Genomic DNA, 123698 nt, shown 5'->3' with positions numbered 1-123698 from the left:
AAGTATAAATCTATTCTTTTTTCTATTTTTATTTTCTATTTATATCTACCTTGGAATTAATGCGTTTAATCGTTACTTAGGGTTTACTTTGAGGTGATTACCGGAAACGTACCGATATTATTGTGTCTGCTTTAACGCTACGTCATACGCGAAACACTGACCTCTAGTGGTCACAATATGCTTTACATAATTAACTAGTAAAGAATTTATCTTGAAATACTTTTTTTAAACATTTTTAATGCTGTTCTGTTTGCTTTGGACTAGACAGAAAACAGAGACATACATTTCAGGAAAATTAACTTATATTCTTAACTTATTAACCTATATTCTTATATCCACAGACCTCAGTCAAACATTCGCATGACTGCTGCAGTTTGACTGAGGAAGAATAAAGTAGTCGTGGTAAGCCAAGCACATGACCACTTTAAGATGACAAAGCAACAAGGTGATATATACCAGTTTTTAAATTGTGTTGATAGGCCACGTAGGCGTGTTTTCTCCTCAATAGTTTCAAGTTCAAGTTCAAGGTTCTTTATTTGTCACATGCATAGTTATACAAGTATAACACACAGTGAAATGTAGCCTGACACGCTCCTCGACATGTGCAAAAATTGGGGGGGGGGGGGGGGGGTGTAGAGGAAGAACATTATATATATACAGACATATAGTGTATATACACTGGGTGAATGTGCAGTAGTAGCAGCAGCAGTTTCGTAGGTTTACTGTCTAAGGACAGCACTAGCAAGCACTCTCTGCTTATGACCCCCAAAAAACAAAACAAATAACTGCCCGTTTGTGTTGGTGGAAAAATGCACCATGTCGACCAATCAAAAAATTATATGGCAACATGACATTTGGTAGTTTAGGAAGAGAGGGAGGTTTTAGGAGTGACTGCGAGAGAGAGAGACAGAAAGAAAGAAAGACAGCAGAAAAAGAGAGAGAGCGAGTTTTGAGACGTGAGAGATTTGTGACGTTTGCCGTGTTTGGAGTGTGTAGTGAATGTGTTGTCTTGTGTAGTTAGTGTGTAGTGTTGTGGATAGTTTAGTGTTGTGTGCCAGAACAATGAGGTGACTGCTGTCTCCAGATAGAAACAGGAGCAGTGATACACCTGCTGCTGTCAGACCTGCAGGTATCAGGCTGTGATGTTCTCCTTTAAAGGGGACAAATAATTTTTTGAAGTGGCACAAATAATTTGTGTGGCATGTTATTGATTGCATTAATACAGTAAGTCAAAATGTAAAACTTGACTGTAAATTCAGACACGTGAGGTTGATACCAAGCAAGGAAAAGTAAAAGTAAATAGTTTTTAAAGGTGAAATGTAGAGGGAAAATCAAAAGTGGACAGACAACATCAAGAATGATACCTCTAAAGAAATCAGTTCTGACTGTACAGAGTTTATAATATAAATAATTAGCATTGAAAATATCTCAAATTTACATTAAAAACACTTACTCAGTAAATATGTGTACCAGAGAACAAATATTGATCATGATTATGTATTCTGGTAAATGTCATGTAAAAGTATTTAGCAGAAGTATCACAGGATTTAAATGGGATCCTCAATTTCACCACTAGAGGGCAGTGAATACCAATGATATTACACCCATCAGTAGCGTGTGTGTGTGTGTGTGTGTGTGTGTGTGTGTGTGTGTGTGTGTGTGTGTGTGTGTGTGTTGGCAAAAGGCTCATAAAACAACTAGCTTAAGTGGCAACATTCCACATTTTTGAGACACGAGGGTGGGGTTTCTCTTTCTTTTTTTGAAACTGATGTTTGATATTGTTATGGGCCACAGAGGTCAAATTGTGCCTGACTGTCTCAAAGGCTCTGTGGGTCTTGTGGTTTGTGATTGGCCCTAGGCAATGCTCTATATCCCAGTGCGATAGAGAGTGACCTGAGAAACTGATTTTTCAATCATCTACTGACGGGGAGCTTAAAACAAGTGAAACAGTAAGAAAAATGTTTTAAAGTTCAGTCCACTGCACAGCATCAGAATATCATTCAACCTCTGTCAGATTAGTTTCCTAAGAATTCTGCTACTGACCAGCTGAGCGACGGCATTAACACTGCACTCTGCATCCATCCAGCCAGTATGACCGTCACTCAGTAACTGACTTACTGTTGACGCGTCAACACCTGCTTAGTTATATAGACCATAACCAGAGTGAAAAATGAACCACAGACAATGTGAGAGTGTTTCATAGTGAGGAGAGCAGGAACCCACACTGGTGACCCTGTTATTATCAAAGTGTCTGTGTCAGCCTGAAGGCTCACTATAGACGTCTAACCTGGTCAGTCACATGTGCTCACATTACATTTGTGTCAAGAGATTAAAAAAAGCTAAGAGCTTATTTTGTTCCTTATCTTTAGCACTCATTGATACGAGTGACAGGATGAAAGAGGGTTGGGTCGAGCCCTTCTTTATGGCCACTGAGTATCAATAAGCATTATTTAAACAATCAATGCTGTAATTTGAAGCTTTTTATTCTTTAACACACATACAGTATTGACACTCAGACCTGGGCTGTTACTGTATTACTTTTATTGTATGTCATACCACGTAACACAGGAGACTCACATCCATACACATGCAGCCAAACACAGACTGATTTCACAGTATTGTGGCTCTTCTAAACCCCAACTGTTGTATTTCCCCACGACAAATTCAGATTTATTGAATATGGACCAACACACAAGTCCCCTTGTCCCCCTTGGGAGTGGACTTGAGGGTTGTTGACCTGTTATTTATCATCTGAGACATCACCTGAGCCAAGGTGTGAAAAAAGGCAATGACTCTCAGGACCATTTGGTAGACCAATCGGCATCCCGCTGCAAGCACAAGTACAGTAATTCATTCAGTCATATGTAATATATAACTGAGGTCGCAAGCGAAGGATATTTTCAGTGCTGATATGCTTTTTTTCCCTCCTGTCCCGTTTTACTGTATACATCGGAAACGTACTCACATCCAAAGTAAGAACGTTTGATTAACAGATGAAAGTAATGTTTGGTTTGTGGGAAATAAAAGCAGGGCTTACTTTATATTGTCAGATAGCTGACTTGATGTGTAAAGATTTTCCAGGGATGTTCATCTAGAGATCTATGATTATTTGTCCTTGTAGGAAATCTCATGAGGGCAAAACAAGTATCCATGACGCAAATGACTCAGCACCTAAGAGCAGTTTGTAAAAATCAAAATGTATCCACCAACAGCCCCATTTCTATTCAGAGTCATTAGATCTAAACAACTATCAAGTTCATGGGGAGAATCGACCTTATGGGTAGGCTGTACTAACCCCCCCCCCCCCCCCCTCCAAAAAAAGCAAACAGTTATTACTTTTAAATATATAATTATTATCATCTGGGTACTGATTTTAAAAGTCACCAGGCATTAGTTTAGAAAGCTTGTCCGTGTCCTGCAAGCACAGTTCCCACTCATTCTTCTCCTTTAAAAGGACACAGAGTGGTGTGCCTTTCCCAAAGGAATGTCCCATGTCCAAAAAACGTCCTGATCCAAGAAAAACAAATTGCAAATGGGAAACTAGTGCAAACCGAATGTGTCTGCCATACAGATTTGCTGTAGAAGTACATTTACATAAGCAATCCAGGCGAAGTCAGTGAAATCTTTGCTGCCTGCATGCATGCCTGTATATACACCATATACAGTAATCAGCAAAGGAGTCAATTAACCTATACTCAGTGTTTACTTTATTTTAGAACCAGTGACCTATGAATGGCATTTCAAAAATAGTTTTGTCAGAAAATGTCAAATCGGTTGGAATAGATAGTTTTATTTTCAGAATAAAGGTTTAATCACTCTTGCTTTTCTGAGAGCTTAGCACCAGGCACCTTGTTACATGTTTTGTAACCGCAAAGTGATCATGATGTTAAAATCACCATACTGTTATCATAATGTCCAAACTATTTATCATTTAAAGTCATCACATCACTGGTAAAAAAGTTTCATTTATACACTGTTTACCTTCAATTTAATACTTAACTTACTTCTTCCCAAGGCTTTCTGATAAAAATAGAAGCAAAAATTCAGCGCAGCACCTGAGCCTGAGTCAGGTGAAGTCACTCATTAAATAGACCTCCCCGTCCGGCATCACAGCGCCCCTAGCGGTGGCAGTTTTTATAAAACAAGAATAGAACATATGGTGTTTGAAGTTACGCCTTTATTTTGAAAGGAATGACCGGAAGGTTCAGCCTTCTAGTTTGGTGTGCTTTTCACTTTAAAACTCCAGACACCTGTTGTTAAGGGAGAGACCACAAAAATGCCAGTGAGGTCACACACACACACCCTAACCGAGCTCCAGTTTACATCACATGGAGAGAAGAGCTGACGGAACACGGAGGGGCTGAGGCGGACACCGGAGGGTTTGAGACACAGCTGTGAAGATAAGGACAGAGCGGTGTCTGTGGATTAATTTATGTGTTTTTAATGCTGCCCATCGGACACTTTTTCGCTTCAGGATTTTTCGGGCTGCAATGTTTCAGGACTTAACGGCAGGTATGTGATTTTATTTGATAGATTAGAACTTTTTTTGAGTTTCTACTGTAGAATATGTGTGCTGGTAAATGCTTCAAGCTAACAAAATAGGATAGAGAAGTGAATAAAAAGTGCGGGTTAAGTCGCAGTTCTTTTATTTAGATCCACGCGAACTTCGTGCTTATCTTTTTTTTACTTTATTGTTGGATAACGAACTTTACGACACAAACACAAAGTCTCTTTACCACGAAAGATGAATGAGTTTATGCTGAACTTCACTTTTCTCTTCCAGTCATTCTGCTCAGCTAAACTCAAATGGTGGCCGCGGGCTGGCTCGGAGAAGGCAGCAAAAGATGATATTTTATGATCAGAGTGTTGCTAGTTTAGATTTATGGACGCCGAATCACCCACTCTGTCATAATGTTTCACTGACTTTAACGAGGATTAAATCTGGCCTTTATTTGAGTTAGCAACAAGTCAAAAATCGCCCCGCTGTTTAAAATTAACTTGAAACGTCATGCTGTTCTTGATCTGCGTGTAGACGTGATGGGGCCACTCTGACTTGAGTAGCGGCTTAAATGTACACACGATGATCACCCCCCCCCCCCCCCCCCCCCCTTTTTAGATTCATAACACTATACACAGGGCTGTATATAACATTATAGCTACAGATTTGAACGTTAACATTTCATGACTGCTGTGTTGAATGTGGTAATGCGCCAAACGTGCAGAAACGCTACACTAGTCAGTACATTGTAGTAATAGCAGTAGTAATCTGTAGTTTGGTGGTCTCTGTCACATTATGTTCTGTGCTGTAAATGTTGTAAATTAAATAATTACTGCGTGAAAATGCAGATTATTTCGATGAATTCACATCACAGCAGTTTTCCACATTGTTCAAAGCACCACACTGCTTGCGAACTGTACATATTGACCATTTCATGCTCACTGCAGACTGTCACGATTGCCAGTGCCATAGAAAACGTGGAAAATCCACCTGTTGAGTATCAACAAATGCCTGATATGATTTCTGAGTATGCTGATTATCAGTAAAAGATTTCTAGCAGTGGCAAAGCTGGATGAAAAATAGTCTTGTTGTACATGTTGCTGTTAAAAGTTTATGTCCTCTCTGATTTCACATGTGGTTGTATTGAAGTTGTGGAAAAGCTTTGTAATGTCATCTTATTGTAATTTCATGTTTCAGGATTAGACACCTTCTCTCTCTGTGGAGTGCTCTTCATCCCTGCTGGGGTGCTGTTTTTAGTTTGAGAACAGAGCTGATCTGAAGGACACCAGGCATCAGGCCCGAGGGCCACTGGACCATAAAGGCATGCTTGCTGCCATGCTGCGCCAAAGTTCTGGCGGAGGATCGGGCGGTGGTGGTGGTGGTGGAACCAAACTCTCTCTGGGTATTTCCCGACTCTCCAGCTCCAGCATGAGTTCAGCAGGACCTGCCAGAGCCTCCAAGAGCGGTTCGGTGAGCTTGGACAACCCGGATGTCCTCGCCTCCGACCCAAACTACATCATGCAGCTGGTCAGCGACGTGCGCAAGTTTGCTGACGTGCTTCTGCAACTCAAAGAGGTGTTCAACTCCAAAGGTATGTTAGAAACAAGAGAATGCAATCATCACGGCACATGTGCCACCACCTTTAAAAAATCTACAGCTGATTAAAAGTGACACAAACACTCTCCTGACTAAACAATAGATAATAACGAACAGTTCAGTTATTATTACCACATTAGTTACCATATTAGGTGTACACGCATCAGAAGGCTCGCTTAATCTGGACTCTTTCTGCTGTTATGAGAGTGTCTTTGGGGGTAACTGTGAGTGGTTTGTTTCCACAACAGTGTGCCTGCTGTGGATGTGGGCTTTTTCAACAAATTACACCAATGAGTACTTCCATGTATTAGCAATGTTTGCCTGTTTCTTAACTAAACACTGCACACCTCCTCTGCTTTTTTATTATTCTGTTTCAGTCATAAAAAAACCAAAACACTTGATTGGTCTTTAAACACCGGGCTTCTCACGACACAGAAGTGCTGAGTAGTGTTGGAACGGCGATTTATTGCTGAATGTAGCTGCCGGTCCGCTCTTGTGCACATACTTTTGCTGTCACCGCAGAGGACACAGTCCGGACCCTATTTACCTGTTTTTGTCATGTCCCGGCCTTGACTGCACAGTCAGTGAACCTGCCTTATCTCACTTTCACTATGGCTCTTATCTTTCCTGTAAAGTAGAAAATGTGTCTTAATTGGTCTCAGACAAAATACACAGTGAGAATTGAATAAAAAGTTGGCGCCGCTCTGATCTGTTTTAAACGTGATACAAACCCCCCCCCAAAACAACAGCAGCAGCATTCCAGCTGGGCTATACTGACAGTAAGGAATTTAGATGGAATACTAAGCCAGTTATTAATGCGTTTCCTTTAGACAGTTACCAATCTACAGGGAAGTAAGGTCTGGACTGAGGTTTACGCCATTCCTGCTTTGGTACGTTGTGCATTAGCTTTTGGATGAGACCCAGATTTGTTAATCCCCAGGTCTTATTAAGATGAGGTCAAGGTACATATGGTGGTGGGGCTGTCCCCTTTTCCCCCCATTAGCACTGCCATGACACTCAAGCTTTAGGAAAAAGGAATCCCAGTGGTTTTTTTTGGGTTTTTTTTCAGCAAAGGTCAGCAAAGGTGCTTGACCCGGCTGGGCAGCTTGAGAGACTTTTCAGCGACCCGTCAGCACGCCGCAGATCAAAGCAGTAAATCATCATGTGCGAGCGACTGACGTCTCCAGTTTTATGGGGGCAGGAGGAGACTTTATTTAGGAAATATACCTTGAAGCCTTTACCGCGTCACATTTTCTATGATTGACGACTTGGTCGAGTGTAATCAACAGACAGTTGTGTTTTCATTTAGTTTAATAGCAGATTTAATATATCAAAGTCAATACATAGAGTGCTAGCGCAGGTTCTCGCTGTGGATCACGGTTGCATAGCTGTCATTGTAGATATTTTTGCCTTTGGTTACTGGGGTTAAGAAACCGGTTTGTAATCTCTGTTTGTCTCCTAATGCTAATTACAGTCGTTGCCTATGTAACTGCACATCATTTACAGGTCTAGTAAGCACAGGCTCCGTCATGCCAGTGTAGTCGTTGAGATCCCAACACGTGATTGCAAAGCTTGTGAGTATCCCCATTGAAAGGCTTATTTTGGCTAAGTACAGGAAAGGGCAGATTTGGGGAAAACGGGGCAGATTACGATGCAGAAAATGGATCTGCCCGCTACTGGGGGAAGTGGCAAAAAAGTCGATCGCGGCTCAAGCAAAAGGTAGAGTTAGAAGTAATGTTTAAAGGCTGATTGTTACATCGTGAACCCATGCAAGCACGGGGCAGGGTCTTACAGAGAGGCTACCAAACTTGGCAATATGTACTGATTCAGGAAATAAGTCTTTATCTTGATTGTATCAGGGTGGTTTTTGCTTGTCGTGTCATTGTTAAGGTTTAGGGCTTCAGGGCATTAAGGGAGTGCGCTAACAGATTGTTGGAAGTCGCTGACTTGTGCTCGGATTGGGTTTGATTTAACACCCCAAGGCCTCCTCCCACCCCACCCCCAAAATTTATGGCCATATTGTTTCTGTGGTGCTTCACAATAGAGGCAACCTCTCATTACCCCCAGCGCTTGCTGAAACTGGAGGGAACCCTCCTTTTTTTTTTTAACGACACAGAGTGACGAGCGACAGTCAGCTCAGAGCCCCTGTAGCCTGTAACACTGCCTGTATTCACAGTCACTGATGTGAGTCTGACACTCATTGTCCCAGGAGGCATCTCCAGACTATCATGCTTCTGCTAACTGGCAACTTTTTGCAGAAACGATTCTTTCCCAAGTCCAGAATAGCTGCTGACCGCAGGACTGATCCCACAGGGGCTTTTCTCAGCCTGTGTTTTATTTTTCTGGCAATGCACATCAACCTTAAATGGTGATTAGTACTTAGTGCCTCTTGAGTTGTGGGTCAGTGACGCATGTCTGAATTGTCTTTTGCTAAGAGAAATCTGTTTATCCTCCTGGATTGCTGTTGGGTCAATGTTGACAACATGTCATATTCACAGTGTGACAGATACTTTTGGGGGCGTGACTTTGTCTTGTGAAAGACTTGTTAGTAATTGGATGGAGGGGATTGTTATTTTGACATATTGTTTTGCAGATGAGCTGTGGAGTTTGCCCTCATGGCATTTGCGTACAGCTGTAAGTAGAGTCTTTCCATCATATGATTTGTCAAGCAACTATTTAGCCCCTAATGTGTCTTCTTACAACAAATAACAAACTCCAAGCAACAGACTGTCGCTTCTCATCGTCTATTTTAGAGGTGAGGGAGTGCCTGTCCTGATACGATAGGTGTGCCATCGCTGTTGTTGTGAGTACCGAGGAGGATCGTGGCCAATTTCATGTGTCAGCTGCGCAATAAGGAAAACTGCAACACTAAGCAAACCATTCAGTGTAGGTCATTCAGACATTTACTGGCCCAGTTTTGTGTTTTCACTCAACCATAATAAAGCCGGTTAGTGTAATATTTAAGACTATAATATGGTTTGTTAATGGACTTATATTTTATGTAGAAGCTAAATAGCAACAAAAGCTTTAAAATGTTCAATTTAGCCTCATTCCTGCACATCGCAGGTGTTGCTGATAGAATGAGAGATGTGGACAGCTGCTGTCGGCTTAACTACTTTACAAATCCGCTGAATTTAAAGATGGTGGCAGACTAAACAAGCAGTCCGTCTGCATACAGACAGCTTTGATTTGAGCTTTTTCAATGTAGTTGTGCTGTTGCTGTGTAAAACCAGCAGGGCTTTTCAGGGAGGAGATGAATAAGAAAAACCAGGGAAAAGACCCGAGCACAGTGAGTAAATCGTGTAATTCTGATGCTTTTCTAGTTGTCTGGTCAGTCTTTGAACAGAACAGTTTTAACCAGATTAGCATGCTGTAACAAGGCATTAACAGCAGCTGATGCGGTGTTTCATATATTCCCTGCATCGGTGTCAGGGCGTTTCCCTGTCGGTCAAATATCTAAGAATACCTGGTGGACTAAGACCACCAGGTACCGGAACAGCTTCTTCCCCACAGCTGTCAGACTCCTGAACTCTGCCTCCTGACATCTGACCCACGTTAACTCATGGACTGAACATACACACACCCACAATGGACAACTGTACCCTCAAACACAATAATAACATGGACTGAACCACCACTCACAACCACTAGCACTTTATATAGCCTCTGTAGAAACTATCTACACCCTCACTTATCTTAACTGCACTACTGTATAGCTCTGTGTAAATAATCATTCTGTACATTCGATAATTTTTAATCCTACAACTGTTTACAACTTGCATAGTTCCCATTTCTGTATAGCTGTATATCCCAGATTCTGTAAAGTTATTTATTTCATATTCTGTATAGTTTTTCATATTTATATCCTGTTCATATCCTGTACATAGCTTGTACTCACTACAGCCTGTACATACTTATAGTTATAGAATATTCACAACATACTTCATACCGTGTACATTATAACATACCATAATAGACCCATTTCTGTAATATACTCACATATCTATATTATTGCTAATATATGTTGTAATATATCTATATCACTAAAGCACTTCTGGATGGATGCAAACTGCATTTCGTTGCCCTGTACCTGTGCATGTGCAATGACAATAAAGTTGAATTCTATTCTATTCTATTCTATTCTATTCTATTCTATTCTATTCTATTCTATTCTATCTGTTCCCTGTTTCTGCCTTAATTTGACACCCTGTATTTTTCTATGGACTGCTTTTGTGGACTGCTGATATATTGTGACTACTATAAACACGCAACTTCACATAGAAAATCTTAAACTCAGATCTGCATCCACTGCGTAGTTCATTGTGTGTGTCCTACACTCATGTTACATGTACCCTACATTGCTGTAGAACAAACCACACACATTTGTTTAGCGAATCTCTTGAATTACATGCTGACAAAGTGGGCCACAATGGGGTTTAAAGCCAAGTCTTTAATCATGCATTATAAATGAAGTGAGATTTCAGTGCAGCACGTGAATGCTGATGTGTCCAAAGCCCGTGGCCTCAGCAGCTCTGTGATTGTCAAATATTGCACAGTCCCCATCATTCTTTCTGGAAATGCCTGCGGTGCAGTACACGTACATAAAAACTGGGTTTTATTACAGCTTCGTCATCATTTGTCACGGTTATGATCTGTCAGGGGGAATGGATGACTCGTATGGCTGCCCTCTTTAATTCAGCCTTTGAGTCGTAGGTGTCCTCTGTTAATCAGTGTGGGTTTTCAGAGGTTTAGATTGTGTTGTTCTGGATTTTAATGATTAACAGGTGGCTTCTAAAAGTGACCTGCAGGTGTTGAGTAATGTGTAACGGCATCCTGTAATACACCTTGAAAAAAGAAATTGGTTCAGCTGGTTCATTCATGGGTAATGTAAGTTTAGCAAGTTGCATATTGGCGTTTTGGACTTTTTTTGAAATTTTTTTGAAGTGAAAATATTTTCCCACATGTCATAACGTAAGTGCCCGTCTTTTTATTTTTGTGTCTTTTTTTTGAAAGCCGGCTGAATATCCTGCCATGCTGAAAAGGCTCTGTGGGAAAGTGATTCTGATCTGGGTCCTCAGAGAAAGCCCTAATGCTATTTTCGTAATTTGTATTCCATTCCAAATCACCGCTTGTGAAATACCAGCCTAAAATTAGCCCTTCTTGTACTTTTCACTAACCGTTCCAGACTTTCTTAATGGCCGCAGCTATGCTGTGTTTAGACAGTCTCTCCCTCTGGGTCTGGGATCCACTGTAATGCATGCAAGCTTCTTCTTGCCTCCAAAAAGTTCCTTTTATGGTTCTTTTACTGTGCCTGTATTTAAAGTTGCTGTAAATTATCCTGAGCACAAGATAATAAGTCTCCCCAATATGTACTTACATGCAAGGTTTGGGATTCCTGGGATCTCGATTTAATCATGCTGGACACTTATCTTGTAAATTAAGCCTCCTAACTGGATTTATTACATTAGCTTAATTGTTCTGGGGGATCCTTGTTTAAAAGCACAGCTATTGTCTTGGTATTAGTTGATGGGCTAGAGTTGGATAGATTTTTGGATTGTTCTCTCTCCCTCCCTAGGATTAAAGTACAGAGTCTTGTGACATATGGCAGGTCAATTTATCCTCTCTGACTGGGGGAACAAAACATGTAATGATGCACCCTGTACAGAGCGCACTGAGCTGACTATCTATCTTTTGGCAACAACAATGTGTACACTGAAGGCAGGCTGTATACAGGTGGCAAAGCCATGCAGACTTGTTGAGTTTGATAGTCCAACATGACTTGAAGATTTGTAAGTTGTTTTCAAGTTGGAACCCTAGGAAGCTCCCTCTCTGTGCGTATCCCTCTCCTTCGTACACTCCAGAAAGATTTACACTTATGGGCACTGTTGTTGTGGGAGCAGCTTTGTTCCAGGAGGCTGTCGATGTCTGCCACACACTGAGATAAAGCTCCAGGATTCCCACACTGGGCACGAGAGGTTTAGATAGACTGTGGGAGCTGAAGCGGGAATGTGCTTGAGAGAATCAGCCCTTGGGTATTCTTTCATATATAGAGTAGAAGGTTTTTGGCCATATAAAAAATGGATACTGAAGATGTTTTCTATGTGTGTGAAAAACAGGCATATAGCAGTGTCATGTTATTCTTATTAATATTACTCAGAATACAGATAATAGATTTATTAAAGGACTCTTTGTCTGTGTAAGACTTTCTTTTGCCTCTTTTAATTAAACTTGAAGGCTGAAGATTTACTGAGACTATGCAATGACATCAAGACTCTATGGTGCAAATTATTCATCCATTAAACGGGGATATCCAAATTAATGCTGACGGTGCATGATGGTGCTCATCCAGTTCAGGGTTGCAGGGGGCTGGAGCCTATCTCAGGTGGGGTACACCTTGGACAGGTTGCTGGTCTGTCGCAGGGCTAACCCTAACCTTGGTGCATGCTTGCATGCGACTGGACCAACCCCACGCTGTTTACAGCTCATAGCTCTGTTGGTACCTGCCAACAAAGCTGATGGGAGTGCATTCATTGAATTATAAGCACAAAAATTAAACCATTACCTTCCCAGTCATTTGATAGAACAGAAATAGGTCATGACTAATATAAGAGAAAACTCCTTGGTTCATAACTTTGAAAGCTTTTACAGAAGAGTGGCAGATTAGCACTGGCTCTAGAGCCCAGAATGCCTTCGCTCCTGTGCACGTTCTGAGTCTGCTCACGCTGTTAATTGCAAGAAACAAAACAGTGCAATGTGCTCAGTTAAAATGCTTGGTATGGTTTTCCCAGATTCCTTTTTTATATTCGGTGTAGTTCAAGTTGGAACTATACAAAGCAATGAATGTCCCTGAAGTCGACCCTTTGCAGCGTGCTAAGTTCACAAAACGTGGAATTCTTGAATGTTTTTTATTGACTGAAATGTACTGTTTCAGTCAATTAAATGCCTTGACAGTTATGAAAGTAACTGTGTTTTGAGGGTCTTTTTTAAAGCTTTTTAGCCCACAAAGCCCATTCTCCCAGGATTAGAATGCTAGTAAAGCTAAACAGTGTGCTCTTGTTCTCAGTGCAGTGTTTGCCCCCAACCTCAGCCTCCTCACCACCCAATTCTGCCCCTTGACAGGTGTACTAAAGGGGCCCATCTGTGCACTTGTTGGACAGCTCTCCCAACTCTGTCCTGCAGATTTTCCTTTGCCCGTACTCTCTTCAGTCTAATGCCTGGCCTGCTTGGCTGCAAACTAGAGGTTGCACTGTGGGGGTATTTGAAGTTTCTCTTTAAAAAAAAAAGAAGCATAGTTGGAATGCCAGCCTTCAGGGCTTTGCGTCCACAGTGGGCGACAGCGGCAGGGTGGTGATCTGGGGGGATATCTAGAGAGAAAGGTCGCCTGTCTTTCGTCTGTGACAGACGGCTCCAAATAGAAATGAAAGAGGATGAAAACAAATTCTTCACTCTACTGGGCATCTCATTTCTATTCAAAGGATTAAAGAGGGAAATATCTGATGGGTAAATGTGTCATTAGAGAAACACATCTTGGGATTTTTCACCTGTCTTAACATGTTATTGGATTTTTGTAATTGTTATTAATATGGTTATAGCTTGTTCTTCTCTCTGTTAACATGATGGCACGTTTTCTTAATTATTTTTTTTAACTGCTAACAAGCTTGAAAAAGGCAATTCCCAGCAGAGTGGGAACAAAAAAAGCCCCCTACCTGGGTAGAAGGTGCTGCGTGTCTAGCCTAAGGGTATTTTTTTTTCTTCTCTTGAATGACAGCTCTTTGTGCATGCAGCCATGGGAAAATGGCTTCAAAGGTAAAGCAACAGGGAATGGTTTGGCATGAGCATAGAAACGTAGGCGATGTTCCCCTGCCTTTTTTAACCAGCTGAGTGTAATCTGCTAATCCACAGAGCAGGCTGCCGGTGGTCTGTCGACAGAGGTGGAACACGGCCGTTGACCACAGGAAGTTTGATGGGGAGGGGGGATATCGAGGGGATCTATAGGCCACCCATTGCAGTGACCTGGCAGAGTGTTAAAGGTTAAGTGGACCTATTTCGCAGGATTGCCTTATAGTCGCGCAAATAGTTTGAAATGGTGGTGAGGTCGTTTTTGCCTGTAAGTGAGAGAGGTGGTAGAAAGTGGCATTTCACTCTTGCCAATTAAATATGACTCCTTTACAATAAAAAGGTTATTGAGTCAGACAGTGATTGATTATTAGACCTAAGGGTCAAACTATGCTTAGCAAATCTTACCGTAGCTTTTGATGAATCCTCAAGTTACTGCCACTCCAAAGTGCCAGCTGGTTATTTAGGGGGTGAGTCAAAGGAATGTCCTGCTGCGGTCTTATTCAATGGGACACATGGAGTGGTTTTGATTGACATTAGTCATGGGTTGCCTGTCCAACATATTATTTAGCCCCCTCTGCCTTGAGCTGCTTCCATCTGATCGGAGCGGCGCAGACCCGGTCGTGACACGTTTAGCGATTTCACACTCGTTTTGTGGCAATGCGCAGCCTCTGTCCTCTCAAATGTTTTGAAGCATAAATAATACATTGCTCCCATGATTTGCAATGCATGAATGAGCATAGCTAGGGTCGCAGCAAAAGGAATGTTGCCAAGTCATATTGTGTCAGACCCAAGTGGAAGTTTTGTGCCTCAAAGAGTCGAATCATTGAAGGCCCAAAAAGTGAAAGCTGGCATGTGGTACACATCAAGCAAAGACGTTGGGGTTGCAACAAAAGCGGCTAGTTTTATTATATGGTTATTCTTTTATTGTGGGTAACGTGAAGTAGAAGGTTTATTTTTTTTATTTAGTCTAAGTTTAATATGTTTTTTTGTCTTTTGTTTGTTTGTTTTAAATCCTTTTTTGTTCTGAGAACCAAACAGACACAACTCGGGCAAATAATTCCTGTGCACGTCACTGCTTCACTGATGTGCCACATGTCTTTCCTGCATACTACGTAGCCTAAACCAATCATGAATCTTATCAAATGGAAGTATGCATCCTAAACTTAATGTTAAATCTTGAAGTCCATCACGTGAAGGTGTCAAGAGAGCATCTGCTCCACAGTGTTTTGGTGTTGACGTGTCATCTCAGTGGTGAGCGATCTGACAATGTTTTCATTATGGATCCCCCTCCACTCCTCGCTCCCGCAACTCCCGTCCGCGCTCCCAAACAAGAGGCTGGAATGTTGGGTTTCCATGACGCTAATGAAGTAAAAACCTGGCAATGCGTTGCTGGCAGCCTCTGAGCAGCTCCTGATCTGCGGCCTCCTTCTCATCAGGATCAGAGTCTGATCCCTCTGCAGCCTTCATTCACCAGGGCTTATTATGCCCAGGAATGTCTCTCACTCACTCCCTCCCTCATAACCCCCTCTGAAGCAGGGATGTGGGGTGCTGGGGTAAATTTTGGACAAATCCCCAGTAAGAGTACTACCCCAAATAACACACAACCCCCCCACACACTTTTTTTTCTGGCTCCCATCAAACTAAAACTCCTCCCCTACTACTCCTTACAATCTTTCCTCTGCTAACTGTCACACTTGGACAAAGATAAGCACAAACTCCTCTCCTTCTTTCCTGTGGAAAGCCTTTGTTGTGATTTATGTTCCATAAATGCTTCATGTAGCAGGCCCATGAGGTGACCAATCCCACTTGTTTGCCATTTGCCCCAGGGACAATGGGGAGTTTTTGGTACTCAAACAAGTCCTCACTCCAGAGTCCTTAGATTTCCCAGGGGAAAACAGAATGATCTTCCCAGAGGCGTGTTTATTTTTTTACCAGTGTTCAGAAATCCTTCAACTATTTGCAAATTGAAACGTCTTCCATCGCTGCACTGTCAATACCTCTGCCATTATGTTTTTTTAAAGGCACTCTGCAGTGGGAACCAGTCCTTTCTTTGTGTTCCAGCCAGAAAGGCAATTTAGGGGTTAAATAATCAGTCTCTGTACATTATCCTGTGTCATGCTGGGCTGGTGGATGCACCCATAATGTCTTGCTAATTAGCCTCTATTTAGGTTTTTCCAATAGGCCACACAGCTGCCATTGACGATTGAAGCCCATGGAGCTTTGCAAAGGAAGACCCTCTGTCTTGTGGGCATTCATGATTTTAGGCTTGTCCTTAATAAACCTTTAGTCTCCCCAAGCTTGATGCTTTCAGGATTCGGTATCCAGTTACTTGGTAGATGAATAGGGTATCTTGCCTCTGTGGGGATGATTTAGTCCATTGTGTGTATGTTGTCTTTCAAAGGATAATGTCCATAAATGGGATCTAAACTGACCAGGACCCATTAAGGGCTCAAGGGTTGAAGCAACTTGTTGTAAACGTTGACCCTTATCATATAAGATAGTGACAGAAAGAGGTTGTGGGAAAACCCTAGCACCAGGGATAAAAATAGCAAAAATCTACATTCAAAAATACTAAAAGTAACAGTAAAAATAACAGAGTAGTTGCTGGACCATTACAAAACAACGTTTGTCAAGTTTTGTACGGCAGAACTGAGTCTTATTATGATGTCTGGTTGTGCCAGAAGTTCATCACTGGTTCCTTTTGCTGCCTCGTGTGGAGCTGGGCAGCTGAAACAAAAAGACTAGAGGCTTATGCCCTCAAAACCCACCAGGTCTTCGGCACTGGAAGGAGCTGCACATGGCATCTGATGATTGATGAAGATGGTTGCTATGGATAAAGATGGGATTCCAGGTCCTGTGGAGAAGCTTTTGGCAAAATAGAAGGAGCAAGCATGTTGGCATGGACGACCATCTCACTGTGGTAGTGAAACAGTCTTGTGATTGAGCTTGTCCCCTCATGAAATAGTTTTTGGTAATGAGCTGCTTATTTAGTTATTTCCACACATTTTAGGCAATCTTTTGCTGGTTAATTGGTTTGAGTTGCCGCTTGTTGTCTTTATGATGATATTTCTCAACAGTCTAGTCGGCTGGACATAAAGTTCCCAGTAGAGCTGGGCGATATGAGATTTTTTCATATCACGATATGTTTTTTTCATTTCAGGCGATAACGATATCTATCACGATATAAGCCAAATAACTATTTGTAAGATTTAAATGTGCCGTTGCTCACAAGTAAAATGTGAAATAATCAGCAGCTTGTTTTGATTTAAATATTTATTTCCCATAATAAGTTCAACAGGGTAGATGTACTTAAGGAACATGAGACTTTTTCAGATAAATAAAGGCAAATATTGCAAACTACACAAAAGGCAGCCGCTAAAGCGTTTAAGTTTCAAAATAGAACAAACGAAACAAACTAAATTGTCAATTCCACTTAGAAACAAAATATTAATTCTAAAAATAAATCTTAGTTTGTTTTACAGAAGAACAGACAAAACTGACTAACTTTTGTCAATATCAAATAAACTGAGAACTAAAAGGAAATTCTCAATCTCTCCTTGTTGTATAGCTGAGCTTTTCAAACAGTTTTAACAGTTACTTTAGTCTGACAAAAGCCGAATGACGAATTAGCGCTTCCAGTCAGAGACTGAGGCTACGTCCACACGTACACGGGTATTTTTGAAAACGGAGATTTTCCGTTTTCGTTTTAAAAAATAATCCCGTCCACACATAAAGGCAGAAATGAAGGAAAACGCTGCTATGAACATGCCAAAGCATCAGGTGGCGCTAGATTCCTAACCGTGTAGAAATGTTGGCCAATCAGAAGTCTAGAAGCCTCGGTGGGAAAAAGTAAACAAAGCTGGGGCATAGAAGCAGAACCGAGTCGTATGTGTGGAGGGACAGTAACTGTGTGTATATGTAAGCATTTAAACACTGCAGAGAGTAGAATTAACAGTAACAGTATTGTAGAAATTCATTTCACCGAAACAATAACGTGGCGCACAGTGTGACGCATGCACCAGTTTATTGTATTTCCAGACTTGCTTTCGGCACAATTTACAGTGCACGCTACTCTGTTTTTTGTCAGACTTGAAATAGCCGAAATACCTTCACACTACGGAGCTTCTATGGCTCTTCCGTTCGACAATCTCTCCGGCATTGGAACCATCATCTGTTTTCTCTTCGGTCACGCTCGGTTGATTTTTCTAGTCGGCACACTCATTTCCTCCATTACCCGCTGGCTGCTTCCCAAACAAACACACGTGCGGCTTGGCACTTGTGCTGTATGTAACAAGTCACGTGACGCTGCGGCTGTGATTGGTTCGGCTCTGCGCTACTGAATTTGGATCGGCTGACCTTTTTTTTTTTTTAAGAGAACAAGAGTGGCGAGGTCTATCGCGATAGCTTAATTTCTCTATCGAGTAAAAGTTATATCGCGATACATATCGTTATCGTTCTATCGCCCAGCTCTAGTTCCCAGTAAAGCAGCAGAATATATAGACATTTTGCATGTCAGAGCTGTTCTGTTCAAAACGTTTTACCTGAACTGTTGATCACTGTGAAGTTGTCACAGACTGGTCAGTCGGCTGGATTTACATTTCAGGCCTCAGCTAGTATTGTCACGGTGGCCACAAAGACCTAGCATTATTAGCCCCACTGGCGGAACTATTTGTCCCACTCCAAAAGAGAGAGCTAACGAATAAAAGAAAAAACGGGAGACAGCTAAAGTCTTCCTGATCCCCATTTCCATGAAGGGTAATCCAGGGGTGATCGTCAGCACAAAATGCGGCTTTGACCGACTGTGTCTTTTGTGTGTGTGTGTGTGTGTGTGTGTGTGTGTGTGTGTGTGTGTGTGTATGTTTGTTTGTGTGTTTTCGTTTAACCTGTATTTGGCTGCAAAGATATGTGACCTGGAAACAACTATTAAAGTGAAGTCATATGACATTTAAAACATGAAATCAAAACAACCTCCCAAACAGCCTCCTGTGTATTTAGTGTGATTATAGTTTAGGACTCAGCATATCTAGATCACAAGTGTAATTATGTGAGTATGTGTGTATATTGTGTTTGCATGAGTGAGGGAACAGAGGGAGACGTGCCTACCCTCTTGTACTGGTTATTTCTAAGAAAGCCACCCATGCATGTTGTGTCAGCAGTCTGGTCACACTCCACTGTATGTTACCAGTAAGTAGCAAAAAATACCTCAGCCTTACCTACCTTAGTTAATGCATTGCGCTGTTCATGATCTCACTCTGACTAAGCCGAGAGCACGTTTTCAAGGTTAGATGATAACAGAGTGTTTTGTCCCCTTGTTAATGGCTGTGACTCACTGTTTGTAAAGTCACGTGCAGTACAGAGAACCACATACCTGAGATGCCGTGTTTTCTTTGGTTCGCTCGCTGGATGGCTGATGATTGCTAAAAGACCATAGTAGGTCTCGTTTATTTATGCACATAGCAGTTGGGTTCGTGTGTTGCGTTTCTGCCGTCCTCCACTTTATGGTGCTGTCGCCAGGACAGGAGAACTCAAACCCGGAATGGTGTCACATAGTTATCTTGTCACCAGTATGTACAGTGGGGCAAAAAAGTATTTAGTATCTTCTTCCTCCAAACACGACGAGTTGAGTTTATACCAAAAAGTTCTACTTTGGTTTCATCTGACCACATGACATTCTCCCAATCCTCTGCTGTATCATCCATGTGCTCTCTGGCAAACTTCAGACGGGCCTGGACATGCACTGGCTTCAGCAGCGGAACACGTCTGGCACTGCGGGATTTGATTCCCTGCCGTTGTAGTGTGTTACTGATGGTGACCTTTGTTACTTTGGTCCCAGCTCTCTGCAGGTCATTCACCAGGTCCCCCCGTGTGGTTCTGGGATCTTTGCTCACCGTTCTCATGATCATTTTGACCCCACGGGATGAGATCTTGCGTGGAGCCCCAGATCGAGGGAGATTATCAGTGGTCTTGTATGTCTTCCATTTTCTGATGATTGCTCCCACAGTTGATTTTTTCACACCAAGCTGCTTGCCTATTGTAGATTCACTCTTCCCAGTCTGGTGCAGGTCTACAATACTTTTCCTGGTGTCCTTCGAAAGCTCTTTGGTCTTGGCCATGGCGGAGTTTGGAGTCTGACTGTTTGAGGCTGTGGACAGGTGTCTTTTATACAGATGATGAGTTCAAACAGGTGCCATTCATACAGGTAACGAGTGGGGGACAGAAAAGCGTCTTACAGAAGACGTTACAGGTCTGTGAGAGCCAGAGATTTTCCTTGTTTGAGGTGACCAAATACTTATTTTCCACCCTGATTTACGAATAAATTCTTTACAAATCCTACCATGTGGATTCATGGATTTTTTTTTTCACATTCTGTCTCTCACAGTTGAAGTGTACCTCTGGTGCAAATTACTGACCTCTGTCATCATTTTAAGTGGGGGACCTTGCACAATCGGTGGCTGACTAAATACTTTTTTGCCCCACTGTAAATTGGTGGGTCCTAGGACTAATCTGCTCAGGGTTTATAAAACGTGATAGCATTTTGTTTGATACACTTCTGTTTGGAAACACAGTGGGCCTGCAGACACAGTTCATAGCATAAAGTGGCACCTTGGAAACGTTTAATTTTCCAGCTTCTACAGTATCATGTAGCATATGACCTGTCATCATTGAGACGGAGCAACACTGCCAATGATCTCTTTTCTTACTGGTGAAAGGTTAACAAGGCTAATGGATAATCCACTGGCTGTATAATATGTCAGTTCTGTCATTTGAAATGGTTGATTTCATATATCGCATGTTAGTTATTGCCAAAATGTTCTAAGGGGCTAAGGGATTCCTTTTCTCATCAGTCTGGACTAAATGTGAGCATATCTTTCTGACTGGGTGGAAAATGTGTGCAATAAGCATTATTTAACTGTCTTGACAATCTCCAGAGCACCAAGACTGTCTTCACCACGCGGTCCACGAACGTCTCGGTGAGCTGCTACGAGTCCTGAAGGCCATTATCAGCAAACACCAGAGCCTCAACTCAGTGGATATCCTCAGTACAGCTGGAACCGTCATCGCCACGGTCAAAGGTGAGCAAAGATGACCAGCTCCCCCTAAATGCTCACCCTCATAACTTTCGGCTTTCCTGTAAAACATGCCAGATACTCCTCCACTCTTCCTTTAGTCTGTTTTCTGTCTCTGCTTATCTAATCCTCCCTTCTCCCTTGATAGTCTTCTCTGCTGGGCATTCACTATTACCACGTCCTGTCTCTCATACAGTCTTCCCAATCCTGGTTTAAAGAACTTCCCAGAGACTGTTTCTCTGGAGTTGTCTTTCAGCTTCAAGGTGACACAGTTCTTCAGAAGTCACTCGAGCACTTTGAATGCAGCAACGTGTGTTTCAAACCCCATATAGAGACTAAGAAAATAATATTTGGGAGTCGGGTACCTGATACTTGAAGATCCAGGGAGAAGCGGGTGTCCTTTGTGCTTTGTCTGCCAGTCCAGTGGGAACTGCACAGAGGAATCCTTTTCAGTCGCTCATTCTTTAAGATTATGATCTGGCATGCAGGTCAGTTCTTAACTTGGCGGCCACACAAGAATCCCTAGAGTATACCTCGTCTCAATTTGCATTGCAAAGAGGGGCAGAGAGGGGCTGCATAAAAAGCTTTTACTTCTAAGGAATGGTGACATGATGGAGAGGCCTGAGGAGGCTCTGCATGTGCATGTGAATGTGAATGGGCTTCACCTTTAGCTGAAATACTTGGAATGAGTCCATACACATTTGGGCGTGTGCATATATGTGCCACAAAAAATAAGCTCTTGCAAGTCCTGTCTTTCATGCAGTAACTTGAGTGTTTATGTGGCACTGGAACATGTCTTTGCACAAGCGAGACAAAAAAGCACAACTTTGTCAATGAGGAAGGCTTGGATTTGAGAGCTTAATAGTCATTCTGTAAAAACATTGTTATTAATGCTCGTGATTATATTGCATTAATCATTAGGAGGATTCATAAGTATATAGATTGAAAGTCTTCAGCTGTTAGACAAACTTTTTTTTAAATAGTTCTGAGTAATGGTATTATTATTTTTATTTCAGAGGAAGTTCCTATAGTGAATAGTAGATATTATAACACAGTAATTACTTGTTCTTTCCATAACTATATGAAGTGCTGTAACATCTTTCTACCACTAGGTGGCCAGACCTGTCCACTTCTTGATACCCCACCCCCCCAAAAAAGAGAGATGTAGACGGTGCCAGTGTGTTATCAGCTTTGCTCCATTGTTTTTGAGCCACCAAGCCTGATATTTTACACAATAACGTACATATGAGGCAAAACTAGCAATTTGTTTTGGATTTCTACTTGAAGTGCACCCTGACCCTACGTCAAAGAGTTGTTTTGGTGGAAAATTGAACCTCCCACCCTGTGATACTCTGTTTCCTTGGCATACCTCAGTACGTCTTCAATTACTCTCTGTTGGAGCTTCCGATCCCTTAATTGCAGCACAGGACTCTGCTACTGATGAGTGTTTCGAGAGTGTTGTGCTTTTCGAGTGAAACAATACCATTTTTCTCTGATGATGTAACTTCCACATTTGGACCACTGGTTGGGGCCTGAGCGAGTACTGGCATTGTATTCCAGCAAGCCTCAGGATGTCCTGTTGGGGGGTAGGGGCTGTGCGGGAGAGGAGATGCGAAAGCAGAGCTGTATGATTTGAATGGTGGTAACTGCTGGGGGTGGCTTGGAGACACCCCGTTAAAATCAGTTTTTAAATTTAATTTGAAGACTTTTTCTTTCCCCCCATTGAATTTATTTTATTTATTTTCAGTGGTCAGTCTTTCCTTGTGTTGGTCAAAGGAATCCTTTTCTTGGACCAGCTAAAGATTTGCAAGTATTTTGGTGTCATGTTTAAGGCTTCTTCCAAGGAGTCTTAAGCAGGTGTTGATTTCCATGATCAACAAGGCTTATATCTGTTTAGGACAAAGCGGGACAGAAACCTGTTTTGAGGTAGGTAATTGCTGGTTCACTTGTGTGCTTCTTTAGCAACACCTTCTGAAAACATTTTGAGGTACGAGGCAATATGTAATAGCAGTTTAGAAGACTGGGAAGGTCTATAGTAGGCGTTTGTAGGTGGTTTGCATTATGTGAAGCAGATACTAAGAGACCAGGTGGAAGATCTAGGACTCTAGGTGTGGATGACGTTTAGGCTAGTTTTGTTTCAGGATTTGAGAAGTTATTAAAGTTCAGGAAATTCTGAAGTTGTCCCAGCTTAGGATTAATGTTCAAAAGTCAAGACATTGAAGTAGGTTTTGAGCTTAGCTAATAAAAAACAAGTGAACTCTGTTAGTTTTCTATTTAAAATGTCTGAAAGTCATTGAACTCTAGAAATCTCCATTGTTCTATTGGAAAGGAAAGACTGAATGACCAGTGACATCACTGATTTATTGCTGGGTCTCATTTCTGAGCATCTCTCTCCTGGTTTATTTTCCCTCTGCTCAGTCCGGCCAGGAAGTTTATTGTGAAGACTGATTACAGCCGTATTTACACTGGTGTTTTTCCTCCATTCTGTCCTCAGTCATCACTGTGTTTAGATTTTCAGCAGGAAACTACTGCAAGAGCAGATTACAGCCAAATATACACACTCACGGTCTTTGCTTATCTTCACTGATTTAACATAAAGTTGTTTTTGGATGCCTCTGAGGGATTGCTCAACTCTAAAAGGTCTACACACAAACAGTCCTCTAGCTCTCAGAGCTTTTGAGGAGTACAGTCTGAGTCAGAAGAGATTTTCATTCACTCTGTTGTTAACATCATGCACAGGATGATGAATCATATCTTGTGATTGTTGCCTTAAACACAGGATGTCTTCAGTATGCAGGATTTGGGGTTGTTACAGAAAGTTGACTCAGTCTTACTTCACCATAATTTGACAGGAGTGAACTTTAAGGAGGTGAACGAAGACAACAAACATAAGCATTTCGGAGAGATCTACGCCGCAATCGACACATTGGCATTCACCTTTGGCAATGTGTGAGTATGATGTCATTACTCTGATTGCTCCTTCCACGGCTCATTTCACTCGATGATGTTTGTTACTGCGTTCAGTTCGTTTGCATATGCACGCAGCTAATGGAGGCCAGCCGATATTTATTAATCTTGTGTAAAAAGAGAGAATAAGAGCTAAGGAAAAATAAAAGCAGTTCTTTTTTGTGAGTGCAGATAAAAACTCTGTTTATGCTAAATAAACCCCCCGAACATAATTTAAGTCGTGTTTTTGTGTGTATTTCCTTTTGTGCTTTTCATTCTTTACTGAACCTTTCTTTTATTTTGTTTTGTTTTTCTTCAGAGTGTCTGACTTCCTTATGGGAGATGTAGAGAATGGATCAGTGTTGGGGCTCCCCCTGACTAAGAGAAGCAGGGTAAGAGAAGTGCAATATTTAAAAGTGAGGCTTTAACTTCCTGATAAACATCCTCCAGAACTGCATTTAAGATTTAAAATGAAACTCGTACCTTAGAATATGGGCTCCATTATTAAACATACATTCATCATCAGTTCATGGACTCTCCTGTTAAGTGTACGATTTTGGCTTCTGGCCCTGAATTGTCAAAAATAAGATATGAAAAGTTGCCCAGCGGAGATCAGGGGTGAAGCAACATACCTGCAGGTTGCAGCATGATTCTGAAATGGCCTCTTCAAATGATGAATTGATGTCATGCTTTGTTGTTTTCCCACTGCAGTTTTTGTAACTGATGTAAGGAGGAAGCCAAGTTTCTGATAAGCCTTTTTCAAGCGTTTTAGCCGAGCGTACTCTGCTTTGACAAGGAAGTTCACCCTTCGTGCACCTCCCCTATGTCTCATATTTATTTATTCATGTTTTCCAGTCTTTTGAGAACCTCTCTGTGGAATCTGGAGGATCCGGTCTTGAGAAAGATGATCCGCCAGGTAAGGCAGATCACTGACACACAGCTACTGTACTGTACTGTTCTCCAGTGTGGAAGTTTCAGGAGTGGGGAGAGATTGACTCTGTTTTTTGTCCTCTCCCTGGCATGTCTGTGGGGTTATTTGCAATTATGTCCAGTCACCTTATTCTGGTATTAATGCATGTGGTCATTCTCCTGTCATCATTGCTTCCCTTCAAAAGGCATTAATATTGTATACTTTATTGATCCCTGTGGGGAAATTCTTCTCTGCATTTAACCGATGGGCATGGGCTTTTTCAGTGTGTAGAGACGGTACCTTGCTCAGGGGTACCTCAGGGTAGCCATTCGTTGGATTCGAACCCCCACCTTCCGATCATGGGGCCAAACACTCTACCTACTGAGCTGTCCCTGCTCCCACATCTTAGCCGCATTAGCCCACATCTTGCTAACTCAAGGTCAGCATGGGCTTTTTCCTGCTGACTCACAGTCATAGATGTTGCTAAACATGCACCTACTCCATCGAGCCATGTTCGATGTGTGTTGGTTGGTTAGTGGGGATCATGTTGCACACGCTTCCTCATGTGATTTATTTTTATTTTTTATTTTTTTTCGTGTGCTCATCAAAGAGTCTTCTCCACCGGTTCGGGCCGAAGAGGTGGACAGGACACTGCAGAGGCAGGACAGCGGAGTGGAGTCAGCACTGGCCTACGCCAAGGCGTGGTCCAAGTATACCAAAGAGCTGCTGGCATGGGTGGAGAAGCGTCTCAATATGGGTGAGTTATGACACCGGTGGATTCATAAGACCAATTCTGAAGTACTGTTGGGAGGCAGCAACTAAGTACTAAGTCACTAACTAACGCCCAAGTAGCTCAAAAGAATCCAAAATGATGTCATGAGTTGGTGTCATGGACCACGGTCATGTGCTTGACTCTTTAGTTGCCATACGAGATCCTTTCATTAGCTTTTTATGACGATGGGAACTAAAACGTCTTGTTTTGGACAGTAGATGAGCCGAGGGGCTTCAAAAGGGGCATTAATGAATATGAACTTGAATCATGCAAAGCTACACTAATGGAGTCTCAGCCATCTTAGTAGTTAATTTGTCCACTTGATCTTAAAAGTAGCTCCATTACAAGATCACTGGGAAATGTCAATGATAACTGCTGTACATTTTCTAGCTAAACACATCATTTTAGTGAGTGGACAGTGTAGTGATCCATTAAAGGCTAGTTCCCAGGGAAACCATGTTGATCACCTGAGCTGGACGTAAAACAATGAAGTCTTGTTCATGCTCAAGGTTGAGCTTGTAGTGTGCAAACTTTTGTTTGATAGATTGGTTAATGAATGGTTTCACTTATCCTGTGACACAGAACGCTCAGTCAAGCTGTGCAGTCCATATTATCAGCTCCTTTTCTTAAACACACTGATTTATCTTTTATCAGAATTAAGGACAATGTGCAGTTGATTTGGAAAGCATTAATGACTTAAAACATTTGTTTGAGATCCAATTATTAATTGAAAATGAAAGATACTTAAATAAAATATACATTTTTGAACCAGCAGAAAGGACGTTGTGTTGTAATGTTTGTTTAATCTATTTGAACCTGTTTGAATCTTGTTGTCTTTTTGCAGATATTGAGTGTGCAAAAAGTTACGCCAAGATGGCTGAGACTGCTAAGACGCTTGCTAGTCAACAGGTAAGTTGACGCTGCAGTTAACTTGACTTACATCGGCATCGTGTGCATCTCACACATGTTAGGGACTGAGATTTAAACCTCTTCTGCCTCGTTCAAGGAATTCATGCCTTTCCGTGAGATCTACATGACAGCTTTCAAAAATGACATCGAGTATAGCCAGCTGATTCTTCAAACTGCAGCAATACTCCAAAGCAACAAATTCATGCAGGTAACTGCTGCATTCATGAAATCTAACTTTATCATGGGTTGTATGATGGAAACAAGTGGTCTTACTGCTTTTGTGGGTGTGGTGTGGATTTTCTGTGTTTCTTTCCAGCCTCTCCTGGCCAGAAAAAATGAGCTGGACAAACTGCGAAAAGAGGTCAAGGAGCAGTGGCAGAGAGAGCAAAAGAAAATGGTGAGTCGACAGTCACGGAGGTTGCACTTTTAAGAGGACCACACACAAATGCACACTGGATCAAAAGCTTCATTGACCTGGGGTCTCAGCCCAAGAATGCTCTTGAAGTGATTCAGCCCGATATACAAATCCAGACAAATAGTTTGTTTTTAACCTGCCAAGACAAGTGCTCTGTTGCACGTATGACGGATTGAGAGACACTAATCCAGTGACTAAATCTAAGAAATAGTCAAAGTCCTAAACTCTGTAGTTGGACACCATAATAGAAATGTTACTGAACATGAATTATCTCTGCAAATCTGTTTGTGAATTGTATCTTTATAGCAATTATTGCATGTTATCAAAAACTTAAAAGCCATCTTTTTCTGTGGTTGCATTCACGTTGTACACAGCATGAATCTGTGTGTGACTCAAACTAATACGTGTACATCTGCAGCACGAAGCAGACACGGCTCTGAGGAAGGCCCGGCTCCTGCAGACCCAGCGACAGGATGAATACGAGAAGGCCAAGGTGTCGACTAGTCGGCTGGAGGAGGAGCAGACTGGAGGGGGAGGGGGAGCGGCAGCGGCAAAGCAGCTAGAAAAAAGGCGTAGGCTGGAGGAGGAGGCGCTGCAGAAGGTAGAGCATCACCTCTAATAGTCCAATCTATCCATTTTAGATATCAGTGAATTTGTTTCCTGTGATTATAAAGCCTTCAGTTGCCATTCGAGAACAAGTGATTAGTCTCTATTTGCAACATGAAGATCAGCTTTTAGTCATTAAAGTTCTTATTTCCTATTTTTTCCCCCAGATTTGAATCCATCACTTTAATTGAAAATTTCAGTGATTTATATTCTTTCTGTTGGCAGGCCGAGGAGGCCAAAGATCACTGCAAAGCTTGTCAGGTTGATGTCGGGGTGAAGAGAGTCGAGCTGGTCAACACCAAGAATGAGATTATCACTCAGATCCGAGAGATGGTCTCCCAGTGTGACCTCACCCTCAAGGCCGTAAGTTGAAATACGTTAAGTCTTTAAAGACATGTTCATTTAAACTGAAACCAGGCTGAGTGGTAGAAATAATGCACACCTCCACCGATAAGTTAACACTGGCTCAAAGTTGCTGAATCATCATTCACTGGAATGTGTCCCTGTTTCAGGTGACCGTCAACTGGTTCCAGCTTCAGCAGGCCCAGGTTGTGTCTCTACCTGTCAACCACCAGACTCTGTGTGAAAATGCCAAGCTGTACGAGCCTGGCCAGCGTTACATCGACTTTGTCAGGAGTTTACCTACGGATGCGCCTCGACTTGAGTGTCACTCGTTGGATTCACCTGTCACACAAAACACAGGGTGCGATGTCCCTTCCTCTTATTTGCTGTCTGAATGTGGTCAGAGCTTGTCATTTTAAACAGGTGTTTAAATTTAGTTTAGCTATTTGAACATTTGAATTCAATTGAAATGTGATGTGTTTTTAAGGTAATCAAATGACCTTATCTTAGTTTACCTACCTAAAGGTTTTTACTTGTTATTGGGGGGGTGGATTTATTTATTTGAAGATTTTAATTTCAGCATCGTTTAGAAGGTATGTCGTATTTTTAGTAGGATGCATGCAATGGAGTTCTGCAGGGTTCTGTGCAGGAACCAATTCTGTTTATATTAACCATGTTTTCCTGGAGCTATGTGATTTGAATTGAATGCTTTTGTCTCTACATTTTGTGTTGACAAACAATTACTTCAACACCTCAAAGCTTCACTGTTGGAACTGTAAATTTAAGTAAATATAGTACTGTAGCTATTACTGTCTGAGACTGCACATACTTTAGCGGTGATAGGTGGAGTTCCAGAGTCAGAGAGCTTGCTTTGGAAAATCTGAAACAGTTGTGACATCGCGCTGGCCGGGGCTTCCTGCGGAAATTACTGTGGTCACGGGAGAAAGGAGCTGGGCCAGTGGGCTTACCATCAGTTTACTAAACCCCGTCAGGGTTTCCCCTTGCATTAGTTTTGGGGTGGAGGCTAGCCCACTGTAAGAAGCCACAGCAAGAAAACAACAAAATTAAAAGATGAATTAGTTTATTTACCAAATGTAGCCCCACTTTTTCTTATTTCTTATTTTGAGCTGTGCCACTGTCTCTACATTTGTCAGTCATCTATGGCTGGCCTAATTCTCTAGGGGTCACTGCTGCACATTACTCACACAAGGGGAAACATAGCTCTTTGAAGATTTTCAGCACCATTAAACTCATGTACACACAAAGTCTGATTGACCAAGATGACACACACATTGGTCACTTCATAATTAGGCAAATGTAGTATCGACTTCTTTTGAAGGCTATGGTTAAAAATAGACGGTTTCCCTTTTGAGAGAGTTTTGTTGACGCGGGTTTGGGGTCACACACACAAATACCAGACAGATGGAAATAACAGTGTGCTTTGTTCTCACTTAGTTTTCTCCCTCCACGACCCCCACTCTCCTGCCTCCACCACACCCACCTCTGATCCCTCTGATCAAAAGAATTCAGCTTGGGAAAGAGGAAATGAAACTTAGGCCCACATACCAGCACTCATATGCTCTCACATGCACCCAGTGCAGCGGCCACCAAAAGGTTAAATATAGACCCGTGACCTACTTATTGTATATTGTTAGATGCAGCTGGATACTTAGCCTAACAATGGATGGCATCACATGTAGCTTTTGCCATTCCCGAGCTTATCTGTGTCAGTTAGTTGTCATTATGCTCTAATTATCTGCTGTCTTTGATTGGCTGATCATTCGTGGATCGTATCAAAACTGATGAGATTTACAGTTGTAAGTGGAAATTTGTTCCATCAGCAGAGGAGGAAATGTGGATGTTGACTGAGCTTAAAATTGTCTTGAAGTCAGTGGTCTTACTGCTAGACAGGAATCCTCAAATATAATATTGTAGGTATTAGATATTCATACTTTGTATGGGGACTAACAGCATTTGGCAGCCAGAAAGCTGAAAGCTTTGCTCTTTGTGAACTTTCCCTATTCTGGGGATAAATAATGTTGGGGTGTAATAGTCCCTGATGGGGGGATACTTTGATCTCCATATTATTAATTAGATCAATGTAAACAACTGTACATATAACAGTTTTAAATAACTAGGATATGGCATTGTGATTTTTAAGTAAATAATACAAATTGATGTCTTTTTCCACCCTAGGATGCCTTTCAATAAGCGCTCACTAAGTGGCAGCCACTCCTCCCACAGTAACCTGTCACAGGCATCTGTGACCTCTGACCTCCTTGTTGGAGATGATGTGGACAGCCCCATCAGTGCCCAACACCCCAAGATTGCTGAAAGACGCTCCAACGGTAGCGGTGACATCCAAGGTACACGTTTAGGATTTCTTCTATAAATGCAATCAACAGAAACGGGGTCAAATCATGACATCCTGAGAGAAAGTACAAAAACTTTTACACAGCTTACTAATCTCACTGAGTAAATACCTGCACAACAAAGACGGAAACTAGCACTAGAGATAGTTTTGCACTCCACTACATTGTTGCTGAGGGAGGTACACAACAGTTTGCTCAATGCCTAGCAAGTAAACATTTTGAAATATGAAGTTCGGGTAACCAGGTTGAAGATTTAAACTGGAGCCAACTTCCCTGTGGTTTGTTTTGTTTTTGGTAATGTGTGCAGGTGTTGACCTCATTACCTTTAGGCCCGCCTTTAAGTGTTTGTAACATAATTGGAAACTGACTTCAACTGACTTTATGATCAGTTTTATAGCATGCAGCTAACATGGGACTTCTTATCTTTTAATGTTGTGTTTTTGAACAAGCACTTAAAATTCAGGCGCCATTTCGTCCCTGGACCTCGGCCAATCAGGGTGGAGGGATGTGCAGTGATTCGGAAAGTGCTGGAGGGAGCAGTGAGTCCCGGTCCATGGACTCGCCGACTGCAAGCCCAGGTAGGATTGTGAAGATTGTGAAGTCCCCCTAAAATGATCACTAGCAGAACTGATTTAGTGCGACACCGCACTCAATAGCTATTTAGCTAACGAGTACGAATGCTGTGTCTATCTGCTGGGTAAATCTCTGCATGCCGTCACACTTGAGCTATCAAAAAAGAAAGAAAGAAAATCACATTCACTTCCTGTCGGTATGTTTTTTTGTCCCGATAATAAAGGCAGCACGCTGGGTTTTCCCTCCACAGTTGCACAACATCAAACTCATTTGTGTCAGTCTTTCATCACGGTTAAAAGCACCACCCATAGCCAGAGATGGCACATTTTTCTGGACTGACTGTCTTGAGAGCACCTCAGGGCAGCACGCATCTTTTTTTTTCCCTAGCGAACTTGATGTTCACCCAGGTTTGTTGGTGTGTAATCACAGAATAAAGAGGCAGTCATGCCTCTTTGTTGCACTCTGCAATGTACGCACACACATAAGAATGTTGCAACGGTTTCCCTGTGCTCCCTGATTGCTGTGCAACAACATGTGTGTTTTGCGTCCTGTAGTTTGTTGTTGTAGTTCTTGTTTTTTTTTTGTTTTTTTTTGCAGGGGCTTTTTTTTGTAATGGTGTTTTTCTGTATATGCACCACCCTTCTGTTCTTTTGTTTTCCATACTTTTGCACTGGGCCTACTTTTTTGTTCTTTTTTTGCTAAGATGTTTTCCCGTGTTGGTTTGTTTTGCCCATTTGCACGCACTTTCTTAAAATGCAGTGCTCTGAGCTTTCGGTTCGACTATAATCAGAATGCAAAAAGCCATTTGCAAAGAAGAACGTAGCTATAATTGTTATTTTATGTGTTCCTGTCATGGACTTTACATTGAAAACTTTAAATAGCACTATGCCCATTTTATATGTTACAGTGACAAATTTAGGTAATACCACCAGGTTTGTAGTAACCTTGGAGAACATCAAACAATTTCCTGTTAAATTGATTTTACCAAACCTGTGTGTAAGGCATGGCTAGTTGTTATGGGCGGGTCTTGACTGGAGAAAGTTGGTGCACGGTGTTAAATTGTGTACTGGAGTCTGCCACAAAGCTCTCCCAGCCCCCAGAGTGTGAACAATGGCAGCACTTATCTCTGATTAACCTGTTATTGAGCTCATCAGAAGATCAAAAACATTCTGAAAAGGCTCTGATCAGTATTCAACCCCCTTACTCATCAGCCAATCCAGGTGTTAATCCACCACCAACAATAACATGCTGGATTCAGTTACCAACAATATGTTAAGCCCGCCTTTTCATTTGCTACTTTAAATTCGTCAAATCGCCGTATTGCTTCTCAGTTTTACCGCTGAGATGTAGAGCATAGGAGACAGGGGGGAAAACAGTGTCCTGACGTGACTGTAAAGATGTGGACTTTTTGGTGTGTCCTACCTTACTGTTCAGGAGACTTCAAGAGGAGATTACCCAGAACCCCCTCCACTGGTACCATGTCGTCTGCTGATGACTTGGATGAGAGAGAGCCTCCCTCGCCGTCTGATAATGGTAAGTCAGTTGTATTTGTATAAGGGTTTTGTGTTTATTTTTTCCTTTTTTTTAAGGTACTCTTATGTGTTCCTTACACTTATAGGCCACATATTTACATTTGTAACAATGCTCCTTTGCCACTGCAGGTTTAAATGAAATGGTAATCGAAACGGCGAGCTCTCCAGGACCCTTTAGAAACACTCAGATGTCTAAGGCGGCCCAAACCCACAAGCTTAGAAAGCTTCGAGCACCTTCCAAGTGTCGTGAGTGTGACAGCCTGGTGGTGTTTCATGGAGCGGAGTGTGAGGAGGTAACCTTGGATTCCTTTCTTTTATTATTTGTATTATTCCTTTCTGTTTGCGGCCCACAGCATTCAGCGTATTACAAATTCACGATAAAGATTGCCAGAGGCTCACAACAGCTTCTTTATCACTCGTGGCCAGCAAAAAAATCAAGCAGAAACAAAAGAGAAAAGCCACCTCTCCCCTCATCAGCATGTTTGGATGAGGAAATAAAGGGAAAAGTTGAAACTGGCCGCAAGCTCTCCTCTGTGACCAAATTCACTAACTGGTCTCAGTTGGGGGAATGGGCGCTAGAAACTGAGGACCTTTTGTTCGTCTTCTGAGGAGTCCTTTCCATCGTCCCTGTGCACCCTCTGTCCACTGTTGATTTTAGATCAAGTTTCTGTCCATATGTATTAGATACACTGAAGAAGACAATAAGAGCGGCTCTTGGTTGGAGAAACGCTTTTAAAAGAGGTTATGCAACGCAATAGACATATTGAGAAGAAACTGACATAGGAATGCAGCTCACTGCAGAGTCTTGGAATGATTCAGTGTGAGTGGTTCAGAGGGTCACTAGATGTGAAGCTTTCCTCGTTTGCTTCTTGGACTTGGTTTTTGGGCAAATTAACAAAAATAGCTATGTTGTGAGGACGTGTTTTTTCGTCAGTTTTTCCACTGTTTTTGTTGACATACAGTTAAAACTGTTCAGGATTTTCTTAGAAATGTTTTACTCTGTCCCTGTTATAACTGAGGTATGTGTCACTGTGTTTGCAGTGCTCCTTGGCGTGCCATAAAAAGTGTCTGGAAACCCTGGCTATCCAGTGTGGCCACAAGAAGCTCCAGGGAAGGCTTCACCTATTTGGCATTGACTTCACACAGTCGGCTAAGAACAGCCAGGATGGCATCCCATTCATCATACGGAAGTGCACGTCGGAAATTGAGAATAGAGCCCTCAGCATCAAGGTACTTATAATAGGTGTTTTAGTGGTTTGGTTACAAATAAATTGATCATTAATTTTCATGAAACAAGAACCCAAAACTGTAGCATAGATCTGCTGGCACTGGCATTAAAGTTCACTTATAAAGCATCCAATACTGTGACCATAAAAGTGGCTGCGCTGTGAAAGGCTGTCATTGCTGTCAGGACTAATCACAATGTGTTGAGGGAATTTATCTAATATGTAAAAAATGAGTGTATTAGCGACATATGCAAAAATATGTTTTTCTAAAACTATGTTGGCAAAAAAATAGTTTTTGTGGATTTAGTGATGAAAGCTTTTGGTTTTTCATAGTGATTTCCATCAGTTGTTCTTAATGCTGTGCAGCCTGAATGCCCAAAGGTCATGGGCACTCTGTGTTGGTTTTCAGCCTTGTCCTGTGTGTACAAAGATTTCTCTGGCTTCTCTGGATCTTTATTGGCACTGCTAACACACTGTATGTGATAAAAGTATTTGAGACTTCCTTCAAAGCTATTTGTTCATGCAGTCTTTTACAGAGTGAAAGTGAAATTAGAAAAACAAGTCCTCCACTTCACCTTCGATATTTGTTATGCTTTTTAAATTATTTGATAATTATTGGTTTCTGTTTCCGTTACGTTTTATCAAACAAGACCAAAACCCTTTTTAAATAAGAATGAAGTGTTCTCCCATTTTTTTCTTTGGCTGATCTTGTTAGTATTCTGCTCATATGTTTGCCCAGTTTCTTCATATTGATTCCAAAAACTTGTGTGTAATTTTCATGCGCTGATTGCATTTTGTGTGCTCTGAAGGGGATCTACCGTGTGAATGGTGCAAAGTCTCGAGTAGAGAAGCTGTGCCAGGCCTTTGAGAACGGCAAGGATCTGGTGGAGCTTTCCGATCTTTCTCCCCACGACATTAGCAACGTACTCAAACTGTACCTGAGACAGGTGGGTTGCTTTTGGTCATTAGCATAATGAGGTATTTCAGCTTTCATCCTGTGAAGGAGATGGCTAAAGTAGGCTTTGGATGACAAACTGCATTAATACTAAAAATGTGCATTTGTCTGTTTATTTTTGGCGCATAATTCCTGCCGCTTATCACCAGGGTGCTTATCTCTTTTCTAATTCTGTACCACTTGTGTATTTATGTCCATATTTTGGTTGCTGCTGTTTATTATCATCTCTGTTTCATTTGTTTATCTAATTCTTCCTCCGTACTTTCCAGCTTCCAGAGCCACTCATCCTCTTCCGCTATTATAACGACTTTATTGGTTTGGCCAAGGAGAGCCAGAGTATCATTGTGGAGGAACTGGAAGCACAGAGAGTTAATCCCACCACTGCGACCCCTGCGCAGGTTAGCGTCGAGCTCAATCGAGTCCTGTTCAAGATCAAGGATCTGCTAAGACAGCTGCCACCAGCTAATTACAAGACGCTGCAGTTCCTCATAGAGCATCTTCACCGGTAGGGAGGGCTGAATGGATTTCTGGGCATCCCATTACATACAACATATGGATGTGTTGCTCCTTTTTTTTAATAATAGTAGGAATGATCATTTCTTATCTGTTTCATTCTCCTTCCAGGGTGACGGAGCAATCAGAGGAGAACAAGATGACCGCCAGCAATCTGGGTATCATCTTTGGCCCGACGCTGATCAAGCCAAGGCAGGCCGATGCTGAAGTTTCCCTTTCTTCTCTGGTGGATTACCCTTATCAGGCGCTCATTGTGGAGCTCCTGATCAGACATTACCAGATGGTCTTTGACACGCCTCTGAGTCCTGTAAGTGGCACCTCGCCCACAGAGGTTGATGCCCAGACCCGCGCTAACACTCGCCTTATGCAACAGGACAAAGAGCAGCAGCTGATCAGGCACTCCAAGTCACTGGGAGACATTAAAGAGGTAACTGGTTTGCCAACACTACGATACATGAATGACACAGGATGTTGTAAATGTACAATGATAGTAAAGAGCTATTCTGTTATCTATATAGCGTGATAAAGTATAAAAACTATACACAGTACTCTTCTTGTTTAGCATGTGGTAGAGTGGTGGGTTGTTTTCTGTTCTTACTGTCTGTCTTTGTCTTGCAGTCGAGCTTAAAGGTGTTTAAAAGGCATTCGTCTATAATTCCTTCTTCACACTTATTGACTGAGGTTCAGGAGAGGATGCCAAGCCTTGATGGAAGCGATTTTGAACCAGGTCAGTATTGTCACAGTAATAGATAATTATTAAAATAACAATCATGTTGTTATTTTATCGTAAAAGTTTTATTTGTCCTCTTTTTAAAGCTGATGAAACTGATTCAGAGACCCTCAGTTTGTCGTCAAGTGTCCCTGAAGTCGCAAAATCTGGGGAGAGAGGCCTGTGTCGTTCTCATCACATCACAGTCACCAGGGTTCAGCTTCGACACCCTCGCAACAAGCTACCGTCACGGCCGTTTAGCATGCCGGCCGAACGGATACTTAACCGAAGCCAAATAGACGAGAATAACTCCCGGAACGCCACTGACCAAGATGACAGGAAGGGAAGCGGTTGCGACCAGTCCATCGAAGAAGTGGACGAGACTGAGAATACAAAAACAAGAGCGGCCACACATTTCCGGAGTACCTTTATCGACACCCAGACATTACGCAGAACTTGGGATAAACAATACAAACATGAAGTTGCCTCAAGAACTGTCAAAATTGAGGCCAGCTCATCCACAGAGAGTGCAGCAGTGGAAGGCTTGTCAACCTCTGTGCCATCAACCCTCTCCCTTGGAACTACTTACACAGTCGCAGTGCGACCCAACAGGACTATAAAAAGGGAAGATAATGTCACAAAGTATAGCCCCATTGCAACAACTTTCAGAGCCCCCAGAACTCTTCAGCCCCCCCCAGGAACCTTCTACAAGCCCCCATCGGGAAGCAAAGCTAAAGTCCTGCAGAATTGTGCACAAGCTAACAGTGCTGAGGAAGAAGATGAAGAGGAGGATGAGGAGGAGGATGAGGAGGGGGAAATAGGCATTGAGATAGAGGTGTCTGTAGATGAGCCCCTTGAGGAAGACGTTGAGATTGAACAGACAGCCATATCTCAGTCTCCCAGCTGTAGCCCTGAGGAAATGGACCAAAACCAGGCAAAACCAGTGTACCAGAGACTAAGGCCCAGGCGTCTTCCAGAGGTGGAACACAGAGAGGCACATTTTGTTTAAGCCACTTAAAGACATTGTTGTTAGAGCTCCGAGAATCACAATGTGTGTCACGTTAGGAGGAACACGCAGAAACATCTGCATTGACTCTGTAGAGAAAATGAGCAGATGTATGACTGGCACTGTGTAGATCTATTGTAAGTATTATGATATCTTTGATCCTCAAAAGAAAAAAAATGCACTTATAATGCTGTAAATTTTGATTCACAAATCATACATTTACCAATCACTTGCTCAGTATACTCTGGCACACAGCCAGGATATTTATAATTTTTGGATCTGTGCAATTTGTTTTTGTTTGAATATTTTGTGTAAAATTCTTACAGGTTCACGTATGTATGTTTCTATACCAAAAAAAGCCCTCGAGGCGTAACAATACTGCATAACGTTATGGCGATGTGTGGTGCACTTACCTGATAACGCTCTTTCACCATCAGCCTTCTGCCTGCACCGTTGAAGAGTGTTTTAAGCTGTTACAAGTAGTCTGTAATTAAAAACATTGCTAATATTTTTTTGCAATTTAACAACATCTGTTACGTGATGTACTCTGATGTCTGTGTTTGCGTTTGGTCATGTAAGGAAGCATCACTTACAAAGGGTATAAATCCACTCGTTTTTGTACTGCGTGGTGTTAAATGTGTCTGAAAAGCTTTTAGAAATGCTACAGGATTCTGACATGGCATTATTCTTCCTAATTTTAATATATGTACATTTTTTAATAGCCAAAGCTTTTTTTTCATTGTTTTTTTTTTTTGTTGGTTTTGTTGTTGGTTGTTTTGTTTTGTTTGTTTTTTTACAATTTGAGTAGTTTTATCAATAACCTGAATCTTATGCTTTCTTTGTAAGTAATGGGAAGTGCATCATTTATTTAAATGGTATCTGTTTTTCATGGTAATGTACAAGCCTGGCACAGTGTTGAAAGTTCAGTGTAAGAAAACAGGTACATAAAACAAACACCCTTTTGTAACTTATTAAAATATATCTGACAACTTACAACAGTGATGGTCTTTTGTGCGTGTGTTTTTTTTTTGTTTTTTTTTACAGGAATATTAATTTAATCTGTGTAATGCAATAAACTGAGTTCATGCAGTTTGTGCAGGATGATAATCTGCGACTAGAGATTCAAGTTTTTGTTAAAATGTAAGGAAAATGTAAGAGTGATGGGATTATAATAGTGGTAGGATTATACCGCACTGTTAATGTCAGGTGGCCGGGTCATGCAGGCCTCTACAAATGGCAGAGAGGTGTTAGCAGGCTCCCAGCACCGAGAAAGGAGATTAAAACAATCTGCTTAACTATTCTGGAGGTCTGGAAACAAGCTGTGTTTGCAACCACAGCAAACAGTCTGTAGAATATGCAGAGTTATTTTGTTGTTATTGGCGATCAATCTACAGTACAGGTGCTCTTCTGAGGTAAGTGACAATTTAAGTTGCACTGTGTCCTTTGGATTATGGTGGAAGTATGTGGAAACAGTGAATGGATAGAGAATGTCATCATGATTGGAACTAAACTAGATTAAATGTATGGTGTGGCTGCACAGACAGTGTGGGATTTCATTTTATTTTATTTTGGGGGGATTGGCGTTAACCAGAAATTGTAGCGAAAGAGCGTTTGACAAGTCTATAATTGTAAATCTGACCATGTCAAGGTCTTGAGCTCATTAACCTCATTACTAAGCTACTGCTAGCTTTCACATGGATTTCTCACCAGATGAATGGACCGACTTGTGAGTTCATCGACAAAATTTAGCCTTTCAAATGCAAATTGCATTTTAGAGTCATGAGTAGTTTTGTAAGACAAAAGTTAGCCTTACTTGGCCCGTAAGATGTTTTATGGTCTGGTTCAATACAGATTTACTGGCTATAGCCAGCCCCTGCGGGGGTGAAAAGGAGGCACCATGGGGGCAGGAAGACAGGTCAGACTCCTGCTGTGGAAGAACTGGACCATCCGCAGGAGGCAAAGGGTAAAAGCTCCACACTCCAGTTGTCCCAGTAAAGGCTAAGCTATGCCTCCAGAGCTTCTGACCCCACCAGTTCACACATTACTAAATATATCTTTCATTTTTTTAATGCATATTATACAGTGCAAGTCTTTTTTTTATGCGAGCCCAGAATATACTTAAAAACTAACGCATCTTTACTGATTTTGTCCCAAACTGGGGTTGGTAAGAGTGGAGAATTTGTCAGATTGATAGAAACCACAACTAAAACTGGAAAACCTGCTCATTTAAAAGATGTTGTCTGTTTTAACCAGGTACGTTTGTTCATGGAGATCTTGTGGCCTGTTATGCTGTTCATGGGGCTGGTGTGGCTACGAAAAGTAAATCCACTTTATCGCCAACATGAATGTGAGCAAACAGTTCTTCGCTGGAAAATATTAGCACAGCCCGCTGAGACAGAAAAACAATATCCTCTGTATCTAGTGCAATTCATAAATGTTCTCATCCGCCTCAGGTCATTTCCCCAATAAAGCCATGCCCTCTGCTGGGGTCCTGCCATGGATCCAAGGAATCTTCTGTAATGCCAACAACCCTTGTTTTCAATACCCCACCCGTGGTGAATCTCCTGGCCTGGTGTCCAACTACAACAACTCCATGTAAGCATCAACTGTAGGCTGGCAGTGGGAAGAGTTTTGGATTCGTATTAAGTGTCTGATCTAAGATGAACAGGCAAAATTATTAAGTCGAGTGAAAGAGATGAATCTAGGTATTTAGCCTTAATAATAATTGTTAATATTATGGCCTTCCTCCTCAGATTGGCTCGGTTCTATTCGGATGCTGAAGAGCTTCTTTTTACGGACCCAGAGTTTTTGCAGCTTGGTCGCCTATGGAGGGAGCTCAATGCTATGAGCAACTTCATGGACACGCTACGTATTCATCCTGAAAAAGTCTCAGGTCAGTGCTCTGGGCTTTCATCAACATCCAGCAGAAGCCTTTAGAAGTAAATCCACGGTCAGAAAGGTTCATTTATAAAGTTCTTTCATTAAAGCAGTGGAATAAAAGCTTTTTTCTGAACAATGGTTTAAAATAAGTAGTTTATTGAAATCTTTATATACTCCATGAATACAATCAATATCAAATCAGTCGTGCCTCTTGCAGATCATACAACACGGGTGTCGTTTACTTCAGACGCTTTTGCTTTTTTTAGGGGTATTGTGACTCATAAGATGTTGATCTTTTAAAAGTTGAACACGTCGCCTGGTAATCGCAGTTTACATCACACCTCACATTCTTTCCCATCAGTCTGTCTGTGGTGTCTGCGTGGAGTAACACGATTACATCACAACGGTTTAAGACCGGCTCGCAAAGTAAGCTGCTTACTTTTGCTGCTAGCACGCTGTTTATTTGGTGGGAAAGCAATTCATATACCACCCCTCACACTCCCAGAAACACTCATCCCATCTCAAGGGCCTGCATGCAGACTGCGCTCTGTTCATATATACGTGTGCACTGTACATATGCCATGCTTCCCTACTGGCAAAATAAACCTTTATGATGGGAGTGGAATGGAGCTGAGTGCATTCCAGGCTTTGAATGATTATGTCTGGCTGCTCTCTGTGCTGCCACTTTCATGCAGAAATATGTAGATGGACTAACAGAGCTAACAGAGATCCACATCCACATTCCACTCGTGTTCCCATGAGCCCCGGGAAGGAAAACTAAATCACGTTGAGAATAAAGTTATATAAATGACGACTGTGACTCATGGATATTAAACAGGAAAATCGTCCGACCTCTTTTTCACACATCTGGCATTATTAGCAAGCAGAATCATGATCCACGTGCACTGTTGTGCCAAACATATTTGCTTTGCATTTTACATTGTGAGCCACGCGCAGCTCATTTTGATGTTAAGTGGGCTGGATGAGTAAAACTCACCTTTGTGTAAGTGTAAAGATTCATTCAAAGATTCAATTTCTAAGATGTCTTAATATAAGAAAAATCAGTGCAGTTTCAACAGTACAGACTTTCTACACAACAAGGAAATGTTGCTGTAGAATTATTCCTTAGACCCTTCTGTAACTATGAAAAAGAAAGTTTTTATCAATCGAAAGAAAATATCCTGGTTTTTTTGTCTTTTACTGCTCAGATAACTTTTCTGTCATTTAGTTGTTTTTCATCTGCTACTTAATTACTTAATGTTGGGGGGTCTTTATCAACAGGAAATGCTATAAAATCTATGAAAATATAGCTAAAACTCCAAGATTTAACCTCTCATTTACTTTTTCCAAAGCCATTGGAGTCTTTGCCGAGCTGATTCTGGCTCCCATGCCTTATGTTTGACAACCCTGCTCAATTGGCTTCTCTTATTACTCTTTTTCATGTTTGATTTCATTTTACGTATTTGTTATTCACATTAGTATATGTGCATTTTAGGAATTCCAGAGTTCACAGGCAGGGAGTGGCAGAAGTGATCAGGAACGAAAAAAAAGAGACAGAGGAGGAGAAAAGAAAAAGGGGAAAAATAAGGAAATATTTGAGATTAAACCTCTTGGCTAAAACATATTTAGAATTGTCTTGATACAGCATTTACTGCTAGTATTTTTCTTTAATGACATCAATAACACACACACACACACACACACACACACACACACACACACACACACACACACACACACACACACACACACACACACACACACACACACACACACACGTTTCAGCTTTGTTTGTTTAATTTGTGTTTATCTCAAACCATGTTCATCAGGGGCACAGCCTGGATAAAAGCCAAAACAGCACTTTGCCTGGCAATGCAGCCTTCATTCATGCACAGACAGGCTACTGGAAATTGTGTCATTTAATGAAACACATTTGTCACAACTTGCCCAATATGTGTTACTATGAAACTAAGCTTTTTCCAACTTGTCCAGTTTATCCAGTTCCATATCAAACAGCGAACAGTTATCTATCTAGCCATGACAGTCATTCACCGTGAAAGGTTAAAGACAGTTAAAGACATGAAACCGTTCTTATGATTTTTCCATTACACCGACTGCCTCTGTTTGTCTACAGGTCGAGGGGTAAAAGTGGAGACTATCCTGAAGGATGACGAGACTCTGACGTCATTCCTCCTCAGAGACATTCCTCTGACTGAGTCTGTAGTGTATCATCTAGTTAATGCCCAAATCAGGCCTGAACAGGTACGCGGGTGCTCACACACATGCATAAACACACGCACACAGCCAAGGGTACACAGTGTGACATTTTACCATTAAGAAGTCAAGACACTGATATTGCTTCATACCACCAAGGCAAGGATTCTGGTGGAGTACAGTATGGAACACAAATGGTAATATGACACAGTAAAGGAAGAAAAACAAGGGAAATATACAGGCGATCAGTGGTCATGACAACTGCAAATTAACCATCATGAAATTGACCACGGCCCATTGTTAGTCAGTAGTTACCAGTTTCAGTCATCATGCAAATGTTTATAAAGCTGGGGAAACTTGCAGCCAGCTGAGACTGAAGATGCCACTTGGATGTCCAGATGTATCCAAATACAGATGAACAGGACTTGGTTACCTGGGTGATTAAGCATGCATCACGACAATATACAGATGTTTAATTCAAGACATAGAATAAAAGCTAACAGACAAAAGACGTCACGGCGCAGTGACATACACATCAGATTGCTTCTGTTTTTGCTGATGTCATCTGAATCTGCATAAATCTGCTTTTTTCCAGTTTGCTTTTGGAGTCCCGGACTTGCATTTAAAAGACATTGCGTGCAGCCTCAACTTGCTCGAGCGATTCCTCATTTTCCCCAGCCGTCGAGGACTCTACGCAGTTCGCAACGCCATGTGCATCCTCACTCCACAGCGACTACAGATCATTGAGTACAAATTCTACGCCAATGTCGACTTTTTCAAACTTTTCCGGCTGGTGAGTGTTAGTTTTGTTCTTGATTTTAGAGAGCTGACATGGAAATCACCAAGGATCACTGGCTTACCTTTTAAAAAATAGTTGCACAATTTAAATTTCATTCTGGCTCAGTTAAACTGGGAGCACTCAGTCTGTAATTACATCTTTATACCTTTGACTAAACTATCTATTGTGCACTGAATGGATACACTTAATACCACAATTTGGCAGTGATCTGGTTGGTTCATGAATAGGCCGTATAGAGCTGTATTTGGATACATCCAGTTTGGGATCTTGCCATGTTTAAAAATTCATTTGGGTAAGTCAGCCATGTGCTGGCTAAGCGACTTGAGGTCAAGCTGGCAAAGGGCAGTGTAGGATTTGCCAGGATATGATTTCAAAAACAGTTATCAAACAGTATCATAAACTGCTGTGTTTCTAATTCTTACATACATGTAGTTGGCAACCAACAAAAACACACTTGAGTAAAATATGAAGTAAATGAAGTAATCAAGTAACATGACTAGATTGTACCACGAGTTTCTAGTATATTGTAAAAACAACAAGAGAAAAACAGTAAGAGGTACCGTCATGTTTACCATGATGCATGATTATCCACCTTCAGCTCAGTATGTCCCATCATGCTTTAGCACGTTTTGTGTTTTAGACTCTGATTGCACTGCATTCATAGTTTGTCCTCCAGATCAAAACCCAACAAGCTGACACACGCCTATTGTCGCCTGACATACCTCCTGTTCAAAGTCAGGAGATGCAAAGGATAAACAGATGTTAGTATTTTTATTAGAGCTATGACTCATGGGGTGGGGCAAAACAAAAATTCTCTGGGAAATGCAAAAAGCAAAGCAAACAAGGCGTCGTTCCCCAGGAATGTACAATGTCAAATACACTACTTTGTGTGGTGAAAGATGGCTTTAATTTTTCCTTATGTATTTGATGAGCTGTAATTACCTCATAAAAATGAAGTGTCTATCAACATGCTTTAAGTAGGCAGTAGTGATACAAACAGTTTGTAAAGGAGCAAGCTTTGGCCAGCGAGACAGACTTAGCCTCTTTCTTTGATTAGCTTAGGTTAGAGACAGTGCTTTCTTTAGAATAAGTAAGAGTGAGAGTAAACACAAACCATAAAAAAGCAGCTGAAAACAATGGACACCCTCTGCCTTATATTCATCCAGGTGCAGGAATATGGGACTGGGCCAAGTGATCTTAACTGTATGAACCTGTCTGTCCGCTAATTCTTTTAAGCCTCAATCCCTGTGTTCTTGCCACTCTGTCCACTCTTAATACCATTATTTTTAACCTTATCCTCCATTGTTTGTTGTGTAGTTTGACTTCAGGCACAGGAATAGCTTAAAATATTACTGCCTTGCTTTAGAAATGAATTTCACTCAAACCACACATCCTCCCATTTAGTGTCCGCGTGCACTGAGATAGGAACATATGTCAAAGCGGAAGGATGTTTCCACTGGTGATTCTGTGTCTTGGCCTTCTTCTGCTTCCTGAACCTTTAGCCTATTGTGTTGTGAACTTTCTGGAAGCTCTCTCGGCAAACCAGCAAGATCCTTGGTAGAAGGTAGTACTCAGATGAACATAAGAGAAGGGTTTTACAGATGGTTTTCAAAATTCTGTTTGCATCACATAATATCACCATGTCCTCATAAGACAGTGGCTTTATGAGAAATGTGTTCATTTTGAGAAGTACAATACTGGAAGTTTACAGCTTTTGTATGAATGCAAAAGCAGAAAATGTTCATTCATTTGTATTTCTCATTAGCTTCCTCTTGTACTGGACAATCACTCAAAAGGCATCGACATTCACTTCTGGGTCCGGGTTGTCTCCTCTGCCTCGGACAAACTGAAAGAGGTAAGCCCCGGCTCCAGCAGCTCAATTCAAAAGTTCACCGCCTGCTATTTTTAGTTGTCAGGAAACAGTTGCTTCCTCTGGCCTGGCTTTTTACGCAAACAGACAGTAGGGGGATATTATCTAGTGTGTATAAGGAAGGCTAAATTCAGAACATGGCATTTTAGCCCCCCAAAAACAGCAAAAGCAGATAGATCATCATTATGGGACCGTTCACTGGAAAAACGCCCCCCAAACATAGCAAAAAAGACCTAGGCTGCAAGGACAGGTAAAAGTCTCCAATCAGCATAGATTAAAAAACCCTGGTGATGAATGATTGTGTTAGTGTATGTGTTTCTCTCACTAAAAAGTCTATGAACATGATTTTTCACTTATTTTAATTGCTGTCATTGGAAAAACAATTTTTTCACACCTTAGCAGGCCTCAGCTTAGTGATTGCCAAAGAGCCAAATTTATTGTACGAGTGTGACTTAAAGTTAGAATTAGGCGTGCTCACAAACTACCATTTATGTCTGTATGTGGAAATACTGTTTTGTTTGTTGTGGATGTTTCCATGGGACATTCATTGAAACTGACAGTCTGGCATCCTGTTGGCGAGACACTTGTCTCTCTCAGGACTATAGAGAGCGTATGATCCAAGTGGAAGGCATTAAAATAAACTCATTCTTTCTTCTTTTTTAAAATTAGACATTAAATATTTGTCAAAAGTTCCAATAATTGTTGAGTTATGCACCTGCCAGCTGTTATTTAGATATATCATAACTGACTAATGTTGATACGTATGCTAATCATGTGTAAAGGATACGGGATATTTAGTCCTCTGTAGAGGGTAGCTTGATATAACAGAGCCCCCTTTCTCTTTTTATATTTATTGTATGTATTAAGATCTGTAAAAATCTTTTTTTTATAATATTGCACATGTCAGTTTTAAGTAATTTAATATCTCAGACACTAAAACGTTTAACAAGTTAATATGGAAGATGTAGAAGACTGCAGCCGGGTTACACATAATCTCGAGGATATTTTTAATGCAGTGTTTTAGTGGCTGTGCTGACCCTGTAATAAGAGGATAAAATATATGGACAAAAGTACACATTACACCTACAGGAGCTGCTCAGCCAGGAAGCTGCTGGCACACAGTTTTTGTGATGATAGTAGTGCGAGATGAGGTTTGGAACATCTGGCCACTTTTATGCACTTCCATTTACTGTTTACAGCTGATCATGGAATATCTAGGAGGGAAGAAGGGCTTTAACAAATGTTTGTAAAGGCAGACTGGCTAGTGCCTGATTGTATACACTCTGGCAATGGAGCTGAAAACACCTGAAGGTGTATACTTTTTCCCATCAGGTGCATACTGTTTACACCTATGACAGAAACTGGATGTGTAAAAAACACATTTACACCAGCCTATTTATAGATTTCTGCTGAACATATCTTTATCATTAGATAACTGCTAGATTATATCTAAAAGTTTTCATCTTCTTTTTTTGTTTGTTGAAGCTTGAATGATTCTTCTTATCTCTCTGCAGTTGTTCCAGAAGAGTAGCTTCAGGGAGCTCATCCAAGTCGTGACTCCTCTCTTCCAGAAAAATCTGTCTTTCAGGGAAGTGATGGCTGCCGCCTCCAGCCTTGTATGCGGGTACACTGAGGGGGCTTTCTCCCGAGTCACCTCCTTTAACTGGTATGAAGACAATAACTACAAAGCCTTCCTGGGTATCGGCACTGGGTGGGCACAGGACCGTTACACATATGATAACAGCACCAGTGAGTACACCATGTGTATGTGTGTATATGTGTGTATGTATGTGTTAGTCCCCGAAGGGAAATTGCTCCTCTGCATTTAACCCATTCACCTATTGAAGCAGTGGGCAGCCACCAATGCAGCGCCCGGGGAGCTGTGTGTAGGGACGGTACCTTACTCAGGGGTACCTCAGGGTAGCCGTTCAGTAGAGTCGAACCCACGACCTTCCAATCATGAGGCAGCTACTCTACCTATTGAGCTATCCCTGCCCGTATACATATACATCTGTATTACCTTGTATGACAGACCAAACTAAAAGTACTGTTCTTGAGACTGCTGCCGTTCTTTTTTGGAGTAACCTTTAGTTTGCAAACCCTCTAGTTTTGTATAAGAGTTGTGATTTTAACCCACTTTGCTGATTTGCAAATTCTCTTAAAAGCCATATACAAATATGGAAGTTTCTTGGAGAACTGGGCTCAGATCTTCTGTGGATTTAGCACATGGTCTCCCAATACTTTTTTCTCTTCATGCTGTGGAAGGAAGAACTCCAGCAATGTGTTGACCATGATAAGAGGCTTTTTTGTTAGATCATCACCTACTATAAAGTTAATCCAGTTATCCATAATCCAGTTAACTATAAAGTTAAAGCCAGTGTTGCTGGAGTTTTCAGCTGTCAGTCGTGTTCCTGCTTTATGCAGTTTGGAAGTGGAGGAAGTTGCAGCAGCATTTCTTTACTTTCACCGTCTCTGCATGTGGATTGCCCATTGTCAGCTGGATAATGGGCTAAAACAATGGATGGATTGATGCATGGCTGAATGACTGAAAAACTGGCTGCTCTCATCTTTATCAGCAAATTTTAACTTGATCTCCACCCTGCCCAACCTATGCAACACATTTAGATGAGCATAAAAATAATTATGCACTCTGTAATTGGTTTCCAAATAATTCTTTGTGCCATGGCATCTTTGATAGGGTTCTGTTTAAGTGCCTAGCTTGACCTATATTGCAACAGCTTTTACATAACAAATAATCTTTCCCTTCAGCTCCTTTCTGCAATGACCTGATGAAAGAACTGGAGTCCAACCCTGCCACCAGGATTGTGTGGAACTCTGTGAAGCCCATGCTGATGGGACGGATCCTCTTTGCCCCTGACTCTCCAGCTGTCAGAAAGATCATACAAAATGTAAGCGGCATTTAGGAGATGACAGGTGGAGCTCATGGTGTCAAACCAAAACCTTGTTCTATGGAATAAAAACAGCTTTTAAATTGTTTTTAATGAGCTCTGACTGGTGATTCTGTGTGTTTTTATGCAGTTTTTATATCCAGCTTTATATCTATTCAAAGTAAAGTATGTTTGGCTAATAAATGCACCTATTTGAGCAGTTCAAAATAATTGCCCAAACAAGTGCTTGGAGGTGTTTTATAGGATGGCTGATAGGAGGACTTTGGCAGCAACAGTTGAGATATTTTATTATAATTCAGCCACATGTGCTTCAGAGATTTCAACTATAGCAGGTATGTTGTATTGATTCACATAACACAGGTGCCATACAGTCAGCAAGTTAAAGCGTAGCTTGATGTATTTATTGCCTGGTAGATTCCAACTCTGATACTAATACGTGAGGGATTTATTGCACATTTTGTACATTTTAACAGTGAATACTCGAAATAACTTGGCAGTTAACAGGATTGAACCAAGTAAAGAGACATAGTTAAAACATCTAAAAAACTGAAAATTTCTTGTATCACAGATAACCCCCTTTAGATGATTTGTTTTACTCAGTAACCTCCATGTCTTTGTTTGTCTTTTGGAGCAGCGTCCACTGTAGTGAACAATGCATTTTCCTTCAAAAGGGGATCAGCTTTCATCAAGTCATGTCCAACCTTTTGTGTCTAGATGTAGATACGTGTTGGTCAAAGGCCTTTGAGGGGCGGGGGTGGGTTGGTAGCGGTCATGGATGGTTTGATCGCAATGCAAGAGCACAAGCTGATCGGCTATGGTGAAACCACGGCGCAGTCTAATGGCGCTGTGGCCTTTTTAACTGTTGTGTAAGCAACAAAGTGTCTCCTTAAGGATGTGTGATCGGACACAAAAGAGACACACAAAAACGTGCGTTTCCCCCTTCCCAACCTTTAATGACCTCTTTGTTTTCCTCTTCTCTCAGATTGCGAACTTGATTGGTCTAGGAATATAATGAGCAAGGGGTTAATCCATTACTTTACAAGACTGAAAACATAGCCTCTATAGGCTCTTTGTTGTCATGCTCTCAGCTCCTGTCATGCATCAGTGTGTTTCATAAGAAAGCGAAGAACCATGCGCTTAAACATATGTTATCACGCTTTATGTGACTGCCCTTGTTTTATGTAAGCCACGTAGGTCTTGTCTGTACTGTATCCTGCTGTTACCGTGCTTATTTTTCATTTGTTACACTGTAAGAATTTATCTTAAAGTGCAAAGTCACATACTTCAGAGCCTTCTTTTTACTGGAAAGCATAGATAGAGGCGTATTTATTCTGTGAGGGCACAATCAACATCCACTTTTATCTTTACAGTGTCTCTTACATTAGATGCATCATATGTGCTGCTGTGTCTGTATAGATATTCATATTCAAAGTTGCACGTCAGCTACTCGAAAGATACTTTGATTGCTTTCTTTGATAAAATTATGGAACTAAGTAATCCCCCCTAGCTCCCTTGTTCTCCCCTTTTGCCTGCTGTTTTCAAACTGCCTCATGGGCTGAGGAAGCACTCACTTGTGGGAACCTGACTGGGATTCACTGGGCAGGCTGAATGCATTCAGCCAGTTGTCACCAACAGCCTCCATTGTCACCCCAGCTCCATTGTCCCCATTGTCACCCAAAATCAGACACACACAAGGGGAAGGCGTTTAATTGGGTGTACTCTTGAGTGCTTTCATCCCCCACTGCACACGGCTGAATGCTGAAGTAGCCAGCCTTGGGTGTGTGCCACACAAAGCACTGTAGCGTACCCATACGCACATTCAGGGTTTTAACGATAAGCGTGTGGTAAATATTTGTTGCACAGTTGCTGGTTATCTATACAGGCCGACAGGAATTCTTTGTGTGAGAATGTGTGTGTTGTCTTTGCTGATCCTGTTTTCACAGGGAGTTTAATGTGGGAATGGTATGTAGCGGGAGATTAGGAGATCTGTGACAGAGTGTGTGTTTGAATGTCTGAATGTTGTGTACACACGTGCAGATTTAATGAATTCTTCTGTATATTGTTTGAACTGTGGTTGTGTTTGTACCTGTTCCTATGTTACTGATTGTTTTTCCATTAAGATATGGGGAACAGTTTGAATAGATTTGCCTCGCTTTGGCTAACGCTTTCCAACTACTGACATGCACATTTGCATGTCTCCCGTAGGCTAACACTACCTTTGAGGAGCTGGAGAGGCTGAGGACTATGGGGAAGGCCTGGGAAGAAGTTGCTCCTCAGATCTGGGCTTTCTTCCAAGATGGAGTCCAAGTCAAGATGGTCCGGGTAGGGTACTGTGTGAATGAAAAGGTGTCAGTGATTGAGGCTCATTTAACATCAAAAGATAACCACAGAGTAGATTAACAAAATATTAATGTCCTAATAAAGTGACCTGTCTTCAACAATCTAGTACCTATCAGTCTAATAACGTTAGATAACAGTAACATTATTGCATGCTTTGTTCTTGTCTTGGCAGGATTATCGTGTTCCTACTGGTTCTTGCTTCTGTTAGTGGGGAAAAAATAGTTAAGTAAGTGTGATGACCCTTCTTCCTTTCATTTCAGGACACCATCCGTAATCCTTCTGTGATGGATTTCATCGACCGGAGTCTGGAGATGGCGCCTTTCTCCTCCAAACACATCCTCAACTTCCTGCACAGCGGCCCCCCAGAGGAACGCCCAGATGACGTGCCTGATTTTGACTGGCGGGACATCTTCAACCTTACAGACCGGGTGATTCGGATGCTTAACCAGTATGGGGATGTGAGTGGCTGTTGCTTTTTTCTTGGGGAATTTAGCATTTCCTTCCTGCGGTCACCTCTCCAGTACCAGTCTTCTGTTTTTGTGAAGTGTGTATCAGTGTGTGGAATTATACTGACTTGTCAAAGGGAGCTTGGCGTTTCTAGATGAATCCAAAGTGTCAGAATAATTTTTGCAGAGTGTTTTTTTTTTACCTTTTCACCTGTCTGACTTTGACAGTAAGAGTGCAGACTGTTGTGCAATTTTCACTTCACCTGAAAAGGTGACAGGCTTTTTCATGACATAATCCAATTATCCACAGGTCCTGTCACCCGCTGATTTCAGTGCCCTGGTTACCTAACCGCTACGTGCTCAATGCAACCCTTGACATGATCTAAACATTTAGATAGTCTCTCTGGGAACTGTAATTTGTCCCCCTGTCCAAAGACATGGAAATCCACCCAGGTGGGCCTGAGCCAGAGCAGCAAACTGGCTGTCAAGTCTCTTTTGTTTACTGCTGATTGAGAGGGAGGGTAAAATAAAATAAAAGCATCACAGACCATCTCTTGTGAGTGCCCTCCACTATGAGTGGGCCAATGTGTTTGAAACAAAGTTACCCATTTCCCTGTACAGGCTGAGCAGGATGAGAGGCCTATCACACTTGGGGGTGACACTGGGGTACCTGGGGGCATGGTTGGGTAGATCGTTGGTGCTCTGTGTTTTTGTCCAAGTTGAAGCTTACAGCACTTCTGTGTGACAGCGAGAGTGGGAACGATTGAGGCCGATTAGATACAGCTGTCACTCTGTCCACCATCCTTTATAAAGAGGCAACAATGAACGTGAGCTTGATGGCTGGCTGAGTCAGGTTGGTGGCACGCATTCAGATCTCACCACCCAGTTGGGCTGCAGTGTTGTTAGTTGGATGCTTGATTAAATGAAGGGGAGGCCTTTTGGATATGGAGTAGTTTTCAGTACGTGTTCTGGATAATGGGTTTATAAATGCATACTGTAGATGAATATACGTGGATGCATATGTGTGTTTGCACACAAAGAGGTAAATATTTTTGCTGTGGCGGGATCCCTTTTGAAACCAGGCTCTCCCTATTTGCATTCACTTACAGTGAATCGCTGTATCAGACACGGTTTTCAGTGAAGAGACAACCACTGCAATGCCACTGCACATGTGTGAAGATACACACATGTCTTTGTGACTCACTAGCCTCTGTTGTCTTTAACATTCGAGCTATTCTGTTAGGTTTGGTTTGAGTAATGGCAGTATTTGTCTGTCCCTATGGAGCAGCCACAAATGAAGTTTTGATATTCATAGTTCTCCAAACTGATTGAATTCAAGACGACTCTGGTAATGTACTTTTCTCTAGCACCACCTGCAGATTAAAATTTTCATTTTTGTAAAGACAGTCATGATTTTCAGTCATTTTTTTCCCTTTTGTCTTCTTATAACTTTTACTGAAGACTTTTACACCAGTTAAAAGTTTATCCTGTACGTTTTTATTCATTTGGTAAATGTTCATTTGATTTAACTTGTCGAGGTTCCAAACCTTATTGACCATAAAGACAGGTTAGGATTAAACACAAAGTGTTTATACACCATTTTGCATTTAATCATCATTATTAATCTCTGGTGGAGGTTTCTTCCTGTTAAAAGGGAGTTTTTCCTTCCCACTGTCGCCAAATGCTTGCTCATAGGGTGTCGTCTGATTGTTGGTATCTTTACCTTTCAATGTAAAGCGCCTTAAGGCAACTGTTCTTGTGATTTGGTGCTATATAAATAAATTTGAACTGAACTGAATTTTTGATAAATGTTCATTGACTCCTCTGGTAAACTCAAGCATTGACGGCACGACCTGTTAGGAAACTTATTTTGAGTTTTTGAGTTGATGACTGTTTCTCTTCTGTTCCCTCTCTCGCTCCCAGTGTGTGATTCTGGATAAATTTGTGGCTCTGCCTGATGAGGATACCGTTACGTATCGGGCGTTAGGAATGCTGGAGGACAGAAAGTTCTGGGCAGGCCTCGTCTTTGTAAATATGTACTCCTGGACTACTAATCCCCCGCCTCATGTTAAGTTCAAGATCCGTATGGATATTGATGCAGTGGAACGCACCAATAAGGTCAAAGACAGGTTAGGATGAAATTCTACTTAATTTTTATTTAGTGTCGCACAGTAAACACATAGGAGCTAAATATGCGTGTATTCCTCAGGTACTGGGATCCAGGCCCCAGAGCTGATCCTATGGATGACCTCCGTTACGTTTGGGGTGGCTTCGCTTACCTGCAGGACATAATAGAGCATGCCATCATCAGGACACAGACAGGAAAGGAGCGGCCGCTGGGTGTTTACCTACAGCAGATGCCCTACCCTTGTTACGTGGATGATCTGTTAGTGGAATTATTATAATTAAAGAATGCAAATAATTACATTTAACAGTCATTGCAGATCATAGCTTTTACTTTCAAGGTATAGTAATAAATGATCTGTCCATGTGCCAAAACTGATCTGTCTTGGCAGGAAAGCTGACAACTTGTGAGATGTATGCAACAATCACTGCACATTTCTCACTTTTGCCCTCTTTGTCTTCCTTTAAAGCTTCATGCTGACTCTCAATCGCTGTTTCCCCATCTTCATGGTTCTGGCCTGGGTCTACTCTGTGTCCATGATTGCAAAGAGCATTGTTCTGGAGAAGGAACTGCGGTTGAAGGAGACCCTTAAGGCCGTAGGGGTCACCAACGGTGTCATTTGGTCCACCTGGTTTATTGACAGCTTTATTGTGATGGGCACTAGCACAGCTCTTCTTACGGCCATCATCATGGTGAGAAAAAAGAGCTTAGCTTTTTCTAGAAGCTCCTTTTGTGTCTGGGCTTTTATTCAACTCATCCAAGCAAATATCTGATTACCAACACCTCTCTCCTTATTTGCATGAAGTTACAATTTAACCATTTAGTTTTGCACCGCAATCTGGCATTTTACCAGAGGCAGTACGTGTGATTAAGTCAGTGCATCTGTTATATAACGCACCAGTAAATCATGACTTACACTGTGAATCATTACAAGTGTTTTACCTTGAAATAATAAATGGATAATAGTTTCTCACTGACCCCATAAATCATTAATGAAATAACTGTGAATACTGTGATATCATGGGAATTATGTCAGTGTCTTTGCAGTAATGTGCCGGTGAATAATTAACACTTCTAAGCCACAACTTCTCTCATGTAGACAGCAAGTTACTCAGCAGGCACATTATTGTAAAATGGGCTGTTGTGACATCTAGTGGGAGTATTGTATAAAAAAACAAAAAATAAATATTAAAACTTCCAAATTATGTGTGAAAATTCACAAGTATTTCTTGTTTTTGTGGTGATTATTTATTAGCTCTTCTTATCTTATATTCTCAAAATTTTCAAAAGCTTCATAATGACCCAGTAAATTTGGTTTGGGGGAAATAAATGAGTCTTTCACTTACCCAAGCCATCAAATATTTATTTTAAAGACCATTTTTCTTCCAGTGTACAAGCACACTGAGCAGCTAAACATCATCCATGCACTTTTTTGCCTTAACTACAGGGAGGCAGGGTGTTGAACTACAGCAACCCGGTCATCCTCTTCCTGTTTCTGCTCACCTTCACCACGGCCACCATCATGCAGTGCTTCCTTCTCAGCGTCTTCTTCAACCAGGCAAACTTGGCAGCTGCTTGCTGTGGTATCATCTACTTCACCCTTTACCTTCCGCACATTTTCTGCTTCGCCTGGCAAGACCGCATCACCAAAGACATGAAGCTCCTGGTGGTGGGTGTCTCAAGTTGAAAGCATGCTTACTAATGATGACTGTTGTTTAGTTTTAGTTATAGAACAGGATTAGCTTATTCGAATCATTAATACTTACACACATTATGTGTACCAACCACAGCTACTTCTGTTTCCTTACTTTTAACCCTGATGCAGACTTAGGAACAGACAATAGGAATAACACATGAGACTACAGATGGTTGATAGACTTGCTTTAAATGTCAAGCAAAGATAATCTTAGCACTGATTCCTTTCTCAGAGTCTACTATCTCAAGTGGCATTTGGGTTTGGGACAGAGTATTTGTCAAGGTATGAGGAGCAGGGTCTGGGTCTTCAGTGGGATAACATCCAGACAAGCCCCCTGGAGGGGGATGAGTTCTCCTTCCTCACTTCCATCTGCATGATGGGCTTGGACACAGTCCTGTATGGGGTTCTGGCGTGGTACCTGGACAATGTATTCCCTGGTTAGTGTGTAGGAGAATATTGAAGGGTCTTATTACAGCTATTTCATTATAAATAATTGTGTTCATTTATTTAATACGATTTATTTTCATCATAGGACAGTATGGAATTGGCCGTCCATTTTACTTTCCCTTTCTGCCCTGTTATTGGCTCAACACTGTGGCTCCAGCTTCAGGTACGTTTGCTATTATACATTTCCGGATGCTTTTTCGTGGGAGGGTTAAGTTGTTTGAGAGTGGGTATTGCAGACAGATAAGAAACAGTCATAAATCTAATATATTGTTTTTGTCATCTAGCAACAAACTAATTTAAATCTCATTTCCCAAAGGCAACACCAGAATGGAGTTGGATAAAAAAGGCTTTGATAATCTTGCAAACAAAGAGCAAGGAGAGCAAACAAAAGAAGAAGATGGAATCCATGATCAGGAGAATAGCCCAGAGAAAACCAAGGGTAAAGAGGATCCACCTTCCTGTGAGCATCACGACCAGCGTGAGAGGCTGGGGAAGGAGAACAAGCCCGAGAAGAACCAGGAGAAAGACGGTATAACGGATGGAGCAGCTTTACCACAGTGTATAAAAATACAACACGCTTCTACATTTAACTGTCTGCTACTTTCTCAATTTAAAGAACACATCTTACTATAATGATCGTAGCATACAGTATGTATACAAGTCTGTTCCCTCTAAACACATGAATCAATCTGAATGAAACGCACTTTATAACCTACAAAGGGTATCAGGATGATCAAAATCTGCTGTATGTTTGTTGTTTACATTGCAGGTGTGTTTTTCACTTCCAAGAAAACATAATTTATTCAACACCATTCACATGGTTACTGAACACTATCCTGTTACGCTAGTATTAATCCAGTACCATCTTTAGTGTCACTATTATTCATATTGATATGGTTTTTATCACTGTATACAGTGATATGATACATGATAATAACTTGATAAATCAACATACATGTCTGTGTTTTCATACGTGAGTGAACTAGCTTCCTCCCATAGGGTGCATTTTCGCCAGTACAGTTAATTATGTATTTTATGACTTGGACTTATGTAATGTTTCTCCAGGCAAACAGCTGATTTCAATGCAGGATTAGGGCTCTCTTTCATTGCATTCACTTTGCCCCTCATTTTCCATTTATCACTGTCAACATTACCTGTGTGGGAACTCAGTGTCCTTGTATGTGTTTGCACTTGCTGACATTTGTGAACGTACACAGCTAACCCTTCAGGTTTATGCTTAGTTAATAAGTGATGGAAACGTTTCCTTTGCACTGTATGGCATTCCAGTTGGCTGAGCTCATATGTTCCTTCCTGCTTTCATTTGGGAAATATTAAATTTTTTTAAATTTACTGAAAAACATATATTCTGTCACTCTGTTTTGTGGAATTCAGTAGTTTTCATTTGTCTTGCATTATTAACTCCATATCCAGACAAATGAAAGAGATGAAATGTGTCTTTGGTGTCCACAGAGCAGCCTTACTTCGAGGCAGAGCCAGATGATCTAGTAAAGGGTGTCTGCATCAAGGACCTGGTCAAGATGTTCGGTAGTTGCTTCAGACCGGCTGTGGATGGCCTCTCCATCAGTTTCTATGAGAGCCAGATTACTGCCCTTCTGGGGCACAATGGAGCTGGAAAGACCACCACTATGTATGCCAAACAGTACATAGATGCCCATCGATGTATACCTATAGTCTAAAGAAAATATAATAATATCTGTTTTCTTCTCTCCTGTCTCTCCTAGGTCTGTCTTGACTGGTATGTATCCTCCCACCTCAGGGACAGCCACCGTTTATGGGAAAGACATCCGCACAGACATGGACACTATCCGACAGTCTCTGGGAATGTGTCCTCAACACAATGTCCTTTTTCAGTAGTATGTACTTCCTCACATATTAATAACAGAAGTAGTTTTTGGACATGTTACATGAGCAAACAGATATAAAGATAGCACCGTACTGTATAGCTGGATCACTGTTTCCTTGTCTTTCTCTTGCTCTTTATCAGTATGACTGTGGCAGAGCACATCCTGTTCTACTCTCTGCTGAAAGGCCGTCCAATAGCAGAGGCTGAGGAGGAGGTGGAGAACATGCTGGAGGATCTGGGTCTTCCTCACAAGAGAGATGTACTGACCCAGAACCTTTCAGGTGTGTTTGGAAGCAGATGCACACATAGATCTATCAAAGCTCACTGTAATGCAGACTACACACACACACACACACACACACACACACACACACACACACACACACACACACACACACACACACACACACACACACACACACACACACAATAATGTACTCCCCATCAATAAATGATGGTGTTCTGTTCAAGGGGGCATGCAGAGGAAGCTGTCTGTTGCTCTGGCTTTTGTTGGCGGGGCCAAGGTGGTGATCCTGGACGAGCCCACATCTGGGGTGGATCCCTACTCCAGACGTTCTATCTGGGACCTGCTACTCAAATACCGTGCAGGTAACACTGATCAATACTGATTTTAGACGAGTATGTAAGGTTTTTAAAATATTTATACCAATGTGTTGTATCTGCGATTGTTGATTGTACTAAGAAAACATTATTATGTGTTACACGAAAATATTCTGAGTACAAGAGTGCTCATACAGAGAATTAATTACCCAACCCGACTATTCACATTAGAAGAAATCTAAAATGAAAATCATTAAACACACTTAGCTCGACCTGTTACACAACATGGCCTGTAGAGGTTAGACGATGAATAAATCTGACTGGTTTGTCCAGACGGCCAGCAAATAATTAAGCTTAGATCCTGCACAAATCATTATAGCAACTAAACCACTACCAACAGCACGTATTACACTTTTCTGGCATACCTCATATCACCATCATAAACTTTAACCTTGCTGAACTAAAACTTTAAAGTGAAATATATAATAAATGATATATTTTCTATGACAACTGACAGATGCCTCCAGTATAACATGGATGACTGTGTTTAATATATTCTTAGGCGGGAAGGATTTATGACACCACAATCAGACCAGCTCCACTGAAATCGCCATAATAAAAACGAGTTATTACTCAGCTTTGAAAAGCTTTTCTTAAATCAAACGCATATTTCCATTATTCAGCCTCTCTTTATTAAATTCACTCTCTCTCTGCTGTTTGCAGGGCGCACAGTGATCATGTCCACCCATCACATGGACGAGGCTGACCTGCTGAGCGACCGCGTGGCTATCATTTCTCAGGGTCGCCTCTACTGCTGCGGTTCCCCAATCTTCTTAAAGAACTGTTTTGGTGCTGGCTTCTACCTCACTCTTGTACGCCGCATGAAGCATGACACTCTCAAGGTGGGAACTAAGGAAGAGGGAACCTGTTGTATATTTGTGCATTATCCTCTTTAAAGTTATAGATGTTGTAGTTTTGCAAATTAAAGTAAACCTGGTTTAAAGTTAAGTTCCTTCCTCCTTATAACATTTGTAAAACCCCCAACATTACAAAGAAAACACAGCGGGATTTCTTATTTTTCTGATGGTATATTTAACACTGCGACACAGCGATTTCTCATTAATATCTTGTTACGGTGTCCTTCAGCCTAGCTGTGACTGCACAGAGGATTGCTCGTGTGTGTGCTCGAAATGTTCGACATTTAAAGCGAACCGGGAGGAGAGTCACACCCCTGACAGACAGATGGATGGTAAGTCACATTTAGAAGACTTACCGTGGGAAAAGCTGGCCATTAATTCATTATATTATTAGTATATAATCACTTTGTTATGACGACACTATTGTCATTTTCGTTGAACCTGTTTTTAGGCTATTAATCTAATTATTAAGACTATAGGGCACACTCCCTTTGTCATGTTGATGAATAATACCTTTACAATGGATTGCAGTCACTCTGGTTACTGTATCTGCTGACAACACACCTAGAAACACCTTATATTCACTGTGAAATACTGTGACCTATAAAATTAAAATCATTATCATTAGTTAGTGTGAAAATTAAGTGCACTGAGTAACAGATTAAATGCAAAGAATAATGTGTAAAAGGCTGATTTAAGGCAAAATATATTTCTTATCTTATCTTCTTATCTGCAGGTAACATGGAAAGCATCACAGCCTTGGTCCATCATCATGTGCCCCAGGCCCGCCTGATCGAGGCTATTGGCCAGGAGCTCACCTTTCTTCTGCCCAATCGTAACTTCCAGCCCAGGGCTTATGCTAGCCTCTTCAGGGAGTTGGAGGAAACTCTCTTGGACATCGGCCTCAGCAGCTTTGGTGTGTCTGACACGTCGCTGGAGGAGGTGTGTGGAAAAAAATAACCCTGAAAGTAAAAGCAGTAGTTTCATGCAGTTACAATAATAGGAATAATATCAATAGTCATTTACATTTGCAAATTAACATTGTGACTCCATAAATAAAACTAGAAATAAAGAAGCAAAAAATAATTATTATATCTTTAAAAACCGGCAGTCTGTCACTGCCTGGCTGTCTCTGTAAAAAGATACATTTTATATGTTTTTTTCATTAAACTTTCTTCGTCTTATGTCCTGAAATTAAAACGGATATTTTTTTTTTTTGCAGATCTTTCTGAAGGTCACTGCAGATGGGAATGCAACCAAGAGGAAATGTTTTCAAGGTAAAGCATGAACAAACTGTAGAAAGAGCTCAATCTAGGGCAGAATTTTCTTTTCACCACTTCTTTTCTTCCTGTTGATTTATCAAAGCCTGATTGGAGCCTGACAGTTCTGATTGTTTTCTCAGTCCAACCGTGTCCACCTATAATCATGTTTTATGTCCTTCATATCCATTCTTTAACTCTCTCAGACAACAAATCATGGCAACAGATTTCTCGAGCTAGTCTCTGTGGATTCAACAGAGTCGCTGTTGATATGGAACCGCTAAAAGGTGACAGCGTCTTTAAGCTCACAGCTCTGGCCAGTAGCTGCTGTTGTGAGGAAAACAACAGTTATTGTGAAGGTTACACTAAAAAGGAAATAACATAAAGAGATTTCTGCATGGTAAAAATAAAAGTACTTACTAACAGCTAGTTAGCCTAGCATGTATAAAAAACATGAAAAAGCTGACAAAACATTTGTAATAAAGTTTTCAAAAGCTTAGAAACATTTTATACACAAAGGAAGTGACCATTAATTACTCTGGTACATAATGGCTCCATTAGTAGATTTGAAAAGGCTAACATACAAAGCCATGCTAGCTGTTTCCTTCTGCTTGTAGCATTTGTTTTCAGCTAACTAGAACCTCACCAGGCCAGAAAATCCTATCAGTCACTGATGAAACTCTAACATTTAAGATTATAAGATTATAAGATACTCTTTTAATCTCGTTTTATGTATTTGTTTCTACTACTTATTTTGGCAAAGGTTATTCCTGGCAACAGTGTAATGCAGAGAGCTTCAGCTTTGCTATTAGGCCAGCCAAAGTCAGGCTACTGAGCACTGCTGGCAAATGCTTTTCGGTCACAGTGAAGACTAAAGATGCGGCTGTAATTTAGCATTGAGATCTCTGGTGGAAGTCATTTTAATTTAAGCTTTTATTTCAGAGTCCAATGGCCAGAGTACATGTGACACATCAGAAGGCAGTGCAGGCAGAGGTTCCTACCAGGTCAGAGGCCTCTGTCTGACCACCAAACAATTCTTTGCTTTGGTAATCAAGAGGTTGCATCATGCCACACGCTCTTACAAAGATTTCATTGCCCAGGTAACCTTCTTATTTTATGATATCTTAATAAAAGACATTGTCATTATCATTATTCTTTTAAGAACTACCATTGCCTTGGACGGCTGTGGAAACAAACAAAGTGCACTATGTGTTTCAGCTGTAAGATTGGTTTTTGTTTTTCTGTTTTTGGTAGATTGTCCTGCCTGCCAGTTTTGTTTTCCTGGCACTGACATTCACTCTGATCGTTCCACCTTTTGGAGAGTATCCGAGCCTGACCCTCAGCCCATGGATGTATGGACAACAATACACCTTCTTCAGGTATGCACTAGGCCATCATGAAAGGTTTAGCTGTTACGAGAAGATGTACCTGTTCAGTTGGGTTGATCAGTCTGGCTCAAATAAAACATCTTTTAACAAATGTTTGTGTAAAATGTGTAAATGGATAGAATTTTCATATTTTTGCTATTTTGTATTCATTACACTTTACCCAATGTAGTAATGAGCACCCTCCAGATGCTCAGATGAGGTATTTCGGCGAGGTGTTGTTGGAAAAGCCCGGCTTTGGGACTCGGTGCATGGCGGATGAACCGCTGGAGTAAGTCAACTTAATAGAACTAGCGGTTCTTGCACTGTCTTGTGTGTTTTTTGTTTAACATTAGTTCCTTTCCTCCATTGGAAGAGATTTCCCATGTAACAACATCACCACAGAATGGGAGATGCCTTTGGTCAACCCTGCTCTCATAGAAATGCTGGCTGGCACAGAGTGGAGCTCCCTGAGACCGTCTCCACAATGCAAGTGCAGCACACCTACAAAACTTACCATGCTTCCTGTGTGTCCTGATGGAGCTGGAGGGCTGCCACCTCCACAGGTAGGTTACGTAACTGATACTGAACATGACCACATTATGTGCATGCAATTATATAAGTACAACGCTAAGATCCATGAGTGGAATTACATCTGCATTCGATCCACTGCTGCTGATAAGTGTTAACAGAGAAATCCTGTTCCTATTCCTCAGAGGATCCAGTCAACAGGAGATGTCCTCATGGACCTAACAGGCAGGAATATTTCAGACTACCTGGTGAAAACCTACCCCGGAATCATCAGAACCAGGTGTTTTGGACAAGTTCTTGCCAGTTGTTTTAATATACTCCAGGGTGAAAACAATATCTAATTACTGCATCTGATTTTTTTTCAGCTTGAAAAGCAAATACTGGGTGAATGAACAAAGGTAATTTAAATTTGAATCAAACTAATTTATTGGAAAATCCATTTCAGTCCAAATAGTGGAAATGTCTGACATGGTTGAAGTGCACCTCATAGACGTTGTGTTATGTGCAGTGGTATGGGTCTTCCTCTAGTGGTTGAAATAAGGTAATAATTTAAGTATGAAAGCAGGCAGATTACTGAAAGGCTCTGTCAAAGGGATTTTCTGTGTGGCATCCAGGTACGGGGGTATATCAGTGGGAGCACAGCTCCCTGTTTTAGGGGTGGAGCCAAAGACCATCCAGGACGTAGCAGGTCAGCTGGGACGACTGCTCAATGTAACAGGGGTAAGCCTTTGAAGCCAAATACTATGTTTTTTTCTGTGGAGGGTCTGAGTCATTGTCGCTGTATCTCTGTTTCTGCATGTTTATCACTTTGTTCCTTTGTGATTATTTTTTAAGCCTCAAATTTGTGCTTGCAGGGAAAATACTCGAAACAAACGCTAGAGGATATAGGGACATTCTTTAGGTACATGGAGACTGAAAACAATGTCAAGGTCAGTTAATTAAATGAAAGCTTCGTCTCTAAAATTAACTTGCCTACACAATATGAAAGATCATGCTGTAATTTGATATTAGGAATCAGCAGCAGCATCTATTCCTTTTTGCAGGTGTGGTATAACAATAAGGGCTGGCATGCCATGGTATCTTTTATGAACGTGGCCAACAATGCAATCCTCCGTGCAAACCTGCCCAGAGAAGCTAACCTTGCTGAATATGGAATCACTGCCATCAACCATCCTCTGAACCTCACCAAAGAACAGCTCTCTGAGATCACTGTGTGAGTCAACCTCAGCCAAGTAGTTATCACCCCATCTTATTTCAAGGGGTTTTTAAGAGAGCCAAAAAAGATATTTGTTGCACAAAGATCTCCTAAAAAAATAAATAAATAAATAAATCCATCTCTCTCTCATTTTCCCAGTCTGACCACATCAGTGGATGCAGTGGTGGCCATTTGTGTCATCTTTGCCATGTCCTTTGTCCCAGCCAGCTTTGTCCTCTATCTCATCCAGGAGAGGGTCACTCAGGCCAAACACCTGCAGTTTGTCAGTGGTGTCAGTCCACTGGTGTACTGGATGGCCAACTTTCTGTGGGACATGGTACTGCAGCAGCATTACATTAAGACTGTGACAGTGGCTGAGATTTCAGTACAATCAAGAAGACCCGTCAGTAGCTTTTTGTAAACACTGGTATTTCTGTAACTCTCTTCAGGTTAATTATTCCATCAGTGCAGCAATGGTGGTGGAAATTTTCATCTTTTTCGACAGGAAGTGCTACACCTCACCAACCAACCTCCAACCACTAATTGCTCTGCTTATGCTTTACGGGTAAGCTTTAAACTTTTTAGTTTACTGTTTTACATGTGTGATTTTAGTTACTAACGGTGTAATAATTATGGATGTGCATGACTAGATAAATAATTGTCAATGATTAAACTACTCGGTGTCAGACATACTAGTCATTTAATCCAGTTCTTAACATTCTAATTGATTCCCAGTGCCAGTAAACTGTCTTAGCTGTTATTCAGCCATCTGCCACCAGGTGGGGCTGCAGCCCAAACAATATTGTGGAAAAATGTTAATCTAGGCATGAGATTTTTGTTATTTTTTGAGATTTTCTGAAGGCAAAAGAATAAGATTGTGGAGACAAGTGGTTAAATGAGCTTTCTCTCCCTTAGAGATAGGGTGAGGAGTTCAGTCATTCGGGAGGGGCTCATCGTAGAGCTGTTACTCCTTCATATTGAATGGAGGCAGGTGAGGTGGTTGCCTACTGGGTGAGGAGGACACAAGGTAGATCCAGAACACGCTGGAGTTCCCAGGCCACATCCCTCGGCTAGCCTGGAAAACCCTTGGTGTTTCCCCAAATGAGGTGAAAGACGTGGCTACGTTTCACTGCTTAGGCTGCCGCCCCGGACAAGGACGGATGATTTATTGTTTCTTGTTATTTCAGATTTGCACTTTTATTGTGGTTATTTTATTGGTTGTCATTAATTGCAGAACAATGTGCTTCTTTAATAATGCACGGCACAACGCTGTGCGCAACACTTTTTATCTGCGATTTATTTGTTTTTTAATGTTAATTTGTGATATTTTAATAATATGTAAGCATCTGTCGTAAAGTGTTTTCATATCATATTTAATATCAGTTTATTCTTCTACTTCTGCGACCGTTTGGGCTGTAACAGGCAGTGTTCATAATGAATGACGCGAGACACACAGTGAAACAGCACGATCGAAGAATGTGACACTGCCCATCAAACAGTCCTCTAATTTAGCTCGATAGTTAGTTTCTTAGTTTTAGATTAGTCATTCTAACTTTTTCTTCTCTTTTAATCAACTGAGAAATTAGTCGTCACCTGCAGTCACTAGTAATAATGTGGTATTGTCACAGCCACATTGTTTGAAAATAGTAAAAATGACATCTAAAGCAGCCAGTCTCTGATGTCTCCAGTTTTCCATAGACATTTGTGTCCTGCAGTAACCTAATGTAATTACACTAAATGTCACACCATAAACTCCAGCCTGTCCTCTAAGAGCTACATTGGATTTGCATTCTTGTGAAATACAGACAAAACAAGAAGAAAGTAGATCTGAATCAAAAGGAAACTTCAAGCATACTTCTTGAATTAATTTCACAGCTGACTGGTTTTCTAATATTGCATATATCTATCACATATTTATTCTAATATTATTTTATTATTGATTGGTTTTGAGTTTGGTCTACATGGGTAGAGTTTTTATAATCTTTCTCTGGTAAATATTTCCTATCATCTGGCCTAAATGTGAGCTACTGCATCACTGAATTCTTATTAAACTCGTGTATATCAGGTTTTCACTACATTGCCCGGCTGGGTCATTAAATACCATGTCAAGTAAAAATATTGCAGCATTTTTGTTTATTTGGCAAAGATTTGGAGAGCACATACTGTCAAAAAAACATAAAACGTGATCTATTGCAGCGTTTTCCTCTCATCAGCATCAAGCACTGGGCTTTCCCTTTAATTGATCCTTTTTCTAATCTCCTTCCTTCTCTCTCAGCTGGTCTGTGACACCCATGATGTACCCCATGTCATACGTGTTCAGTGTTCCCAGCACAGCCTACGTCTCTTTGTCATGTATCAACCTCTTCATTGGCATCAACAGCAGTGCCATTACCTTCATCCTGGACCTGTTTGAGAGCAACACGGTAAGCCCAGTAGGTTTGTTTCTACCACTTCAACCAATTTTAATGTCAAACTTAATTAACAAAAAATAAATAAATAACAAAATGTCAAACTTAATATTACACGTTGGGTTTCTATCTAGGCTCTGTATGGGTTCAACCAGCTGTTGAAGAGGGTGATGCTGATGTTCCCCCATTACTGCCTGGGCCGAGGTCTCATAGACATGGCTATGAACCAAGCTATAAGTGATGTCTATGCCCGCTTTGGTAATTATGAACCACACAGACTCATACCCCTCAAATACATGTAGCTATAAAATATCCTACAATGTCTTTTTAATAAAGAGGTCATCAGAAATCTCATACCATACATTTGCCACCATGACCCGAAGCAGCTGCAGTCTTGCTGCAAAGACTGCTTAGGCAACAAGATCCCCTGGAGCAGAATCAGCATTATTGCTATGCAAATGTGAACTAAAGATGCAACATGAAATATTAATGATGTGTATCTAACGGTTCATGCATTCCAGTGTTTTCCACATTACAAAGGCTGGAGAAACTTACATGAAAAGCACCAACTGGGAAAGTAGGATTTATAGGAATTTTGTTTCTACATTTTCTCAGGTGAGGACTACAGTCCAGATCCCTATAACTGGGATTTTATTGGGAAGAACCTGTTCTGCATGGGTGTTGAGGGATTTGTCTATTTCATCATTAATATTCTCTTCCAGTATTGCTTCTTCCTGAATAACTGGCAAGTAAATGTGTTACCAAACTTGTTAGATGCACATGAATAAATGCTATTTGAAATTTACACATGTGATGAAAGTCATTGTCCAGATAACACACCAAATCAAACCATGACTGAGTAGCAATTTTTTTTCCCGCTGGCAGGATACCCGATTGCCCAAAGCCTCACATTTTGGATGAAGACGTGGATGTTGGAGAGGAAAGACAGCGAATTTATCAGAGTGGAAAATCAAATGACATTTTACGTGTGAGAGACTTGTCCAAGGTCAGTGTTAGTCTTTATTAGGACACACTGTGGACAACAAAAAAAGAAAACTGATTTTGGAGAAAGATTTGAGTTTGAGCTTTATTTTTGTTCTGATGTTCTCTTACCAGACTTACACAGGAACAATTATCCCTGCAGTAGACCGAATCTGTGTCGGAGTATCACCTGGAGAGGTTTGTAGAGGTTTGGTTAAACTGATATATGGTACGGTATGTTACCTCTAAGGCTGTCTTTTTCTGCTTCCAAATATCCACAGTGCTTCGGTCTCCTGGGGGTAAATGGAGCTGGGAAAACCACAACCTTTAAGATGTTGACTGGAGACATTAATGTCACCTCAGGAGAAGCCTCGGTTGCAGGTCACAGGTTTGTACATCGCAGTTGTTCCGTGCTGAATTTGAGCATTGATGTCGAATACATTCAGTTGCTGATAATCGCCGTTGTTTTAAGTTTCTTTGATGCTGGGTGAAAAAGAAGGTTTGATACACTTCACCTATCTGCATAAATCTCTCACAGCATTTTGACCAATATCCTGGATGTCCATCAGAACATGGGTTACTGCCCTCAGTTTGATGCCATAGATGAGCTGCTGACAGGCAGAGAACACCTACACCTCTACGCTCGCCTTCGTGGAGTGCCAGAGTCTGAGATCAGCAGGGTGAGATGCAGAACTAGGTCTGACAGTTGATGGATGAAGTTTTATTGTGACATTATTTTGAAATGGGGAACTTTATCTTCTTCTAACTTAGGTTGCAGAGTGGGCCATCCAGAAGCTGGGTCTCTCAGAATATGCAGGTCACAGTGCTGGGACCTACAGCGGAGGTAACAGGAGGAAACTCTCCACAGCCATTGCAATGATTGGCTGTCCTGCTCTGGTGCTGCTGGTGAGTCCAACAATAACAGGATTAGTGGGTTATGAGTGGATATTACAGTTATAAGAATATTAAGCAGATAATGGACAAAATTCAAATGTGCCAAAGCTAATTTGTTTATTGTTCCTGCACTTTAGGATGAGCCTACTACAGGTATGGACCCTCTCTCCAGACGTTTTCTGTGGAACTCCATCATGAGTGTTATTCAGGACAAAAGAGCCGTGGTCCTCACGTCACACAGGTAAAGCATATATTTTAACATAAACAAATACATATGGATAACTGACATATAAAGCAAAAAAATCTGAATGCTTGACTCCTACGTTCCACAGCTGTGTTATGCCGTGGGGGTTTTATGCTGACATGTTTCGTTGCTTTAGAGCAGAGATGTCAAACTTTACACTGTAGACCACACTTTGATCTTAAATGGTCTGGTCCAGAGAAGCTCCACTTTTTGTCAGTGTAAAGAAGTTCTGCCATTTAATTATTTATTTATATTTAATTTCTTTGGTGTATGAAAGGCCAGAGAGCAGGTCTTCATCAGTAGCAAAAGCTGCAAAAAGGCCTAAACATATAAGCCCTCCTTCGCATTTTCCAAAGCTGTCCAGCGGGCCAGATTGAAGTCTTTACTGTGCCAATTCTGGTCCCCAAGCCTTATGTTTAACACCCATGCCTTAGAGGCATCTTCTGGTACAGTACCCCCAATAATAGGGCAACATGGGTTTAATACTCTGGGCTGTTTTCCCAGAGAAAATGCAGAAAGGAAGACGGAAAAGTAAATCATATGCCATAAGTCAGAGATAACCTTACTGCATTATTTTCCTTTGGATTTTGAATTCACACCTGGTGAATGAATTTTGTTTTTTACTCCATAAACCAAAGCACAAAATCTCACTAGGAAGCAGGAAGTAATACGTTTGTCACTTAAAAATTCCTGCAGGAAAACCATCCACCCTACTGCTTTAAAGTCCCCACTCCCAGTGTCCAGATAATACATATGCCCTTTACAACTTACGCTGAGGCAATACTAGCAGTGTATGGTGTCCAAATAACTTACAAAGACACTTTTTCTTGTTCTGATCGTCTGATTTCTCCCCTGTCTCTCTGTATTATGTGTGTACACATGTGAGTGAGCACGGCATCTAATTGTTATGATTTTCTTTCCAGTATGGAGGAATGTGAGGCACTGTGTACGCGCTTGGCCATTATGGTTAATGGATCCTTCAAGTGTTTGGGAACTATTCAGCATCTCAAATACAAGTTGGTCATTTTACTTTATTATTTATTCATATAACAAAATACCTGATCTTCATTTTCCTCCTTTCCTATCCACCAATCTTTCAGTAACTATTTCACTAAAAGTGCCAGACTTTTTACACACTTTAGATTTGGCGATGGCTACGTGGTCACCATGAAGATCAGGGCGTCTAAGCCCGGTTGTGCCCCAGACTTGAACCCTGCTGAAGCATTCATGGAAAGTACCTTCCCTGGCTGCATCCAGAGAGAGAAGCACTACAACACGCTACAGTACAAGATCTCCTCATCCTCCCTGGCTAGGATCTTTCAGATGGTCCTGGCTAATAAGGAGAAACTCAAAATAGAGGACTACTCAGTGTCACAAACCACTCTCGACCAGGTAAATAGGTGCAGAAATGCACAACACAATGAATTATAAAATGGAAAAAAGATCTATTTCATTATGTTGCAAGACTTTGCACGTCGGTCATATTTTAACCTCCTTTTGCATTTTGTGCCTTGGCTCCTAATTTTATGGCGTATGTCAACCTGCTGCTTTAATCAAATCTTTGTTTTTGTTTCTTTGTCCCTGCAGGTGTTTGTGAATTTTGCCAAGCAGCAGTCAAGAGAGGATGAAAGTATTGTATTGCATCCAAAAGCTGCTGGAGTCCAGCGATATATTGATACCACACCCATCAAGTCTTTGGGGAGGTGAACTTAATTTAATGAGCTCAGCTGGAAGAGATCATTTTTATGTCATTGGCAGCCAGTGTTCAAAGTCCTATTGATGTGTGTACTTTGAGGGGACTGAAAGCTAGTCGGCATAATCGGGGCCACCTTTTGATTTGAGACAGTCTGCAGAAAAATCCCTCCCAACCCAACAGACACCAGTGACAGGCGCATCATTTTTTGGATGCCAACAGAGGATGAACTTTTGGTTTCCAACTTTTGCGGAAAAGAAGTCCTTTGTGTTTTAAATCCACGTTTGATGGAGTCTTTTGAATGTTGCAGTCGATCTGTTGCATCTTCTAACCTCACAGCGCAGCCTGTGAAGAAGTCGATCCCTTAAACTGATTTCACTCGTGGCAAAAGTGCATGCTGCTCGATTTTGCTTCTCCAGTAAACAATGTTAGCGGGCTTTGACTTTTTGGAAAATGTGGAGCATTTCTGTGCCTGCCTGCTATTTGTTCCACGTTCTGCTCACCTTTTAGGCCTTTAACAGAATCAGAATCAGAATCAGAATGGGTTTATTGCCAGATGTTGAGGTTTACAACATTAGGAAATTGCTGCGGTGCTTCAGTGCAACTGAAATATGAAAAAAACAACCTGTAAAGAAAGGGTGTGTAAAGAAAGCATAGATTGTTTATATATATTTTTGCTTCAGATGCCAAGCAAGATTCACTTTCACTGCCTTCTTTAGATATGTGGAGTAAGGGCTCAGAGAAGCAAAGGCTTAGCACCTTATTGATGCAGTATTACTCGAAGCATCATGAGATTTATTGGTGATCTGTGTAATACAGCTCATAATCATTACAAAATCCTTCTTGCGCTGTTAAATACATTTCATTAATATGATCTCTTCATGCCATTCATTTTTAATTTTTGCGCTTTGTCCTCATGATTTGTTTGCAGCACCTAGTGTCATTAGAAGATGATGACGTGTTTCTGTGAGGCAGAGTATAATAAATAATGAAGTGCGTTTTCTTTAAGATGTGGACCTTTATTCAGACCTTGCATTCACTTTTATAACCAAAAAAAGAACAGTTTTAACCTGAGATTAGGCAATATAGGCTTGAGAACTGCAGCACTTATCACTGACTACCTGATAAAGTCTCTGTACATTAACGTCAGTACAGTTTGCACTTCTCTGGAGAAAACTATCTGAGATAAGCATTAGAAGGGCTTAACTTTAGCGTGATTAAACACCTGCTTTATCAGCGTTCCTCCTGAGAGCTTAAAAGTGATGTCGCACTCTTAAATGGATGCTGTGACATTTCAAATTTCTTCGTTTGCTTCCGCAGGCACTTTATGATGAGGATGAGGATGCTCAATTTCTTTCACTTACATGTAACTAGAAAACTTTCATCTCGTAATAAAAAGCAACAACGTATGCTAACAAACCAATATGCAGTCAGCACTCCTCGCTGGTTTCTCAAACACTCCTTAATATTCTGAAAGAATCAAACATAGAAAATCCAAATGTTAAAGCGTAGCTAATATGACAGGAAGAACTCTGAGTTTTATCACAATGCTAAATCAACCTCTGAGAAAGAAATCCAATCTTCTGTTGATATTAAACACTGCTATTATTGCTGACTTTAAAGGTTTCCGGCATGTTTTTTAAAGCCTTAAACACGTAAACAGCCACATTATTGCTCTGTTTCCTCCTAGTTCGGCTCATTCATTTGTAGACAAAATTGCATAGTAGCAGCAGCAGCAGACTTCTTTGTTTCTTTGTATGAGGTTCATGCTTTAAGCCTTATCAAAGAATCAGAGGTATAATAGCCACTCGGAGACTGGGATAGTCCTTGAATTCCCTGATGTAGGCTCTGTGCTTTCCTTTGGCCCAGATGGTCATCTGAATAAACCCCAGTAATGTGTAAAATGCCACTGAAAGACAAAATATACAACATGTGGGGATAACCAAGAGGACTATGCAGGCTTTCTCATCAACCATACAGTTCCACAATGGATTATATTTATGGACATGCTCACTTGGTGACAGCAAAAGGTGAAAGGAAGCTCATACCTGGCAGACACTGGGTCATGATAGAAAAGCTCACCCAAGCTCCAACCTACAGTGTATGTCCAGTGTGCAAGCAGAAAGTGAGATTATGCTCAAGCATGAATGAAAATTTAATGCTAGATAAACCGTTCTGAATGCTGCGTGTTACCTCGTATGTGTAGTTTGGGCAGGATACAAAGAAGAAAAGCCAGGTGAAGGGGTTCTTATTTGGCATAGGAAATCTTCTACCCTTGGGTCCTGCAAAGATAATTCGTCCAGTGAACGGATTACATATGTATAATTTCATTTTACAGTATTTGAATTGATGGGTGACCCTGCTTCATCCATGAATGTTAACAAAGCTCAGCGACTCACCATCTCCCCTGAGCTTATTCAGAGTCAAGTGAATGGAGAAGTTGCCCATTTCACACATCTAGAGCAGAAATAAACAAATCAGGAGTCTGTATATGTGATATGCCATGTGTAATTATTAGTATACGTACCACAAATAGAATTAGTGCATAGTTGACTTGCAGTTCTCCGTATGCTGTGGAGAAAGACAGTTTGGCTTTGATATGATGAAAATACAGGAGAAAAACATGTTGTATGTGGCATACTCGGACTGACTTACATGGAGGCGTATAGAGAGGGTGGTTGATATAGTAAGCCAACCATGCTGAAAACCCCCAGTAATAGGCACAATTCTGAAAGACGAAATGAGCACATACATAAATACTTAATGTGAAAATGATCAGTGAAGTTCCAGTCCTCACAAAGATACTGTGTAGAGACTGCAAGTTGTATTCTGCATTGCCAAACGAAGCTTTGTTTAGCTTTATTATGACATTCATGAATTATAGTGCATTCAAGGACCTTGTGTGGATGGGCATTGGAAACTGGCAGTGGTACGTGCTACATGCTTGTAGCTATAAATAAACATTAAAACATGAAAAAACAAAAACTGGTGCAGGACAGTAAAAATGAGGCCACACACTGTGAAAGAGAGGAGCTTATTATCAGAGGCTCTCCTCTTTAACTTTAGACGTATCTCACCTTGACTATAGTCCTGAGAGGCATGGTCCCATGTGAGAAGCGATGCACAAAGATTGTCTCTATCAGCCTCTTCGTGTAGTGGAAGGTATGACAGACGCAGGCCAGTCTGAGAGAGAGAGCCGAGGGATAAGACTGGCTTCTGGCAACAGGTCATTCTCTTGCATAGTACATGTATACGTATATATAATAGTTAGAATAGCATGTTTTCATCATAGAACAATTTTAATTTAGCCGTGGCCTGTCGTAATTTGTGCTGTAGTTGATATTTCATTTTCAACGTACGTGACAACAGGGTGGGGGCTGGAACTAAGTGCATATCTGTTTGAGTAAATGTAGGGTATTCGAAAATAGAAGAGGAGGTAGCTCAGAAGGGGCCCGATATACTCTGCAAGAAACACCTGAAAACAGAAGAAAAGATGACTTTCTTTTTTAATGTGTCACAGATTAAAAAAAACAACTGCCAATATGCCTGTTGAATTAATCGTACCATAGTCCAGCCTAATTGTGGACCAAGATCTTTGAAATACATGGTGGCAGTGGTTCCCACTGGTAGATTCTGTAAGATTTCATCATCTCTGAGTGATTTTCCCTCTGTATAAGAACAAAAACAACAAATCCATCTGGAAAAATACCAACAAACATTTTTACTATTCAACAGAGATCATCGCCTCTAGAATGTGGGCTTGAGAAATGGACAAAACAGCAGAAATCTTCATAGTGACACAGGCAGCGCTGTGCAGAGTTTCAGGTTTTCAGCACACGTTCTCTCTACCTGCAAGCTCCAGGGGGCACGGCCACAGATAATTTGCTCTACTAATTGGGCAGCATTTTTAGAATATCCTGAGGGGCAACTGACCCAAATAGATTTGAACCAAAGTTCTCTTGTCTAATTCTTAGCAGCCAGGTAGATCCCAGATATTCAAGACTAAAGCCTTCCAACATCATACATCAGGTTAGGCTGTATTTGCCTTTACAGCTTTAATTTGGGCTGAAATGGATGGAGCAGTGATGCATATTAAATGGTCTTTAAAACAATAAAGGAGAAATGGACAAAAGATTTCATAGTGGAAGCAGCACGCTGAAATGTATTAATGGTTCACTGCTCACTGAAGTACAGGATGGGTGTAAAGATAAATATGCCAGAACTTATTGGATAAACTTTTATCAATAGCAAATGATCCTATATTCAACCAAGGATATTTTTAGGGTTAGGAGGTGGCATATCAGAATCAGAATCAGAATCAGAAAGGGGTTTATTGCCAAATGTTGAGCAGGTTTACAACATTAGGAAATTGCTGCGGTGCTTCAGTGCAAACATAGTGTCATAAATAGCACTTAAATAGACATGAAAAAATAAAAGTAGGGATAAGAATTAAAAGTGCTACGTAGAAAGATATGTGCATGAGATATACATGAGATATATACATGAGAATAAGAATTAAGAGTGCTACGTTGAAAGATATATACATGAGTGCAGGTGGTGATCAGTGCCAAACATGGAATGATGCAGTGACACAGCGTAGGGTCATGTGTTAGTGGCGGGGACAGTCATATGGTTATTGTTCATGTGTCCAACAGCAGAGGGGAAGAAACTGTTCTTATGGCGAGAGGTTCTGGTGCGAATGGACCGGAGCCTCCTGCCTGAGGGGAGCAGGGGAGCAGGTCAAACAGATATCATCAGTTGTCCGCATTAGTCTGTTTGATTAATCAAATTTTTTGCTTGACAAACACTAGACAGCGTGCACCTGCAGAGGTTTAGTTTGTATTTATTTCATTTACATCAGGTTAGATTCAATGGTGAATCTGAATTAGCCATAAGTGTGGCTGAAAGAGCACAGCACATAGAGCGCAGCATAAAGTGCTGTGTGAAAAAACTGAATGTGGCTTGTAGTGTAAAGCACTTTGAGTGGTCAGCAACACTACAAAAGTGCTTTGGGGACTGAAGATGTGTGATCCTCTTTATGCATTCTGGATGCATCCAACTGTAGGTTATCACAAACCTTTTACCTCTGACCTCTTTCTGATGGACTTTAGCTCTCCATCAAGTCAGGAGCACACCTGAAAATACTGAACTGACAGCACCAAAGATACATTTAGAAGTCAGGTGTAGGCTTACTTTCAGAACTGTAACTAGGAACTGTGTTCCTCACACGTACTTTTCTTTCTATACTAACATAAACCTTCTCTGCCATGGAGGTGATGTTTTTGGTAGTGATTATGTGGGTGTGATTCTGTCTGCAAACATGATAGCTCAAAAAGGTTTCAATTAATGTGTGTGGGGTAGCATAACATAAGCAGCATGGAAAGTGATAGGAAGACGGCATCTGCAGACTGTTCAAGCTTCTTTTAAGTGTTCTTAATTTCCCCCCTCCCACATACCTGTTTTACACATAGGACCTGCACAAAGGAACACACAAGTATAACCAAACTACATAAACAAATGAAAGATTCAAATCAACTAATGATGAAGTGACATTTAGCTTTGAGAACATTTGCACTGCTGTAATGAGTATAACCAATACTACCACAAACAGACCCGGGATAGTATGCAGAGGTGAGGTTACATGCGCTGTGTTTACATTAAAGCATTATGATTAGATAACAGAACACAAAATAACAATATATGCAAGTAACAAATGGTAAATGAATTCAGTCCTAGCCACTTTGTCACAATGTGATAAAACTTTTTACTGGTGTAGAGCGGGGTCGTATTAACAATCCACTAAAATGTATCTTATATCCAATGAGGTCATCTGAAGTCTTCATGGTCAACTTAATGACTAATTAGTCAGGAAAGTGACAAAAAACCATAGAACTTATGCCTTTTCCTTAAAAAATGCTTTTGCCTTTGTTTGTACTGAAAACATTTAGAACATCATATCAATGTGGGGGATTCTAAATATCACATTATAATTATCACATTATAATTTGGATCTAAATATTATTCACATTTGACCTCTGACCTCACTTTTACGTTTCAAGTCTGCCTATCTGTCAAGTTGACCTCCAAATGTGTTACATTTTTAATGAAAGTATAATATTATACAGTAAGCTTGAGTTATTCATGTCCAGTTATTTACAAATCAATACTTGTAAATAAAGTAAATATCTGCTATGCTTCCCTTATCTGATTTTTATTGCACTACAAACTTCTTAAATATATATTTTTAAAAAAAAATCAAAGAAACCAAAGTATTATATACAAAATTATTCCCTTAAAAGTAAGTAGCGCCCACAGAGTGAGCTTCTTTGGAAGATGTTTGTGCTCTCACAGTGCTTCTTGTTTAAAGCTTTGACTTTATTGTGGCATCCAATTTTGCATGTGTATCTAAAAGTTTATGGCCTGGAAAGTACAACACAATCTCAGACCAAACATTTCTACGTTCCAGTTTTTGTTGATTTATTGCAAAACCCAAATTCACAGCTTGATTCAAATGTACTGAGCTAGACATACAGTATTTAAGTCCCACCCCAGTTTTGTAAGTGTAGCATTGCAAAACAGCAGTACCTGAGGTGATGGATACAGACCAATACAGACGTATCTATGAATAAATGAGTTTTAACTAAAATCAAGAGTATTTGTAGAGATGTTGGCCTTTACGACGAAAAAAGATCTCATACTTATCTATACGGGTACTTGTGGGTAATGATGTCCAAATATTTTAGACAGTTTGAAACTTGAACTGAGTAACCAGTCTTGACACTTTGGGGCCACATTGCCTTCTGTAGTGTTTAATGCTATAAAACACACACACACACACACACACACACACACACACACACACACACACACACACACACACACACACACACACACACACACACACACACTAAATGCTAGATTTACAACACAGCCACTTACTTGGATCAAGCTTCAGGGCCTGTCTTGCTGGATACCAGTGAGGATCTGTGCCGATCAAACGAGCACGTATGCACACACAAACACAGTCGCAGTGTTGGACATAGCTGGTACCGCACACACAGTTTTTTGGCCTCAGGCCCAAAAATAATTGATCACAATGGAATAACGTTGAGCTCTGCTACTCTGATAGATGCCGATGGCCTTGGGCTCAGCAGACATTTGGTAACGTTTCTGACCAGACACATGCTGATGACAGAAGCACTGTGGGCTTCAGAGAAGTAAATAAAAAATTGTTTTTTAGAAGGACAGCTCTCTGGTGAAGAGATTTAATAGGAGGAACTGTAAGATTTTTCATTCAGAGATAGTGTAATAATGTTTTTTTATCCAATAACCACAAGTTGAAGGATTTGTTTACAGTAAACATGCAGTGAAAGATAATAAAGAACTAGGAGCACTGATCTTCTGTGTTTTATTGAATTATAGTATAACTCAAGTCTTGTTCTATTTATTGACAGGGTTCTAGGTAACAGCAAGACTAACAAAATTACAGCCACATGTGCTTCTAACAAATCTAAACAGGCTCATTTGTGCGCTACATTACTATTATAGGCACTCACATGATTTGTGAAAAAGGCTCTTTATGTCTCCTACTGTCGAGTGGGGCTCCACCTTAATGCAACAGAAAGTTTACAGTCAGTATAAACTCAACTTTATGTCAGACTCAAGCACTAAATACAAAGCACTGTGTCAATGAGATTGAAAAGTCATTTTCATGTCCTTATTTATTCATAATTATAAACTTAAGACGTATCCTGGGGGCCTTTGAATTGTGTTAAAATGTCAGCATACCTTGTCTAGAAAACAAAGCTGCTCCCTTGTCTTGGCATCAAGAACTTCCACCTGAAGAAAGAAAATGAGGCACCTTTATAATGTATATAACCCACAGAGTAAAAGCCAGATTTAAGATTTCTTTTCAGCTTTGTTGATCACAGTAGCACAAGATTAAACTCTATTGCTACTTTTAGTTATGTATTGCTTTCTTGCAGCTGTAAGGTAGACATTGTTGCACATGTAATCATCACTGTAAAAACACAATTTGAATAAAATATAAACGCCTCAAATAAAATGTGGTCACGTCTGCTCCTAAAATACCTACTGCAAAGTGTGTCCATTTGTCCTTAGTGATATGCTTTCTTGCACACATTTGTTTTCATCTTAATTAGACCATGTCAGCGGTGATGTATAGCATATGCAAGGAGGGTGGGTGGGTGGGCCCACAATTTGCTCTGAAAGCACTCCATACTGTGCTGCTCAGCAGAGCTGTCCTAGCTAAATAGGTTCCTTTACTGGACAGTGTAATAACCTGCTAATGGGTATCTGAAGATTTGCTGAGTGCACAGTCACAACAGAGGGAATGAGGATGAGGAAAAGCTCAACATAAAAGCCATCAGCCTCTTTGGATAGAGTGAATGAAGTTTTATAGGACATTTAATTCATACAGAGGTTTAAGTAAAAAGTTTAGCTGCAAACCTCAGTGTTCCATATATAAAATGATTATTTCACCCTTTCACTCTTTGCGATGTGTGAGGATGCTTGCGGGATCTGGAATCAAATCATGCTCATGTCTCAGCAAAGCGCATCGTGGGAGATGGGATTGTTTTGCTTTCCATCTGCCAGCTTTCCCAGCTGCATTCTGGTGGCACACGCTGATGTATTAGCATGCTGGTAAAGAGCATCACGGTGTCGTTGGGCTGCACACTGTGCACTCAGATGTGCCATGGCTTTGTAAAACCGATCATTAGGATTTCCTGTCCTCCTGTGCGGGCGGCAGTGCTGACAGCACAGGTTGAACAGAACATGCACATGCTTGCAGAGGCCTTGGGGATGCAGGGGAAATTTAAGTAAATGTTTAAATAAACACTTATTTTATGTTTGCTGGGTAAAATCTGAGAAACTGAGCTTGCCAGCTTTTTAATTAAAAAAAACAAACACATGTTGTCTTTGGACTAATATAACTAACTGATAAAACTGGAGAAAACTCTCATCCATAATCTTCTTCGTCTTCTAGCTGTTCCCTTTAGGGGTCCCCACACCTGCTCATCTCCACCCTACCCTCCTCCATCTGCTCTGCTACATCCAGCCCTCTGCATGTCTTCCTTCATCCCTGAATCTGCACAGCAAAATCTCCAGTGTTAAATTAACACTAGAGAGTGTCTATATGGGTCCACACCTCTGAGTGTTAAATACAACACTGTTGAGTGTTAAATTAACACTTTTGACAGTGTTATATGTTTAAAAGTAACCTAGTCAGTTTTGAAGATTAACAATGGCTAACACTGAGCAGTGCTGATTTTCTAACACTGGAAAATAACTCAAAATGTTAGAAATATTCCAGTGTTAGAAAATCAGCACTGCTCAGTGTTAGCCATTGTTAATCTTCAAAACTGACTAGGTTACTTTTAAACATATAACACTGTCAAAAGTGTTAATTTAACACTCAACAGTGTTGTATTTAACACTCAGAGGTGTGGACCCATATAGACACTCTCTAGTGTTAATTTAACACTGGAGATTTTGCTGTGTGTGGTCTTCCTCTTTTCCTCCTGCCTCGCAGCTCCATATTCAACACCCTTTGTCAAGTATATCCATTGTCCCTCCTCTGCATGTCCTTCTCTAACTTTGTTTCCAAACCGCTCAGCCTGAGCTGTCATGCTAATATTTTCCTTTCTAATCACAAATCTAATCATCTCTGGCACTTCCAACTTGGCCTCCTTTCTTTTTATTAGTGCTGCCATCTCCAAACAATATATCATAACAGGTTTCACCAGCATCTTTATACCTTCCCTTTCACTCTTGCTGCCATCCTTCTGCTACAAATCACTCCTCATACTTGTCACCACCCGCTCCACCTCACCTGCACGGTCTCCTTCACCTCTCATGTGCACTGTCTGTTGTTTTGGATGGCTGGTATTTAAACTCATTAACCTTTCACCACCTCTACTCTTCATAGCTTCACTGTTCAGTTTAGTTCAATTCAGTTTTATTTATATAGCACCAGTTCAACAAATCCCCTCAAGGCTACTGTTGTTGTGAGCTGTCTTCCTCCCATTCAAAAACATGTATTCTGTCTTGCTTCTACTGACTTTAATTCCTCATCTCTTCAGTGTATACCTCCACCTCTTCAGACACGTTTCCACCTGCCTCACAATCTCACTACAGATCAAAATGTGACCGGCAGACATCACAGTCCACAGACTCCTGCCTGACCTCATCTGTCAGCCTGTCCGTCACCAGTGCAAACAAGAAGGGGCTCAGAGCCAGTTTCACTTTGAACCCATCTGTCACTCCTAGCGCACACCTCACCACTATCTCGCTGTCTTCATAAATGTCCTGCATGACCCTCACATACTTTTAATTTTTTTAAGTTTTATAAGATAGACAGACTATCTAGACAGTTTCTCTTTCAGTCAAGGACAGTAATTCACCTCTTAGTTTGTCTTAAATTTTTCACGTGTGTCTGACCCTGTACACTACACACAAATAGACACAAATTACAGTCCACTACTTAAATGGCTGTTTCATGAAGTTGAAAATGACGTTTCCTAAGTGAAGGATGAAGTACGTCTGAAAAGCCTCCAAGGCATCAAGGTAAAGATACTCTCTTAAATATTGTAGTGCCAATCTAATGGCAGCCTGAAGTTAAAGGAAAGTTAAACATTACAGCAAATGTGCCTCCATCCTGCAAAACCTCCTTTTTTCTTATATATCAGAAGTAGAGGATCAGTACCATTTTTAAAACTGTCCAGTCAGTGTGAAGGTGGATTTTCTGGCTGTCTTACTGTAAAGACTGGAAGCTTAACTATTTCCATATTTTCCACTGTGACTCAGTTTTTTCAATAACAGCTTCTGAGAGCATGGCACACTTCCCAGAGCATGTTGTAATTAGCTCGAGTTCATAGGCCTGCTGCACTTACAGCAAATTACTTGTCTGCTTCTTCATTAAAGCTTGTCAGGCCCTTAAGCCAAAACTGAAGGCTACAGAAAAATCATAGAAACACCACCAGCTTTGAGCTTATCTGGACAATAAACTTGGACTTTATAAACTTTCCGATCCCTTTAGAACAACATGTAATATTTTCAGCCTTGTTAAGTTTTCCCCAAATTTGGCTGCACCTCTTATCACTCTGTAGAGTCCTTTGGTCAAGTGCCTTTCAGTATCAGAATCAGAATCAGAATCAGAATACTTTATTGATCCCTGGGGGAAATTATTTTTTGTTACAGTGCTCCATTTTAAACCAACATTAAGACAAGACAGACAATACGCTAACTAAGAATAGTACAATATATACATATATATACATACATACATAAGTCACTTATAAATAAATATTTGGAAAAGAAACATGTGTAGCTGTAGCAGCAAACAGTGTGTTAAGTGGATGCGTTGTACAGGGAGATGGCCACAGGCAGGAATGATTTCCTGTGTCGTTCAGTGGTGCTTTTCAGTAATCTCAGTCTCTCACTGAACGAGCTCCTGTGACTGACCAACATGTCATGGAGTAACTCACTCTATCAGGAAGTGGCAGTTGCCCGTGTCATTTATTCAAGTAGCAGTAAAACTGTGCATTGGCTTACCTCAAAGAAGGTGGTCCGGCTCATGGCGGTGGCTTATTTTTGATATGTCCTCTGTGCACACGGTGAAAGAATGGCCTTAACTATTAGTATGAGCAAACAAAACACATGCACAGATCCCTCTCACACATGCAGGAATTGCTCCTCTCCTTTCAAAGACAAACCCTGTACTGACCCTTATTCTTCCGAGTCTTCACCACGCTCTCCCTCTCTGTCTCTCTCACCCTTCCTCTCTTTATCCGTGATAGTGCTGGGAACACAGAATCACTAGAGGCACTGTAGAGATCCTGCTCGTGGTCTTACTCTTGATTTTCTTTTCTCCAACTTCCTCCTCCCCCCACCTCCCTCTGTCTCTCACTCTGTTTTTTCCCTGTTTGTTAAAGTATCTTTGGAGAACACTCTTGGCTCATAAGTCTGTGTTGGCTCATGTGGCCACTGGAAACTGAGATGCTCAAGGAGTGGAGTATGCACAAGAACAGTAGTGTTTCAAAAATACACAAGATGGCACAAAACTTGAAATTCTCCTGTGGATAAAATGGTCTGCTGCAGTGGCTAAGAGTGCAGAAATGGAAGAGCAAGAAATAACTATAACTCCCTAGTGAAAAGAAATACTGATGAAAAATGTCAGTTCATTTGAGATATTTGAGACTTCATTAATCTAAATGTAAGTCTTAAAATGCAATATTGAGCTGTGCCACAAGAAGAGGACAAAAGTAGATTATTATGGAGTCACACTGTAATCACTTTTAATTGAGTGCATGTAGTTCACACATTCTGGTGAAAAACTGTCTTCAGCGTGAAGTCATCCTCACAGTTGAATCCTGTCAGAGTGAAACCTTTAACACTTTGAAAGTGTTTTGTTGTTTCCAAAAGTATCTTTGAATTCTAAGGTCTCTCCACCTGAATATTTTGTGAGGTTTTACTTTATGGTTTCTTATAAAGCGTTACATTCTTTCTGGTAACACCTGCAATGAAAAGAATCCAAATTGAATATGACTAAAAGAAGTTTGTCGCAATAGCAACAACAAATTTTTACAAGGATAAAAGATGTTTTCACAGAATATTTTTCTGCTGATTGTCCACACACTCCTGAGGCGGCTCTATATGCTGTATGCACAACACATATGCTACGTTTACACAACTGAGGTCCATAATAAATGAATGGACTGGTGCTTCCATAGTGTTTTTCTATACTAACTTTTTTCTACACTTAAGCACTTTGTCTATCATTCACACGGACAATAACAGTTATTGGGACAACTCGGAGTACAGTATCTTGCCCAAAGATGCAGACTGTTTTTGGGTTCACTTACCCCTCCTGCACAGCCTTGGTGAGACATTTTGAGTTTGCATTGCCTGCTTAGTAAGTTATTTTTTTTCTAACCTGCTTTTTTTTTTTAGTAGTTTTTCCACATGCACTTACTCAGCATTTTCTCCAGTTGTCCCCTTCAAAGGTAGATTCAGACACAAAAAACAAGTTGAGAACATCTCCTCACTTCTGTTGTTGTGATACTTGAGGGGGATTTGGTTTGTGGGATTGAAAGGCTATTGGATGCTAAACCAGACTCTAAAGGCCTCAGTCAAAATGATTATTCACTGTACAGTATAAGACTTGGTATCTGTATTTGTATTTGTACAGCCTCTTACTCCCTGAGCAGGTATACAGAAATGAATAACCTTTGTAATTTGATAATACCACGTGGCACATATGTTATTTAACTTTTTGTAACTATATTAATCATAAATCTAGGATGTTTCACAGATCCAAAATCAATCAGTGTTGTCAAATTAAAACTCATATACCTATATCCGTGGACATAAAGGTTCAGTAGCTATCAGCACTGTTTTCATCTTCTTGCTTTCTCCTTGATGCCGTGCTTCACTGAAAGTTTCAAATATCTAGAATGAAAATCTTTCTTAATCAAAGAAAGTGGAAGATTTTTTTCAGGCATCAACTTTCCTTAAATTATCTCGATAGTCTTAGATTATTTTTTTAAAGAACGCTCGAGCAACTTCCAAAGGAATGATGGATTCAGTCTATGCAGTGGTGTGCTGTTTGATTTTATTTGATGTGCTCATCACTTAAAAACATACACCAGCACTTTTTTTCAGGAATGTTCCCACTGATTGACTGCAAACTACTGATACTAATTACAGTTAATAAAAGGTTAACCAAGGTCAAGTATCACACTAACATGTAAAGCTGAATATATGTGCCAGGTGCTACTTGTACAGTAGTAGATACCTTATTAGAAAAATAACACATGACAACTTGAGGAATAATGTTTTAGGGAATTATATTGAACAGACTCCCACTTTGAGTTCCTTATACCATGTAGGATGAGACTGTCCTCTGCTGGTCAGTGTGGTCAGTATTTCTTGGTGACCCTACTGTGGCTGTTTATCTAGTTCTGCATGCTCCACAATCCCCAGCTGTTTTTGGACCACACATTAAACTTTAGATGCTAAACTGATGGCCAGTTAACAGGTTAGAGTTTGGTAGATACTTTCAAGGCAAACACATAATCTATCTTTATAAAAAACGCGCTCGGGATCATGTATTTTGCAATTCGCTAAAGGGGGAAATTATTAGAATTTGTTGTGACTTAATTATAGTGTAATATGCTTATCTTGGAGTTTAATGGGCAGTTTCGGATTCGCTGTTTAAAGCTTATTCATGGTAGCTGACTCCTATGTTAAAAAAAAAAATTCCAAGTCTACATCAGGTCCTGTCGCCTGCTGATCCCATGGGCCATTATTGATTTTTCCATCAGGCTGCGTCACCCTCTAACCTCCGAGAGCTCTGGCTCATTGTAGTTTGGGGCTCTTTTTTTTGTCGGGATGTGGAGTTTAGTAGGAAATGAGCTAGAGGCTATAGCTAAATGTAATCAGCTCACTGCTGGGTGAGGGGGTGTGATGGTGGCTGGCAGGATGTCTCCTTCACTTTCTCTGTCGAGACCTGAGGCGGCGACCCTCTGCAAGAAGACATCGTGTGTCCACGGAGTGCATGCACATGCATACCGCCAAGTCTATGACGTTTAATGCTGAAAAGAGAAAGCTTATCTGAGGCATAATATTGGACGTTTAGAGATTTGATAAGCCAGAGTGTCTCTCTCTATTGCTTTTTCCTAACAACAATCAAAATACTGTTTATTGTAGTGTTAAATTAGTACATGAGGTTCTTTTTCAATGTACATGAGATAAACTATTAATATCCTAACCCTGGCATGTTAGTGCTTGATGCCTCTAGCAGGAAATATTATAATGAATCTTTAATGCAGACCTAAAACTGTTATACCATCTTGGTGTTTTTGCATCATGGTTCATACATGAAATATCCTCATGAACCGCATGTCCCTTTTTGCAAAGTAACAGCGGAATAAAAACAAAACACTTCAGACGAGAGAAAAAGTCAGAGGACCCCTTCTTAGACTTCCACATATTTGCAGGAAACATTAACTATTCGGAACAGTTCTCCGCCCCCTACCTGAACTGAAGTCATCTATTTAGTGTTAGAGAAAGGTTGGAGGCCTGCAGCACTTCTCCCACCTGGCTCTCATGAGAGCCTCTTATGCTAGTGCTTCAAGGGTTACTGAGGCATGGGCTGGAATTCAAATAAGCATCTGGCATGTCTGATATATAGGGGTTTACTTTGCTTTAAACTGATGCATGCTAAAATTCATTTATTTATTAAATCTATAGCAGATACACTCTTGCAACCACCTCTTCACACTTCAGTGTGGCTGCTGCAAATTGTAATCTATAAACTAATCTACAGTTTAAAGGCAATATATTAGTTTATTAAGGTCTGCTGCACATTATTTGATCTTGTTCTCCAGTGAAACCGGTGTATCTCCAATAGGGGGAGATAGTGGCCTACCACTGGGTAGTACAGGTATCCTGCAGAATCAGTTTTTGAATGAAGCCAGGATCTCTTAAATTCTTAAACCACCTTCTTTCATGTGTCTCTGTTTGATCGTCTTTCTTAGATTCCGGTCTGTGTTGAGGAATCTAACTCATATGGGAGACTACTCAGCCAACCTATTGTTCCTCTTGATGTCTGAGAAGAGAAGTTCTGCTGGAGGTGGAAGTAAATCTTATAAAACTTAAAAAAAAATACAGACTAATTACATTTAACTTCCAGCGAGTTATATGAAGTTTGTTAACTTTAAAATTAAACCTGTAGAGTATAAAAGACAGTCAGCTAAACTTTTACCATTAAACCTTTTTTAAAAGAATACATTTTCCAATTTTATAGCACTCAGTATTTCTTTATTAATATAAATGATATGTGAGTTAAGAGCATATGGTGGTCGAGTTGACGACTAGTAATTCTGAGGTAAATGAAGGAGTTGAGCTGAAGTTATGAGCTATGCTCTGTGTTTTATTTCTATCAAATGAGTTTGAATTTGAAGTAGAATAGAAAATCATGAAGAATTAATCATTTAGTTTTGGGTATGCTTTACCCAGAGCTGTTTCTGCAGCACAGTGGAAAAAAATTACTTTGATTTTTTTCCATTAGCAAAGACTCAAGTGAACTGAGAGAACACAAGTGACTGGGTGCACTAATTTCCAAGGCAAAAACAACCCTTTAATTTATTTATTTTTTTTTAGAAAAACTAATGACTTGTTAAAAAGAAATAACGAGAATTCTGTGAAATGACCTTCATCAAAATCCATTTGTGTGGAAAATGGCACACTCCAGTCTCTCAGGTATGTCATTCACTACAACACAATCTCAGCTTGATTGATTTTTGTTCAGCCTACAAAACATATTGGTGATAAATATGAAGTTTCAAGTAGTTAGCTTGAAAGTGTTAGCTAAAAAGTGTAGAATACTAACAAGCTAGCTAACAAGCTAATTTGACCTGACACTGAGAGATTATGAAGGTAAAGGGGTTTTAGCCTTGATAAAACGTGTGATCTTTTGCATCTGTTAGTACTAATGATTATATTAATCACACTTTCCCCACTGCAAGTAAAAAAAGGAGCTTTTCTCATAGAAGTTGCTCCATCACTTTCATGCACAAACACGTAATTTTTTGCTAACCCTAACTCTGTAAGTCTTCAATGTGTTGACAATCAAGCCTGCAACAATGTCTGTTGTTAACAACGCTGATGCCTGCATCGCAGCAAAGATGAAGTAAATGTTTCACCACATAAACTGCAGATATGAGGCGCTCGTAAGGAGGGATGTCACTGCTGCTTTTTGTTGCCTTGTCAGTGCTACAGGGAAAAGATATTACCACTGCTGCGGAAGATATCCCGAGTAATCAGTCAACATATTACAATGTGTCACTGCAGCCTCACACATCATTGTTTTCATTAGTTTTACTCAAGTAACGTCATCTTCATTGTCCAGACAGATGGTAAAGCAGTCAGCTGCACTGGCAGCTATTATGAAAGTTCTATGGCAGCCTGTATACAGTAGAGGAGCCCTGGGGTCCTGTTTTTCCTCTGCTTGCATGAGATTTTTGGAGATCATGTTGTTTTGTTTGTCACTTCTCAGAGGAGTTATGCTTTTGGTTTGTGTTGCTGGCTGTGTGCGCACACGACTATTATTAACCTTAAGGTGTCAAGTAGTTACTACTGGATCCTTAACACTCATTTTGCTGGCTTTAAATTTTCCCCCTCTCTCTGTGACACACTACTGAAAGAGTTCAGTTTGCCACAAACACCAATCAGGAGGAGAATTAAGTTACTCTAACTCTCTCCATGTCTTATTGGGGTCTTGACTCAAATGTCTTTTTGAACATTAGAATGAACTTCAGCACATATCTGAGCATGCGCAGTGACAAATCCCCCAGCGACCTGTTTTTCTTTGTTTCACAGGGTAATACCATATTTTAAGTTTGGAATACATTATTCATCCTTTCTTTACATTTATGAACTTCAGTTCCAGTACCACGATTACATTTTTAAAATTTTTGTTATTTGTTACTTCAACTGCTTCATCCTCTGCACTTTTTTTTTTATCTTTCAAAATTCACTCAAAGTCTCATTTCAGTAAAGATTTTGATGGTGCCATCTATGAAATGGCAACAATGTATTCAGCTGCATTTGGTGGAGCGGTCGCTTCATAACAGCAACTCGGTGATTACCTGCCTAAGTGCTGACATTTCTGACTTTCAAAAATCCCTTTTTGACCTGCCCTTTTTTGGGGGGTGAAAAAGCCTCTCTGTCTGAAAATCTGACGTTTTATTAGGCATTTTCAGCTGCTCAACAATAGTGCAATAATGCACTATAAGTTGGTGTTGATAAGCAATTCAAAGCCAAAGCTAAAAGGCTTACTTCTCAGTCCAAAAAAACCCCCCTCAGCAACAGTTTTATTCAGTATAATAAGCCACCCATGTCTGTAACTTTTTTTTATTATTTATTTTTATATTCTTACAATTGCAAATTGAATGCCTTTTTAAATCATCAGTACACTGGCATGAGTTATTCATCCTGTAATCAGGACTCTCTGAAATGCAGATCTGTAGATTAACACAATAAGATTAACATTTTCATATTGGTAGTACACAATCTAAAGCAAATTATCGAATGTTAGACACTGATGTCAGCGAAATGTGTCTGGTTTTTATGCATGTGAAAACCTTATTCCCATTTCCATTTCTTTAAACCTCATCTGTAAAATTACTCAACACAAAAATTCCATGTCCATGTATTTTGACATTTGACATGAATTACTTATCAGCTCCAAGGCCATCATGACTAGCTCAGTTTCACTTATTAGTGCAGGGCAGCGTAGGCACACTACTGCACAAGCCTAATCGTGGACGATGACAACGGCATAGGCACAGGGTATCTGTCCTGCCTTACTGACTCTTAGTGGACATGGTCATTGTGAAACGCAGCTTTTGAATCATGTCTAAAAGAAAAACTGAACAACAGATAGAAGCAATCTGTGCAGGGATGTGAACATTACTGTCTCATTCCTGTAAAGTCTTGGTGAATGTAACACTGCACCAACTGTCTGTTTTGTCTTGCTGAGTGTATCTGTTCTGACCAAACAGCTGTGCAGGACATTTAGGACAATACATAAAGAAGACACAATATGTAGGCTATCACAGTATGATAATAATACAGATATACTGCAATAAAAACGAGTTAACTACATAACTGATACAGATCATAAAATGGGAGTTTAGTTATTCCTAAATGAGTTCCTGCCATGTACATAAAGTTTTGCTGAACAGGCACAGCTTGATAACTGCCATTTCCACCAGTGGGATATTATTCTGTAAAAAAAGCAAAAAGAAAAAGGGCAGAGATGTGTGACTTTGGGTGTTCATTGCAATTTTGCAGTCGGCTGTACAATATACCAGGGACACTAATCTCTCTGTGCAGCAGATATGAAAAACAACTGAACAACAATCATCTCAGATTAAAAGGAATCTCATCTCTGGTTTTCAAAACTTCAGTGAAATAAAAAAATAAAAGAAAAAATAAAATACGCTGCAGTCACTACTACATCATTTTCTTTTTCTCAGTTTACAACACAAGCACGGACCAAAATGTCTCCCAGTAATCAGAGGGACTGGGATAAAATCAAATCCAAGACCTCGACCTAGGAGGGCTTACTGAGCATGTTGGCAGGCACTAAGATGTTCTGCTCCTCCTTGTTAACTAAGAACTACCTGGGAGAAAATCCAGGTGTTAAAAAACCCCTCAAATCAAAATGAGGTAATAGAAATGACCTTCTGGGCAACAACCATTAGTGTGTGCTAAAGGTCAGGAGCAGAAGAGCAGGAAAGTGGAACAGCTGAGGCAGACATGGGAAAGTTAAAGCCACTGGCACAAAATGTTCAGACTGACACAGACAGCCACGGATTACGTCAAACAATGAGAAAAAGAATAGAAATCTGAGAGGAAACGACAAGCTGATTTGGAAAAAGTGAAGCACATATGAAGGCAGAGAGGCAGCTAGAAACATCAGATAACAACCGGAAAAACAAGAGCACCTTAATGGGTAACTTCAGAATTCTATTAGAGGGGATAAGAGACAAGACAAGGACAAAGTATTTGAAGAAAAAGACAAATTACAGATAAAAATCGATAATTGCGTGCCAAGGAGATTAGAGTGGGCTGTGGAAAACAGCTAGGAGACAATTGGAGGATTTGTATGAATTAAAAACAGAAAACGCTGTAGCTGGTGAAGACACATAAATGTTGCCTTCACGTTTTCAATGGGAGATTTTTCGATTTGAAAAGTTTTGTCGAAATTATAAAGTATCACACGGTGATACTTTGTCAAGAACCTGCCACCTGCTTGTGTCCCAGCTAAAACGTTTGGGGAAAATTGCAGATGCTGTCTGAACAGATGGCTTCCTCTGTGACTTCACAATGATTTTCTTTATTCAGCTGTGACATGACTGCTGCTGTGATAAACACGTGTCTTTCGCATTTTTACTACTCAAGTCAATCTTTTATTCAGCCACACTGTTTTAACACTACCTTTCAAAAATTCTTTCTCCTGTTGAACGGTGAATCAGACACACTAATGCACGGGATTGTAGAATTACAGATCAGATAAATGTGGTGAGAAAAATGCATCGAGCAGGACTTTTAGACCAGATATAGCAGTGTTTATGGTATGATCTTCCATTCGATCTGAGAACTTGGCTGAAAAGTGTTTCAAGTCTTCATTAAATCATACTTTTCTTTCATGGCAGCATTTGACAATAATTATTGATTTGATTGGTTTATATCTTGCTGACTAACTGACCACACCCAGCCTAGAGATAGCTGTGAAGATTACCAATCATAAACTTGTAAAAACACTACTACTTTTTAATGATTGTTTCCCTTTTAACATTGAATAGGAACATGACATCTGACACCTAAGACATGTAGTTGTTAATGTTCCTGTCACTGTATCAAGAAGAATAAAGAAAAGACTATTTATATACCTTCTTTGTATTTTGCTTCTAAGGATCCAGACGTTCTTATCATTTTTAAAAGTGGTCTCGAGCATTACTTCTCCAGGCTTTCTGAAGGTTAGATTTCCTCTGGACATTGGCTACTTTTTCACTTGTACATAACCATTTTTAGGAGAATGTTTTGTGTTTCCTTTGGTTTGTTTGTTAAGCCACTTAACACTGACCCATCAGTTATTCAAGCATAAAAAAGGCATCCTACTCAAGAGATGAAAGAGTGTCATGTCTCTACATAAGAGACAACTTAGCAAAAAGCTCACTTTAAATTGTTTCTTTAGGCACGTTTTTATTAGAAAACATTCAAACATTCAAATTCTCTATGTTTCTTCATCTGAATCTAAGAATAAAGCCTCACAAACAGGTTGACAGGCATAAAATAGTATTTCTGCATCAACAAGGTGATTTCCCCAAGAGCTATTATCTGAAAACTTGGCATGTATACATTTTTCGATATACTGCTGCTTTTTCAATGTTTATGTAAAAAGGTGTAGCCACATCTTTTTACATAAGGCCATGAAAGCCACCTTTTGAAGTTGCCCAAGTTTTCTTTTTCGTATCTTATGCTTTTCCAAACTATTTCACTTTACCCCTAGCTTACAAAATGCCTTTATGTGGTTTTAGATGATTTTTAATTCTTTGTTTTCAAAGAAAAAAAAAAGAAAAGACATTTATTATTATTTTAAAAGAATTAATTTATGTGTTTTTGTTGGATCTGGAATGCATGTCCAGTTTTTCCCTGAGTTATATACCCCCACTTTACAGCTTTATTGTCATACCCATTTCTTTGTAATCATCATATGATTCTGTTACATATTTTAAAACAGAAATCATTTTCCAGTGTCATAGAATGTATTTTTAAACATGTATTGCATATTCTTCCACAGCTGTTCCAGTATTGAGTGGGGAATATTGGATGCTTGTTTTATGTATTGTTTATGTACCCAGAATGTGCCTCTAATCCTGAGGCAATAAATGCAAACTGCTGACTAAAAGTTTAATAGAAATGTCAACACATCTTTATAATGTGATGATGTTGTTTGCACTAATAAGGAGGCAGGCTGGTTTTGCATATTTTGGCCCATTAACTAGAAATTGCACACACTGCTGTCAAACGTTTTCCAAAGCATATTCCAAAATTCTCTGTTCTACCTGCCTGGCAGTCATTATCTTCCATTAATTTGAAATAGTCCATAATAAATAAACAAATAAATAAACCCACACCAATGGTAGTCAGCCATGCAAGGAGCTGGAGTGAGCACTGTGAGAAATTTGATCAGAGTTACACAATGATACTTGACCTTGTCAACAGCAGAATCTGTCCCAAACCACTCCATTGGTGGTGGAGAACTGGAAGAACTGGATGGAGTACTGGGCCATTATTAATGCCAGAAGTGGCCAAACTTTCAGGAGGCTGTTTGTAAAGGTGACTTTTGGTCACCGCTTGCTTGTTATGAGAGCACAAATTATCAGAGGTGTGGACTCGAGTCACATGACTTGGACTCGAGTCAGACTCGAGTCATTAATTTTATGACTTTAGACTTGACTTGAAAAAATGTTCTAAGACTTGTGACTTGACTTGGACTTTTACACCAATGACTTGGGACTTGAATTGGACTTGAACCGGTTTACTTGAAAAGACTTGATATTTTACCCCAAATATAAAATTTAACATGCATATTATATAGAGATTGAAAATGTGACGTCATTCACGGGTAGAACTGCAAAGGATTCTGGGAACTCGTGGCAAGCGGTACTAGCGCACGCAGGCTTTCAATTAAAATCAGTTATACAGCGATAAAAAGAAACACAAAAATGGCAAGAAGCCGTTGTATTATTAACTGCAATAGCCGGTCGCATGACAGCCACGGGAAGCCGACGGGTAAAGAGATCGGTTGTTATCGGATTACGTCGTTGAAGAGAAATTGTTCAAGCCATGTTTCCGAAGTAACAAAGACGCGACGGATGGCCTGGATTGCAGCCATTCAAAGATCAAATATAACATCCCAGAACACTCCAGCTCACAGGTTAGTCTGCTCCAAGCATTTACACGAAGGTCAGTGTTTTTTAGTAGTTAATGCGTCATTTTCATAACATAATTGGTGATATAGGTTACAAGCAAGTCTGGCGCTGAACAGAAATTGTCGCGCTATGCTCCTTTATTTATTGTGTTTATTGTGCATAAATAGTGAATTATCCTGACACAATATTGCGTTTCGCTTCTGTTATTATGGTACATTGACAAAAACATATACTTTTATTCACAGGATAAAACAGTTGTTTTGTATCACTAATTGCCCAGTACGATTACAGCATACAGTATTATTGTCACTGCTACATTTCTGTGATGGGTACCAGAAATTATTTCCACTACTAATTAATTACCGTTGAGCTCAAAGGTCCTATTAATAAACGGTTAACGAATGTGTATTTATGAAGACGATTTGTGAGACTGGTAAACTTATGATACGTACGATGGTCTTTCGTTCTACACGGTGCATTTCAAGGTCCTGCACCCATCCGTCGGTAAACTGTACCTGGGCTTGTTGCAGTGACCTGAAGTTACTAAACTTCATGATCGTATGCGCTCACTCCAAGAACCGTATGATTATAAATATGCATATAAATATGCTAAGATGAGATAGCTGACTTCATCTAACTAGCAAATGTTGTCCAGGCTACGTTGGTGATACAGTTTTTTTTAATGTGTATGATATTTTTGTCATGCGATTTTAAAGCTGGTCCTACAACCGCATCCAAGAATAACATGCAGCTTATCTCAGAACTGTCCGTGAAAATTATTCTTGGAGCTAGGTTTAATTGAGCTGCATTTTAAAGAGGTGCAATTTCACAATTTGTGTATATTTTCTAAGTTCACTATTTTGTATGTGTTGAGAAAAACACAGATTTTAAAATTACATGGTCTAATATTTACATTTAGCATATAACTGCAACATTATTTTTTCGTTTTTTTTTTTTTAAAGACTCGAAAGGACTTGAAATTCAAAGTTTCAGACTTGTGACTTGACTCGGACTTTTACACCAGTGACTTGAGACTTGACTCTGACTTGCCTGACATTACTTGAGACTTGACTTGAGACTTGAGGATAAAGACTTGAGACTTACTTGAGACTTGCAAAACAATGACTTGGTCCCACCTCTGCAAATTATAAGTGCACCGCATCTATCAGCTCTTGAAAGTCTTGAACTGTTGCTGCTAAATGCTCTGCCACACAAAAACAACTATGATAATCTGTTTTATATACTTCTGCCAACTGCATAAGCTGCATGTTTGTCCAGTTTTGGGTGTAATTAGTTCCAAACTAACGTGTTACTGTAATCATATCTTATTTTTATATTATAATAATTTATATTATTATAGTTACGATCATGTTGTTACTTGTGTTACAAAAGCTCTCTACTTACGGTATCTGAAAAAAGATAAAGAAAAAAAATCTAACTCATATTCCTTTCTCATGCTGTGTACGTGTATTGTAATCTGCTGGTTTAAGTTCAAGTGCATTGGTCTATAACTTTTGAGCAATAGAGACGTGGACATTACTTTTATTTTCATTACAAGCAAGGACAAGAGCATGATCAAATAGTGTGCATATCGAAATTTGGCTCTTTGCAATCATCAGCAGCCAGATGCTGAACTCCAACAGGCCACAAAAGCAGTCAGGTTTGCAGGACTGTAGCCTCTGTTTCTACCCTTACATGTTTCCAAAGTGCACACACTTTGAAGTCTGGTTTGTTTGGGCTGTTATTCAAATTTTCTATGTGCTGTAATTTTTTTTGTTCATATGCAAATACTAAAAGAAAGATTGTATGTGTGTCTTCATTAGATAGGGCTCTGTTTTGGTGTGTGGAACTGCAGCCCAAGGTTTATATATACTGTATATAAATGTGTTTCAGGTCATATGAAAGAATTCATTTGGTGAAAACGATTCAGTGTATGATTACATTTTAAATGTCCCCACAATCTTCCCCCACGTTCCTCAGTTATTTTCTTTTATATTGATAATTCTCTAAAAATCACTTTAGTAATTCAGATTTTTGGAGGCTTTACTGGACCACCTGGACAATACATTGTTGGGTAATGGGATTTTCACTGGCAGAGTTGGTTTTGAATGAGTAACACACTCTTAACACGTAGGTCCTCTTTCTACTGTGACAGAGCAGCTGGGATAGATTCACCGGGTGAAGTAGACGCAGCAAGGCTTTTTTATGCACAGCTGTCTCAGTGACTCTTTTAATTCTAACTGGGTTTTCATATGATGCTACATTCTTTGTTTTTTATTTGATCTGTATTGCTAGATTAGTATCGTTCCCCTTGTGCCCTCATTATAAACTTCAAAAATATGTGCCATTGAAAGAAAAGAATTGACCAGCATATGAACTGTTCACTGCACCTTGTAAACATCCACAAGACTCTCAAGATTACTCTGGATTTCATCACACTTTCTCCAAAAAGTCAAAATGCAATTAAGTCACTGTTAGTGTATATATTTGGAGAATCCAAAAGTCTTGCTTGAGCTTACTGCACTGAAGCTATGGCAGCAGCTGAGGCTCTGACCAACATGCTTTATGAATTCTGCTGTGCTGTGATAATGTCAGCAAGAGTAGAGTACAAAGTGAAGCTCCGACAGCGCTGATTAGCATGCTAATTGTTAGCCTTTCCTCAACATTTTAGCTGAACTTAGTTATACACAACAGTATAAAGACTAATCTGAGCATCTGATTCAAAGTGCTCGAGTGCTGTTGTCAGCACTATTAACCCTTGGGGTCTGACAGTAAGAGCTCCCCATCTAATAGCCCGAGGCTGTTCTGTGCCTGGGGGTGGGGGATTGATTCAACTGTACTGTCCCTAGCCACGACAGAAAAAACATGTCCACCCATTTAGACTCACCCATGGTTTACTCAGGAAGCTGCAAACTCACAGCGGACACACACTATTGATTTTTTTTCACAAAGATGAAAGGTGCATGGTATGTATTTGGGGTGTGGGAGTTCATCACACTGGGTTCTTCTACTTGACACTGTCAAAGTGTTTGACACTTATCTTCAAGCCAGGATATGGTTATGAATATAAAGCCCACAAGGCTGGGCTGCTGGTGCAGGGGCATCAGTTAAAGCAACAGATATGCCTCATACCATGACAGCCAGAACAAGTGAATACACCTAGACATCAAGTACAGTCCATTAATATGATATCCCTGTAGTGTCGTGTTCTCCCAAGTTTTTGTTTAGTTTTTATTGAGTTTTGGGGCCTATTTTTATTTTATTGATAGTCTTTTCTTATGCTTCTAATATTTTGTGTAATTGTTTCCAGGATAGTTCCCCGTCTTTTCTTCGCTATGCATAATTGTCTTTGTTTTACTTCCCTGTGCTTTTGCTTCCTGTCTGTCTTTCCTCCTTTGTGATTCCCCCTTTTCTCATTTCCCAAACTCCACAACCTCTTCAACCTATTCCTTTTCTCGACTCCTCCCTCATGTCCTAGATCCTCCCACCAGAGATACTAGCAGAAAGGCGTGCAAGCGACATGAGGAGAGAGAGTAGTCAAGGCCACGTGTCACGGCTAGTGTGGCAGGACAGGACTCAAACGTGGGACTTTGTCTTAAAAAGTTCAACAGGTTATTTTACACAAGCACAAATACAAAAACAAAGAAAGGAGTAATGATGGCCCAGGGGCCAGGGAGGAAGGTAAAATCCACACAGAAATACTTCTCAATCTCGGGGAAACTCTCACCATGCAACAGAGAAGGAAATAGAGTAGTTTGATCCAGGTAAGACTGAAAGCCAGCCACTACCTTAAAGTGGTGGAGGATGAGTTCATCAGGAACAGGCAGGTGACAAGGGAGGGAACCCAGGTCGACTCCCTCCCTCAAGCACAGACACAACAAGTAAAACACAGAGAGTGTAGATGACGGACAGAAAAACACAAAACCTGGGTGGATTTCACAAAGAGGACTGGAGGGTCTCAACACCACAGGCATTTAATAAAATGAGACACGTTTGTGTCAGACCCAATATTTGAAGCAATGTAAAAGAACTTGTAAATGTGACACTGGGCACAACTGCATCACAAACAGTCTAGCCAACATGGACTGCATGTGTCTTCTCTTCACCGTCAGTCCATTTGTCATAAATTAGCTGTAAAGTATTATAAATGTCATTGTGATTTTATCTCAAGTTTGTTGCTCTCTTAGCAGGCAGCTAATTAAAAAAAAAAATGGGACTAACGTACTCTGCAAAACCTGCCAGCAGTAAGCAGGACACAGGCAACATATGCAACAACCTGCTGAACATAATGAAAGATTTGGCAAAAGAGAGGTGAAAACCAAAACAGAGCTGAACTAAAACTCATCTACTAATGAGCTCAGATGAGCTGTAATGCCTGTCATTATGTCCTTATGTAACTATGTACTGATGTAATTGCTTTGATACTGATGGATCAGACCGAGTACATATTGGAAACAGATTTTAATTACACACATGTAAAGTTTTGTTTGTCAATTTCTGTTAGAATTCGTGGGGTTCTGGGAGTATTGTTAGATCCATTCTGTCTTCATTAGGAGTTAGAGATTACTGCTGCAACATGGGTAAATTTGCAAAACTCTGCATATGATAACTGCTCGTACGTAATAAGGTCAGAAAAAAGACTCCTACAAACAGCTGGAAGCAACAAACTAAATTTTCCTCTTGGCCAGACAAAACCTGGTCGTGCTGTTTACTGCCATTAATCTGACCTGCTGCAGACTATCTTGACCACACTATCTTTTAATAATAATAATGGATTGCATTTATATAGCACACAGCCAGGGCTCGAACCAGCAACCTTCCAGTTACAAGACGAACTGCCAACTCTTTGAGCCATGATCGCCCCGTTTTACAGAGGTTTCTGTTTGTAAGAGATGTGAAGTTGTAGCGCAAAGTGACTGACATAAGGTGCCAATTAAAGGCACTCAAAGTAGATTGTTTGCAGTGTCTGCTATTTATGGACAAGTGCCTCCTTCCTCCTTTATATTCCACTGTCTTTTTCACTTCTAATAAATTTTTAGCTCCCTACCTGCAGTATTTTAACCTGATCCATAAACATAATGCTTTAATACGTGTCACATTTGCATTGCAAATGATATGGCCCTATTGCATTTTGATGTTTGATGTTTCCGTTTGCAGCTTGTTTTTGCTGAGCTGTAGTTGTTTTCCTGCGAGCAACCACGGCATTTGCCTGGATTCAAACCCTTGACCTGTTGCATGGATGCTGTTTGAGCAGTGAGCAGAGCTTTCACTGATTGCATATTTATTTGCATACTAATCTGAATTCTTTTGAGGTATGAGGTACAGTATTTTGTAATTTCCACCTGCCAGCCTGACCATATGCTGAATTTCTTTTCTAAATGCGACTTTAATCTTTATCTAAAATTCTTGCTTTAGATAACTGCAGACTTGTTAGACAGGTTGTTAGAAATGTAAACTCAATACATCTAACACTCTCAGAAGCCTGTCGCGTGTGAGTGTCTTTCAGAGAGACTGTACGCGTAGCAGTATGCTATAAGTTGAATCAGATCCTTACTTTTTCATGCACACCAATCCTTCGAGGATTGTCAGATGTGGGAAAGAAAGAGGCAAAGACAAAGCGTTGCCTAAAGGCAAAGCAATGCCTGCCTCAGAAAAGAATGATGGAAAAGGCTCTTCCTTGTTTGTCTCATACCTTTAGCTTCCTTGCGTGTAGTGTGGATTCTGTTGAAACTACACAGGTGATTTATTAGCTTGGAAAATGAAGAGATGCTTTTTTCTTTTTGTTTTTTGAAATCCATGATATGGGATGTAGTAACTCCTGAGGCCTCTGATGCATAAATATACATAGTGAGGGGTTTTTTTTTGGCTTACAAATGGAGTTTGTACTATGACCCACACTGATTAACTTACTGTAGATGTTCATTTCTGTTGATTTCAGCTGTATCTGTGGCATCAAATTTATTTTCCTGTACAAGCAGCTTCAAAATTTTTGGCTTAAATTAGTAATTTATAAGAGAAGGAGGACTGGTGAGATGATATTTGAGCTACAGCCTCAACACCTGACGTGCATAAAAACACAAGAAGGCTCTTTCTCCAACTCTGCATTTGTTTCTTTCTCTTTCTAAGCCGTGCGGCTGTTGTAGCATGATAAGGGAGCATAGACCAGGAGAGTAATGATTTTTCTCTAGCTCAGAAATTCCTCTTCTTTTATGGCTGACCCTTAAAAATGTCACTTCAGCCCACAATTCGCTCAGTCATTTCAATCTTCAGCATATAGATTATCTTATGTGGAAAAGTCTCAGCTCCATAATAATCAGGGAGGAGTGGCACTTTAAGATAACGTTCATACTGAGCAGGCTGGCTGTTCGATTTCCCGATATACCCTGTTTGAGACCACATATGCTGCTTTGCCCCTTGAGCTCAGTCCTCAAAACCTGTGCTGTGATCTTTACTGTAACTGCTCAATATGCACCTCAAAGATGTACTAAACGTTGTTTATTTAATTCCTGGACAAATGATCTGGAGTTGGGTGTGTATATGGGCTAACTTTTTTTTTAACTGTTACTGCCCTTTGCTTGCTTTATTTTGTTCTCACAGTCTGAAAGTGCAGCTCTGTTACTTAACTTGCTATTTTGGTTAATGCAGGAAGCATACAATGTAAGGTGAGTCCACTGAAGGTTGGATGGAAGGCAATACAAGACTCTTTCTTTTCTTTTTTGATGGTCAAAGCTGGAAAACCTCTATAGGAAACCCTTAGAATTGCAGTAATTTCATATTTGAAAATGTCACAGTCACTTTATCATATACAGTCTAAGGAGCTTGGATAGAAAAGCATCTGGACTCCCTTAATTCGCTTGAAGATGTTTCACCTCTCATCCGAGAAGCTTCTTCAGTTCTAAGAGCAACTGGTGGAAAGTCGCAGATTTTTAAGCCCTATGGGAGTGTCCCCCAAGGGGGTCATGGACCCCCTATTGATCCTCTACCTAATCACACAACCCAAGGAGTGAAAACGGGGTGGGTCACAATCAGCCAAGGTTTGAGGTAAAACCATTGTGAAACCTAGCCCCACCCTTCATGTGATTTCCTGAGGTCATTATAGATGACAGACAGTTGGTGTCATTCACAGTGGACATAGATGGCTTCTTTCACTCCTCTTTCAAACCATCTATCTTCTCTGTCCAAAATGTGAACATTGGCGTCCTCAAAAGAGTGACCTTTGTCCTTTAGATGCAGATGGACAGCCGAGTCTTGTCCTGTCGAGGTGGCTCTTCTATGTTGTGCCATGCATTTATGGAGTGGCTGTTTGGTCTCTCCAATGTAGAGGTCTGAGCATTCCTCACTGCACTGTACCGCATACATTACGTTGTTAAGTTTGTGTTTAACCTGAGTGTTTGACCTCAGGATTTAATGCTTAGGATTTAATTTATAGTCAGGTCAACACACAGTTCAAGATCAGATCTGTTACAAGAATAAACAGTCCGTCAAGTGGCAATAAACATGAGTAGGGATGGGAGCAGAAAGAAGAGGCACTCTTCTTTTTCTTCCTTTCAAAAGGAAGTTTTTCTTTCCCACCGTGACCAAGAGGAGGGGAGTGTTCCTTGATTTTTTTGGGTGTTCTTTCCATTATTGTAGGGTTTTTACCTTACAGTACAAAGTGCCTTGAGTCGACTGTTGTTTTTATTTAACGCTATATGAAGAAAATTTGAATCAAATTGAAAGCATTTTATGAAATTCGGTCTGTAAAATGTCCTTTAAAATATTTTATTTTAAAAATATTTGTCATTGCCCTACCTGCTGCTGATAAGCCAGGGTCTTCAAAGTACTCGGTCTTTGTAAGACCTCATAAACTCTGTTTATCAGCCAAAGCTTAGCTTGAAAATGAATGTTTTGCCCTCCTTGCTGATCAGAAGACACCTATAAATCAGAAAAACAATGCTAAATGCATCACATCGCACACAAATGCAGTCTAACAGATAATAAAATAAAGGATACTCAAGTGATTCACCACTTAACATTTCTTAACAACTCACATAGTGGTAAACTGTTACATTGGGAGAGCTTTTTTGAGCTTTTTATTGAAAAGCCCATTGTAACATCTTGCATAGGTGTCTCGCCTCTATAGTGGGTGTGAAATTTCACAATCCTGTAATTATCACAAAAAATCACAGCAGTCATTTAATGCAGCGATGTCAAATGATCAAACTGGAATCACAGTTTTCACGGTCCATAAACCCCCTCACAATTCCACAGTGGATTCAGAAACACTTTTACTCACTAGGCACAATAGGCACACGGACAAATAAACCTGGTTAATTGGTGCCAAATGCTGACACACTGGAGAACAGTTACATAACACTGAAACACTGGGTGCAGCTGAAAGCATAAAAAGCTTTGCATGCGGTGTGTTGCAGACAGGATGTGCTGTTTAAAAGTAAGGACAATGCAAAACTTTAAAGTCAAATGAAGTTAGTAAGTCATTGTGGTACTGGCATGAATGTTGCACATCTTAAGTCAATTCGTATGTTTTTTCTGGGCTATATGCGAAGATCAAGAACATTTTGAACGCTTAACTCTTTCAAAGCATGAAACATGTGACATTTTGCCATTTTTCGAATTGTCTCTTTTTCTCAACACCTGACAGTCACCAACCTGCCGATGCGGTTGGAAAAAAAAAAAGCCATGAAAGTGACTGTCAACTCCTCAGTTTAGGAAGAGCATGGGTGTTGTTAGGAAGACAATTCAGCAGAGATGGGATGATGCCACGCTGATGCAACCACAGTTAGCAAAAAAGGGAGTCTTTTTTTAAAGAAAATCTTCATCTTTACAAATATGATGGGTGATCTTTATAAACCGAATATACAAAACTACGACTATATTACTGTTTATAACAATTGAATATCAAAGTGATGTTTAAAGAGCAAATATCTGACATCAAAACAACAGTATTGCTAACGAGCCAACTATTTAACACTGAAAAACGAGTTCAGACTCTATGTTTAATACATTCAGCTAACAGCATCCAGACACTGAAAAGACAATTCACAATTTTAAAATATATATCAGGGATTCTTAAGCGTAATATGAAAGTTTAGCAATAAAAAGTAAAAAAAAGAAGCCCCAAACAAAAGCAGGAAAAAACTTTTCTTTTCCCATTAAATAAACTCTTCAGTTAATTACTTTAATTTCCTCAGTGTCACTGAATTAAGCTCTAAAGGGTTACCATTGTCAAACTGGGGTTCTCCTCCTTTAAATCTGAGTTACTGACAATAAAACTGTTAAAAATGATACCACGTTTAAAAAAATACAGCAATCCAAGCGAGATAGGGTCACTTGAGTCATTATTTGAAAATAGTTACTTTTGTAAAACGTTCAGCAATCATGAATCATAAATCAAGACAAAATGAAGCTCATAAGTGCACAATAAGCATTTATTGTGTGAATACCTCACAGGCATTCGCATTATTGAGTTCCTGTTTCTCTTTATTCTTTATACTTTATTCTAGTTGCCCCATGATTCTTCGCCGTGGAAGTACTTCCACAGTTTTTTATCCGATTTTCGCCATTCAAACTTTAAAAAATTCTGCTCTTTCTGCTAATGCCGGCTCTGGCTTTTGGTTCTCATTACTTCTATACTTTTTGAGATATTTAATTTTTTATGCAATTTTTTTGCTCATTGACATGAATGGACCACATCATCCGTGTGGTCACTGATTTTGCTTGCTGGGTTGAGCTGTGTTTTAGCTCAGTGAGATGAGCAGCCGTTCTCAGAGCGGGAGGCCCGGGTTCAAATCCCGCTTATGGCAACAATTTTTTCAGTTCATAGTTACTTTTTTTTTTAAACTGTTTTCAATACAAATTTAAGCTTCTCACCCCTTTTCAGCACAAATCCCAGCTTTTTCAGCTGTTTTCAGCAGAAACCTCTTTTCAGCACAACGTTCTGCTTCTTTACCTCTTTTCTGCAGAAATTCTGCTGATACACCTCTTTTTAGCCGAATTTTCAGCTTTTTCACCTCTTATCAGCACAAATCGCTACTGCTTCTGCTCATTTAAGCAGAATATTCAGTTCTCTTCTCTGTATACTGTGAACCAGTTTGGCTCAGTGAGATGAGTTCCTGCCTTGACGCCAGGAGGCCTGGGTTTGAACCCAGCTTGTGGCAAACCTTCTTTTCAGGAGATAGTTTAAGTCTTTCGGTCTTTTTTTTTTTTTCAATCTTTTCAGTGCAAGTTTAGGCTTCTTCACTGCTTTTTAGCAGAATTTTTGACTTTCACCTCTTTTCAGCAAAAATTCCAGATTCTTTAGCTGTTTTCGGCACAAACTTCAGCTCTTTTCAGCAGATTGTTCTCCTTCTGCTGTTTTCAGATTCTACTACAAGGCATTCACACAGCATTTTCGCAGGAAATGCAAATTTTTCTAGTTTTGAAGTTTGAAATGCAGGTTGTGCCTTGTAAGCACTTGTAAGAATTTGAAGGTAATGAACATTTGAAAGGACAGGAGCATTAGGCCAGAAAGCAATTTCTTGCAAGATTTTATGGAATTTCCAGTGTGAAGAAAACAGAATAATCAGGCGAATTTCTGCAAACTGCAGGTATTTCACTTTTTTTCAGAAAGTTTGCTCCTCAGTTACCTCAGATCAGCATATTTTTGCATCCTCCAAGAAACGCTCACGCTCTGAGTTTACAGGTCCCAGGAATGCTCGAGTACAAACAAAAGTTTGGCACTTCTGGCTTCCTGTCATCATTATCATGTTTGACTACGGCCAGCTCTGAGCAGACTAACATAAAAACTATCTAAATACTGCTTCCACAGTCTTACCTGGGAGGAAAGCTGAATCATACTGGTAGGTGACACAATGAATCTTTTGAGCATCCATCAGTATTTAAAGAGGCACCTCCTCTAAGTGCACTGCTCCACCACTCCAGTCCAGATGAATAGAATGACTCGCACTGGACTTTATTTTATGTTAGGGGGCAGGACAGGTTTAAATTGTTTATGATAAGATAAGATAAAGTAGGTCTTAAATTTAGCCAATATCACGTAAATAATGAATGAATAATGAAATTATTTTTATTACATGAAAAAAAATGGTTGCGCCTCTTCATCTAGGTCCATTTCAGTTTTTAGGTTTCTTGTGAATTTATTTTTTTTATTCTTATCACATTTAGTTATTTTTTCCCCTGGATAATGAACAACCCTTTAGGTTTATGTTATTGCTAATAATTGAAGATATTGTTACAGAGAAATCACTTATTCACATTTCATTTTACAGTGATTTAACAATAAGCTACTTTTTCACCCCACATGGGTGAAACTGTGATTGTTGCCATCTTAAAATCCATTCCCAGCAACTTTTTCTGTGCTTTGTCATCATCAACATGTGAAAAACAAAACACTCTTCAGCAGCATTCTGTGTAATTCAAACAAATTACTGCAGCTGTGTGTCCTTTTTCTCTTTTCACTATCACTTCTCTTCTACACAGAGGAGAACTTGCTATCACTCTCTATCATGGAGACCTGAGAAGTAATTTGAGAGAATATAGGAAATCAGGAACTGCAATAGAAGTAGACGAGGTAGGTGGGGTAAAAATGTGGCTAGACCAAGAAAGTAAATTACAACATTTCATCACAAAATGAGCTCTGGGATGCACTGAGGATCCCAGACTGATGAAATATGGCAGCTTGAGGAATTCAGTGAGGAATGAGAGGATTCACTATCGTAAACCCTAACCTGAGGTCCATTGCCCAACAGACAGCCTGTGATCTCGTTATATTTATTAGAGATTGAGGCCGCGAGTGCTTGGAAGCTGATGGGAATCTTTCATGTTTATGGTCTAGATATTCCTTTAGAATGCCAAAACTGGAACAGCACCTGCATAACCTCTATTGAGCCCCGGGTCTTTGTGTTCGAGCCAGCATCTTCACAGTTGGGTTGTTTTGTGGCAGAGGAGGAGGAGAAATGAGATAGGGACATAGGTGAAGGCAAAGAAGTGCCGGGCACAGCAGCAGACTGTTGTGCTTGTACACAAGTGAGAGAGCCTTTTTGTTCTTTTTGGTTCAAACAGAGAGGGTAATTTTTTTTCTATAGGTGTTGACTATCACAGAATCCACAGATATACTGCCAATCTTTTTAATCTATCGAAGACATAATAATATACAGCATCACATTCACACAGTATAATTTCTGTAGCTCAGAACTCACAGTTGTTATAATTACAGTATGTCGTACATTAGCATTCATACTAACAAGCAGGAGTCCTTGGAATTTGTATAAAGCTGGATAATTTCAACCAGTTTTAAACATCTGTTCTCTTTTTGATCCTTGTTGTCATGTTTTCCACAGAACAGTGAGGACGCAGAACGATGCACACAGTGGGTTCGTACAGTTAAATTTCAGATTCTCTGATACGTCTCAGTTAGATTCATTTCATAACTTTTCTATACCCAAAGTCACACACTAACCTGGTCGTGTTGCAGCAGAATAGTGACACAAAACTGCTGCTCTGACACCCATAGCCATCTTTGAGACCATCCCTATCACTGCTTACTGACATACAATGCAATCCTCTAATACCAAACTTGAGTTGCTATACCCTGTGAGCTTAATGAGTAAATTCAATACATAAAATGCAAAAAATGAAAATAGAAGATCTGAGGCTGTTAAAAAAGGACCAGAGCTCAAAAGAGTGGCTAAGGGTGTACACTGGCTTTTTACTGCAGTTTAAAAAAAACCCAAACTTTTATGGATCCAGTAAGATTTGACAGACGTAAGGCTTGTATAATGGCAATTATGTCCATGCCAAAATGTCTAGAATGGGCATGAGCATGACTAAAAGATCAAACCGTTAACAATCTGTGATGTTGTTTTATGTTTCCTACATTGTCATGAATCCTTTATTGTTTCTGAGCCTGCAGAGTATAGTAAGAGTGACATCCGGACACAGCTTAGGACCTCACACCGCAGCGTTGCACCCTTCTAATCCTTGTTACCACTGAACACATATTTGTCACAGAAACTCAGGTACTTTGAATTCAGAGTGCAAATACTGACAAGCATTGACGGCACGGGATGGAAATATTATTATGAAAACAAAACAGCATTAATCGGCCCCTTAAAGTGCATCCTGCAGATAGCGTCTGTGGTTTGATTTGGGTAGAGAAGAGTCCTTGTATTCTTATTTCCTTGTTGAACTGGATGCTTGCTGCTCTATATTCCTCTCAATTTTCTGCCTTGTGAGCTCCCTCAGTGTGTCTTCTCTTGTCTGAGCTCTTTGGTAAACCATAGCTTGTTGCTGTAGCACACATGAATGCAAATGAGCTCGCTGAAAACACAGGCGTTTGCAACAAGAAAATTATACAGCCCACCGCATCATGTTGTATACTAGTAAGCGAATGAACAGACCTATTAAAAATGGACAAACTCACCCTTTTCCATGTTTTCACGGACAGTCTTCTTTGCGTTTCTATGTTTCCACAGCTTATTCATTTGCAGCTTTTTTCTAATATCTGCAGCACAAACTGTAAAGACGCATCGCATTTATTATTTAATTATTAAAAAACCCTCTAGTGTCAGAATCTGTATGTTTTGAGCCTATTTATCTCTTTTAATACGACACAGATCAAGTCCAAATACTTGGACGATGTTTTTTTGTTGCCATCGTCTCTGCACAGAGGTTCAGTTTAGTATTTTCACATTGTGGGCAAAGCTTTCCAACTTTGCCTGCTCGTACTGAATACAGCAACCCTAGCTGTCATAACATTTACTGAGGTCAAAGCTGCTAAATCAGAGGTTAGTGTAATCGAAGTGGTTGCGGTTTGGGAGGAAGCCTTGCTCTAAACAAATCAGAGCAGGAGAGCAAGTGATTTCTAGAACCCTTCACTATTTCTGTACTGTATGTGGGAGGAGCAGGCTGAAGAAAAAGAAATGCTACAATACAGGGACCCAAAGCCAAGTGATTTTGATCTTAAAAACCCAGAATATACATGAGAAACATGCCACAAGAACAAAGCATACAGCTGGAACTGTGGATGTTTTATTAGTGCTTGTGCTACAGCTTCCCCAAGTCTCCAATCAAAACCATTGCAACTTTAAACATTGATCATAGAAAGGCTAGCAGCTATCTTCATTATATGATGCAATTTTGCACGACTATTTGTACACCCAGATTTTGGCATTTTTCTAAATAACAGCAAAAATGTGACTGTGGCAAAAATCTTTTATGCTTTTTCATTACGACAGTTTTTGCATTTCAGAAACTTACACTGGGTCACTCTGTTGATTTGATCTGATTCAGTGAGCTCATTGCACATTAGCCCCTGAACTCAAACCACAAAATGAATCTCCTTTACTTTCTTTTGCCAAAATCGTGATGACAGTGACTTAATACAATAGTGGTTTCAGCTGAAGAAGCTATGATTGCTTTTTGGACTTTTGCACCATGCAGAATGTTATGTCCAGTGCAGCATGTTGCCTTTTGAACTTTATTCTTTGTTTCACATGTGCTATTGTTCTGTCTTATTTGCATACCTGTGGGGATCTTAATAATGGGGCTTTGTCACTGAAATTGTTATCATCAAGCTCTGGCTGATGTGTGGTGCTGGCAGAATAAATGAGATAGGTTTCTGAATAAAGAGGATTCACAACACCGTGACTTAGTCATGCACTGAATGTTAAACTCTAGTATTTATCAGGGGTAGTGGGTAAGATGTGTAAGAATAACTCAAATAGCCTCGATGTGCACTTTGTTCTACTGTGGTTCTAACTGTGGACAAGTGCTTTTTGTGGGAGACAGAGGACACGGGAAGATAGAGTGTTTCCCTACATGCTCCTGACAGATTGTGGGGCTGGTGTAGAAAAATGCCTTCAACAGGCTTCTCAGGTGAAAAGTCAAAGCATTTAACGAGCCTCTCGGCATATAAGGACTTTAAAGAATTAGCACAGGATGCCATTGGGCCATGGTGTCCAAGTCCAGTACTGATACAGGAAAGTTACACGCATGCATACAAAGTTTCAAGTTGATTTCCACAAATAAATACAGTTATGGACTTTGAATTCACATTTATTGGATCATTGGATTAAATTCACAATGACAGCATTACAGCCTATAGGGAGATGTAATGCTTCAGCATGTTAGGTAGTCCAGCAATATTGTATACCATTTTGAGTTGATGCATGCAGAAAAGTTTTCAGGGAAAAAAGTATTGTGTGTGTGAGTGTTTTTAATCTCTCTCTCCCCCTCTATCTATATCTATATCTATAGAGAGAGATATGCTAAAAGGTTTCTAGTGTGAATTCAAATCAAATCTTTCTCTCTCTCTCTCTCTCACACTCTAACCAGGTACTCTTTAGTGCTTAAACCAAAGTAGCTGGTAGAAGCAAAATCAAGAGTAAGTGGAAATAAAATGAATCAGGGAGCAGAACCGAGCAAAATCTCAATGTAAAACAGAGCATGGGACAAACCATGGTCTCTTGACTGACTCTTGATACCCATCAAACCTCCTAACTTGGGCTTTGCAGGTCTTTAAAGTTGATCAAAGGTACCAACAATAAAAGTTTGCAGTTTCTTCTTCTGGAGCATTCAGGTGCGTGTTAACACAATGCCAGTGATGACTGACATTAGCAAAGATCGGAGAACAATTCACCTTCAGGGTAGACCATGCAATGACAAACTGGAAAGAACCAAAAAGATTTAAATCTCAAACTTTACAAACCTCAGTTAGAATGTTAAAATTCTTGCCAGTACAATTAGAAAAAGACATTGAAAAGTATGGCTTATTTGGAAAATGGCTCATTTAGTGTCGTGTCACCTCTTCACCTACTTCTGGTTCCTCAGGTAAAAGTAAGTCAGTACTATTAGAGGCAGTGTCTTCAGCTTACTGGGCCATCTTCTTTGGAACCAACTCCCAGTTGGGATTCAGGACAAAGACACCCTCTCTACTTTTAAAATTAGGGTTAAAACTTTCCTCTTAGATAAAGCTTATAGTTAGGGCTGGATCAGGTGACTGAATACTGGCCGTGATTCTGCCGAAGGTTTCTTCTTGTTAAATGTAAGTTTTTCCTTCAAACTGTCACGAAATGCTTGTTCATAGGAGGTCATCTGATTATCGGAGTTTTCTCCTCTGTTGTTACTCTGTTATTGCAGGTTCTTTACCTTACAATACAAAGCACATTGTTGTGATTTGGTGCTATAATAATAAAATAAAATTGAATTGAAGGGTTACCAAGAGAAAGCCTATTTTCTCTAAAAGAAAGATGGCAGCACGTCTTAGATTTGCAAAGTTGTGTCACGGACCCGGTGCCGGGGACTCGGGGTTCGTGAACAGTGTGGACCTTTATTGTTATTAGTGTATTGGATGTATGTTTGCTGCACTGTGCTCTTGTGTTCCATGCTGGTGTGTGTGTGTGTGTGTGTGAGGCTGGAGGATGAAGGACAGCCACCTGCAGGCCTGATGGGTGTGGCCCTGCCAGCTGCTGGTCACGCCTAGCTTACCACACACCTGCTTCTGATCAGGATCGTCGGGGGAGCTACTTAACAGAGCGATGGAGCTTCCTCCGGCGCAGGATCGTTGAGTTAGACTCCATGAGGACAGCGGAACACAGGACTGCAAGACACACGGGGTGTGTGAAGGCACAGGGGCAGAGAGCACGGGATACCAGCACTTGGGAGAAGACACGTCACGGGAGTCGAGGGAGCACTTTTGGAGATTTAATGTGTGGTGTACAATTACCTCACTGTAAATAAACCCACGGTTCATTCCATTAAGTCTGCGTTTTGGGTCCTTTCTCCTACATCCCCCACGGTCTGCCCTCCAGACCGTGACAGAACGATCCTGCCAGATGGACCCAGCGGACTTTTCGGAGAGGTTCAGGAGGGAGGTGACAGACAAAGTAAATCGTCTATGTGAACTGTGGCTGGAAGCGCACGCGGAGGGTTTACGTTGTGCTGTGGAGAAGCGGTTGCAGGAAACACTGACTTGTTTTCCCTGGGTGTTGGACAATCTTTTTCCGATTGTGGCGGATTTCCTGCTCAACACCCTTCACCTCCACTCTCCGATCCAGGCTGCCCCCCCCACTAGGGCTGAACGATTATGGAAAATAATCTAATTGCGATTTTTTGCCCCAATATTGCGATTGCGATGCGATATGCGATTATTTTTTAAGGTCTTTGTCTTCTGTATTATTAAACAAAGACAAGCAATACATCATATAGTATGGCCAATACTATATTACATTGATTTTAAACTGTTCTTTCCTGGAAGACAGACCTCTGTTATGATGACATGAGGTGATGCATGAATTGATGACTGACATTTTTATTTAACTTCTTCAATCACAACAGTATATTTGAACATACACAATAGTTTATTTTTAGCTTACAAACATCTGAGCATAAAGTGCTGACAAGGAACCCTGGTGTAAACATTAAAATGAAAGTCAGTACAATGTGCAGATTGCAGAAATATACATAAAAAAAATCAGTGGCTTTACCACACTCAGTTTTTCGACATCTGTGAACTACTAGACAGTCATTCAATTAAAAAATAATATTAAATAAATAAAACTAATAAATAAAAAATACACACATCTTACTGATCTCTGCAGTCAGTAACATTACACATAAAGTGCAAACATAATAGCAATTGTATAAACACACACACAAACACGCCTTTAAAGTTTAAAGGCGTGAAATTGGACGGTCTAGTTCTGATTAGCGTCACCGCTGTCTCGGTGGAGTTTAATAAACTCGGCCGTCTGCTTCTTGCTATCTAAAATATAACCAGACACTGGTGTAAATTCTCGACTGTCTCATACTTCTGTTTAATAAGTTTTCTGTTTGACGTTTAGTCAGCTGTGTGAAAACCAAGGAGGAACCCACCCGGGGGATTAATAAAGTTTTATTTTATCTAATCTAATAACTTTAATCTCAGCCAAACCGATTTACTCACGAACAAACAAAACACTGAAAAAAGCCCAACAATAACATTTTTAGGTTGTCTAAGTGACTTATATATTACGTTTAACCCGAGCAGCGAAACTCCGCGGTGATCTGAAAATGATGTGCCGGGAGTTGTGCCGTTCTCGGCCGCATAAGTAACCCTCGAGCTCCCGGCTAGCTGTCGAGCTGGTGGGTAGCAGACGCCTCTGAAAACGTCGAAGCACTTTTGCAAATATGGGATATCTTGATAAACCGAGCAGATATTTGATGTTTACACAACTACTTTCTCGCCTGAAAATATGTTAAAAGTTTATTTTGTGACCCAGAAAGATTAGTATGAGTAATTTTAAAACTTAGTAGCGGCCGCCATTGCTGGAAACTGGAGTTTGGCTGGGCCGCGCTATGAATTCTGGGATATGGTAGTAATTTGGACAGCCTTATAATCGCAGTATAATCGCAGCCTTTGCGGTTAGAAAATTGCACTTGATCATGTCGCGATATTATCGCAAATGCGATATATCGTTCAGCCCTACCCCCCACTCGGCCAGCCTGAGGTTCTTCAGCCTGATACGCCGGCCCCGACGTCTACCCGGAAACGGCGTTCGCGCCGCTGGCGTTCCTCACCGCAGCCGCCCTCCCGGACATCTCAAGAACCGGCTGTGGTGAGTAATAAGGACACTTTTTCATTTCTCACCCCATCTGCTTTTTTGTTTTCAGTGGATGGTGACACCGCTGACGCTGCTGCAAGCCGGCCAACAGTACAACTAGCGTGGCCTCATTCAGCAGTCTCCACGCCACTGGCGGCTTCACCATCTGCGGTTGTAGCGCCGTCATCATCCCATCCGCATGCAGTCACCCCTCGGCCATCTTCTTCACCGGCTCTACCTTCACCTTCCCCACCTGCGGACACCGCATCACCATCTTCGCCTCCGGATCATCCATCTGTGGCTGAAGCGCAGCCAGAGGTGCCCGCACGGCCAGCTGTTGAGCCCTGCGAGCCGGAGCAGGAGCCCGGAGAGCGGGAGGAGCTGCTCAGTGAAGCGGAGCAGGAGCTCAGGGAGCGGGAGGTGCCCGCACGGCCAGCCGTGCAGCCCTGCGAGCCGGAGCCCGGAGAGCGGGAGCAGCGGCTCGGCGAGCGGGAGCTCAGCATGCCCGAGCAGGGGCTCAGCGAGCGGGAGGAGCTCAGCATGCTCGAGCAGGAGCTCAGCGAGCCGGAGGAGCTCAGCATGCTCGAGCAGGAGCTCAGCGAGCCGGAGGAGCTCAGCGTGCCGGAGGAGCTCAGCGTGCCGGAGCAGCTCAGCGTGCCGGAGGAGCACAGCGAGCCGGAGGAGCACAGTGAGCCGGAGGAGCACAGCGGGCCGGAGGAGCTCAGCATGCTCGAGCAGGAGCTCAGCGAGCGGGAGGAGCTCAGCATGCTCGAGCAGGAGCTCAGCGAGCCGGAGGAGCTCAGCATGCTCGAGCAGGAGCTCAGCGAGCGGGAGGAGCTCAGCATGCTCGAGCAGGAGCTCAGCGAGCCGGAGGAGCTCAGCGAGCCGGAGGAGCTCAGCGAGCCGGAGGAGCACAGCGGGCCGGAGGAGCTCAGCGTGTCGGAGGAGCTCAGCGAGCTAATGCCGGAGGAGCACTGTGAGCCGGAGGAGCTCAGCGAGCTTTTGCTGGAGGAGCTCAGCATGCCGAAGGAGCTCAGCGAGCGAGGGGAGCCCGCGTCGCCAGCTGTGGAACTCAGCGAGCCGGAGGAGCTCAGCGAGCCGGAGGAGCTCAGCGAGCGAGGGGAGCCCGCGTCGCCAGCTGTGGAACTCAGCGAGCCGGAGGAGCTCAGCGAGCCGGAGGAGCTCAGCGAGCGAGGGGAGCCCGCGTCGCCAGCTGTAGAGCTCAGCGAGCCGGAGGAGCTCAGCGAGCCGGAGGAGCTCGGCGAGCCGGAGGAGCACAGTGAGCCGGGGGAGCCCAGCGAGCTAATGCCGGAGGAGCACTGTGAGCCGGGGGAGCCCAGCGAGCTAATGCCGGAGGAGCACTGTGAGCTGGAGCAGCTCAGCGAGCCACCCACTGAGAAGCCCGCACCGCTGCTGGCGGACCTCAACGAGCCGGAGGGACCGGCGTTGCCAGCAGAGGAGCTCAGCGAGCCTGGTGAGCCCGCGCTGCCACCGGAGGAGCTCGGAGGTCCGGAGGGATCCGCTGAGCCAGAGCTGGAGGTCGGCGTGCCGGAGGGGCCGCCACGTCCAGCAGCCCGGCCGCCACGTCCTGCAGCCCGGCCGCCACGTCCTGCAGCCCGGCCGCCACGTCCTGCAGCCCGGCTGCCACGTCCTGCAGCCCGGCTGGTACATCGAGAATCATGGGTTGTGCTGAGGCGGGAGCTACAATGCCGCCGTCACCGGACCCGTGGCAGGCCGCCGGAGGAGCAACGCCGCCGCCACCGGCCCCGTGGCAGGCCACCAGAACCGTTCCACCGCGGCTGCCGGACCCATGGCCGCCCGCCGGAGCTCCTGCGTTTCCATCAAGGGGTTAGAGGTAGGCCACCTGAACTTTTTTGCCGCCACTGCCTAACCCGCAGCGGGTCCCGCTTGTTTTGCCATCCTACAGGTCGGCCGCCAGAACTGTGTTTGCTGCCACTGGACCGGGGGATTGAACTGTTGAACTGTGTTTTTCTTTTGTTGCTTTGTGGTGGCTGTTTAGCGGAGTGGTTTTGGGGCCCTCCGTCCTGGACCCCCCGCCACCCGCCCTGGGTTGGTTGTTCTGTGGTTTTGTTTTGGGTCGTCGGGAGTCGACCCTTTGAGGGGGGGTACTGTCACGGACCCGGTGCCGGGGACTCGGGGTTCGTGAACAGTGTGGACCTTTATTGTTATTAGTGTATTGGATGTATGTTTGCTGCACTGTGCTCTTGTGTTCCATGCTGGTGTGTGTGTGTGTGTGTGTGAGGCTGGAGGATGAAGGACAGCCACCTGCAGGCCTGATGGGTGTGGCCCTGCCAGCTGCTGGTCACGCCTAGCTTACCACACACCTGCTTCTGATCAGGATCGTCGGGGGAGCTACTTAACAGAGCGATGGAGCTTCCTCCGGCGCAGGATCGTTGAGTTAGACTCCATGAGGACAGCGGAACACAGGACTGCAAGACACACGGGGTGTGTGAAGGCACAGGGGCAGAGAGCACGGGATACCAGCACTTGGGAGAAGACACGTCACGGGAGTCGAGGGAGCACTTTTGGAGATTTAATGTGTGGTGTACAATTACCTCACTGTAAATAAACCCACGGTTCATTCCATTAAGTCTGCGTTTTGGGTCCTTTCTCCTACATCCCCCACGGTCTGCCCTCCAGACCGTGACAAGTTGGATCTGAACAGACCACAAGACTTCTGGAACAATGCCCTTTGGACAGGCTACAGTAGAGATGTGTTGCCATAATGCACAACACCATGTTTGTTGAATACCCAACACAGGATATCTTTGTAAACACCTGATAAGCATGGTGGTAAATGACAGATGACTTGTATATGTTTTGCAGTTACAGGATCTGGATATTTTGCAGTTATTGATTCAACAATGAACTCCTCTGTATATCAAAATATTCTAGACTCTAATGTGAGACTGTCTGTCTGCCAGCTAAAGTGTGGCTGACACTGGGGTCATGCAACAGGACAGTGATCCCAAGCACAGCAACAAATCTACAACAGAAAGCCTGAAAAGGAAAAGTCCAGACCTCAAATCTGCTTAAATCCTGTGGAGGGACCTTGTGAGCTGTGGACTGCAAACCTCGGTGAACTAAAGCAATTCTGTAAAGAAGAAGGGCCAGGATTCCTCCACAATGAAGAGAGAAGCTGATAAATAATTACTTTGAGTTATTGCTGTTAAAAGTGGTTCTACAAGCTACTGCACAATGGCATGTAATGTATTTTTCACACACAGCTTTTGCCTTTTGGCTTAATTTTTGTTAAATAAATAATGACACAGTGCAATATGTTAAGTGTTGTTGTTATTATGTCATGAATTGTAAATCCTTGAAACTGACAGATGATGCATTTTTTTTTTTACCATTACTATAAAATGCATCATAATATCAACTTTAAAACCTTTTTTTCCCTGTTTCTTATTCATATGGGGGGTGTTAACATTAGCTCAAAGCTACACCAATGTCTTTTTATTGGGCATTAGATGACTGTGAAATTAAGATTTCTAGAATCCAAAGATTCTTCTTACATTTTAAAGATATATTTTAGCTGCTTGGATCAGCTTTGACATCAAAACAGTTTAAACGAAATCTATTTAAAACTTGATGCTTATTGACTTTTTTAATGCTTTTTAAAGTATCCTTCTATAAACACAACACAGAAGGAAAAAGGTCACGTTTTTAAAGAATTTGAAAACTTGTTAATTTCATTTCATCACTATCACTGTGAATCACCACCATTATCATTTTTTCTGACATTGTTGATCTCAGTCAAATCCCAGCACTAATCGGCATCATTTGAGCTCTCCTTCACTAAGAATGCATCTAGAGGGCAGTCCCAGTGGCCGACTGTGAATTTGGCTGCTGCCTGAGTAAATTTTATACTAATTACATGCAGATTGCAGCAGTAGGTTGGATGCATTTAAATCTGGTACTAAATATTTCTTTAACGTGTACAAAATATTAAGGTTTGCTCAGAAGAATAGAAGCTGGAGACCTGTACTACCTGCCCCAGCCTGGTATATGCAGTAAGCAAGTAGGCCATGTGTCTAATGTAAGACATGTTTGTCAGGGAGCCTTTCCTGTGTTCTCAACTCGCAACTTTTGTTTGCTTCTATCAATTAGAAAAGAAAAATATCAAGCTTCTCTTCTAATTAAGAAAGAAACAAGTTAGGATATGGCTTTCTACACGAGGAAATGAACACTATTTGCATTGTTGCCACCCAAATTTGCATTTATAGTGTTTCTGTAAGCTTATTTAGTTGTGTGCTTAATCATCAGGGATATTTCACAGGAACAAAGGGCTCATTAAACTCATGTAAAGCCTTATATCAATACTGTTGGCTTTTATCAAGGCAAACAGGAAGAGAAAACATCTCTAGACTTGGAAGTTTTGATGAGGTTGGGCTCATGCAGACCCATGACTTCTCCAAGCTGGAGAGTTTCCAGAATTAGTGAGATTTATGACAATAATTTGGCTGATACAAAAGTGGGCACACTGGATGTAAATAACAGCTGGAATGATTAATTTACTCCAAAAAGTGACACACGGAGCAGAGTGTGCACAGAATGGCAAGTAGCATGGTGAATATATTGAGTCACTTTTCATTATCAGTGGAATTACTCTCTCCTCTGTTATTATAGTGCGATAAAGACCAGCCACAAGGTTGCTGAACTCATCCAGTGCTCTTCTGCAATGCCATGCTTTGTAATCAGATGGCTAAATTACATTAGTGTGGGCAATTGCACTGTGTAACTATAAAAACACTGACAAAATGAGGGCAGGAGTTTTAAAAAAGTATTTATGCCTGGTGCACATTAACTGTAGAGGAGTAGCGCAGTGGTGACTTTAAATCTGAATGACGAGCTCCTCACCTTACCTATGAGGAAAACTGATGTCTGCTGCTTGTATTTATAATCTCATTCTTAGGTCATCTCTTGTGGTTATAGCTAAGGGTGGGGATATTGATCGACTAGTAAACTGACAACTTTTCTTTCATCTTTTTCATTCTGTTCACCACAGCAGACCAGTACAGCATCTGCACCACTGGGGACGACACACCAGTCAATCCATCAGTGTTGATTTTCATTCCTGCCACTTCAAATAAGCTGTGAACCACTCCAGTGCAAGCTGGAGGTTAGTAACTGTACCAACAGTACCACATCATTTGCAAAAAGCAGAGATGAGTGTTTGAGCCCACCATAACAAAAACCCTCTACTGCTTGGGTAGGCCTAGAAATTCTGCTTATAAAAATATAACTAGAATCAGTGACAAAGGCCAACTCTAGCAGAGTTACCCACACCCATGTGACCCAAACTTTCAGTGCAACTGCACAGGGTTTAAATTGTCCACAACAATGGGGATGACTAATAGATGGACTCTTCTTTCTAGTACACTGGCAGAGAATTTCCAAATGAGGCTAAAGAGTGTGTTCCCTATGGAAGCCCGTTTCCGCCACTAAATAAAAACAAAAAAGCTAGTATCCATAACTCGAAATTTCGAGAACTATAACTCAAAATTTTGAGTTACTTTTCTCAAAATTTCGAGTTAGCTCTGCCAATCAAAAATATACATGAATGAGGTCGCTTTCTTGTTACCCGGAAGCATATGGCGCAGAGGAACGTGCACTCAAAAACGGATCCCAACAAATTGGCGCTTTTGCGAGTACGTTTGCTGATAGTGACACCATGTGATTCAGCTAATAACACAGGGATTTCATCATTTGTGAAGCCAGGCTGAAAACACTCAGCAATCTGTGCATTCACGACTGGATTTAATACCGGTAGCCTAGCTGTAGCATTTGTAGCTGAGGGCTTCAGCTTCCGGGTAACAAGGAAATGACGTCATTCACGTAGATTACTGATTGGCAGTGCTCACTCGAAATTTCGAGTTACTTTTCTCAAAATTTTGAGTTAAGAAATCGAAATTTCGAGTTAATATGTCGAAATTTCGAGAAAGTAACTCGAAATTTTGAGTTATGGATCCTTTTTTTTTTAGTGGCGGAAAGGGGCTTTCATAGTTCCCCCTGTAGCTGCAGCACACAGTAAGCTAATGTAAAATTTTACCAAGTCTTACTAAAGCTTTTAAAATTTTTACCACCCAAACTACCTTGAATTAGGAGTTAAATGGTTTAAAATACACCCTTTCACAACACTGCAAAATATTTTACATATTTAACTCATAAAGATGGGTCTGTTTCTATACAAATTCCTAAGAAATGTAGCCAGCTCATAATTTACAGCTTGTAAAATTGAAAATGCTATGCTGTGTATTGTTGATCTAGCTTGTGCGCATTTTGCTGTTAGATTGGGCTGAGACATACAGGCTGAAAGATAACAGGTCAGACATAACTTTGAACTGTAATCTATCATAACAAGACAATGCAGTTGTTTTTTTTTGTTCTTTCTTACAATGATCAGATGTCACAGTCTCGATGGAGAATGAGTGGAGGACTCAGGTGTGGACACTGATGAGGAGACGAAATTACTTTAACGAAAAACAAGCCTTTATTTGTGGCTGATAAGAGAGCATACAAAAATTAAACAAACTGGTTGAGACCAGATTAAAAAAAACATGTATAAACTATTACAAGACTAGAGAGACTGTGAAAGCTATGAACGCTGAAAATACTATAAACCATGAAGGGACACTATGAAGTCTAAACCAGACATGGGGAAGGGAACACAGACGAAACCACACTGAACACAGGAAGACTGAGGGTGAGGTGATCAGGGGAAAACATGAGGAAAACAGCTGACTGGAATGAACATAATGGCGCCACAGTGGAAGCGAAAGCTAAGTACATAGAACATGGAAACAAGACTTAATAAGCAGGAAACATTACGAGACACAGACGTGACATAAATTTAACCAGCACCACAGAGACATAAAGCATGACGGGTAGACATGAAGCTGGGAGACTTAGAACAGGGGACAAGACGCAAAAGGATCTGCAAAGCAAATGACTAACGCAGCAATCTAGGCATTGTAGCACTTAATAAGGTAAACTAAACTCAAACCAGAACACGAATAGAAAACAAAACACAATGAAAATCAAACACTGGGTCACACGACATCTTTAAATGTTGCGTGCAGCCAGACGTGTCTGTGTTAAGACAGGTTCAAGAAAAAATTTAATTAGCATAACTGTCATAGTTATTAAGCTATTTGTTATTTTTAATCACATCCCAGGCAACCGTCTTGGGGTTTTTTCCTCTCTCAGAAGCGTTATTAATTTCATGCCCAATTCCCTGTTGTTGCTTTCTGCCCTTGAAGGTGGTCCAAAACCTGATTCCTACCACAGAGGCTCCGCTGGGTTTCATTTCATTTGCAGATGATATGATGTCAATCATACTGCAAAATATCCTGACTAGTAACGAGCAGCTCATCTATGAGAGTTTATTTGATTTGATTTTAAGTTATTACAGACGGGACAGACATGACTGGGGGATAGGGAAGAGAGAAAGAAAGAACGAGAGGGAGGGAAAGAAAAATAGAGTGAAAGAGGGAGAGAGGACACTTAAAAAAAATTACCTGGATCACCTGTTGAGAGGGGAAAAAAATAGAAAACAAGCAAAAAGAGAGCAACACAACACACACAACATCATTGCAATAACCTAAATAAATGTAAGTAACAGTAAATATGCAGCACGCAAGACCGACAGCACACAACGTGCTTTGAGGTAGCAGTCAAGAAAGGTGTAGTCTGTATCTGCGAACACTTGTGTGGATGAGTGTGCTTGTATTCAAAAGGTTTCTCCATGTAATGATCTGCTAGAGGGTGTGGGGAGCCATAGGCCTGTCCCCCAGGGCATGAGGCAGGCATGGAGGAGATCCTGGCCCCAGAAAATCCAGAGACCCCCAGAGTGCGAGAGCCCAAGGAGCACCATCGGAGGGGCAACCATGCCACCCTCCTGGAAAGAACTGAGGAAAGCCCCAGACGTGGGGTCACCCAGCAGCCACGGTGCAGAAGCCACAGTGGGCTATAGTGACGTGCTCATGAGCTCTGCTCCCTCCTCCTCTGTCTCCCTCTGTTCAGTGTCTGGCTGTCTGTTATGTTCTCGTCAAGTTTTCATGTTCCATACCAGGTTTTCATGTTTAGGATCTTTCATGTTTTCTTTCTAGTCTACCCAGTTTAGGTTTTTGCGCAGCGTTGAATTGTTTTTTAAATCATCCACAATAAACGGCTCGCTTTCAGTTAAGAATCAAGTTTTAGTTTTGCATGTCTGCATTTGGGTCCCCCTCCTCACTCCACATAGTCTGCTTCGACTGACTGTGACACAGGACATGCAGGACATTTTTGGATTTTCTGTTTGGGCCTTCATTATTTTACAAAATAACCAAAGTGCTGTCTTTAAAATGCACTGTTTTGTTGTCTTAACCCTTTTCAGCTATGACTAAATTTCTATGTTAAGATATTTAAAAAATAGAGATTAAATTTAAGCGATTTGATTAAAATGGTGGATGGCTGAGTTTGACATTTTACTAAAACGAGTAATTATAAGTGACTTTATTGCTCACAGAAAGCACACACTCAGTGGATCTGCACCAGTGAGTAACACAGAAAAAACTAACTCTTCCAAAACGTTATCATCCATGTTTCCATGTAATTCCGTCTGGATTTAGGTTTACAGATTAATTTCCAACTCTGTGACTGACAAAGTTAAGCTACAGTAAGTGACAGTGACATTGACTGCAGGCTTACCCTTCCACAAAGCCAGTAGAAATGAACATAACGAAAGCAGAGCCGTAGCTGAGACAGCAAAGTAAGAAGAAATCCAATGAGGATGTCTCTATACGAAGGATATTGATGTGCTGTGGTTAATCTCTGGCAGCTTGCCATGAAGAAGTACTGGCTCTGAAACTAATGCACACCTGTGGGAATAAATCAATGTTTGCAAAGACAGCTGCTTATTTTTTATGGAACTGAAATGTAGAAAAATAATTCCACGGCTGCTGGTAGAGTGATTTGTGTCCATGGTTGTTTTTGCTAATTAATTTCCCTCCTTTTGCTCCAGAGAGATGCACATCTTATTACTCGCTGTACAGTGGGGCAAAAAAGTATTTAGTCAGCCACCGATTGTGCAAGTTCCCCCACTTAAAATGATGACAGAGGTCAGTAATTTGCACCAGAGGTACACTTCAACTGTGAGAGACAGAATGTGAAAAAAAAATCCATGAATTCACATGGTAGGATTTGTAAAGAATTTATTCGTAAATTAGGGTGGGAAATAAGTATTTGGTCACCTCAAACAAGGAAAATCTCTGGCTCTCACAGACCTGTAACGTCTTCTGTAAGAAGCTTTTCTGTCCCCCACTCGTTACCTGTATGAATGGGACCTGTTTGAACTCATCATCTGTATAAAAGACACCTGTCCACAGCCTCAAACAGTCAGACTCCAAACTCCGCCATGGCCAAGACCAAAGAGCTTTCGAAGGACACCAGGAAAGGTATTGTAGACCTGCACCAGACTGGGAAGAGTGAATCTACAATAGGCAAGCAGCTTGGTGTGAAAAAATCAACTGTGGGAGCAATCATCAGAAAATGGAAGACATACAAGACCACTGATAATCTCCCTCGATCTGGGGCTCCACGCAAGATCTCATCCCGTGGGGTCAAAATGATCATGAGAACGGTGAGCAAAGATCCCAGAACCACACGGGGGGACCTGGTGAATGACCTGCAGAGAGCTGGGACCAAAGTAACAAAGGTCACCATCAGTAACACACTACAACGGCAGGGAATCAAATCCTGCAGTGCCAGACGTGTTCCGCTGCTGAAGCCAGTGCATGTCCAGGCCCGTCTGAAGTTTGCCAGAGAGCACATGGATGATACAGCAGAGGATTGGGAGAATGTCATGTGGTCAGATGAAACCAAAGTAGAACTTTTTGGTATAAACTCAACTCGTCGTGTTTGGAGGAAGAAGAATACTAAGTTGCATCCCAAGAACACCATACCTACTGTGAAGCATGGGGGTGGAAACATCATGCTATGGGGCTGTTTTTCTGCCAAGGGGACAGGACGACTGATCCGTGTTAAGGACAGAATGAATGGGGCCATGTATCGTGAGATTTTGAGCCAAAACCTCCTTCCATCAATGAGAACTTTGAAGATGAAACGAGGCTGGGTCTTCCAACATGACAATGATCCAAAACACACCGCCCGGGCAACAAAGGAGTGGCTCCGTAAGAAGCATTTGAAAGTCCTGGAGTGGCCTAGCCAGTCTCCAGACCTCAACCCCATAGAAAATCTGTGGCGGGAGTTGAAAGTCCGTGTTGCTCGGCGACAGCCCCAAAACATCACTGCTCTCGAGAAGATCTGCATGGAGGAATGGGCCAAAATACCAGCTACTGTGTGTGCAAACCTGGTAAAGACCTATAGTAAACGTTTGACCTCTGTTATTGCCAACAAAGGTTATGTTACAAAGTATTGAGATGTATTTTTGTTATTGACCAAATACTTATTTTCCACCCTGATTTACGAATAAATTCTTTACAAATCCTACCATGTGGATTCATGGATTTTTTTTTTTTCACATTCTGTCTCTCACAGTTGAAGTGTACCTCTGGTGCAAATTACTGACCTCTGTCATCATTTTAGGTGGGGGAACTTGCACAATCGGTGGCTGACTAAATACTTTTTTGCCCCACTGTATATCTTGCTGTGCTACTAACCATATGAAAGCCATTTATCACCTGATCCAGGCAACAACAGGTGAGGTTGGATAAGCTAATAATAAAAGCACCACAAGCAATGTGGATTGGAAAGACAGCAGTACATGAAACAGTGGAATTGTGGATTAAAGTTATTACTTGGGACAGTTATATTAATATTTGTCAATCGGTATTCCAGGAAAACATCGAGGAACAAAGATTGAGCTGCTGATGCAATGAAGGTGAAATATCTGGAGTTACCCTTGCGAAATGAATTATGGGAGAGCATAAAGTCATTTTCTGAGAATCACAAGAAACTGATGATTACAAAGCCTGTGAAAGATTAATTTCCTCAGTTTGACTGAATCATTAAACTGTCCAATATCATTTCAATATCATCTTAATGCTATGTTCAAGTCACATGCCTGTGGTTTTAGAGTGACAACTTGCACCTGCTAAGGAGGCTCTTTGGATTTGAGTAGTAAATTTTAACTTTTCGGCTTCTGATGAGAAATTAGTAACGGCTTTGTTCAAAGTTCAGTAACTAGAAAATCCATTGATTAATGCTAACGCTAAAAAAACCCTGACATGTTTCAGCTGTTTACATATTAAAACATGTAATTATACAGTCAGATAATGAAACTGAGTGGTAGTTTTCAGCTGAAAACCAGAAAGTATTTAAAACAAAGACAGGAAAATATACACAATAGGGAGACAATTTAAAAAGTAGTATTATGTATATTTTTGTAAAGTGAAGCTGTCCTGTGCATGCCTCAAACACACACGCATACACATGTCATGCCTTAAAAGACTGTTGTCTATGGAGCGAGGTGATAGAGTTAATAGCTCTGGGGAAAAACAGTCAGCATACAGATTTGGGAGAGGACTTCCCAAAATCCCCTCTCCTGTTTTAACTGCACCGAGTCCTTTCTGTCCTGTTTCATACAGCTGCCATCCCAAGCTGTCATGTTGAGACAGATGATGCTTTCAATTGCAGTTCTGTAGATGTTTGCAGAGGAGAGCCCAGCCCTTTAAGGCTTCCTGTGGAAAAAGAGCCTTTTCTGGGCTTTGTATCTCCTCCATGTCGTCTTTTCCCCGGACTTCTGTGGTCCATATCGACCTTCTCGGTCGTACTGCTGTTCAGGATCAGGCTGTTTTCTGAACACCATTGGGTCCGGTGCTGGATCTCTTCCCTGTAGTGATATGAGACCCACTAGGTCTGAAAACCTCACAAGGGTATTAGAAGAGTAGAAGGCAGTAGAGCCATGTGTGAATAGAGTGAAGAGGGCTGGGCTGAGCACATAACCCCGTGGTGTACCTGTGTCCAGGACAAGTATGGATAATGCATTAACATGTTCTCTATGTGCCTGCGTGGATTTTCCTGGGGTGATCCGATTTTCTCTTACCTTCTGAAGATAGCTGTGTTAAGTTAACAGGTGATTAAACGTACTTTTGCCATAGATGTGATAAATCCCTGTGATGGACTAGCTGTGTGTTTTTCCCAGTGTCGGCTGGGTTAGGCTGTAGGCCCTGAAAACGGATGTGTAGATGTTCACACACAGTTACAGTAGGTTTATGCTGTCTGTCTTGGTCTTGGAAGTGAGAGTGTAAACCTTTACAGTTTTACTAGTTTACTAATATTGGGGAAAAATTGAATCAGCTACACTGGTTCAGTGTCCTAAAAGGACATGTTGACAAAAACGGAAGTAAACACACTTATTCTCCATGCTGAAGGGTTTATTGACATGGATAGTCTTTCAGAGCACTTGAACTCTTATTTACCAGTATGACCAGCTCACAGGCACTTTAATGAATGCAAGTACTCACTCTGCACAATCACACCACTGAAATGGCATTCGGAATGGTCCACTCTTTACTCTTTATCAGTGTTGGGAAGGTTACTTTTAAAATGTATTCCACTACAGATTACAGAATACATGCCCCAAAATGTATTTTGTAACGTATTCCATTACATTACTTAATGAGAGTAACGTATTCTGAATACTTTGGATTACTTAATGTATTATCATGCTTTTTACAACTACATGAATGTACTATTGCTGTGTGATTTATTACTATTACTGAAGGTTACTCGCCCTACCAATACCAACTAGATGTTTAAATCTTAATATAAAATGAGTAACAAGGTGGACATTAGGTAAGGCTGCACAAAACTATTCTGCACGTATATAAAACAGGTCCGCGGCTCCAAACCGTAGTAAAGGGACCTCTGGCTAATACGTCGGGTTCTGTGTCGGGCTTATAGCCGAAAACTAGCTTTACTTTGTTGTTGTGTGGGTCAACTTTGCTAGCGAGAGAAAGAGAGAGGCGTTGAAAGGCTGCTCCAACTGAACTTCTTGTTTCGGAGGAAAACACGAACACAGTGTACAGTCGAGTCTTAATAGCTTACTTACAACTGGGCTACACTGCCTGTGAGGCTACATTCTTTAGGTCTATGCCTGTAACACTCTGCCTATTGCCTTTATATTAAATAATTTTTTGAACAATAATTTGAAAAACGATTCCTTCACGTCATTATGCGGGCCACAAATAGGTTAGAGGTTGAAACACAGGCATTGGAGCCTCTTAATGCGTGTTTTGTTTGGGTTTCCACCAGCGTGGAATTACCAAAAATAGAGGGCATAGCCTAACATATGAAACAGGAAAAGACCGCCTTGTAATCCATTTATTTCAACAAAGTAACTGTATTCTGAATACCACCTTTTAAAATGGTAACTATAACAGAATACAGTTACTCATATTTTGTATTTTAAATACGTAACGCCGGTGTTCTGGGAATCCATCCTATCCGTTGTTTCTGCGCATGCGCACAACACGAAATTAAGTGGCGAACCCTACTACCTTTGTAAATGTGACATACAAGCATGCTAACAGCTAAAATTTAGTGGCAAATCATCCTACCTTTGTTAATCTGAGCTGGAAGCATATTTTCACAGCTAAAATTCAGTGGCGAACCATCCTACCTTTGTGAATAACAGCTAGAAACATACTCTGACAGGTAAAATGAAGTGCCAAACCATGTTACCTTTGTAAATGTTACCTACAACTTTGAGCTTAAACCTGTTCATCAGTAATTTAACACATAGCTGTGTCTTTTCCCCTGTCTTTTTACTAGCCCTTCATTTGGCACCTACTCAGAAACTTGTTTACACCACTTAGGATGCTGCAACAGAATCACAGACAGTTTAATGTTCCAGAGCCTAATTAAAAATCAGTCTATGACAGTGATCCGACTGCTCCCCAGGGACAAGGCTTCCTTCAAGATGTTTGTATGGGTTACTCGAACTCTTCATATTTTTCCAACAAATGTGTTCCTTGCCCTTACAGTGTACACACACAGCATCCTTTAATATGGACAAGTTCAATCCCCAAAGTCCACAATGTGTGCAAACAGAGATACTGCACTAAGACCAGTAGATGTCTGCACAGGCCAACCGCAAGAGCAAGATAACCAAGTTTCTCTATGATTTATATGGAAATCAG

The 123698-nt window shown here is 41.0% G+C and overlaps 3 protein-coding genes across 5 annotated transcripts; 2 read left to right on the top strand and 1 right to left on the bottom strand.

Annotated features, from left to right (window-relative positions):
- Nucleotides 1-4263: 4263 nt before the first annotated feature.
- Nucleotides 4264-37463, top strand: arhgap29a (Rho GTPase activating protein 29a). Of its 2 annotated transcripts, XM_085418351.1 has the most exons (23): nucleotides 4264-4512; nucleotides 5696-6089; nucleotides 20863-21006; nucleotides 23853-23949; nucleotides 24266-24338; nucleotides 24802-24862; nucleotides 25467-25613; nucleotides 26473-26537; nucleotides 26635-26745; nucleotides 26854-26934; nucleotides 27371-27553; nucleotides 27784-27921; nucleotides 28071-28261; nucleotides 30097-30266; nucleotides 30722-30850; nucleotides 32280-32378; nucleotides 32507-32670; nucleotides 33419-33607; nucleotides 34413-34550; nucleotides 34828-35063; nucleotides 35183-35498; nucleotides 35690-35798; nucleotides 35888-37463. In XM_085418351.1, the coding sequence occupies exons 2-23, from the start codon at nucleotides 5822-5824 to the stop codon at nucleotides 36787-36789; spliced, it is 4011 nt and encodes a 1336-aa protein (XP_085274477.1). In that variant the 5' UTR covers nucleotides 4264-4512; nucleotides 5696-5821; the 3' UTR covers nucleotides 36790-37463. The 2 variants fall into 2 exon arrangements, with proteins under 2 accessions (XP_085274477.1, XP_085274478.1); XM_085418352.1 differs by lacking the exons at nucleotides 4264-4512; nucleotides 5696-6089; nucleotides 20863-21006 and adding an exon at nucleotides 21017-22926.
- A 1220-nt stretch (nucleotides 37464-38683) lies between these two features.
- On the top strand, nucleotides 38684-69390 carry abca4a (ATP-binding cassette, sub-family A (ABC1), member 4a). Of its 2 annotated transcripts, none has more exons than XM_085418349.1 (50): nucleotides 38684-38749; nucleotides 39040-39133; nucleotides 39240-39381; nucleotides 39540-39679; nucleotides 41801-41928; nucleotides 42476-42673; nucleotides 44445-44534; nucleotides 46064-46298; nucleotides 47319-47458; nucleotides 49664-49780; nucleotides 50059-50256; nucleotides 52168-52373; nucleotides 52454-52630; nucleotides 52839-53061; nucleotides 53817-54038; nucleotides 54298-54502; nucleotides 54598-54675; nucleotides 54829-55041; nucleotides 55983-56160; nucleotides 56255-56386; nucleotides 56518-56657; nucleotides 56848-56985; nucleotides 57661-57839; nucleotides 58084-58186; nucleotides 58591-58796; nucleotides 59077-59131; nucleotides 59320-59400; nucleotides 60056-60213; nucleotides 60368-60492; nucleotides 60671-60769; nucleotides 60854-61043; nucleotides 61194-61288; nucleotides 61374-61406; nucleotides 61623-61728; nucleotides 61863-61937; nucleotides 62052-62221; nucleotides 62363-62540; nucleotides 62653-62768; nucleotides 64479-64626; nucleotides 64746-64869; nucleotides 65227-65356; nucleotides 65497-65617; nucleotides 65728-65790; nucleotides 65874-65980; nucleotides 66131-66272; nucleotides 66364-66498; nucleotides 66624-66727; nucleotides 67654-67746; nucleotides 67873-68122; nucleotides 68318-69390. In XM_085418349.1, exons 1-50 carry the CDS (start codon nucleotides 38684-38686, stop codon nucleotides 68435-68437), a joined length of 6966 nt encoding a protein of 2321 aa, XP_085274475.1. In that variant the 3' UTR covers nucleotides 68438-69390. The 2 variants fall into 2 exon arrangements, with proteins under 2 accessions (XP_085274475.1, XP_085274473.1); XM_085418347.1 differs by having other exon boundaries at nucleotides 64479-64635.
- A 344-nt stretch (nucleotides 69391-69734) lies between these two features.
- tecrl2a (trans-2,3-enoyl-CoA reductase-like 2a) lies at nucleotides 69735-80239 on the bottom strand. The gene is made up of 13 exons (XM_085418350.1): nucleotides 79998-80239; nucleotides 76212-76262; nucleotides 75980-76031; nucleotides 75363-75407; nucleotides 71988-72091; nucleotides 71783-71898; nucleotides 71501-71606; nucleotides 71079-71151; nucleotides 70951-70994; nucleotides 70823-70880; nucleotides 70617-70705; nucleotides 70472-70517; nucleotides 69735-70332 (listed from the first exon to the last, which is right to left on the bottom strand). Exons 1-13 carry the CDS (start codon nucleotides 80019-80021, stop codon nucleotides 70205-70207), a joined length of 936 nt encoding a protein of 311 aa, XP_085274476.1. The 5' UTR covers nucleotides 80022-80239; the 3' UTR covers nucleotides 69735-70204.
- Nucleotides 80240-123698: the final 43459 nt, after the last annotated feature.

This window comes from Rhamphochromis longiceps, linkage group LG9 (genome assembly GCF_057381845.1).
Source record: "Rhamphochromis longiceps isolate RC_006_pf linkage group LG9, R_longiceps_female_GT1.1, whole genome shotgun sequence".
Classification (NCBI taxonomy): Eukaryota; Metazoa; Chordata; class Actinopteri; order Cichliformes; family Cichlidae; genus Rhamphochromis; species Rhamphochromis longiceps.
Note: the sequence above shows the minus strand (reverse complement) of the source record. Positions and strands in the feature narration are given on the sequence as shown.

Excerpts from the sequence above, each read along its gene's own strand:
- arhgap29a (XM_085418351.1), top strand. The coding sequence starts at position 5,822 with ATGCTTGCTGCCATGCTGCGCCAAAGTTCTGGCGGAGGATCGGGCGGT. Across the intron at positions 6,090-20,862 it reads AGAGGTGTTCAACTCCAAAG|AGCACCAAGACTGTCTTCAC; the intron begins GTATGTTAGAAA and ends GACAATCTCCAG. Across the intron at positions 32,379-32,506 it reads TCCCTCGCCGTCTGATAATG|GTTTAAATGAAATGGTAATC; the intron begins GTAAGTCAGTTG and ends TTGCCACTGCAG.
- tecrl2a (XM_085418350.1), bottom strand. The coding sequence starts at position 80,021 with ATGAGCCGGACCACCTTCTTTGAG. Across the intron at positions 72,092-75,362 it reads GGCCCTGAAGCTTGATCCAA|AGGGAAAATCACTCAGAGAT; the intron begins GTAAGTGGCTGT and ends GTTCTTATACAG. Across the intron at positions 71,607-71,782 it reads AGCCCCCACCCTGTTGTCAC|ACTGGCCTGCGTCTGTCATA; the intron begins GTACGTTGAAAA and ends TCTCTCTCTCAG.
- abca4a (XM_085418347.1), top strand. The coding sequence starts at position 38,684 with ATGGGGGCAGGAAGACAGGTCAGACTCCTGCTGTGGAAGAACTGGACC. Across the intron at positions 58,797-59,076 it reads CTGACACGTCGCTGGAGGAG|ATCTTTCTGAAGGTCACTGC; the intron begins GTGTGTGGAAAA and ends TTTTTTTTGCAG. Across the intron at positions 65,618-65,727 it reads GTGTGAGAGACTTGTCCAAG|ACTTACACAGGAACAATTAT; the intron begins GTCAGTGTTAGT and ends TTCTCTTACCAG.